This window comes from Odocoileus virginianus, chromosome 2 (genome assembly GCF_023699985.2).
Source record: "Odocoileus virginianus isolate 20LAN1187 ecotype Illinois chromosome 2, Ovbor_1.2, whole genome shotgun sequence".
In the NCBI taxonomy this organism is placed as follows: domain Eukaryota; kingdom Metazoa; phylum Chordata; class Mammalia; order Artiodactyla; family Cervidae; genus Odocoileus; species Odocoileus virginianus.
The window spans coordinates 256,111-376,176 of record NC_069675.1 but is presented as its reverse complement, the minus strand read 5'-3'; the positions used below and the strand labels follow the sequence as shown (position 1 = coordinate 376,176).

Sequence of the window (120,066 nt, the reverse complement as noted above, 5' to 3'; positions counted from 1 at the left end):
GTGCCCCCTTCCCCATCTTGCTCTCTAGTCCCCCACCTGGAGGGGCCTGCATATCCCATCCAAAAGTCAAGGTCACTTCTACCTTTCATTTATTTTAAGGTGCAGATTGAGCTGGAGGGCGCAGCCCCAAGAACTCAGCGCAGCAGAGCTGCTGGCAGTCTTGCAGGAGGCCGGGCAGCTTTCTGTTTCCTGAGCGGCAGCTCACATCACCGCCACAGCCTGGGGAGAACACAGAACCCTTCACGGCCACACAAGGACAGCCATTCAGCCCCTGAGACAATCAGGAATTCACTGGGACCAGGTTTTCCTTCTTTTCACGCCGAAGTGACCATTTTATATGTCTTTGGCTGAAAAAGGAGCGTTTCTGTTGGATCTGGATTCACCAAACTGAGCTCCGCGACATGAGGAAGTTGAAATTGGCTTCCAGTCCTCGGGTGCACAGAAAGGCTGGTGTGTCAGCAGATATGGGCTGAATCACGAATTTGTTCAGGAAGTCCAAGATTAAGTCCAGTTTATATTATTATGTAACAAGCTTACCTGCCAAGCAACACATCCAGGCAAATAAATTTAAAGTATTTTTGTGCAGGATACAGCTGGGATTCAAAACTTGTATTTACTTAAGACTTGTGTGAATGGTAAATAAGGCCACTTCTGTGGAACCCCTGAAAAAGGCAGTTTAAATATCTGGAGCAGGAGTGAAGGCCTCACCCACTCAGAAATGAGGAACATCAGGCTGGAAAGATGAGTTCCTATACCGCCAGGCAGGAAAGGGGGACTCTGAAATAAAGACTAGAAGATGGGACACCTGCAGTCTTCATACCAGGCAAAGATAAGCATTTCTAAAGTGCAGACGTGGGGAAAAAGATGTCAAACAATACTTAAAAGTGAACTGTTGTCATCAGTTCTGAAAGGACAGACAAAGGACCTCTGAAATCTACTGCTTCATAAAAAGTACGAGAGGACAATGACCAAAACAGTGAAAATTAATTTTTTTTCCCAGAATTCTGGAAATTAAAGGCTTACAACAATTCAAAGAGAATTTTACTCAAGAAAACAGCTGAAAGGACTTCCCCAGAAGTCTGGTAGTTGAGACTCTGTGCTTCCAATGCAGGAGATATAGGTTCGATCACTGGTTGGGGAACTAAGATCCCACATGTCATATGACACAGCCAAAAAAAGAAAAAATAGCTGAATCTGGGTAAAATGTCTTGTGGCAATGACTTGCCCTAATCTCACTCTTCTCCCCCCAGCAGCCTTGAAGATCGAGAGCTCCCAAAATGACAACTGAAATCCAGTGTGCAGTCCCAAGACCAGGCCGAGCTGGTGCATGCATGCTGTCGTGTCCAGCTCTCTGTGACCCCACGGACTGTAGCCTGCCAGACTCCTCTTCCATGGGATTCTCCAGGCAAGAACACTGGAGTGGGCTGTCAGGCCCTCCTCCAGGGGATCTTCCTGACCCAGGGATTGAACCCACGCCTCTTATGTCTGCTGTATTAGCAGGCAGGTTCTTTACCATCAGGAACACCAGGCAAGGGCCCAGCCTTTTAAAGGGTTCATCTGATTAGTTACAGCCCACCTGGAATCATCTTCCTTCCGATGAACGCAGGACCAACTGATTGGAGACCTTAATTACACCAAAGGTAAAAACCACTTACCTTTGACATGTACATTAACTATGGCAGGGAAATCCGTCCTACTCACACTCAAAGGGAGAGGGTTATGCAGGCTGTTTTCACTCGGGTCAAAGGTTTTGGGAGCCACCTTAGAATACTGTCTCCCCAATTTCCAAATTGAAATGTCAGTAACTTAATAAAAGCCACCATTTTTAATGTACCAGTAAGAAAAAAAAAACGGCCAATGAAAATGTGATATTCCATCAGCTGTAAAGTACATCCCAATTTCAGAGAGGTTGATTGTGAAAGAAAGCACTCTAGTTTCTTACTGTTTCTTATTGTGCCGCCTACAGGAGCTGGCGTGGTGAACAGAGTCTAGGTGAGGACAGTGGTGGGTGAGGACTCGTGGCCTCTGGATCAACAGTTTATTTTTGGGTCACATGGATTAGCTTGCCTTTGACTGCAGGTAACATAAAGCCTAAATCAAAATGGTCTAAAGAGAATATATGATTTCACGTGGCATAACATGAGATCTGAATGCTGGCTGTCTCCTCTTAAGGGTCGTGAATTCCATGGCTCAGTTGTTCTCAAGGACCCAGGTTCTTCCCAACTCTCTTCTCTGTCATCTTCCACCGGCTAGTCGGCTCCCCTTGAGGTCTTAAGACAGCTGCATCCATTCTGGGTGTCTGTTTAGACATGGCAAACATCTAGTTCCTTACCATGTACCTCAAGAAATGTTCGCTTTTCCAGGAGTGCTGCACAGGACCTGAATTTGTATTTCAGGCTTAAGCCAACTAATGGCAAGAATGACTTTTCCATTAGTTGTTGAGACCAGCAGTATTCGACCTTGGCCATGCTGTTGAGTCATCTGAGAGCTGCTTAAAAAACCTCAGGTTCACACCCCAGGCTTCCCTCCAAAACTCCAAGCCACAGTCTGCCTGGAGGGGGCCCCACGCAACACTGTTTTTAACCCCCGAATGGTTATATTTAATAAAGCTACTCACTGAGCTGAGGTAGCCGTGCTGGGTGTCAGGAATCCTATTAAGACCGGGGGGCAGGTAATTCAACACTTTTGCACCTGAAATACTGAAATTCTACAGTTGGGTCAGGTTAACACACTAGGAGACTACGTAGTCGTTCAGTTACTAAGTCATGTCCAACTCTTTGTGACCCTATGGACCGCAGCACGCCAGGTTTCCCTGTCCTTTACCATCTACCTGAGTTTGTTGAAACTCATGTCCATGGAGACTGTGATGCCATCCAACCATCTCATCCTCTGTCATCCCCTTCTCTTCCTGCCTTCAATCTTTCCCAGCATCAGGGTCTTTTCCAATGAGTCGGCTCTTCACATAAGGTGGCCAAAGTATTGGAGCTTCAGCTTCAGCATCAGTCCTTCCAATGAATATTCAGGGTTGAATTCCTTTAGGATTGACTGGTTTGATCTCCAAGGGACTTAAAGACTCTTGGCCAGCACCACAGTTCGAAAGCATCAATTCTTCGGCGCTTAGCCTTCTTTATGGTCCAACTCTCATATCCGTACATGATTACAGGAAAAACCACAGCTTTGACTATATGGATGTTGGCCAGCAAAGGGATGTCACTGCTTTTTAATATGCAGTCTAGGTTTGTCATAGCTTTCCTTCCAAGGAGCAAGCATCTTTTAATTTCATGGCTGGAAGGCTACATACTTGACTTATATTCTCTCACCAGCTGACAAAAACTGAGTTTTGCTGTCATGTGTCTTTTAGTAACTGACTGCAAAAAAGTTCTTTGAAATGTCGCAAAGAATCTTAGAAATGAGAAATTTGTTCACATTCCACTCAGCGATTTCCATAATGAAGACCTATGTAAGAATTGCTTTTATGAAACTATTATTAGAACAGTTAGGTTTTATATCTTATCTCCTTCCTGTAAATAAAAGGTAAACAGATAATCACTTCATCGTTTTTGTTTGGGCTCTAAAAAAGATCAGTGATAGGGCTGTCCTGGTGATCTAGTGGGCAAGATTTCATGCCTACTGCAGGGGGCACCGGTTTGATTCCTGGTCAGGGAACTAAAGTTCTGCATGCTGTGTAACATGCCCCCCCCCCCCCCAGATACATTTAATACAGCCATAAGCATGCAGTGTAATGACGTGCAAATCCATGTAGAGCTTTCCCCATTACAACTTGTTTGTTTATATTTCCCCTGGTTCAGATTTTTTTAAACCATGGTATTATTATGGGCCTTCCTGGTGGCTCTGATGGTAAAGAATCTGCCTGCAACACAGGAGGCCTGGGCTCGATATCTGAGTCATGAAGATCTGTGGCTACGGTTTTATTACACACGTACTTGCTTGCACGTGCCTCAAGGGTGAGATTTATCAGTAATTCACAGGAGGAAACTACGGGGAGCAGCAGAGGCACTGCGGCCTGGTAATGCCCAGGCTTCAGGGTGCTTGACACCGGCAGACAGACAGACCCTGATTCAAGGCAGAACAGAGCACAGGCCTGACTGAGGCAGTACCTTGGAAAACCTGCTCCGACGGAGGAAAAGAGAGTGAACTGCAGAGAAGCAAGTGGACACTGGAGGCTGCAGACCAGCTGAAAATGGCTCCAAGAGCCCACATAACACGTGACCCACCGCCTCAGGGCTGGCTTGGGTGCACGGGGCACGTCTGAGAATATACTTCTCCTCCAAGTTGACTTAACGCCACAAGGTAAGAGACTTCCCTGACACAGAGATGCTGGCCTCTTCAAAGTAATAATAGCTGGAGCTATTTAAATTTCCCTGACTCTCAGTCCCTTCAACCTCTGCTTGGTCTTCTAAGTTCACAGGTGAGGTGGGTACTGCCTCTTGGAAAACAAATACTTTGTTTGTATACATAAACTTTATATATGTATTTAAACTTTACATAAGGAAAAAATTGTTAAAAACTGTCATAGAAGATTAAATACAAGTATTTTCAAAGCTCATGAAAACAAAGTATAAGGTAAATATTTTTATTTCTTTTCTAAGCAATGGATCCCATTATCCACCTCCAAAGGTTTTGAGGCTTAAATTATAAAAAGTCAAACAGTATTGAATAAACTAGTCCAGCGCCTGCACATGCTAAGTATGTGCTAATGTTAGCTTACTGTACAGTAGCCACTGTTAGCTTACATACAGGTTGGCCATAAAATGTACCTTCTACCACTGCCCAAGACAAGATCTTGAATTCCTTTCAATTGTGTGTGATCTTTAAAGAAGATAAAGTATCAGTTCTATAGGTAACATAACCACTCCCCTGAACAATGTCATTAAATTATAGAAGGTTCTTATGATGAACCTTGTTAAAAGCATCAACTCAGTGTCTCTCCCATGTGGCTTCCTATGGATGATTCCAGCGCATTCTCCTTCCCTCTTCCCTATCACAGCCATGGATGCTGAGAGACGACTTGCTCTCAGCTCACAGACTCCCCATGCTAAGGGCCCAGGATCATCCTTGTTTCTTCCTTTCCCAGGTCTGATACACCTCTGCTTGAGTATATTCACGTTCCTTTCTGGCTTTTATGCAATTAGGTTACAACCAAAATAATTCTGACTCATATTTTCAATCACGGCTTTGCTAACAAGTGTCACTGATGCTGGCCTCCACTGTACACAGCACGTTGGCGATCCTTTACATGTGATGATGATAGTTTGTTTCACTGTATTTTTCTAATAATCATCAGTACTACTAAAGTGCATGCCTAGAAGCTTATTATTTGTGCTTGAAAAATTCTGTATTTGAATATTAAGATATCACCACACTCCTAAACTTTACATTCTACTGCAGTTTATGAACCAATGAGAAAGATAACCATTCTTCTATCTTATCGACAAAAGATTTAGGAACTCCAGGCTTGAGAATGGTATAGGAGAGGCCCCGCCGGCGCCCCGCGGCGCGCTCCCCGCCCCCTCTGCGCTCGGCTCTGCCCGCGGGCGATCAGAGTCGGCGCGCACCCCGTGGCCTGCAAGCTCCAGCCGGCCCGGCCCGGCCCGCTTGCGGCTCAGGCTTCCGCGGGGACGCGCCGTGCCCCGCCGAGCGACGGCAGCTGAGCGCGAGAGGCTGTGAGGCAGCCAGGGAATGCAACGTCATCAGTGGAATTATTAGAAAAAAAAAGAATGGGATAGCAAGAGACACTGTTCCATTTTATTTATAATAGTAGGAAACTGGAAACAACTTTTCTGTCCAACAACAGGAAATGGGTTTTAAAACATCATCAAACCATAATTTAAAACAAAACTATGAGCAACCATTAACAACATGTTGTGAATGTGTTTAATGACATGAAAAGTGCTAACTGTGTATTCACCGTCTACTATCCGGAAGTCTTCTGTGAGAAACCTGATGGTCTTCTCTCTTCAAACTCCTATACCTCCTCGTCTATCCTTACTCAGTCTAGCCTTGCTTCCTATTCCACTGAGAACATGCGATCACTCAGAAGAGACCCCCGCAGGCTACCGCCGTAACATCTGCCCAGCAGCCGGCGTCTCTGTCATGTGCACTCCTCTGTTCCAATAGCAGGAACCACCTTAGACACCTTCTATCCCTCCGCACTGGCCACAGAAGAGTTGCACTTCAATGTAAGGACACAAGGGGGCGCTCTGCATCAGGAATCTTGTAAACCACTCCAAATCAAGGCTTCAACAGTCTTCAACAGGCGTAGACAGACACAAGCACTCTTCATCCATACGAAGAAGCTAAGAAGAAAACACAAAAAACACATTAGCTGGGGATTTCCCTGGTGGTCCAGTGGTTAAGACCCTGTGCTTCCAATGCAGGGGGCACAGGTCTGATCCCTGGTTGGGGAACTAAGATGCCAATGTCACGCAGGGTAGCCAAAAAGCCCAAGACAAAAAAAAACAACACAAAACATCGGCTGGTAAAAATGATCAACCTAGCCACACACCCCACCTCTAAAGCTATTAAAAAAACTGAACTAAACTAACAAAGTAAGAGAGTCCAAAACCATCAAGATGCTCCTGAAGAACAACATTAGAAAAATCATCAAACCATGTGGTGTGGCGCTCAATCATGCTGGACTCATTGCCACGCCATGGACTGTAGCCCACCAGACTTCTCTGTAAATGGAATTTTCCAGGCAAGAATACTGGAGCAGGTTGCCATTTCCTACTCCAGGGGATCCTCCCAACCAGCGATCAAGCCCACGTCTCTCGTCTCCTGCACTGAGAATAGATTCTCTATCAAACTATATCAAAATCCAGTAAAGCTCCAGTAATTAAAGCAGTAGAGTATAGAGAAACAGACAAAAGGAGCAGACAGAGGGCCCAGAAACAGACCTCCATTTGAAGAAACTCAATATACAACACAGAGGCTACTACAATCAGTGGGGAAAAGCAGTCTTTTCTGTTGAATGGTTCTGGGAGACTGGTTTTCCGTATGGGGAAAAAAGAAAATCAAGTCTTTATCACACCCTGTTTAAAAAAAAATCAATTAGCCTTAATTCTTCTGTTTTCCCTATACCCATAGCCACTCTTTTTCGTGAAATCAGTCCAATATACAAATACAGGCAAAAGAGATTAACAGCATTTCACCAAAGCTGAAGCTCAAAAGCTAGTAAGCATAAGAAAAGATGTACAACTTTATGAAAATAAAGCTACATGACACCATTTCTACATCCAGTAAATTGGTCAAAAATTTAAAATCCTGACAGTTAAAGCATTGCTGAAGGTCAGTTCAGTTCAGTCGCTCAGTCGTGTTCGACTCTGTGACCCCATGAACCACAGCACACCAGGCCTCCCTGTCCATCACCAACTCCCAGAGTTCACCCAAACTCATGTCCAGAGTCGGTGATGCCATCCAATCATCTCATCCTCTGTCGTCCCCTTCTCCTCCTGCCCTCAATCTTTCCCAGCATCAGGGTCTTTTCAAATGACAGCTCTTCCCATCATGTGGCCAAAGTACTGGAGTTTCAGCTTCAGCATCAGTCCCTCCATAGAACACCCAGGACTGATCTCCTTCAGGATGGACTGGTTGGATCTCCTTGCAGTCCAAGGGACTCTCAAGAGTCTTCTCCAACACCACAGTTCAAAAGCATCAATTCTTCGGCGCTCAGCCTTCTTCACAGTCCAACTCTCACATCCATACATTGCCACTGGAAAAACAATAGCCTTGACCAGACAGACCTTTGTTGGCAAAGTAATGTCTCTGCTTTTTAATATGCTGTCTAGGTTGGTCAAAACTTTCCTTCCAAGGAGTAAGCGTCTTTTCATTTCACAGCTGCAATCACCATATGCGGTGATTTTGGAGCCCCAAAAGACAAAGTCTGTCACCGTTTCCCCATCTATTTCCCATGAAGTGAAAGGACTGGATGCCATGATCTTAGTTTTCTGAATGCTGCGCATTAAGCCAACTTTTTCACTCTCCTCTTTCACTTTTATCAAGGAGGAGCCAAGATGGCGGAGGAATAGGACGGAGAGACCACTTTCTCTCCTACAAATTCTTCGAAAGAACATTTGAATGCTGAGCAAATTTCACAAAAGAACTTCTGATCGCTAGCAGAGGACATCAGGCGCCCAGAAAAGCAGCCCATTGCCTTCGAAGGGAGGTAGGACTAAATATAAACGATAATAAGGGAGTCAAAAGAGCTACGGACGGAGACCCGTCCCGGGAAGGGAGTCTTAATAGAGGAAGTTTCCAATCACCAGGAAACCCTCTCACTGGCGGGACTGGGGGAAGTTTTCGGCACTGTAACCGGGAGGAAAAATTAAACAAGGCCCACAGATTACGTGCCTAAAAGCAACTCCCAGCAGAAAAGTACCCCAGACGCCCGCACCCGCCAGCAACAAGCGGGGCGGAACGGAGAGGAGCGGGCGGCATTGCTTAGGGTGAGGTCCGGCCCGAAGACCCTGAGAGCAATCGGAGGGAGCTTTTTTAAACTGTGGGATAGCAAGGGACAAAATTAACTGGCCCGAACACACTGCCGGCGGTTCGCAAAACAAAGGGACTGAGAATCTCCAGAGAAGAGCCGGCCCATCCCCGCTGGAGGTAGGAGACAGAGGGGAGGGGAAAAGGCCAAATTCAGCCCCTGAGAAGCCACCCCCTCCCACACTGCAAACAGGCCTCCGGGTTCTAGCTAAAGACTTCCTGAGACCCGACTGGCGGTGCGTGCTGGGGCCGCGGAGGGAAAAGGCACGCTGCACCCGGGGAGAGAGGGCGCCCAAGCCTCCGGCTGCCTGGGCCGCTCGCCGCGGAGGGAAAAGGCGCGCCGCACCCGGGAGAATACGCCCAAGCCTCTGGCTGCCTGGGCCGCTCGCCGCGGAGGGATAAGGCGTGCTGCACCCGGGAGAGTGCGCCCAAGCCTCTGGCTGCCTGAACCGCTCAGGCCGGGGAAGGCACAAAACGCAGGAGTAACCGAATCTGCGCTTTTGTGGAGTACCCGAAGGCTGGAACCGCACTCAACGCAGGGCTCGCTCCATATAGAGCAGCCGGGAGCCTGAGCAGTGTAGACGGGGAAAGCACTGACACCCGTGAGCGGGGCAAACCCAGTGTGACCGGAACACGGTGAGTGCTATCCACACAGAGCGGTGTCTGTCTGCAGCGCCTGCCCTCCCCGTAGCAGGACTGAACTGAACTAGAGAACCTAAATAAGAGATCACCTCCGCCCGCCTGTGTCAGGGCGGAAACCAGACACCAAAGAGACGGCAAACAGAAGCCAAATAAACAAAGGGAACCGCTTCAGAAAGGACCGGTGCAACAGATTAAAATCCCTGAAGGTAACACCGAATACACGGGAAGGGGCCTACAGATATCGAGAAGTGTAAACTGGAAAGAGGAGCTATCTGAAATTGAACTGAACCTACGCTGACCGCAACAACCTCAGAGAAATTCCTAGATATATATGTACATTTTTTTTTTTTTAATTTAAAAAAAAAAAAAAAATTTTTTTTTTTCTTTCCCTTTCTTTTTTTTTTTTTTTAAATTTTTTATTTTTTCTCTTTCATTTTCTTTTATAATTCCCTATTACTCCCCCATTACTCCTCAACTTTCATTTTCATATATTTTTACGATTTTTTTATTTGGGAAAAAAAAATTTTTTTTTCTTTTTTTTTTCTTTTTCTTGTTTTTCTCTCCTATTTCCTTTTAGAGTCCTCTAATACTCCTCTATTATTCCTTAACTTTCACTTTCATTTCACTATAGCCACACAAAAAAAAGAGAGAGAGAAACCCTATTTTAAAACTGAACTTCATATACAGTTCTAAATTTTTTTGTGTGTTTTTGTTTTTAAATATTGTATTTCAAAGAGTCTAACCTCTACACTAGATTTTCAATCTTTGTTATTCTCCCTCAAAACACCTCTACTTCCTCCATTCCCCTTCTCTTCCCAATCCAACTCTGTGAATCTTTGTGGGTGTCTGGGCCACAGAGAACACTTTGGGAACAGATAACTGCGTAGATCTGTCTCTCTCCTCTTGAGTCCCCCTTTTCTCCTCCTGCTCACCTCTATCTCCTTCCTCCCTCTCCTATTCTTCATGTAACTCTGTGAATCTCTCTGGTGGTCGCTCACAATGGAGAATCTTTTCACCATTAACCTAGAAGTTTTATTATCAGTACTGTATAGTTGGAGAAGCCTTGAGACTATTAGAAGAATAAAACTGAAATCCAGAAGCAGGAGACTTGAGCCCAAATCCTGAGAAAACCAGAAAACTCCTGACCACACGGAACATTAAGGAATAAGAGACCATCCAAAAGCTTCCATACCTACACCAAAACCAACCACCACCCAAGAGCCAATAAGCTCCAGTACAAGACATACCACACAAATTCTTTAGCAACGCAGGAACATAGACCTGAGTGTCAACATACAGGCTCTCCAAAGTCACACCTAACACAGAGACCCATCGCAAAGCTCATTACTGGACACTCCATTGCACTCCAGAGAGAAGAAATCCAATTCCACTTTTATCAAGAGGCTCTTTAGTTCTTCACTTTCTGCCATAAGGGTGGTGTCATCTGCATATCTGAGGTTACTGATATTTCTCCTGGCAATCTTGATTCCAGTTTGTGCTTCATCCAGCCCAGTGTTTCTCATGATGTACTCTGCATATAAGTTAAATAAGCAGGGTGACAATATACAGCCTTGATGTACTCCTTTTCCTATCTGGACCCATTCTGTTGTTCCAAGTCCAGTTCTAACTGTTGCTTCCTGACCTGCATACAGGTTTCTCAAGAGGTAGGTCAGGTGGTCTGGTATCCCCATCTCTTTCAGAATTTTCCATAGTTTATCGTGATCCACACAGTCAAAGGCTTTGGCATCGTCAATAAAGCAGAAATAGATGTTTTTCTGGTACACTCTTGCTTTCTTGATGATCCATACATAGCATGTTGGCAATTTGATCTCTGGTTCCTTTGCCTTTTCTAAAACCAGCTTGAACATCTGGAAGTTCACGGTTCACATATTGCTGCAGCCTGGCTTGGAGAATTTTGAGCATTACTTTACTAGCGTGTGAGATGAGTGCAATTGTGCGGTAGTTTGAATATTCTTTAGCATTGCCTTTCTTAGGGATTGGAATGAAAACTGACCTTTTTCAGTCCTGTGGCCACTGCTGAGTTTTCCAAGTTTGCTGGCATATTGAGTGCAGCACTTTCACAGCATCGTCTTTCAGGATTTGAAATAGCTCAACTGGAATTCTATCACCTCCACTAGCTTTGTTCGTAGTGATGCTTCCTAAGGCCCACCTGACTTCACATTCCAGGATGTCTGGCTCTAGGTGAGTGATCACACCATCTTGATTATCTGGGTTGTGAAGATCTTTTCTGTACAGTTCTTCTGTGTATTCTTGCCATCTCCTCTTAATATCTTCTGCTTCTGTCAGGTTTATGCCATTTCTGAAGGTGGAGCAATGGAATTTCTTTTACGCAGTTGGTGGGAATAAAAACTGTAAGAACTACTTTAGAAAACACTGGCATTAACCTAAGTTTTTTTTTTAATTGGAGAAAAATTGCTTTACAATATTGTATTGGTTTCTGCTGTACCACAATGTGAATCAGCCATAAGTATACACAATTATCTTAAGTTTTAAGATGATACAACAATTCTACTTCCTGATTAATACTCCGGACAACTCACAGACATTTCCATCAGAAGACAGGTAAAACAGTTATTTAGAGTTTGTATTTTAAAAACTGAAAATAACCTCAATGTCCATCAACAGTAGAATGTCTAAACAAACTGTAATATACTCACAGAAAAAAATGCTATACAAGAGTACAGATGAATGACAGTTGCATGCATGTACATGAATGAATCTTAGAAGCATAATGAGTAAAAATAGCAAGTCACCAATAAATATCGAATATGATACTGTTTAAAATAATATCCAAACCCAAGCATAATATTGTTAACCTTACATGTTTTGTAAATCTACAAAGAATAAAACAAGAGAATAAAAATACAAAAAGATAGTGACAAATCCAGAGTGGGAAGTAGATCCACAGATACCCACATATATATCTATTTAGATATATCAAATATTTTATAATTTTTTTAAGTGGGATAGGAGTGAGAAAAAGACTTCTATTTGAGAAAATATATGTTCCCCTGTCAATTCCTAGAGACATTTCAGAGGGGGAAAAAAGTGCTAAATTTTAATTTTACCTTTTTCATCTATTTTACTTTCATGATGACTTCCTTTCAGGATCCAAAATCTAATATAGAGGGAAAAAAATTCACACAATCATTTTCACATACTATCTAATTCAGGTACATCATCATACTCTTGTAATTTTCTTTTTTTCTTTTTGTAATTTTCTAAAGATTCCTACACATCATTAATCCTAGTAATCACCTAATAATATTTACTAGAAGGGGAATTGGAAAATGACTTCTACGTACATCATTTTTTTCTATATATGCTTCATGGTAATAAACCACCAAATATTTGGTATAATTTGTAATTCTAGGATAACTCTTTCTATTTCAAAGCTAAAAACATCCAGAAATAAGGACCTTTGACTTTCCAATATTTGCATATGCTCAAGGGAGTTTTTGCCGCAATATTAAACGGTTTGGTTTCAAAAGAATATTTTCACTCACATTTCAATTTAATTTTGAAGAGATTTGCTCCAACTCACACATGGAAATGAAAGGACATAAACGACTATGATTTTTCATCTATCTTTTCTTACAATCTGAAAGAGCTTTTGAATAAAACTTTGAAATAATCACTTGAGTATGCTTTGATGTAACTCTAAAATATTTATCAACCAATGATTCTTAACTTTCCTTCAAAGAGTATATCAGGAGTACTATTTCTCCTATTTGCTTTGTTTTCCATTGGTTGACTTAGCTACTAAGGTCGCTAAATACACTGAAGTTTTTAAGAACATTCCAATTTATACCAGCAACAAGTATAAATTTTCCTTTAAGCTACAAGGAAAAACATACAAATGAATAATAATTTGCTATACTGAAGTAAGTTGTTAAATTATCAGTCCTAATATAACCCATATGCTAACCCATGAAGCACTCTGCTTAAATAAGTGTCTTTTAAAATTCCCACCCTTAGGTTCAAATGTATTCCTTAAAAAAGAAAAACAAAAATTAAAATCGTACTTACTTTAGCCAACAGCTCTTGTGTCTCATCAGTCAATGGAGCATGTGAAAACTTGCAATATTCTCCCTGATAACATTTTGCTCCTGTATGGTAAAACTTGCAAGGATATTCATGTAACTCAAATGTTAAGGAAGAAAAAAATTTTAATGCTGCTAAAATAACTTATTATTAATCTAATAATTTTATTTTTCCTACATGAAGTTCTTTTCCACTAGTAGAAACATTAAATTCTCTATGTAAAATATGAGACGACAGGACTTCCCTGGTGGTCCAGTGGCTGAGACTCAGCACTCCCGATGCAGAGGTCCCGGGTTCGATTCCTGGTAAGGGAACTAGAGCCCACATGCTAAAGATCCCATGTGCTGCAACTAAGATCGAGGACAGCCAAATAAATTAATGAATTAGAGATAAAAAGATCTATTCTTAATAAAATAAAGTATGAGAACATAAATTACTAACTGGGTTATAAGAAAATGAACTTTAGGATGATTATATACATGAAGTTTACTGGCTATCACAGGACAAATTTCTCCCTCATAATCATTCTTAAACTACAGGTATGTTTCACTGATAAGACCAAAGAGGTGCATTTTAAGTACTTTGAGAAATTTGACTATTTTTAAAGCATTCTTTTGGGGTAAGGGAATTAAAGTCAATAACAATGATGTGTCTTGCAAATCTGGATCCTTCATATATTAGGCTTGTTTAAAATGGGATAAATATATACAACTCTGATATTATTTTCCAAGAAAAATTTCTCAAGTTAGGGTTTGAGATTCCTTATATTGAATGTCTTAAAGGAAAACAACTTTTGTGGTAACCAAACACGCAGTTATCCTAAAATGCTATGTTCCATGTTTTCACAGTATGTCTGGACCAATTTATATTTATACTCAAGAGTTACTAAGGGTTACTCTTCAATTAAGGGACAGTTAATCTCTATACAGCACAGAGTATAACAGAAAAGAAGTACTCCCAAACTATGTGATTCCTGCCTCTTTTATGAAGTAGATTTCATATATATAGATTCAATTCATGGATGTCACAGCAGAAATTCTGAGAAAGTTTTTCTGGGACCTAGAAAGAAAGGTCTCATGACCCTGTTACACTACCCAGTTAGAGAGGATGTACATTTGAGAGAACTTCTAAAGACTCTTTCTTGGGGCAGAGGGGTGGGGGAGGGAATCCGTGAACAATTTAATCACTTCAATACCAAGTTGAGCTTAGATAATATAATTTTGCCATGGTTAAAACATTGGTTTCATTCAAAATTTTACATTCATGTAAACATTTATGAAAAGTAAAGTTACTGTATCTTGTGATAAAGGATATTATGCAAATATAGGCAGTTTTCCCCTCTGGTACAATATCCTTGTACGTAAAACTTACACATTTCCTTTTTCTTCTCTATCTCTGCATCATGATCAAATTTACATTGATCTCCCTGGGCCAAAGGAAGAAACAAGGAAAAGCCATTACTCACAGTTAAGCCATTATAATTCCTACTTAATTCTGAATAAGCAAATGATTCCAGAAGAAAACAAAGCCTTAGTTAGAAGCAGTACAGTCTGATTTTTAAAGAGCTATTGTAACCGCATTGTATTACATATATTGGCTTGCCATTTGTCAAGTCCTTAGCTTTTTTAACACAAAGCATTTAAAAAAATTATCTATTTTCAGAGACATAAAACAAGGGACAAAAATGTCATGGTCTAAAGGTATTAAAATCAGTCTGTATCTGTTCTCTTATCACTGTGGAATTACATTACTACTTTCTTAAATACAAAAGAATATTTCAATAAAATTTTCTACTTGAAACCTTTCCAGAAAGAAAACAGTTCTAAAATTATAACTTTTCCGGTAAGCGGCGTGAGCTGACCCTTGAAAATGGTGCGCTATTCACTCGACCCAGAAAACCCCACAAAATCATGCAAATCAAGAGGTTCAAATCTTCGTGTTCACTTTAAGAACACTCGTGAGACTGCCCAGGCCATAAAGGGTATGCATATCTGAAAAGCCACCAAGTATCTGAAGGATGTCACTTTAAAGAAGCAATGTGTGCCATTCCGTTGTTACAATGGTGGAGTTGGTAGGTGTGCACAGGCCAAACAGTGGGGCTGGACACAGGGTCGGTGGCCCAAAAAGAGTGCTGAATTTTTACTACATATGCTCAAAAATGCAGAGAGTAATGCTGAGCTTAAGGGCTTAGATGTAGATTCTCTGGTCATTGAGCACATCCAAGTGAACAAAGCCCCCAAGATGCGGCGCAGGACTTACAGAGCTCACGGTCGGATCAACCCCTACATGAGCTCTCCCTGCTGCATTGAGATGATCCTTACTGAAAAAGAACAGATTGTTCCTAAACCAGAAGAGGAGGTTGCACAGAAGAAAAAGATATCCCAGAAGAAACTGAAGAAACAAAAACTCATGGCCCGGGAATAAATGCCGCAGAAAATAAATGCAAATAAAAGTTAAAAAAAAAAATAAATAAATAAATAAATAAATAAAATTATACAAGTATGCTTTTGGAGTGTCTAATAGAAACAGGAGCTAGTTTTAGAACGTTTTTGCTATACGTTACATCTTAATGTACTTTTGCTTACACTATACCTTAATACACTTCCTTTCAAGAAAATATTTACAAATTTGCTTTCCCTGGCGTTGCACCGTATGTTGGTTGATGAACCCCTGACTCATTCTCACAGGCTGCTGCTGCTCTTTAGGTTTCCCATTCTATGAAAACAAAAACAAAAAACTAAATGTGAGAAATAAGAGATTAAACATTTTATTCCATTGTACAAAATTATCTTAACCCACCTTTTAAAACACTGAAAAGTAACTCTTCTGAATTGCCCTTCAGGTAAGACTTGGATTTTTGTACATCATTTGAAACAAATGGATGATTGTCAGTTTCATTATCATTCCATCACTGAACATTAGTGTTTGTGCAATCTGAATTTTTATTGTATCTTGACTACACGCTAACTGTGTCCGGCTCTTTGCAGCCCCATGGACTGCAGCCTGCCAGGCTCCTCTGTCCATGGGACTCTCCAGGAAAGAGTACTGGAGTGGGCTGCCATTTCTTCCTCCAGGGGGTCTTCCCCACCCAGGGGACTGAACCTGAGTTTCCTGCAGCTCCTGAATTGGTAGGTGCATTCTTTACCTACCAATTCTTTCTTACTGCACCACCTGAGATTATATTGTACATGCCCTCACTTAAAAAATTTTTAAAAGAAGTTCCACTCATTGTGATAAACAGTGAAGTCTAAGAATAAGGCTCTTTAGAACACTGGGGACAAACATCAAAATCAAAAGGTGAACTGAAAGTAGTGTAATCTTTCATTTCAATGACAGGCTTACTAGGTGTGAGCTGAGTATACTGATGAGCTTAAATTAATAAACATAATTAGAAATAGACCCTCAAAGATGATAAAGGTATGAAAATAAAAGGGGACTTTCATATAAAAACGAAAGGGGAATTTTATTATCATCTTTAGAAACATAAATCACTTTTAGCATGTTAACTTGTGGTACGACTCACAGCATCTACGTATGGTATTCCTACGTAAGGCCTTAGAGCTGCTCTGTAATAATGTCAAAACTCCCCTCAGCACTATCAAAACTAAGTGCCTAACAAGTATGCCAGTTTTAACCCTCGGTTTTATTTGACCACGTGATTAAATTCTAACAAACATGTTTACAATGTGTTCCTCAGGTAGCAGAGCTGTCGGTTATGGTGGAATAATCGCTTGAGTCAATCCAAACCCAAGGAAAGGGAACACTGCCTGAGCCCAGCCCTGCCTGGCCCTGGGTGACCATAGCCAGTTACCTAAACCCTATGGCTTCACATTCGTCTTTTGTCAAACAAATTTTATATAAATACATTTCAGTCTCTAACATTTGGTGCTTCTGATATTTTACTGAGCTCTAACTCTTGTGTCCTGAGCCAAGCGTAACAAATGGCTGCCGTCCAGCTCAGAAGCCCTCGAAAAGTAGAGTCCAAAGGAGTCACTCACTGCGCTACTGTGATCACATCTGCAGAACAAGGAAGAGCTTCGAGAAAGCAAAATAAAAATGCCAGAGGGGGTGGGGGGTCTGGTATCTGGTAGGGGGTGTCTCAAAAACATTCATTTTTAATTTCCAGAGGGAGTCAAAAACCAATAGACCAACTGCCTTTGGAATGCCCTTACAGCCACCTAGGGACTTTCCTGGCAGCCCAGTGGTTTGGGCTTCCCAGGTGGCGCAGTGGTAAAGAATCCACCTGCCAGTGTAGGAAACACAAGAGATGTGGGTTCAGTCCCTGGGTTGGGAAGATTCCCTGGAGGAGGAAATGGCGCCTAGTCCAGTATTTTTGCCTGGGAAATCCCATGGACAGAGGAGCCTGGTGGGCTGCAGTCCACGGGGCTGCAAAGAGCTGGACACGACTGAGCACACATGGCTATCTTCTCTCCCTGCTTCCCACATCTGTCCTTCCAGTCACAGACAGCACAGCGCTCAGAAATCAGGGGGCTTGTGTGTATGTATTCAGGCACGACACTAAGGCTTGAGTGTGAGGAAGGGAGCCTGACAGTGAGAAGGAAGCACGTGGGGAGCCCACTGCGGGTGAGGCGACCCCACCGAGGTGTGAGGTGCAGTGCCTTCCGACAAGCGTGGATTCTCATACCTGGCCCTGTGAGCCGCTGCTCCTCACGGAAGCATCTCCTCTGTCTCCAGGGCCAGGCCACTCTCGCTTCATTTTCTTCTTTTTACCATTCTTGTGAGGGTTTTTATTTTTTTGCTTAACAGCTAAAAACAACAACAACAAAAATTTAACTTAAAGACAATACAAAACGACACTAGCAATTTACTCTTAAGAGGGACATTCTATAATAATGCAGGAGAAGTTCTCCACTATTCAAAAAGTGAAAACTGGAATGATGTGGACCTGTCTTTCCAGCAGCTCTGGGACTAATATACTCTAGATCCCAAATTCATTCCTTGTGAACATATATAAGGTATTGCCAGGAAAAAAGCAAGATAATTAACGAAATCATTCTTTCGAGCCATCAGCTCAGATTCTTTTTAAGTGTTCAAAGTACGATGGATCTCATTAGGAATTGCTATAGTGCTACAATAGTAAAAGCTTCAAAGGACCTCATATATGGCTACCAGATTGTTCACTGAAAACATTTTACATAGATTAAGTTGATCTATAGATCCATTTTAAATAGAAAAACATTTGAAAAGGGAAAAAAAGGAGAGGATTAAGAATTTTACTTACAATTGTCCCTTACTGTCATACCTATGGCTTAATTTTAGTAATCTAAAAGAATATATTCCTGGGGGACGTCCCTGGTGGTCCAGTGGTTAAGAGTCTGCCTTGCAATGTGGGGGGACATGGGTCTGACCCTTGGTCATGGAACTAAGATCCCACATGCCACAAAGCAACTAACACTTGATGCAGCCAAACATAAATAAATAGTTATAAAAAGGAATACATTCCTGAGTTTAGTCTCACACACTACTATCCCAGTCTATTCTTCTTCAAAGGAAAGCAACCCGAGAAGGTAGCTCCTGTCCTTCACATGCGCTGAGGCCAGGGATCTATTCTCCCTTGCAAAGTTGTCACGTCCTTTGCTTGTTTTTTCCTTTGAAAATTATTTATTTATTTGTATGGCCTTACTAGGTCTTTGTTGTGCACAGGGGATTTTTAGGTGCCACATATAGGATCTAGTTCCCTGACCAGGGATCGAACCTGGGCACCCTGTATTGGGAGTTCAGAGTCCTAGCTACTGGACACCAGGGGAGTCCCAAAGTGGTCATCCTTTGAAAACTCTGCTGCACTGTCCACTCCTCTTGCAAACTGAGCATTTGCACACCAAGTGACCAGCTCACATTTGGTGTCAAGATCCAAGAAAATCTGATCTTATCATGAGATAAAATGCAGACCCCACCCCCAACTCCATCCGTGGACAAGGGTGACTACGCCTCCAGGTAACTTTAAATGATCAAACAGTTTGACCCTTACCTTTCTGGGTCCTCTTTGCTGTCTCTTTCTTCACAGATGCTTCAGGACACAGTAAGGACTGAGTGACACTTGCCATCTCTTTAGCTTGTATGTACTGCTGAAGCTCCTTAGCGAAATTATCTTCTGGCTCCTGACTGCATATGTCATCATCACTATATGCATCATAGTCCTTACTTCTTGATTTCCTATGTTGCAAATTCTTTGTAGATGTAGAGCTTCCAGAGTGCCTAAACTAAGTAAAAATTAAATTTTCAAATTTAAAAACCTAGCATGATTTGAAACAATCTGGCCATGAAGGAGAAATAAAGACTGTGAACTGATCATTGTTGAAGTTGACTGATGGGAACAAAAGAGTTTCATATGCTATTCTTTCTGCTTGTATGCATATGAAATTTTCTGGAATTAAAAAAAAAAACCACATGCATCCATACTTAAAAGATGTTTTGAGGGAAGACTCAATCTGTTCACTGTGTGTACTTTACTAGATTGAAAGACTAAAGTCCCACAACTGAATTATTTGCTATTAAAGAACTACAGTATTTAGTCCACATTTTATTTCTCCCTTTGCATCGACTATCTTTTCACATGGTTTAATTCAGTAACTCGTCATCGAGTGCAAGTAAACTAAAATGGCCCAACTGGAAATCCACTACGCCAGCTACCAAAGTCTACTTCCTCCCGTTAACCTGGAACACTGGTGGCAGGGGATGCGGCAGCAATGATGACAAGAAACCGCCAAGCAGCAGACACCTTCCAGCATTCGGCGTAGAAACACTCCCAAGGACGGGTTACACGGGTGTCTATACTTGGAGACACCAGGGTTAATCAAGATTTATTATTACAACCGGTATGGATGATATGTTTCAATTAAACAGTTTATTTGTAAAAAGCCCAGTTGTCAAGTTCAGTTCAGTTGCTCAGTTGTGTCCGACTCTTTGCGACACCAAGGACTGCAGCACGCCAGGCTTTCCTGTCCATCACCAACTCCCGGAGCTTGCTCAAAACATGTCCATCGAGTCCGTGATGTCATCCAACAATCTCATCCTCTGTCGTCCCCTTCTCCTTCTGCCTTCAATCCTGCCCAGCATCACCATCTTTGTCAATGAGTTGAGTCAGCTCTGCATCAGGTGGCCAAAGTATTGGACTTTCAGCTTCAGAATCAGTCCTTCCAATGAACACCCAGGATAGATCTCCTCTAGGATGGACTGGCTGGATCTTCTTGCAGTACAAGGGACTCTCAAGAGTCTTCTCCAACACCACAGTTTAAAAGAATCAATTCTTCGGCGTTCAGCTTTCTTTATGCTCTAACTCTCACATCCATACATGACTACTGGGAAGACAATAGCTTTGACTAGATGGACCTTTGTTGGCAAAGTAATGACTCTGCTTATTAATATGCTGTCTAGGTTTGTCATGATTTTTCTTCCAAGGAGCATGTGTCTTTTAATTCCATGGCTGCAGTCACCATCTGCAGTGATTTTAGAGCCCAAGAAAATAAAGTCTCTGTTTCCATTGTTTCCCCATCTATTTGCCATGAAGTGATGGGACCAGATGCCAAGATCTTTGTTTTCTGAATGCTGAGTATTGAGCCAACTTTTTCACTTTCACCAGGAGGCTCTTTAGTTCCTCTTCTCTTTCTGCCATAAGGGTGGTGTCATCTGCATATCTGAGGTTATTGGTATTTCTCCCAGCAAACTTGATTCCAGCTTGTGTTTCACCCAGCCCAGCATTTCGCATGATGTACTACTCCGCATATAAGTTAAATAAGCAGGGTGACAACATATAGCCTTGACGTACTCCTTTCCCAATTTGGAACCACTCCGTTGTTCCATGTCTGGTTCTGTTGCTTCTTGACCTGCACACAGATTTCTCAGGAGGCAGGTAAGGTGGTCTGGTATTCCCATCTCTTTTAAGAATTTCCCACAGTATATTGTGATCCACATGGTCAAAGGCTGTGGCATAGTAAATAAAGCAGAAATAGATGTTTTCCGGGAATTCTCCTGCGTTTTCTATGCTCCAATGGAATTTGATATCTGGTTCCTCTGCCTTTTTTCAATCCAGCTTGAACATCTGGAAGTTCATAGTTCACGTACTGTTGAAGCCTGGCTTGGAGAATTTTGAGCATTACTTTACGAGCATGTGAGATGAGTGCAATTGTGCGGTAGTTTGAACATTCTTTGGCATTGCCCTTCTTTGGGATTGGAATGAAAAATGACCTTTTCCAGTCCTGTGGCCACTGCTGAGTTTTCCAAATTTGCTGGCATATTGAGTGCAGCACTTTCACAGCACATCATCTTTTAGGATTTGAAATATCTCAACTGGAATTCCATCACCTCCACTAGCTTTGTTCATAGTGATATTCCCTAAGGCCCACTTGACTTCACACTCCAGGATGTCTGGCTCTAGGTGAGTGATCACACCATGTGGTTATCTGGGTCATGAAGACCTTTTCTGTATAGTTCTTTTGTGTACTCTTGCCACTTCTTCTTCATATCTTATGCTTCTGTTAGGTCCATACCGTTTCTGTCCTTTATTGTGCCCGTCTTTACATGAAATGTTCCCTTGGTATCTCTAATTTTCTTGAAGAGATCTCTAGTCTTTCCCATTCTACTGATTTCCTCTATTTCTTTGCACTGATCACTGAGGAAGGCTTTCTTATCTCTCCTTGCCATTCTTTGGAACTCTGCATTCAGATGGGTGTATCTTTCCTTTTCTCCTTTGCCTTTTACTTTTCTTCTTTTTTCAGCTATTTGTAAGGTCTCAGGCAACCATTTTGCCTTTTTTTTTGCATTTCTTCTTCTTGGAGATGGTCTTGATCACAGCCTCCTGTACAATGTCACAAACCTCTATCCATAGTTCTTCAGGCACTCTATCAAATCTAATCCCTTGAATCTGTTATCACGTCCATTGTCTAATTTTAAGGGATCTGATTTAGGTCATACCTGAATGGTCTAGTGGTTTTCCCTACTTTCTTCAATTTAAGTCTGATTTTGCAATAAAGGAGTTCATGATCTGAGCCTCCATCAGCTCCTGGTCTTGTTTTTGTTGACTGTATAGAGTCTCTCTATCTTTGGCTACAAAGAATATAATCAATCTGATTTCAGTATTGACCATCTGGTTATGTCCGTGTGTAGAGTCGTCTCTTGTTTGTTGGAAGAGGATGTTTGCTATGACCAGTGCACTGTCTTGGCAAAACTCTGTTAGCCTTTGCCCTGCTTCATTTTATACTCCAAGGCCGAACTTGCCTGTTACTCCAGGTATCTCTTGACTTCCTACTTTTGCATTCCAGTCCCCTATGATGAAAGGACATCTTTTTTGGATGTTAGTTCTAGAAGGTCCTGTAGGTGTTCATAGAACCATTGAACTTCAGCTTCTTTGGCATTAGTGGTTGGGGCATAGACTTGGATTACTATGATATTGAACGTTTTGCCTTGGAAACTAACAGATATCATTCTGTCATTTTTGAGACTGCAAGTTTATCACAATAAACTGGAAAATTCTGAAAGAGATGGGAATACCAGACCACCTGACCTGCCTCTTGAGAAATATGTATGCAGGTTAGGAAGCACCAGTTACAACTAGACATGGAACAACAGACTGGTTCCAAATAGGAAAAGGAGTTCATCAAGGCTGTATACTGTCACCCTGCTTATTTAACTTATATGCAGAGTACCTCATGAGAAATGCTGGGTTGGAGGAAGCACAACGTGGAATCAAGATTGCCGGGAGAAATATCAATAATCTCAGATATGCAGATGACACCACCCTTATGGCAGAAAGTGAAGAAGAACTAAAGAGCCTCTTGATGAAAGTGAAAGAGGAGAGTGAGAAAGTTGGCTTAAAACTCAACATTCATAAAACAAAAGATCATGGCATCCAGTCCCATCACTTCATGGCAAACAGATGGGGAAACAGTGGCTGACTTTATTTTATTGGCTCCAAAATCACTGCAGATGGTGACAGCAGCCATGAAATTAAAAGACACTTGCTCCTTGGAAGAAAAGTTATGACCAACATAGACAGAATATTAAAAAGCAGAGACATTACTCTGCCAACAAAGATCCATCTAGTCAAGGCTATGGTTTTTCTAGTAGTCATGTATGGATGTGAGAGTTGGACTATAAAGAAAGCTGAGCACAGAAGAATTGATGCTTTTGAACTGTGGTGTGGAGAAGACTCTTGAGTGACTGCAAGGAGATCCAACCAGTCCATCAAGTTTGAGTAAACTGCGGGAGTTGGTGATGGACGGGGCAGCCTGGCGTGCTGCAGCCCACAGGGTTCCACAAAGAGTCGGGCACAACTGAGTGACTGTACTGAATGCGTTTTGGGCTCTTCTGTTGACTATGAGGGCTACTCCATTTCTTGTAAGGGATTCTTGCACACAGTGCTAGATATAATGGTCATCTGAATTAAACTCGCCAATTCCTAAAATGTCAATGTTCACTCTTGCCATCTCCTGTGTGACCACTTCCAATTTACCTTGATTTATGGACCTAATATTCCAGGTTCCTATGCAATATCTTCTTTAAAGCATCAGGTTTTACTTCCATCACCAGTCACATCCACAAATGCGTGGTGTTTTTACTTTGGCTCTGTCGCCTCCTTCTTCCTGGAGTTATTTCTCCACTCTTCTCCAGTAGCATATTGGGCACCTACTGACTTGGGGAGTTCATTTTTCAATGTCTTTTTTGCCTTTTCATACTGTTCATGGTGTTCTCAAGGCAAGAACACTGAAGTGGTTTGCCATTCCCTTCTCCAGTGGACCACATTCTGTCAGACCTCTCCACCATGACCCTGGGTGGCCCTACACGGCATGGCTCATAGTTTCATTGAGTTAGACAAGGCTGTGATCCATGTGATCAGTTTGGTTAGTTTTCTGTGATTGTGGTTTTCATTTCTGTCTGCTCTCTGATGGATAAGGACAATAGGCTTGTGGAAGCTTCCTGATGGGAGAGACCGACTGTGGGGGAATCTGGGTCTTGTTCTGATGGGCAGGGCCATGCTCAGTATGTCTTTAATCCAAATATCTGTTGATGGGTGGGGCTGTGAGGATAACTACATTTACCTTGGTTTCAGCCTTTCACATAATTTAGCAGGCTAAGAAAGTGAAGTCACTCAGTCGTGTCTGACCCTTTGCGACCCTGTGGACTGTAGCCCAGCAGGCTCCTCCATAAATGGGATTCTCTAGGCAGGAATACTGGACTGGGTTACCATTTCCTTCTCCAGGGGATCTTCCCGACCCAGGGATTGAACCCAGGTCCCCCACACTGCAGGCAGACGCTTTACCCTCTGAGCCACCAGGGAAGCAGGTGCAGGGAGAACCAAGGAGAGTCATTCAGTGTGAAACAGTGTGCATGAGGTTTAGCACAACCCTGGGGTTCCAGTCAGTGCATCTGAATCGAAGCATTACCAGGACCCAGGCGAGTGCTGTCACATGTCCCCACCTCACCCCACCCTCCAAGACCCATGGGCCTGCAGTCCCGAAGCAGCCCGTTTCTCTACAAGCAGTAGCAGAAGTGACTTACTTGTGTTAAGTGAAGAGATGAGATGGCTCGGTAACATTATAAAGCCAGGACAATCATCAGCTATGCCGCTTCATTATACATTAGGGAGAGTTAGAGTGCTCGCCACTCAGTCGCGTTTGACTCTCCGCCACCCCAGGGACTGTAGCCCAATGTGCTCCTCTGTCCATGGGATTCTCCAGGCAAGAATCCTGGAGTGGGTTGCCATGCCCTCCTCCAAGGGATCCTCCTGACCCAGGGATTGAACCTGCGTCTCTTATATATCTCTGGCATTCACAGGTGCGTTCTTTACCATCGGAGCCACCAGGGAAGCCCATACATTAGAAGCATTTCTAATGGACATGATTCTTTTCCGAGGGCACTGAGATATACAACATATTAACACAACGATTGCTTAAATATGTCCTCATGCAGCTGCTGTAAACTCACTGCTCTGATGTCTGTCGTTCTCTATATAACTTAGAAACTGTAAGAACACAATATTACAACTTATCCCCGTTTCATAAGAAAGTCTGAAGTATTTTCCTCCTCTTTGAAGTAAAAGATTTTCTTGTGCTTGATTCAGAATAGTTTATAGAACTAGTATGGCCTCCTGAAATTCCACAGAAATAAAAGTATAGAAATGTAAAAATTAATAGTCTCAAAAGAGTGTGTGCATAGGGAGCGGGAAAATGAAGTACAATTCGTCAGGAGGGAATTGAGAAGGGTTCAACAAATTCCTGGCAAATTTTTGACAAACATAAAGCAAGGTATAATTTGGAGGCTGGGCTTAGGTTGCAGTGTGAGAAATAGGGCTATAAACAAGAATGAACTAAAATGCTACATTAAAAAAAAAAAAAGCTATTGTGATAAATTATCTCTGACCACCCCCTCTCAACCCAGAATATAATCAAACAAAAACTTACCCCATGCAAAAGAGAGGGTATTCTCTAAAGAAATTTATTAAAATGTCTGATAAATGCCAAGTCTTCTTATATGAGTACTAAGACCCCAGAATGAAATCCTACACATTCCGACATGTGGGAATAACTTCCATCAGAAAAAAAACTTCATCCTCTATCCTCTATCAGGGGTTCGTAACCTGCTGTCCAGAGATGCATGCCCCCCTCCCGCCTGCCCCTGGCCAAGGGTCTATGGACAGAATGAGAGAATTCAATGGACTTAGATGGGAATAAAAATCACATATTATTTTCATCAACCTTTAAACTGACATTTAGCATTTTCTTCTGTTTTGAACACTGGCCGCAAACCACAGTAGTATCAGCAGTAGCTGCAACTGTCACTAACAGAAATCACAGGGACTTTTACACATTATACTTACTGCAGATCTCAAAGTATGTTATGTTTTATGTTCATCACTCTGTCCACATAACATTTAGACCTACAATACAATAATGAGACCTACTGCTGGATCTAATCACTTAGTACATGAACAAAGAATATATTACTCTTACCTCATTTCTTAATATTTTGATAACTGTGTTTCAAGAGAATAAACTTCCATTATAACCCAACATATTTTATTTCATTCACTTAAAAATATTATTCTGAGAAGAGGCCCAAGAGCTTTGCCAGACTGCCAAAGGGGATACATGGCAGATAAAGGGTTAAGAACTACTATGCTGCTGGAAACCTACAGATGCGCACAGCCCACTCAGGCATCAAGCGCCCAATCAGGCTTCCCATTGAGAAGAAATGCCTATGGAGACTCACCAACAGACCAGCAAAGGACTTTCATCGACTTTCCAGACCTTTCTTAATTCAAAGGACACAAAGAAAAACAAAAGCAGGGCTTCCCTGGTGGCTCAGTGGTGAAGACAGTGCAGGAGACACAGGCTGAATCCCTGATCCAGGAAGATCCTACGCGCTACAGAGCAACTAGGCCCGTAGCCACAACTGTTGGCCCTGTGCTCCAGAGCCCACGCTCTGAACAGAGGCCACTGCAATGAGAAGTCTGAGAGCAAAGCAAATGAGATCTAGAGCAGAAAACAAAAAAGCAGGAAAAAGAAAACCTGGCCCAGAAGAAGAAATACAATTCAGGAAAAGAAAAGGACACAAAATTTTTAAACAAATACACAAAGATATCAAGATGGTATTTTTTCTTGACAAAGAATAAAAATAAAACACATTCCCTGTGTATGAAGGGTATGAATAGTCTCACCAAATACTTAAGCACAATGAATGAGAAGATTTATAGTCTCTAACAATACTGAGAATAAAGAGAAGAATCTAAAAGCTCCCAGGACAGGATGCTTACAAAATGACTAGAACCAGACTGGCAAGACGTCACACTGGCGACAAGGACAGCAGAAGAAAATGGGGCAAATAACCTCAAGCTTAATTCTATTTCAGCCAAAATACCTATCAGCTATGTGGATAAAGTCAGTATTTTCAGAAACGTTCACAAGAACTCAAAAGCTTTATCCCAGGCATTCCCTATATAACAGAGCATGCCAGCTAAATGAAAATAAGTTAGAAATCGTGCTTAAAAAAAAAAAAAGACGTAATTCACAAGAGCCTCATCAGACACCCAGCATTAAATCTAACAAAAGGTATATAAGATATCTACAAAGAAATTTATAAAACACTGCTAAGACAATTAAAAAGGACCTAAAGACTGGACAATCCAATACTCTAAAGATGTCAATTCTCTCCCAAATGATCTACAGTCTCAATGCATTCCCAAGTGAAAGACCCACCAGGGTTTTCTGTGGAACTTGACAAACTATTTCTAAACGTTATATGGAAATACGAAGGGCTGAGAACAGCCGAGACAGCTGAAGAAGAAAAGAGCATGCGACGACGTGCTTGCCTGACACCCAAACCATCATTGAGCTACACTGATCAATGCAAGGAGGCCTCGAGGGGAGGGGCAGACACACACCAGCGGATGAGAACAGAGACTCTAGAAATGGATCCATCAGAACACAAACACGTTTTTTTCCCAAACACTTGATTTTTGGCAACAGTGACACTGAAGATTCATGGGGGGAAAAGAACTGCCTTTTCCCCCAATGAATGGTGTTGGAACAACTGCGTAGGATAATGGAAAAAAAAGTAATCCACAATCTGTCCCCTCTACCTCATAGTAAACCAAAAAAAATTTTTTTAAACACAAAAATTATTATGATTATAAACTTAAATGGAAAAGGAAAAACAACAAAACTTTTAGATGACACTGTATGGGAATATTTTTATTATCTCAGGATACGTAAAAAAAACACATAAAGCATTAACTATGAAGAAAAGATGAATAAACTTGAATACATTAAAATCATTAACCTGTTATCAAAAATTGCTATTAACTTGGGAAAAAAGCTACAATATAAGCTGATACTTGCAACACATAATCCACACAGGGGAAAAAAAATCCCCTATATCCAGAATAAAAAAAAGAAAAAAAGGCAAAAAGACTTAAACTGGCACACAAAAAAGGGAAATTGAAATTGGACAAATATGAAAAGATGCTCCATCTTTTTTTTTTTTTTAAGATGCTCCATCTTAACAGTAATCAATAAAATGCAAACTAAATGACAAGGAAGGTATCTCACCAGAGGGCAAAATTTAAGAAAGTGTGGAGATATCTGTGTAGAAATACAGACTCTCACATACCGCCTTCGGCAATAAAAATCAGTAGAACGACTTTGGAATACAGCTTGGCATCATGGCAAAGGGAAAGATGCTCATCCTCTAAGACCCAGCGGTGCTACTCCAAGGTAACTGCAGAGAAGTACAGCAGGAGGCGACTGAGATGTAGCAGCGCCGGTCACAACCGCCAAAGCTGGGAGTGAGGCCAGACGTCAGCACCCCGTATACCCCAATGACGGAATGCCCCGCAGTTAAGAAAATGAACAAGTAAGTACACACCACTTGTGTGCACTATGCATATTCTGTAAGTATACATTATGCATACTGTGAGTCTTAAAAATATAACGTGAAGAGAAAGGAGACAAAAGGACACACACAACACTATTCTATCAAGTGAAGAAACAGCCACAAGAAAACGGCACTCGTAAGGAGGACAGCATTAGCAGGAAAACTGCAAAGAACAAGCAAGTGATTAGTACACAAGTTGGGATAGGACTCATCTCTGGAAGGAAAAAAAGGAACACGACAGAGAAAAGGAGGCATGAGAAGCGCTGTGGGTAGAGCTTTCTTGGACTCGGCGTTTACTTGAGTTCACTTTTTAATTAACTGTGATACACTTATGTTTTATACACTTGTAAGGAAAGAGCCTGGCCTGAAGTAAGTCTAGTTACAACTAATCTAGGTGTCTACATTCTCACAGTATTGTTTCTGAGAAGCTCCTTAAGATAACCACAGAAGGTTGTATCTGCCTGCATGCTGTATGGGGTTATACATGTACTGGGGACCTTTAAGTGGGCTTATGTGGTTAATGTTAACATTTTTTAAGTAACATGATTTACTTCTTTTGGCTGTGCTGGCTCTCTCCAGCTGCGGCGCGTGGGTGCAGCAGTGGCGGTGCACAAAGTGGCGTTTTGCTTCTTTTGCTGCGCTGTGTCCTTGGTGCTGCACAGGCCTCTCTCCGGTTTCAGGCTTCTCAGCGCAGTGGCTTCTGTCGCGGAGCAGGCGCTGCAGCGGTCGTGGCCCGCGGGCTCGGGAGCGGCAGCCCCCGGCTCTACCGCTCGGGCTCGGCGGCGGCGGGGCACAGCCCCAGTCGCTCTGCAGCATGTGCAGTCTTCCCTGAGGAGGGATCGAACCTGTGTCCTCTGCCTTGGTGGACGGATGCTTACCCACTGCACCACCAAGGAAGTCCAAAAAAAATTTTTTTTAAGTATTAAAAAGGTCTGGGAAATTCAAGCTATCATTTCTCAGTTTCAATTAGGGCTCTGGTCTACAGCAGCCATATATGCCCCAAAGGGCAAAAGAAGTTATGTACTTGGGTAGCTGAGAGGCTTTCTGAGATGAAGATGCTGAACTTTCCGCCCTGTATCCTTTTATAAAGCTGAGTATAACAGTATCATATTAAAGGCCATGTGTGTCTTGCAGATCTCACCTATATTTGAACTCATTCTTTTGTAGTGTGTTAAAGTTCACAATAACGTAAGTTCCAAAAGAGAAAAAGCAAGAGAGAAGCAGATATTGGCTTTGCTGTGGGTTGGCTGTGTCCTCCCCAAATTGAAGTCCTAATCGCCCAGTACCTTAGAACACGACCACATTTGGAAATAGGGTCATTATATGTATAATTAAAGATGAGGTCATTAGGATAGCCTTTAATCCAATTATGTCTTGTGTCTTTATAAAAGAGGGGAATTTAGACATAGACCTATTCACACAGGGAGAAAGCCTTTCGGAGCATGAAGGTAAAAATCAAGATGATGCTTCTGGAAGCCAAGCCAAGGGGGACCAAAGACTACCAGCAAGCCAACCAGAAGCTAGGGGAGAGGCACAGAACTGACTCTTCCTCCCAGCCTTATGAAGGAACCAGCCCTCCTAACAGCTTGGTCTTGGACTTCCAGCCTCAAGAACCACAAGACAATAAATTTCTGTTGTTTAAGTCACCACTCCGTATGTGGTACTCTGTTAGGGCAGTCCTAGCAAACTAGTACAATGTTTAAGCTGTAAGTCACTAAGGCTAGCTAAGGTAGCAAATCAAAACTTTAATTTAAAAGGAAAGAAGCTTTTGAAATTGTTTACAACCACTTCAGAGATAGAGAAAACAAAAGTAAAAGCAATGCACTAAAATTAGTTCATGTTAAATGACAAAAAAGTTCTTAAATGATTAATTTTTTAAAAAGTGTAACCAGTTTCCCTTTGATATAAGTAACCTTGTCTCAAATAATGACTAAAATGAGACAAACAGAAGCTCTAATTAATTTCTCACACCTTTCCTGTCTGTTTTTTTCAATACACCAACTTAATCTTACTTTTTCAGGAATTTGCTCACATTCCAGTTTTACTTTCCATTTTATTTTCTCGTGTTTCTTCAACTTCTGTAACATCTATTTCACCACTGATTCTGTAGCAAAAATATCAACTAACACAAAAGGGTTTTCAACCTGAAAAGGGCTCATACCACAGCATTAATATCCACTGCTTTGGTTTACCTTCAACTTGCCCTCAAAGGAATTCCAAAATCAGATTCTACTGCAAATATTTCAGGGCAATGTACAAAATTATGATAAACAGTAAATGTCAACATACGTTTATGAGTAAACTGCAAAGCTTAAACTTTAAATTACATAAACTTAATAGTCAACTATTAGCAGGTAAATAAATCATCTATGCTTTCAAAAAATACTGAGAATCCACGATATACCACGCTCTGGGTCTTAAATCCTGGGATATAACAATGAAAAAGACCTTGTTCCCAAGGTCTGAGAACTTTCTGAGAACTTTCTATCTACTTGGGAGAAAGAAAGAAAGACATTTTGATGTGGGGTGATAATAACTGGTGTATACAATGGAATATTACTCAGCCATTAAAAAGAATACATTGGAATCACTTCTAATGAGATGGATGAAACTGGAGCCCATTATACAGAGTGAAGTAAGCCAGAAAGATAAAGACCAATACAGTATACTAATGCATATATATGGAATTTAAAAAGAATTAATGATAACCCTATATGCAGGACAGAAAAAAAAGACACAGATGTATAGAATAGACTTTTGGACTCTGGGAGAAGGCAAGGTTGGGATGATCTGAGAGAATAGCATTGAAACATGTATATTATCGTGTGAAACAGATCACCAGCCCAGGTTGAATGCATGAGACAAGTGCTCAGGGCTGGTGCACTGGGAAGACCCAGAGGGATGGGATGGGGAGGGAGGTGGGAGGGGGGATCGGGATGGGGAACACATGTAAATCCATGGCTAATTCATGTCAATGTATGGCAAAAACCACTACAATACTGTAAAGTAATTAGCCTCCAACTAATAAAAATAAATGAAAAAAAAAAGAGAACATTATACATATATATGAGGAACATTTTTAAACCTAAGATATGGGGACCAACGGAGAAGGCAATGGCACCCCACTCCAATACTCTTGCCTGGAAAATCCCATGGATTTTCCTACCTGGTAGGAAACCTGGTAGGCTGCGGTTCATGGGGTCGCTAATAATCATATACAACTGAGCGACTTCACTTTCATGCATTGGAGAAGGAAATGGCAACCCACTCCAGTGTTTTTGCCTGGAGAATCCCAGGGACGGCAGAGCCTAATGGGCTGCCATCTATGGGGTCAAACAGAGTCGGACATGACTGAAGTGACTTAGCATGGAGACCAAAGGTTTTCTGAACCTAAAAGATATGTAAGAATTGAAAACAAAGAAGAATGTCAGGGAGAAGAGTATTTCAGGTAGAATTCAGGGTACCTTTTGAGGTCAGAAGAGAGCCAAACTTATATTCAAGCAGGAAGATCAAAAAGAATGTTGTTGGGACTTCCCCAGCGGTCTGGTGGTTAAGACTCTGCTTTCAATGCAGTTCAATCCCTGGCTGGGGAACTATGATCCCATATGCTGTATGGCATGGCTAAGAATATATTTTTTAAAAAAAGAAAGAAAAGTTGTTCTCAGGGTCACTAGATATGAGAAGCTGAACAAGCAGAGACCGTCTCAGATGACTACTAGAGGATATTCCAACAAAACAAAAAACAAACCTAAGAAAGATGAAAATGGGAACTATAAGAAACAAAGAGGCCAATAAAATATACAGGTAAACCTAAATAATGGTAGATGCTGTAGACACAGGGTGGAGAAGGGAATGGCAACCCACTCCAGTATTCTTGCCTGGAGAACTCCATGGACAGAGGAGACTAGTGGGCTACAGTCCATGGGATTGCAAGGAATCAGACACGACTAAGCAATTAACACACACATAGACACAGGGGGCTGAAGACAAGTAGTGACTATGTGATAAAAGCTTAAGGTCTGCATTACAAGGGCAAAGACTAGACAATTTCAAAAAGAACATGCTGCAAATAGAAAGTACTGCCAGCACAGGACTGTGAATAGTGACTCTGCACTTGTTTGAGTTACAGGAGGAGCTGGGACGTTAGTTTCATCCAATCCAACAGTTACTACACTCATCTGTCCTGCGTCACATCCATCACATGAGAGACCAAGGCCATTGTTACGAGAGCCAATAAACCAAATGCTGTGGACTAGCACTGGTGGAGTTTCTAGTCATGTACTGTCTTATATAGGAAGCAAACGCTCCTTAGGCAAAGCAATAATGACTACAGCAACAGTAACGGGAGCATCTGACGTGCTTTATGCCTACTCTGTGCCAGGTGCTGTTCCATGCACATTAGACACAGCACAACAGCCCTCCACATACATACTACTGTTAAAAAGCCCATTTTACAGATGAGAAAACTGAATATGGAATGTTTACAAAACATGTCAGAAATCCAGCAGAGCAGAACTGAGATTTGAGTTCAGGCAGGCAGAACCAACTTCCTATTCAAAACATCTACTAGGGACTTTCCTGGCAGTCCAGTGGTTAAGACTTCACACTGCCTCTGTGGGGGGCACGGGTTCCATCCCTGGTCTGGTCAAGGAATTAAGATCTTGAATGTCACTCAGCCAAAAGAAAAAAGAAGAGGCAATTAAAATATTTACTAGCAGAAGCAGTGTTAGTCACTCAGTCAGGCCCGACTCTTTGCGACCCCATGGATTGTAGCTCGCCAGGCTCCTCTGTCTATGGAATTCTCCAGGCAAAAATACTGGAGTGGGTAGCCATTCCACTCTCCAGGGGATTTCCTGACCCAGAGACTGAACACAGGTCTCCTGCATTGCAGGCAGACTCTTTACCATGTAAGCCACCAGGGAAGCCCCAAGTATCTACTAGATAAAATCTTATATCCAAAATTGAGCTCTTGATACAATCCCCCTGCAATCTTAAAACAGCAACTCTAACCTAATGATACAAACCAAAAATCTTGAAGTCGACCTTAATTCCTCTCTCATATTCCCCATCCAGTCTTCAAAATACATCCTTACCTGATCACTTAAAAAAAAAAAATCTAGCCATGTGCCCTTTACTGAGCTTCGCCCCAATTGCTCAGTAGTAAAGAATTCACCTGACAATGCAGGAGACCCCGGGTTCAATCCCTGGGTCAAGGAAGATCCTGGAGAAGGAAATAGCAACCCACTCCAGTATTCTTGCCTGGAAAATTCCATGGACAGCAGAGCCTGGCGGGCTACAGTCCATGGGGTTTCAAAGAGTTGGACATAACTGAGCAACTGAACACGCACTTAAAAATTGTTTTATTTATTTTTAATTATTTTTGGCTTGGCTGGGTCTTCCTTGCTACAGCATATGCTTTCTCTAGTTTTGGAGCTCCGGGATCTCACTGCAGTGACTTCTCTGGCTGCGGAGCATGGGCTGAAGGACACAAAGCCTTCAGTAACTGTGGTGCACACAGTTGCTCTGGGGCATGTGGGATCTTCCCTGACCAGGGATTGAACCAGTTTCCCACACATTACAAGGCAGACTCCTAACCACTGGATCACCAGAGACACCCCAGACCTGACCACTTCTTGCTACTAACTCTACGACCCCAACTACTCCTGGCCACTGCAGTCTACTCTCAACAACCAGATGGTCCTGCTAATGTGTAGGTCTCAGCTAAAAACCCTCCTATACTTACCTCTCACCTCACTCAAGGTAAAAGCCAAAGCTCTCATTATGGTAACTGCAAGTCCCTACACAACCTGTCCCTCCCCATCTGCCCTCCATTCCAATACCTCTCAGGTTCTTCTCTTCCAGTCCCACCATTCTTTCTCACCACTGCAGTTGTCATTCTGGCCACTCCGCTCCCATCACAGCAAGCCTACTCCAGCTCAGGACCTTTACATGAATACTCCTCCCACTATATGATCAACCTCTCTCGGCTCCTTCCAGCCCCTACTCAAATATTCCTCATCAATGTTATTAGTAAACGTTCCTTAACTAACTTCTTTAAAAGACCTACGTCTTCCCTACCATGGGAAGTCTTACCCACTACCCAGCTTTCACTTTCTCCATGGCAGTCTCTACCTCTTTAAACATAAAGGAAATAATACACCCCAATGGAGTTCGCTGCTTTATTATGGTCTTTAGGCTTTTTTGGGCTTCCCTGGTAGCTCAGATGGTAAAGCGTCTGCCTGCAGTGCGGGAGACCCAGGTTCGATCCCTGGGTTGGGAAGATCACCTGGAGAAGGAAATGGCAACCCATTCCAGTACTCTTGCCTGGAAAGTTCCATGAACTGAGGAGCCTGGTGGGCTACAGTCCATGGGGTCGCAGAGAGTCGGACACGGCTGAGCGGCTTCACTTCACTGAGGCTTTTTCAATGACTACTCGCTGTTTATCCTTCACGACTCATCTTTTTCTACCGAAGAACGCCCAGCACGTGTAGTGAGAACCACAAACGATCTCTGTCCCTCCGGGAGCTGACGGTCTGGAAGGCTACTGGGACCGCAGGCGGGCTCCCTCCCAGCCAGAGAGACCTGGGCGCGGAGAAAGGGGAGCATCCTGAACCTCCGTCGCCCCCACCCCGCTCGCCGCCTGAACGCCGCCGCTCCCCGGGCCCAGGTTCCCGCGCCTCTGGCCGCGGCGGTCTACGAATCGGGACCCAACCCCGGCTTTAACTCCTGCCCCCGAACGACCTCTGGGCGCCGGGTCGACCCACGCGCTCCACGCCGGACCTCACGGCGCCGCCCCCGCGGACTCCCGGAGCAACTAAGAGGCGGAACCCGGCTGCAGCCCCTGCGTTCAAAGCATGAAAAGACTAGACGTCACCTTTGGTCAGAATCCGTGGCGGACTTCTTGCCAAGAGCCGGGTTTGGGGGTTTGGAGAACAGATTCTCAAAGTCCATGATTCTCTTCGGCGCCGGCGCCGGGGAGCTACCGAGAAACAAGCCCGGCGCGAGGAGGTCCCACACCACGCTACTCGCCGCCCGTAGGTCACACCGCGCACGCGCCGTTCAATCTCTGCGCTGCGCAGGCCGGCTCTCCCCGCCCCCGCCGCTCTGCGCAGGCGCTGTGCTCATTCTGTTCAGTTACGTGTACTAACAGTTTTTCAATACGTTATCTCAAATCGTTAGTAGAATTTTAAAACTTAGCCCTTGAGATCCTACTTTGGTGTAAACTGTTCGACCGAAGTCACAGTGTTTCTAAGGAAAGATACCAATTATGCGTGCGCGCTCCTCAGTCAGTTCAGTTGCTCAGCCGTGTCCAACTCTTTGCGATCCCATGAACCGCTGCACCCCAGGCCTCCGTGTCCATCACCAACTCCCGGAGTCTACTCAAACTCATGTCCATTGAGTGAGTGAGGCCATCCAGCCATCTCATCCTCTGTCGTCACCTTCTCCTGCCCTCAATCTTTCCCAGCATCAGGGTCTTCTCAAAGCAGTCAGTTCTTCCCCTCAGGTGTCCAAAGTATTGGAGTTTCAGCTTCAGCATCAGTCCTTCCAATGAATATTCAGGATAGAGTTTCTTTAGGATGGACTGCTTGGATCTCCTTGCTGTCCAAGGGACTCTCAAGGGTCTTCTCCAACACCACAGTTCAAAAGCATCAATTCTTCAGCACTCAGCTTTCTTTATAGTCCAAATCTCACATTTGTACATGACCACTGGAAAAACCATAGCTTTGACTAGACAGACCTTTGTTGGCAAAGCAATGTCTCTGCTTTTTAATATACTGTCTAGGTTGGTCATAACTTTTCTTCCAAGGAGCAAGCGTCTTTTAATTTCATGGCTGCAGTCACCATCTGCAGTGATTTTGGAGCCCCCCAAAATAAAGTCTATCACTATTTCCACTGTTTTCCCATCTGTTTACCATGAAGCAATGGGACCAGATGCCATGATCTTAGTTTTCTGAATGTTGAGTTTTAAGCCAACTTTTTCACTGTCCTCTTTCACTTTCAAGAGGCTTTTTAGTTCTTCTTCACTTTCTGCCATCAGGGTGGTATCATCTGCATACCTGAGGTTATTGATATTTCTCCTGGCAATCTTGATTCCACCTTGTGCTTCTCCCAGCCCAGCGTTTCTCATGATGTGCTCTGCATATAAATTAAAAAAGCAGGGTGACAATATACAGCCTTGATGTACTCCTTTCCTGATTAGGAACCAGTTGTTCCATGTCCACTTCTAACTGTTGCTTCTTGACCCGCACACATATTTCTCAGGAAGCAGGTCAGGTGGTCTGGTATTCCCAGCTGCAGCTGCTGCTGTCTGGCGCTGGAGCGACTTTAAGGAGATACCCCACGTCCAAGGGCAAAGGAGAAGCCCTAGCAAGATGGTAGGAGAGGCAAAATCGCTTGTGCGCTTCTAGCTGATATTTATTTGAGTACTCACTTTGTACCAAGCATCAGTTCACATTTTCGATCACCTTATCCTCAAAACAGCCCTCTAAGGAATATACTGTTACCTTCCACACTTAAGTAAACAGCTGCGGACAGATTTTGTGACAGATTCTACAGCAGACTTCCTTGGTGGATCGGACAGTAAAGAATCCCCCTGCAATGTAGGCCACCTGGGTTCTATCCTTGGGTCAGGAAGGTCCTCTGGAGAAGGGAATGGCAACCCACTCCAATATTCTTGCCTGGAGAATACCATGGACAGAGGAGCCTGGCGGGCTACAGTCCATAGGGTCGCAAAGAGTCAGTCAGACACAACTCAGCGACTAAGCACTAACTCAAGCACATCCCATGCAATATTTAGGAACTACATATACTAAACACTTATTTATTTATATTTTATTTTAGCACCTTTTCTTGCTGCAGCAGACAGGGATTGGGGCCCTGAGCTTTTCATTTGTAACTGCATATCTGTGGGGCTACCTTTGTTTTGAAGAATTTTTTGTTAACCATCATTGAGAAGGAAGGAGTTTCTGAATCTCTGATTTGAAAGGGGGGGGGGGGTTCTTATGTAGCCAGCCCAAGTCCATCAAAGGCTATAATGAATGGTTGTCCCTCTGTTCTGCTGGTCACTGATTCTCAACACGTGGAGAGTTGGCTTTTAAAATTAAAAAAAAATGAAAGAATGCCCATTTATTTAATTTTCTTTCATCAGAGGTTTGTAGATTTCCTCATACAGATTCATGTACATATTTTGTTAGATTTATACCTGAGGATTTTTTTTTTTGGTCTTCATGTAACTTTTTTAATTTCAAATTTCAATTATTCATGACTAGTATGTATCAAAGCAATTGACTTTTGTATATTAACCTTGTATTGCTGCAGCTTTGCTTCAATTGTTTGTTAGTTCCAGGATTTTTGGTCAATTATTTGGAATCAGCAGTTGTCAAGGGTGGGGCTGGGGGTGGGGTAGGGAAGGAAGAATGATTAGGTAGAGCACAGGAGATTTTTAGAGTAGTGAAACTATTCTGTACACAGTGATGAGGGACACATACTATTGTATATTTGTCCCATTGAATACAACGCAGAGTGAATCCATTGTAAACTATGGATGTTGATGTATTGGTATTGGTTCATCAGGTGTAACAAATGTGCCACACTAACCTAAGATGTAAAGAATGGGGTAAACCGTGTTGGGGGGCAAGGGCAATTTGTTCTTCCCAGTTTTCGTGTAGACCTAAAACTGCTCTAAAACAAAGTCTGTTTTAAAAAGACTGTTGATAGGGGGCTTTTGTGAAATGAAGATGCCCAGGGTTAGTTGGAGGGGAAAAAAGGGGTGGGTATTAAGTGCTAAGAGGATACAGAAGAGAAAAAAGCACATTGGTTGGGAAGACTTCTGAAAAGGGGTATTATTTGAGCTTTGTCTTGAGGTAATTTCCACTGGAACAGATGGAGTTAGAGGTAAACGGGCATCATATGCAGACAGAAATGTATCAAGTCAGGAAAATAAAGCACACTTGAAAAACAGGGAACTGGGAATTTTTTAGTTTCGTTTAATATGATGCCAGTATAAGGTTAATCATGAAAAATAAATCTCAAAAGGTAGATTGACCCACCCTACAATAGCCTCGCTTGCTGCTTCTTTTAGGGAAGGACTATTTGACTCCTGGCCCAAAGCAGGGTCTATTTCACAGACAAGCCAAGGGAAGTTCTCTGAAGCCAGACATTTTCCCAGGGAAGATGTACCTTCCCTTGTTGGTCATGTTGTTGGCAGTCATCTTCTTTTACACATGAAGCATTACTAAGGGGAAAATTGAATTAAGGTAGTAACCTTTCATTGGAGGAAAGGGCTGCTATTACAAAACTCAAAGTATTACCATGCATACTTTTTCACATAAAATGTCCAGTGTATAGCAAAAGATAATCAGGCCACAAAAGGAAATTAAAATGATAGATAAGGGACTTCCCTGGCAGCCCAGTGATTAAGACTCCAAGCTTCCAATGCAGGGGGTGTGGGTTCGATCTCTGGTGGGGGAACTAAGATCCCACATGCCTCAGGGCATGGCCAAAAAGAAATTAGCAAAATCAGGAAACAGGAAAAACTGACCTGGAAAGGTATCAGATGCTAGTTTTTCCAGATAAAGACTATAAAAGGCTACATATGTTTGCGGTAGGTCGGTTTCCCCCAACGGCCCCCAGGCTCCACCTTTCCCTATGTCTGCATCCTTTACAATATGACTTCGCTGCTCCTCCCATCCAGAGATGGACTGTATTCCTCCTTAATCTGACTTGGACTTAAGACTAACTAATAGTGTGCAGCAAAAATAGCATGCCACACTATGAAAAACATGATGGAGGTCCCTTAAAAACTAAAACTAGAGTTACCCTATGATCCAGAAATCCCACTCCTGGGAAGATATTTGGAAAAGATGAAAGCTCTAATTTGAAAAGATACACGCACCCCTATGTTCATAGTGGCACTACTTACAATAGCCAAGAGATGGAAGCAACCTAAATGTCCAATGACAGATGGATGGATAAAGAAGATGGGGTAACCTCCCAGAATATTGGAAATAAAAGCAAAAATAAACAAATGGAACCTAATTAAACTTAAAAGCTTTTGCACAACAAAGGAAACTATAAGCAAGGTGAAAAGACAGCCCTCAGATTGGGAGAAAATAATAGCAAACGAAGCAACAGACAAAGGATTAATCTCAAAAATATACAAGCAACTCCTGCAGCTCAACTCCAGAAAAATAAATAACCCAGTCAAAAAATGGGCCAAAGAACTAAACAGACATTTCTCCAAAGAAGACATATAGATGGCTAACAAACACATGAAAAGATGCTCAACATCACTCATTATTAGATAAATGCAAATCAAAACCACAATGAGGTACCATTACACATCAGTCAGGATGGCTGCTATCCAAAAGTCTACAAGCAATAAATGCTGGAGAGGGTGTGGAGAAAAGGGAACCCTCTTACACTGTTGGTGGGAATGCAAACTAGTACAGCCACTGTGGAGAACAGTGTGGAGATTCCTTAAAAAGCTGGAAATAGAACTGCCATATGACCCAGCAATCCCACTCCTGGGCATACACACCAAGGAAACCAGATCTGAAAGAGACACGTGCACCCCAATGTTCATTGCAGCACTGTTTATAATAGCCAGGACATGGAAGCAACCTAGATGGTCATCAGCAGACAAATGGATGAGGAAGCTGTGGTACATATACACTACAGATTATTACTCAGCCATTAAAAAGAATTCATTTGATTCAGTTCTAATGAGATGGATGAAACTGGAGCCCATTATACAGAGTGAAGTAAGCCAGAAAGATAAAGACCATTACAGTATACTAACGCATATATATGGAATTTAAAAAGATGGTAACGATAACCCTATATGCAAAACAGAAAAAGAGACACAGATGTACAGAACAGACTTTTTGACTCTGTGGGAGAAGGTGAGGGTGGGATGTTCTGAGAGAATAGCATTGAAACAAGTATACTATCAAGGGTGAAGCAGATCACCAGCCCAGGTTGATGCATGAGACAAGTGCTCGAGGCTGGTGCACTGGGAAGACCCAGAAAGATCGGGCGGAGAGGGAGGCAGGAGGGGGGATCGGGATGGGGAACACATGTAAATCCATGGCTGATTCATGTCAATGTATGGCAAAAACCACTACAATAATGTAAAGTAATTAGCCTACAACTAATAAAAATAAATGCAAAAAAAAAAGAGAAACAAACAAAAAAAGAAGATGGGGTACATATACAATGGAATACTACTCACTCATTAAAAAGAATGAAGAAATGTCATTTGCAGCAACATAGATGGGCCTAAAAGTATCACACTAAATGAAGTGTTAGACAGAGAAAGACAAATACCATATGGTTTTACTTATGTGTGGAAACTAGAAAAACAAAGGAAATGAACAAACATAACAAAACAGAAACAGACTCATAGATACAAAGAACAAACAGGTGGTTGCCAGAGGGGAAGGGAGTGAAGTAAGGGAAGGAGAAAGAGGTACAAACTTCCAGTTCAAAAATAGATAAGTCACAGGTTTATAATGTACCATATAGGGAATTTTGCACTGGGTAATAAATCCCTTGTTGTGAGGAACAGTCTTGTGCATAATGAGGTGTTTAGCAACATGCCTGGCCTCTCCCCAGTAGATGCCAGTAGCACTCCTTCCACAGCTGTGAAACCAAAAATGTGTCCAGACATCACCAAATGTCCTCTGGAAGGCAAATCATCCCCATGTTGAGAACCACTGGTCTAGAGTGATTAATTCCCAAAGAAGGAAGTCTTCCTCGAGGGACATGATGATAGTTTAATTAAACTTGAGACAGCCCTTTGGCCACTTAGAACTTCTTAGGCCAGTGAATCAACAGATAAAGAGGTTAATATACTGGCTGGGGTGATTAATTGTAATGATCAAGTCATCCTGTTTGTACAATGAGGTTAAAGAAACTCAGGAGAATTCTTGGAGGTATTCTAATTAATTCTATGTCCTATTATTAAAGTCAGTAGAAAACAAAAACCCATAAGCAGTACTATTAATGGCCAAACCCTTTAGGGATGAAGATCTGAGTTATTCACCAAGAAGGAGCCAAGAACAGCTCAGGGCAAAGGGAATGTAACAAAAAGTAAAGGGAGAAGGTAGTTATTAAACAACACAACCACGTGACCAGTAGCAAAAATGGTTGTAATGGTTATGGATATTTCATCCTCGATGTCATATAAATGTGTATAGTGTTAGTCGCTCACTTGTGTCCGACTCTTTGTGACACTGTGAACTGTAGCCCGCCAGGCTCCTCTGTCCATGGGATTCTCCAGGCGACAATACTGGAGTGGTTGCCAGTTCTTTCTCCAGGGATAAATGAGCATGTGTACACATAAATGTGTTGTGAAATATAATTGTAAATATAATTATAAAAAAATATATGAAATCTTCCCCCTTCCATTTCCCTACTAACACATAATGTTTTAATAATAGTTAACTTTATATCTCTTTACTCAAGTTATTTGATATGAAAGGAGGAGTGTGACTGAACTAAAAGAAAAATTAGAAGAATAAACATAACCCACAGATAGGAAAGAGACTTTTTATCTTTCTTAGGGAAGAGGGTTAACATGCTCTTGGCTGAACATGGTGTAATAGGACCATAGTAGGTCAAAGCATGATTTTGCTACTGTCTTTTCTGGTTTTGGCCATGCTGGGTCTTTGTTGTGGCACCTGGGCTTCTCTCTAGTTGTGATGTGAGGGCTCAGGAGCTGTGGCAGGCAGGCTTAGCTGCCCCATGGCATGGGGGAATCTTAGTTTCCCATCTATCCATTCATGTTCAGTCGCTCAGTTGTGTCAGACTTTATTCAGCCCCATGGACTGTAGCCCACCAGCCTCCTCTGTCCGTGTTTCGGGTTGCCAGTGAGTGAGCGGGTTGCCGTTTCCTACTCCTAGTTCCCCGACCAGGGATCAAACCTGTGTTCGTTGCATTGGAAGGCAGCGGATTCTTCACCACTGGACCACCAAGGAAGTCCCCGCTATTGTCTTTATTCTGGATGGAAGTTAAGTACCAGTGAGTGAGGTACACATGGGTGCCTAGTTGAAAAGTGTGTTTTGGTGATTCTGTAGTGTGTTGTCTTGGCTGGGCTGCTCTATGCTGTGCAGGATTCCTATTCTTGCATAGTTCCAGTTAGAGTGGGCTATAAGAGAGATTTTGCACAAAATTCGGAAGGTGGAAGTGAAATAGCAGTCATTGTTTTCATGTTAAGAAAGTCAGGGACGGGGTGACAGATGGTTGGTGCAACACATGCATATTATCATTTATCTTGACTTCACCTTCTTGCTATGGGGCAACAACCAGACCTTTAGCTGACCCACCTTCCCACAGATCTTCCTTCAGCTTCTCCAAATTCTGGGCAAGGTATGTTTAACTTCAAGATAAAGGGCACAAGATTTTTCTTCAGAGCACCCACATCACAAAAGTTGGGTGTGATAAGAGATGAAAATAGGTTCTGTTTTGTCTCCTAGGGATTCTAGCTCATTTCTACTCTCCCTCTTTACATCCAACTCCCCTTCCTGAGTCCTTGCCTTGAAGATCCTAAGTTCTAGACTCAGAGAAAAGCTTTACACAGATTATTTTTAACAGCTCCTACAATTGCATATGGCCAATTGCCTGTAAATCTGTCTCCTAGTGATTCTGCTTCTCTGAGAGAAACTTGATTAATAAGATGGCCTTTTGTAGAAAACTAGACAGGACTGAAGGGGAAAGTGGGTGAATTAGAAGACAAGTCAGAAGAAATTATCCCGAGATACTCCTCCTTTAAGAAAGGAATCTACAAAACAGACTATTAGAAATAAAAACAATAAGTCAAAGTGTCTAAATATAATTAACTTTAACCACATGACAAGAAGAGAAAGAGAAAAAGGTGGATGAAATATTTCAAGAGAAAAGGCTAACATTTTTAAGAATTGATGAAACACATCAATCTATACTTCAAGAAATGTGTATACATCACTCAACAAATACCAAGTGAGATAACTAAATGAAATTTACACCCAGGCACATCACAATAAAACTGCAGAAAAGCAGAGAAAAGTTTTAAAGTAGCCAGAGAAAAAGAAGTAAATGTGTCTAAAACTTAGATGGCTTGATGGAATGTTACTCAATAATTAACTAGGAAAACAACGTCTATGTACCTAATAAAATATCCTTATAGTATATGAAGTAGAAGAACTGGTAACCCCAACATCATAGTAAGGAACTTTAACATACTTTACTTGATTGATTTATTAAGTGGACAGAGAAAAATTGACAAGGATATAGCTGATAAACATTTTTAAGTTAATAGATTAGACCTACTGGACAGGTATTAAAGTTCTGCATCCAACAATGAGAAAATTTTATTTTCTTAAGCACACATGGAATATTTATAAAAATTAATCATGTATATAAAGCATCAACAAATTTTAAAGACAGATATTATGCAGACCATGGCCTAGATCACATGGTAGTTGAGCAAGAAGTTAAGGATGGAAACTTCAGACTGTGAATTGCAGAGCAAGAAGCTAACCAGAGCCTATGTTTAGTCTTGGACCCCTACTAACAGCTATCTCGTTATTAAAGAAACTTAAAATCTGTTTTTAGTCAAGCCGTATAGTTGAGTTTTCATTACCTGCAATCAAGTTCAATTTCAACTGAGTAGGTATCCTTGACCCCACTTAGCATTTTGATAAGTGCAGTCTTCACAAGTACACATTATTAGACTCTAAGCTCCATGAGAATAGACATCCCAGGTAGTATATCTATAACTCTGCTCAGAAGATAGCATGATATGTCAAGCATCATGATCATAAATCTTTCCTGAATAAACAAATGAGTGAATCAGTGCTCCCAAGATTAAGATCTGGGGGTGGGGATAGATAGAGCTCAGTACATACTTTCACTACTAGAAAAACAAACATCACATTTCTACTGCAGATAAACATAAGTGATATCTTAAAATAAAGACTATTTTTTTTTTTTTTTTGCATCAGAAAATGCTTTCATAACTGTTGAGAGCTGCCACTGAGTTCTTCATCTTTGCAAAATAATAATAAAGAATTTGGAGAAAAGTATTTAAGGAACAGGCTTCCCTGGTGGCTCAGTAGTAAAGAATCTGCCTGCCAGTGCAGCAGATGAGGGTCCTATCCCCAGGTCAGAAAGATCCCCTGCAGAAGAAAATGGCAACCCCCTCCAGTATTCTTGCCTGGGAAATCCATGGATAGAGGAGCCTGGTGGGCTACAGGCCATGGGGGTCACATGACTTAGTGACTAAACAACAAAAATAGTTAAGCAGGTGTAAGAAAGATCTGCTATTCTGAAATGACTTATTTTTTTTGGCTGCCCTGTGGAGCATGGTGATCTTAGTCCCCTGACCAGGGGTTGAACCCTTGTTCTTGGCAGTGAAAGCACAGAGTCCTAATCACTGGGCCACCAGGGAACTCCTCTAATATGACTTAGCGACTTCTGAATTCTACCTTTGAGACATACACCTGAAGTGTACTATGGACCGATCCCAACCTTTCCCATCTGAGGCTGTCAGCATGAACCAGAGAAGATGGAGCCTGCCATGTGCATCAGTATCTTCTTCTCATTTGGAAGCAACATTTTGAAAGCACTTCTGCAAAGCTCGGGCTGATATCCAGGTGCTTGGGAGTTTTTTTTTTGGGAAAATTTCCAAAGAATGTGAATAAAACAGGTATTTATTTCTAACCTCAAAGTGTACTGTATAGGGAATCTCCCCACCCCCAAATTAACTCTAATGTGAAGTCCCCATCCTGTTAGATAGGCAAAAATCATAGTTGTAACGGGGTCCCCCCACCATTACCTTGAGACCCACAAACAGGAACTTTACAAGCTCACAGGAAGATTGAGGAAAAGGCCCCCTAATCCCCCACCTAGAATGATCACCTCGGAGATAATTTTTATCCCAGGTTGACCAGTCTCTTTCAGTCATATTATTTTTGTTATGGAATTTAAGTCGTGTCTGAATCTTTTGCAACCCCATGAACTGTAGCCCGCCAGGCTCCTCTATCCATGGGATTCTCAAGGCAAGAATACTGGAGTGGGTTGCCATTTCCTCCTCCAGGGAATCTTCCAAACCTAGGGATCAAACCCAGGTCTCTTGTATTGGCAGGCAGATTCTTTACCACTGAGCACTTGGGAAGCCCAGGTCACATTAGACAACTGAAATTTTTGCCATAATTGGGAATATGGTTTACAGAGCTTGTTCTTACTGCCCTGGGGCAAAACAAAGACAAACTGAATTTTTCTTAAACATATTCTTGGTGTTAAAATATCCTTTCCTTTACAAAATAACCCTAATAAGCTTTGTTAAAGTCTTTATTTGGCAAAATATTGACCCCTTTAAGTCAATTACCATTTTCGTCTGTGTGTGTGTGTGTGTGTGTGTGTGTGTGTATTGGTGATGGGCAGTATTGTAAAAAATAACAAAGCCAGATACTAGTTAAAGCAGTGAAAACAGATTTTATTCAGTAACTACTGACCAGAGAGGAAAGAAATGAGCTCCATTTCAACTTGTGCAGAAGGGACTGGGCACGTTAAAGGAAGAATGTAGGATGAAGAAACATATATTGTACAATTCAATTTAGATTGAATGTTTAGAAAAGGCAAACCTGTAGAGACAGAAAGTAGAGTAGTGTCTGCCTCGGGGCAGGGGTGGCAAGACAGTACATAGGCACTTGGGTTGATGGAATGTTCTAAAACTGAATGCTCGAAATCACTGCACAACTTGGTAAATTTACTGAAAATCACTTAATTGTACATTTAAGAATGGGTGGATTTTATAGTATATACTTTACCCATCCAGAAAGCTGTTTTTTTTTTTTTTTTTTTTAAATTAAAACAAAACAAAACAAAACTAAGCGGCAGCGGCAGGGGCAAGGCAAAAGTGCAAAATTACAAAGGATTCGGTTCGGTCGCTCAGTTGTGCCCAGCTCTTTGAGACCCCATGGACTGAAGCACGCCAGGCCTCCTTATCTATCACCAACTCCCGGAGCTTCCTTAAACTCATGTCCACAGAGTCGGTGATGCCATCCAACCATCTCATCCTCTGTCATTCCCTTCTCCTCCTGCCCTCAATCTTTCCCAGCATCAGGGTCTTTTCAAATAAGTCAGCTCTTCATATCAGGTGGCCAAAGTATTAAGAGTTTTAGCTTCAGCATCAGTCCTTCCAATGAACATCCAGACTAATCGCCTTTAGGATGGACTGGTTGGATCTCCTTGCTGTCCAAGGGACTCTCAAGAGTCTTCTCCAACACCACAGTTCAAAAGCATCAATTCTTCAGCGCTCACTTGTCTTTATAGTCCAACTCTCACATCCATACATGACTACTGGAAAAACCATACCCTTGACTAGATGGACCTTTGTTGGCAAAGTAATGTCTCTGCTTTTTAATATGCTGTCTAGGTTGGTCATAACTTTTCTTCCAAGGAGCAAGTGTCTTTTAATTCCATGGCTGCAGTCACCATCTACAGTGATTGGGTTGGGCAGTGTCAATTCTTTTAATCTAGCTGTATTTGCCTGCTGGCCATGATGGAGGTTAGACCTCTCTTCCTACAAAGACTTGGTAGCAGAGGCTTATTTTCCTGATGATTACATTTCAAATGAATGGCTTTTAGGTCCCTGAGAAAGACACTCTTATATTGTGGGAGAATCAAAGGAACAGGGGTCAGAAAGTAGCTCCCACTCACCGCGACTAGAGAAAAGCCTGCGCAGCAACGAAGACCCAGCACAGCGATGAATAAACAATTTTTTAAAAAAAGAGGAAGGAAAGCTGAGTTTGGTTTAGCCTTCAACTTAAATATTTTATCTGACACCTCTGAGCACTTCTAGATTCCAAACACATAGTTTAAAGGAGCATGCCTCCTACCCTGCCTACCACCCACATGGTCACTCCCTTTAGCTACAGTAAGGTTTAAGATGGCGAAGCATCCACCTGCAGTGCAGGAGACCTGGGTTCCATCCCTGGGTCAGGAAGAGCACCTGGAGGACGGCATAGCAACCCACTCCAGTATTCTTCCTGGAGAAACCCCATGGACAGAGGAGCCTGGCAGGCTACAGCTCATGGGGTCACACAGAATTGGACATGACTGAGCGACTAAGCACAGCACAGCACAAGATCTAAGTAACAACGTTAGAATAGAGACCAAGTAGAGATTCTAAGGGATTTCCAGCCCGGCCAGTGGTAATGAAGTTGCCTGCCAATGCAGGAGACACAAGAGACAAGGGGTTAATCCCTGGAAAAGATGAAGATCCTCTGGAGAAGCCATAGCAACCCACTCTAGTATTCTTGCCTGGAGAATTCCATGGACAGATGAGCCTGGTGGGCTAGAGTCCACGGGGTCACAGAAGATTCAGACACGACTGAGGGGCTGAGCACTCAAACGGATTCTAATGTAACTCTCCAATGCTAATTATTGTTACTCCATACAAAATGTATCTGCTTTTGAAAGATTCCTAGAAACGTATCACATCCAAAGGTGGGGAGTGCCTGCAGAATAATCCACCAGTACAACTCCTGTCCATGGCTTCATTCAATTTAGAAAAAAAGAAATGTGATTTATTTTTCGATATGTACATTCACATTTTAAATTTTAAAATCTAATTGCAATTACTTCTAAGTGCATTACAAAACACATTTAACCCAAAGGAAGTCAGATATCTGAGAGGACCTATCAATCCATCATTTTAGTAAGAAAACCAAGGACATTCCCTCAAAACTAAGTAGCACACTAACTAAGCCAAAATGTGGTCATTTAAAAATTCTTTTTCTAAAGATGGGGACTTCCCTGATAGCTCAATTGGTAAAGAATCCCCCTGCAATTCAGGAGACCCCAGTTGGATTTCTGGGTCGGGAAGATACCCTGAAGGGAAAGGCTGCACACTCCAGTATTCCGGCCTAGAGAATTTAATGAACTGTCCGTTCAGAAGTGTAAAGAAATATGATAGCTGTTTTATTTATAAACCATTCGTATGTGTTTTGCATATGAAACAGTAATGGTTTTCATTCTTTTAGCGATTGTTCTGTCATTATTAACTAATAACCGGAGAGGTAAATTTAGAATTAAGTATCAGAAAAAGCTACACGCCAGGCTATTTTTTTCCTCAAAAAAGGATTATTTTTTATTTAAATTTCGTCTTTCCTTTTGATTCTGCATATTAAACGTTGTTGCGGTTGTGTTCTGGTTCGCCGCGCAGTCGGGTCAGACTCTTTGCCCGCTAGGCTCCTCTGCCCATGGGGTTCTCCAGGCAAGAACACTGGAGTGGGTGCCATGCCCTCTCCAGGGGATCTTCCCGACCCAGGAATCGTTGCTGTTGTACCAGAAGAGATATTCATTACAACCCTGAAGGAGAAAGTACATTTCTCCATTACTTAAGCAAGGAAGGTTTTTCTTTTTTTAATGACCACTCGGCAGCCGCGTGTTACTAGCTTACGGCGGACAATGGCTTTATGGGGCCCGTTTGGTAGGGTACGTCTGTAACTCCCCGTCTTCTGCTGGCGAAGTCTCGCAGAGAAAACCGCGAATCGCCGCGGAACGGCCCGGGAGGCGCGGAAGGACAGCGGATCCTCCGGGACGCCTCCCCCAGCCTGACTACTCCAGGCGCCGCCCGGCCCCGCCATAAGAGACTGCCTCCTCCGCCACTTCGCTGGGGAAGCGGGAGAGTTCGCTCTCGAAGGTGATTGACGGGACGCGTCCTCCAATGGCCGGCGCGCTCGGCCCCAGCGGGCTGGGCAAGGGCCGCGGCACGCGGAGGAATCTCTCCTGCCCTTTAGTCCCGGGCTAGGTGTTGCGGCAGGCGCCATTTTATCGAGCCGCCTGTCTCGGGTGCCGCCATGTTGGTGAGGAGAAATCACCGTTACGGCCACTGTCCAAATCCCCGCGTCGCTGCGCGCCGCCCGCCCGCTCCCAAGCCTCAGCCACCGGCGGCGGATAGAGACTAAAGCGGCAGCGCCGGCAGCGCGGGGCCGTGGCCCAGTGTTGGCAGTTAGAGCCCCACCTCTCTGGCGTGGTTGTTAATAGACTGGAAAGTCTGTGTCTGTGTCGCTCACTAGTAACCGTGAGTTTTTACCACTTCGTCACCTCCCGGCGGCGGCCGGGAACAGGTACCCGCAGGAGGCGCAGGGATTCTCCCCGCGCCCCGCCGCCGCCGGCCTCGCAGACCTGCCCTCCAGCCCCGCCCCGTTCTTGACCAAACATGACAGACTCTGAACATGCAGGGCACGACAGGTCGGGAACCCTTCTTGTCTGTCTTTCTGTCGGCGGAGAGGAGGGGTCTGGGGCGGCGGGAGCGGGCCGGGGCCGCGCGCCTCCTGCATGACTTAGACGTCTCTGTGTGGCTCCATCCGTTCCCGTGACATGCGCCCGGACGGAAAGCCCGGGCTCGCGGCCGCGGGGAGGCCGGCCCGGCCGCGCCCGCCTTCCCGCGCGGGGGCCTTCCCGGCCGGCCCCGCCCCCGGTCGCACGTGCGAGCCCCCCGCCCCCGGGCGGGCTCGGCGGCGGCGCCGGGCGGCTGCTGCGCGCGGCTCGGGGCTGCGGTCCAGCCCGCGCTCGGAGGAGGCGGCACCCGGTGCGGGGTCCGGCCTCCCTGCGCAACGAGGACCCGTCAAGAATTGTCAGTAACTGATGATTTCTTTTGACTTCGACCCTAGCTCCTGAAAATAAACATGCGTGGGTGTTTTTTTTTTTTTTTTTTGTCTCTTTTTAGGAAAAATTTTAAGCAATCCCTAAAGCCGTGTATCTGTTACAGGCTTATCTCTCGCAATCGGACATGGCGAGTTTCAGACGTTTAATACAAAATAGTTCAGATTTTGCAAACCTGCTCTTGTAGCAGTTTTCTCCTACTGTGCGAGCTCCATGGATCGTCCAGTCTAGCCCGATTTTTAAATTCTATGTATCATTTGAACATTTATCTGAGATTTTGTTTTTTTTTTTAGTATTTACTATGACTTAAGAGGCCCATTCTTGGTTCCAAGGAACAGTTTGGGGGGTGTTTACATATTTTAAATAGCGTATTTAACTTTTGGTTAGGTTTTTAATTTCTGTTGCTATCCAACTTAATAAAAAAGAAAGGGTGTACTTTCATTCATTAAAACTGCTGGAACAAAATCCATTGCATCTGATTCTTGTTTAGAATATTTAAAAGATCCAGAACCTGGCAAATTACTCCTTTGCGAATGAATTAATCAAAAGTGTACATTGTACTCTAGGCTGTATACAGATTGCTGAAATTTTACCTGTGGAGTAATGTGACCTGCTTTTGGTAAAGTATACCAAACACTTTTAAACCTAAAAGCAGAAATCACAAACATTCCTGAAATTTGAAATATCAAAACATCTGACAACCTTGAGAGGGATAAAAATGTTATTTTAACAGTTTTGGTGCTATAATAATTAATGTAGGTCACCAGAAAGCAAGTCAAGTAAACGTAATTTTTAGAAAGTCAGAATGCTCTTAGAAAAATTATGGGCAGGTAAGCTTGCACTTGACACATTTTTCATAATTATTTTCCATTATCCTGTTACTAAAATGAGAAAATTCTTGAAAGGGGTTAACTAATACTTGGAGAAGTTTTCCACTCCGAGGATCTGTGGACAAACCGATGATGGGAGTTTTGCTAATGCAGCCTAAAATTCATTCTTGTGTGTGGAAGAAGGAACGCTGTTCTCTGTTAGTTCACAGAGCAACTTTAATATGTAGAGTTATGTATTCTACATAAGGAAGAAATCGTGTTGCCAAATTTACAGATCTTGATTTAATTTGCTAGTAAGGGCCTGTGATGCCAGAATTTAAAAATAATTTGTTTTAAAATACAAATCAAAAAAATAAATTAGTGAATCAGAAGTTAAAAATTAAATTTTAAACAGTTCTTTGTAAGATATATGTAACCAGATTAGTAGTAGGAACTAAAGAATAAGCAGTAGTGTTGTCTTTTTTTTTTATTGCTTTATATTAGGATTAAGAAAATATTTTCTGGTGATTTCTGAAGCAGTAAGATTAGCTCAGTTTTAATTTATCCATTTGTTAAGTGACAGTATTTTTCTGAGGTGAGAAGATAGATTTTTCTTTTTCACACCTGTTTTGGTCAACCTGTATGAGAATAACTATCTGAAAACAAAGTGATCTAGCAATCGGGAGAAATGGTTCTAACTCCCAACTTCGCTATCATTAGCTTTGTGAACTTGAGCAAGCTTAGTTTCTTAATTGTGCAGAGGAGTTAGAGGTTCTCATCCATCTCTGGGGAGTTTTTTAAAAAGTATTGAAGTCATTTCCATTGGTCTGAGCTTCTTAAAGCTCCTCAGGTAGGTATAGTATGTACCAAATTGAAAACCAGTCTATGAGATCAATATAAATCTTAGCTAATCTTCAGAATCACTTTGAGAAATAAAAATTTTTGTCCTGTCCAGAGCAACTGAATCAGAATCTCTAGGGAAGGATTGTGGTAATCTGCAGTTTTTATAAGCTCCCTGGGTAGTACTTAAGAAATTTGTGGAAAAAATGGACTAATCTGTGGAATCCCCAAATATTCTCTGTTTCCATGTTATAGTTACTTTATACTGTAGTAAAAATTTCCGTGAGTTAGTTTGGAAAAGATATATGAATTCTGGTATTTGGAGCTTGGCTTTTGTCTCAGGGATGTTCTTTTTCTGATATTTTGAAAATTAAGGTGTATATTGTGTGAGTGCAGGAAAAATGTTAAATCTGTGATTTTTATTTTCAATTGCTATAATTATACAAATTAAAATATTACTATGATAGTTAACATGAGATTCTACATGTAAGTGGAAATTCACAGAATGTGCAATTTTTTTCTTTTAAAAAATTGTTTTATATAGTAAACATTTTACATAAAATTTATTTGCCCAGTGAGTTAACTTACTAAAAAATACCCATTTGTACTTTCCTTTAAATAATTTCATTCCTGAAGTGAAAACATTGTATTTTTATAAAGTGTTATGAATATAAAAATACCTATAAATAAACTTGTGGCTCTGTAGACTGTTAGTAGAGGACGTCTGCTTAGAATTAAATCATAGAGGTTGAGAAGGAGTTGGGCAAGACAAAGGGAGATAAAGTTCTTGTCTCTCTTTGCATTCAGGTCTTCCCTTTTGTCCAGTTCTTCTAATCACAGCTCCAGGTGCCTATCTTTATATTTCAGCTGAATGTTGTCCTAATCAAAACTACTCAGAAATAACTCTTAAAGGCTTAATACTGTGAGTCCCTGCTGACAAATCTGCAGTTGAAAAGGAAAGATAAAATACACACCCAAGTAACTTACGTAATTTTTTGAAATATGCTAAAGGTAAAAAGTTTTATAGGCCCTACACTGGGAAAAAAGATAATTTTAACATGAATTGTATGAAAGCTTGTGCATCTGAGAGTCTTTAGTTGATAGGAGGTATGGGTAATACTTTCCTTTGTTCTCGTGCTGGGTTGTGTCTGACTGCGACCCCATGAACTGTAGGCCGCCAGGCTCCTCTGTCCATGGGTTCTCCGGACAAGAAGACTGGGTTGCCATTTCCTGCTCCAGGGGATCTTCCTGACTCGGGGACCCAACCTGCATCTCCTGCATTGCAGGCAGATTTCTTCACTGCTGGGCCACCAGGGATTCCCAGTATTTTCCTTTGGAAGGGGGTTATTCTTTGCCCATTAGGAACAACCTTCCCACCTTCCCATTCTCTCCCTTCCTTCCTTCCTCCTCAGGTAAACCCAAAATAGCAAAACTCCAGCTAGTCAGAACTGTACTAGTTTATATTAACTGTTCCTTTCCCTCCCTCACATAGAGATTGAAACCTGACATCAGAGAGTGTGAAGGGATGAGGGTGAAGATGGTTACACTTTTCTTTTGTAACTGGGCTTTCCTTTGATTCTCACATTAATCCCATGAGGTAATACAGTATTGCAATGCTCAGTGATTTGTCTGAGATCCCACAGATAGAGACCTGGTGAGAATTCAGGACTATAAACTCCTACCTGCAATGTTATTTTTAACTTTTCATTAAGTTAAGCATGGGGAGTTAATCCAATAAATTCTAGCCTTTAGTTCTTGAATTGTTTGGGATTGTAATGTGGTATATTTAAGATAGCCCTGTATTCTGAATAAAACCTTGGTTTTGACCCTAGTTTTTCTCTAGCTTGGTTAATGCTCTTTTCTTTTCCATGATTATTTTTCTTGTTTGTGAAATAAGGTGGTTGAACTGAATTACTTCCAAACTCCCTTCTACTTTGTCAGTAATTTTAATTAAAAAAAATTGTAGATGCCTTTTCTTACATTCTGGAGAAGGAAATGGCAACCCACTCCAGTATTCTTGCCTGGAGAATTCCATGGAGGGAGGAGCCTGGTGGGCTACAGTCCATGGGGTCCCAAAGAGTTGGACACGACTGAGCGACTTCACTTTGTTACATTGGAATTCACTTTGATGCCATACACATCATCTGGTTTGCAAATATGTTTACTGGAGTAAATGTCTCCCCTCAGCAGGCAATTAATTAATTTATATATTCTTCCAGTTTTATTGAGTGTGATTGACATACAGCACTATAAGTTTAAGCAGCACAGCATAATGATTTGATTGTATATACATGATGAAGTTATTATGGCTGTAAGTTCAGTGACCATCCATTATATAAATACAAAGTTAAAGAAATAGAAAAAAGTGTTCTTTTCCTTCTGAGTTTACTCTTAGAGTTTACCCTTAACTTTCCTATATAACATACAACAGTATTAATTACATTTATTGTACATTACATCCCTGTGCGTGTGCCTGGATGCTCAGTCGTTCAGTCATACCTGACTCGTTATGACCCCATGGACTGTGGCCTGTCAGGCCCCGCTGGGGTTTCCCAGGCAGGAATACTGTAGTGAGTTGCCATTTCCTACATAACAGCCTTAGTACTTATTTATCTTATACCTGCCTCCATCCAATTCCTTCTCTCTCTTCTGTTTATTTTTAATTGTGTTAAAAATACAACATAAAACTTACCATCTTAACCATTTTTAAGTGTACTGTTCAGTAGTGTTAAGTATATTCACATTGTGGTACAGCCAATTTCCAGAACTCTTCATCTTGCAAAACTGAAACACTATTATTATTTTTGATTCCCGAATCTACTAATTTACCATCAAAACTGTCAAAGTGAGTTTTTCTTTAGCAAATGTAAAGCACTCAAGGTATACATCATATTCAGGTTTGATGTTGGAAAGCACTTTGACTTTTATGAAGACATTTTTCTTCTAGCCCCTCATGAATTGTTTAATTCACTTTTAAATTTTGTTCATTAAATTTTTGTTGAAAAGACTTCTATGCCAAATATAGTGTTAAGCATTGGTGGGAAAAAATCTGAATATAATATCACTGATCTTGCTCTTCAGGATCTTATAATCTAGTAGGAGAAACAGATTGATAAATATGTAGTTGTTTTTAGCACCAGAATGGAGGTATAGACTGAGTGCAGTGGTGGCATAGATGGGGCTTCAGGAGGTATGAAATACCTGGGTCTGGAGGATGAGTAAAAGTTTGGCTAAGCGGAGGCAGAAATATAAGAGAAGCTTGCAGAAATGAAATGGCATGGTAGGGTTGGGGTGGTAAAAGTGTTAGTATGTGAAATGTGTACAACATACTTTGGGGAGTGAGGAAAAGGATGAAACAATTAGGAGTCAGATCATCAAGGATGTAAAGATCTCATCAAAGCTTTGTAAGCAGGAAAATGATCAGATGATACGATACCTGGGGGATAGAAGAAAGTATGGAAGGGGAGATCAGTAGAAGGAGAAGTTAGGTAGCTCTCAATCATTCTTATTAAATATTAAGCACCCTGTATTTAATATGTATTATTCTGGACAGCAGCAGTAAAGAAAAAATTCTTTACCTAGTGGAGCTTACATTTTCTTTGGAGACAAAAAAAGACACTAAACATGAAAAACAAATGTGTTAGATAAGCAGAAAGGGAGATGGGGCATCCTTTGCATTTAGGAAGGATATTTCTATTTTAAATACAATATTTAGGGAAGCACTTAATAAAAAAGAAGCACTTGAGCAGAGCCCTCAAAGCAATCCAAGTGTAGTACATCTCGGGGAAGAACCCCTCCGATGAAGGGAACAGAGTTTGGAGCCAGGAATGAGCTTCATGTAATTAAGGAAAAATCAAGGGAGCATTGTGGCTAGAGAAATTTTGAGCAAGAGTCATGCATGCGTGCTGAATTGGTTGTGTCCAGCTCTTTGCAACCCCTTGGACTGTAGCCCACCAGGCTCCTCTGTCCATGGGATTCTTCAGGCAAGAATACTGGAATGAGTTGCTATGCCCTCCTCCAGGGGATCTTCTTGACCCAGGGATCGAACCTGGGTCTCCTGCCTTGCAGTCAGATTCTTTACCACTGAGCCACCAGGGAAGCCCTTGAGCATGGGTAATAAGAGACGAAGCTAGATGGGCAGAAAGGGCAGTTGTGTGGGGCCTTGTAAACCATTGTAAGAAACTTAGACATCCCTCTAAGTAGTTTGGGGGTCACTAGAGGATTTGAGCAGAGAGGGACAGGGTAGCACTGTGGTGCTACCTTTAAAAAAAAAAAATGCTGCAGTGATGCCAGGGAGGTGAAAACGGTTGGATTTTGGTATGGTTTGGAGGTAGAACCAATAGGATTTGCTGATGGATGGATGTGTAGCATGAAAGAAGAAAGAAGGCAAAGCTACTATGAAAATGTGGAAATTCATGAATTGGGCAATGAAGACCTGATCAAAATCATTGGCAATGAGAAAGCAGATAAAAGGCAACATTCATGAGATATTTTTTAAGAGTTGACAGAACTGGAGATAAATTTTGTTAGGCTTGACTCTTGTTCTCCACCCTGCATAGTCGTATCACTCGTACTCAGCACACGAGGTCTGCTTTCCTCAGTTGGTAAGCTGCCTGGCCGCTTAAGAGATCTGAGTTTGCGACCTCTTGTTATACAGTGAAATGTTCACCAGAAAAGAGTGGCAATCTAACCACCACAAAACCTAAGAGGTGGTTGGGTGCCTTTGAATTTGCCAGGTCAGTCCTTCAGTCTGGGGCTGCCAGAATATTTTTTTGTGCACAGATGCCCCCTGGAGGGGGAGCATAACACTGTGGCCCAGCTATAGGTTTTCAGATTCAGAAATTGATGAGTCTCAGAGCACATTAGATGTGGGGATGTTAATTCATGCTCAAAAATATTAACAGTGGCTAGCATTTATTTGGTGCTTACTGTGTGACAGCTTCTGTTCTGTGTGCTTTTCATGAATTTAATCTTCACAACAACCTTGAGGAGTAGTCCCTCTTTTTACAAATGAGGAAACAGATAACAAGAGATTGGTAAATATCCCAGATAAGCAGAGTAAATCACTGGGAGCTCAAATAATCTGACTCCAGAGCCTGCACTTTTGTGGTTGAGTAGACATCTTCATCACGAGAAAATATGTATATATATAAAAGAATGCCAGTTAGCTATTAGGCAAAAGGAGTCCCAAGTTAGTCATTAAAAATATAAACCTACATAAAAATAACAATCTGTTTATGAAAGTGTTACAGAAATAAAAAACTTAGATTTAGGACTCATGATACTCAATCTTATATTGCTGTTCATAATGAACATTCATTTGGACTGTATAGACAGAACGAGTATTAATGTCTTCATTTTATAATTTAGGAGACAGATGTAGAGGATACAGAACTTGGCCACGGTGAGTGAGCAGCTGCATGAGAGGCACGACCTGTGTCTCAGAGCTTTCGGTTCACTGCTCTTTGTGTTGCCTCCATCTTCTTATAAAGATAGGAATCTAATATCAGATGCCGGCTTGGGTTTGGGACACTTCAAAGGGTTTTTGTTTTGAGGTATTAGTTGATCATGGATAATTTTCACCTGAGTTCATTATAAATTCATCTTCCTTAACTAAGGTTTTTCTACGTTTTAAAAATGGAGTTAGAATACTGTTTTTTCACCTTATTTTTAAAGAGATTATGAAATCAGTTAAATGAACTAACTTATACATTTTTAACTTTAGAAGACACAAGTTTCAAACTGTTAAGGGAATTAATTAAAGATTTGGGAATTAATTGAAGATTTGTAAGAGGTCAGAAGAACCAGCACCTCTTTGCTTGGATACTGGCAGCTAACAGTAAAATGGTAGATTGCTGGTGCTTGTGTCTGGGGTTAAGTTCTTTATAACCTCCATGGCCTATAAAGGAAGTTGCGGGTTGACTTCGGTATTCCTGGAGTACTTGGGAATCTGTTTTAAAATTATGTTTTGTGCAAGCAAATGAAAAAGAAGTAGAATAATGCATGTAAGTTAGAAATACCTACATATTTGACAGTAATAAATGCACATACACACATTATTTATTTTTTCTGTTGCTCAATGTTCAAGTGCGAAAACCAGTATCTGACTAAAGCTAGGGCTGAAGCCTGGAGAAGGCAATGGCACCCACTCCAGTACTCTTGCCTAGAAAATCCCATGGATGGAGGAGCCTGGTAGGCTGCAGTCCATGGGGTCGCTAAGAGTCTGACACAACTGAGCGGCTTCACTTTCACTTTTCACTTTCATGCATTGGAGAAGGAAATGTCGGCCCACTCCAGTGTTCTTGCCTGGAGAATCCCAGAATGGGGGAGCCTGGTGGGTTGCCATCTATGGGGTCGCACAGAGTCAGAAATGACTGAAGCGACTTGGCAGTGGCAGGGCGGAAGCCATAGATTAAACTTTAGGAATATGTGGATAAGTCTGAAATATTGTCCCTTAAATTATTATAATTTGTTATTAGAAATTTTGGTGATCTCTCTTTTAAAATAGGACACGAGAGTACACTAACAATCATTTTCAGCACTGCCTGTTGTTAGGTTGCTCCTGTGACTGCTATTGTAATGCACGCGATAGTGAATAGAGGATCATTTTCAACTGAGATTAGTGGAATACAATATAGTTGAGGGAGCTTTATTTTTCTCTAATATTTCCTTATATATATATATATTTAACTGGGGCAAACATGATTGATTATGTTGCATATAACTGGAGGTTTTTCTCCTCATGAAATTATGAGGTAGCAAAGTTAACATCCTGTTTTTGTTTCATCCACAACAAATATGAATCCCCAAATGGGATATTTTTATTGAAAGATTTATGGAATTAAATAATTAAAAAACACAGTGCTTAGAAGTCATTCTGTTGAATGTTATGGATATTACTATGTTGAATAATTGAACAAAGTTAGAATTTTGATATAGTGAAAGGAAGTGAAAGTGTTAGTTGCTCAGTCATGTCCAACTCTTTGCATCACATGAACTGTAGCCTGCCAAGCTCCTCTGTCTGTGGAATTCTCTAGGCAAGACTACTGTAGTAAGTAGCCTTGCGCTTCTCCAGGGGATCTTCCTGATCCAGGGAGCGAACCTGGGTTTCACGCAATGTAGGCAGATTCTTTGCCTTCTGAGCCACAAGGGAAGTCCATTTTGTTCTACTCTGCAGTTTTCATTTAAATTTTTATAATTGTCAGTTCAAAAAGATGTAATATTTTTCCTAAAGTCAACAGCTGACTCACTCTTACAATATTCTATTTTTTTCTATTTGACTTTGAAAATTAATTTCTTTTGTACATAAAATGGGTTTTATAATCATCATTAATTGTGACATTTTCCTTTTGCATTAATGTACATTTGTACTTTATCTAATTGATAAAATGTCAGTGGATAAAGCACACAAGGAGATTCTCATTATAAACTATACCTAAAACACCTTCTTACCTTGAAAAATGAATATTCAGATATTAAGAGTAAATTCAATTGACATGGCCTTTTAATATTTGTATATGACCTTGTATGTTAGTACATTAAACTAATGATCACATAATCCCTGATCATGTCATATTCATGGGTGTGAGAACTGACTTGAAGCAGGCCACGGGCAGAATGGAGCAATGTGCTTTAGCTAAAAAATACTTCAGTTATTCAGTTGTGTTTCTTTGCGACCCCATGGACTGCATGCAGCACGCCAGGCCTACTTGTCCATCACCAACTCTTGGAGTTTACTCAAACTCATCCATTGAGTCGGTGATGACCATGCAACCATCTCATCCTGTGTCATCCCCTTCTCCTCCCGCCTTCAATCTTTCCCAGCATCAGGGTCTTTTCAAATGAGTCAGTTCATTTCATCAGGTGGCCAAAGTATTGGAGTTTCAGCTTCAACATCAGTCCTTCCAATGAATATTCAGGACTGATTTCCTTTAGGATGGACTGGTTGGAGCTCCTTGCTGTCCAAGGGACCCCAAGAGTCTTCTCCAACACCACAGTTTAAAAGCATCATTTCTTTGGCACTTAGCTTTCTTTATAGTCCAACTCTCACATCCATACATGACTACTAGAAAAACCATAGCTTTGACTAGATGGACCTTTGTTGGCAAAGTAATGTCTCTGCTTTTTATTTTTTATTTTTTTTGTCTGTGCTTTTTAATAAGCTGTCTAGGTTGGTCATAACTTTTCTTCCAAGGAGCAAGTGTCTTTTAATTGCATGGCTGCAGTCACCATCTGCAGTGATTTTGGAGCCCCTCAAAATAAAGTCTGTCACTATTTCCATTGTTTCCCCATCTGTTTGCCATGAAGTGATGGGACCAGATGCCATGATCTTAGTTTTCTGAATATTGAGTTTTAAGCCAACTTTTTCACTCTCCTCTTTCAGAAACTTTCATCAAGAGGCTCTTGAGTTCTTCGCTTTCTGCCATCAGGGTGGTGTCATCTGCATATCTGAGGTTATTGATATTTCTCCCAGCAATCTTGATTCCAGCTTGTGTTTCATCCAGCCCAGCATTTCTTGTGATGTACTCTGCATATAAGTTAAATAAGCAGGGTGACAATATACAGCCTTGACGTACTCCTTTCCCAGTTTGGAACCAGTCTGTTCCATGTCCAGTTCTAACTGTTGCTTCTTGACCTGCATGCAGATTTCTCAGAAGGAGGGTCAGGTGGTCCGGTATTCCCATCTCTTTAAGAATTTTCCAGTTTGTTGTGATCCACACAGTCAAAGGCTTTGGCAAAGTCAATAAAGCAGAAGTAGATGTTTTTCTGGAACTCTAGCTTTTTCAATGATCCAACGGATGTTGGCAGTTTGATCTCTGGTTCCTTTGCCTTTTCTAAATCCAGCTTGAACATCTGGAAGTTAATGGTTCATGTACTGTTGAAGCCTGGCTTGAAGAATTTTGAGCATTACTTTGCTAGCATGTGAGATGAGTGCAGTGGTGTGGTAGTTTGAGAATTCTTTGGGATTGGAATGAAAACTGACCTTTCCAGTCCTGTGGCCACTACTGAGTTTTCCAAATTTGCTGACATATTGAGTGCAGCACTTTCACAGCATCATCTTTTAGGATTTGGAAAAGCTGAACTGGAATTCCATCACCTCCACTAGCTTTGTTCGTTGTGATGCTTCCTAAGGCCTACTTGACTTCACACTCCAGGATGTCTGGCTCTAGGTGAGTGATCTCACCATCTTGATTATCTGGTTCTTGAAGATCTTTTTTTTGTATAATTCTTCTGTGTATTCTTGCCACCTCTTCTTAATATCTTCTGTTAGGTCTGTACAATTTGTGTCCTTTATTGTGCCCATCTTTGCATGAAATTTCCCTTGGTAATTTTCTTTTGAAGAGATCTCTAGTCTTTCCCATTCTATTATTTTCCTCTATTTCTTTGCATTGATCACTGAGGAAGGCTTTCCTCATTGAGCACTGGAGAAGCTCTATACAGTCAGCAAAAACAAGACTTGGACCTGATGGTGGCTCAGATCATGAACTCCTTATTGCCAAATTCAGACTTAAATTGAATAAATTAGGGAAAACCACTACTCCATTCAGGGATGACCTAAATCAAATCCCTTATGCCTATACAGTGTAAGTGACAAGTAGATTCAAGGGATTAGATCTGATAGAGTGCCTGAAGAACTGTGGATGAAGGTTCGTGACATTGTACAGGAGGCATTGATCAAGACCATGCCCAAGAAATGCAAAAAGGCAAAATGATTGTCTGAGGAGGCCTTACAAACAGCTATGAAAAGAAGAGAAGTGAAAGGCAAAGGAGAAAATGAAAGATATACCCATTTAAATGCAGAGTTCCAAAGAAGAGCAAGGAGAGAGAAGAAAAAATACTTCAGGCAAAGCCTAATTTTGGGTTTAAAAAAAGTCTGATCCCACCACACTCACCAAATCCCAGAGCCTTGGTACGTCATACTATAGTTAATCTGGTTATCAATCAATTTGGGATATTGGACAGTTACATACCAGGTACCCTTTTTGGATATTATTGGGTCATAGGCAGTTTTACCTAGCTCATCTTACAGATTCATCCAAATTTCTTCAATTTTTTGTTTTGACATGATGCTGAGAAAATTGTTTTCTGGCGCTCCAATTCTAAGGGTATTTTATTTGCTGAGATTTGTTTCTGTTGAATCTATAGCTTCTCTGATCTACATTAGAGAAAGGATAAACTAAAAGGGAATGAAAGTAAGTGAATTTTAGCTTAGTGAAGTAGCCAAGATAGGATATGAAATATAGAAAGAAATTTTAGAGAGAGGCCTAGTGGTTAGGATTCTAGGCTTTCACTGTTGTGGCCTAGGTTCAATTCCTGGTTGGGGAACTGAGATACTGGAAGTTGCGAGACAAGGCCAAAAAAAAGAGGGAATTAAAAAAATGCAGTCTCAAAAAAAACTATGGTAAGCTAATTCAGTTTTAATGATGTAATAGTCTCTGCTCATGGCATAAAGGATGTTTGAGGAATGGTGTGTTTTTGTCTCAGGATATTAGTTATACAAGTTTAAGGATGGGTTAAAAATTTTAATTGCATAAATTGATACACTGCAGAAACTCTTCTGGCTGGCATTGGATGTGGGCAGGGAATTAAGGATTAATAAAGATTTGATAGAAAACCAAATTTGAATTTTTTTGAAGGAACCCCCCCTTTTTTTTTTGACGAAACTCTTAAAAGAATATATGGCATGCCTTCCTGTCTGACTCAGACTGTTAATGATTTAACCGTTTTTTGGTTGCTTAGCATGAACATGTATTTTCGTCATTATCTCTTTGAATACTAGGTATTCTACTCCATCTTGTATCTTGTTGAATTCAGGTGACTTTGGAAATACGGAAGCTTTCACACAGACTGTTGTTGCTGCCTATTGCTTAACGATACGATAAGTATTACAGAAATACCCTCAGGAACAGACTTCAAACTTGGTCTATCTGAGATTCCTTTCCCCTTTTGCTTGTTTCGAATAGTGTTTCATTGTTATTCTCTGAAGGAAAATAAAAGAAATGTCCTCTTAGGATCCATGCTCCAGGGATTTATAACCCTTCCCAGTTTGTGTGGAAGTACCTGTAGTCTAGCATACCCGTTTTATTCACATGCCTGTATTTCAAGTAGATCACAGAAGAAATGGAACTTGTGTTGAGGGCTGTCTAAAAGGTACAATGGTAAGTCATTACCTAACTTTATCTCACTTAATCCTTAACTCTGGTGGTAAATTGATGAATCCGTTTGTAGATGATGTTCAGTCACTCATTGGTGTCTGATTCTTTGTGACCCCATGGATTGCAGCATGCTAGGCTTCCTTGTCCTTCACTGTCTCTCGGAGTTTGCTCAAACTCAGGTCCATTGAGTCAATGATGAGGAAACGAATATTAGGGGTTGAGATAATTTGTTCAAATTCATATACCTAGTGTATAAACTGAGAGGCAGAATTTGAACCCACATCCTTCTGGCTCTAGAGCTTTTCTTCTCCACTACTATGATTGTTTGTTTGTTTGTTTGTTTAAGTATTTGGTTTTTAACATGCCACAGATTTAAAGCATTCAATTGTCCTTTTAAGAAGTCTGTTGTTGGTTATTTTTCTTGTTTAACACTCCTAATTTAATTTCCGGGCTCAAGTGATCTCTCTTTGCCAGAGTCCTGGGTCCTCGTTAAATAAGAGGAGTTTTTGTTTATTTGATTTTGGTTTGGGTCAAAGCCAACTACTTTAAGTATTTTGTGTTCATTTCTGGGTGTTGGTGCAATTGAATGTGTAACCTTGGTAATAACATAGCAGTTTTCTTTTTTTCCAGCATCTCTCTCTTTTCTTCCCCTCTTCTGACTTTGATGTAGAGGATTTCACTTAGTAGGCTGTTACCTGAACTGCACCCCTTTTAACAACTTGCTGAGGACCCTGAAATGAAATAGGGAGACCATTTTCCAGCACTTATGATTTGATCAAGTCTTTTTACCTCTTTTTAAAAATCTTTTCAATAATTTGTTTTTTACTGTTACCTTTAGAGCACTTAAAAACATAATATTCAATAAAAAGAAAACCCTATAGCATCTCATAACTCCAAGCTCTGTTCTGTCACTCCAACTGGTATAGCATGGTGGCTCTGTTTCCTGACAAATGTTAAATAACGCCTGTGGAATTGAAGTAACTCATGTTTACTGGTTTTTTAGTTAATTTTTATTGGAATATAGCACATTTGCTTTTATATGTCAGAAATGCAACCTCTGGACCTCAGTAGTCTCTCTGTATCATATCTTAAAACACCACCTAAATCATGTGTTGATGAAGTTTCTTTTTCCTAAAATTTAGTATGAAAAATTTCAAACATACAAAAATGTTGAAAGAATTTTACAGTAAACACCTTCATATGCTATGCACTATTTGTAGCTATTAGCACAACAAAGTTAAGAAAGATATTAACTGGTATATTATCTGGGAAACAGATGGCTTAGACTGGATTCTAGTTCTGTCATCTGTTGGGCTGGCCAAAAAGCTCCTTCAGTTTTTAAGTAAAATAAAAAACACATTTTTCATTTTCACCAAGAACTTTATTGTACAACATATTCACTGTTTTTTTCCGCTGCGCTGTGCAGTGCTTAGTCACTCAGTCGTGTCCAACTCTCTGCAACCCTGTGGACCATCGCCCTCCAGGCTCTTCTGTCCATGGAATTTTCCAGGCAAGAATACTGGAGTGGGTTGTCACTTCCAACTCCAGAGAATCTTCCCAACCCAGGGATCAAACCTACGTCTCTTGCATCTTGTGGGTTGGCCGGCATATTCTTTACCACTGTGCCACTTGGGAGTCCTTGTCATTTTTCAGGTGACTTCAGAATTCCGTCTTCCCAAAAGTTTTTAATTTCTTGAGGAAAGAACTGTTCCAGGTGCCTTTTATAGTCAGGGTAAATTTTTTCCATTAAGAGAATTTTGTAAAGACAAAAATAAATGGAAATTCGAGGTGCAATGTCTGGTGAATGTGGCTGATGAATCAGAACTTCCCAGCCAAGCTGTTAACAGTTTTTGCCTGGTCATCAAAGAAACGTTGTCTCGCGGTATCCTGATGGAAGATTATGCATTTTCTGTTGACTAATTCTGGACATTTCATGCCGAATGCGGCTTTCAGTTGGTCGAATTGGAAGCAGTACTTTTTGGAATTAATTATTTCATTTTCCGGAAGGAGCTCATAATAGAGGGCTCCCAATCCTACCATATATACACCATCATCATCTTTGAATGAAGACTGGCCTTTGATGTGGTTGTAGTAGTTTATTTTGCTTGCCCCATGATCTCTTCTGTTCCATATTTTTGTACAGTATCCACTTGTCATTGCCCATCACAATTTGTTTTAAAAATGGAATGTTTTCATTATGTTTAAGCAGAGAATCACAAATAGAAATATAGTCAAAATGGTGTTTTTTTGCTTAACTTATGTGAAACTCAAATATCAAAGTGATTAGCATAACCTAGCTGGCACAAATTGTTTTCAGTACTTGATTTGGATGTTTTCGGTATGTAAATTTATCTTCTGCATGGTATAATGTTGATTGTTCTCAGTTAATGTCTTGATTTGATCATCATCAACTTCACCTGGTCTGCCTGACCATGAAACATTGTCCAGCAAGAAATCTCCAGCACGAAACTTAGTAAACCACTTTTGGCATGTTCGCTGAATCACAGCACCTTCTCCATTCACTGCATAAATCCTTTTTTTGTGTTTCACTTGCATTTTTACTTTTCTTAAAATAATAAAGCATAGTATGCCAAAATGCTGCTTTTTTTCTTCTATATTAAAGTGGCTACACAAAAATTCACCGGTGTTGATTTTTTTTAATGCATGCTGATATGTCAGCTGTCACAATGCAGTCCAAGGAAATTGTTTCTAATGAAGTTAATGACAACTCAGCATTACTAGAGCCATCATACCTAAAAAACCGAACAAACCTTTTGGCCAACTTAATATTAACAGAGTTAGTTAAGCTCTTTGTCTCCTTTCTTCATGTGGGGGTAATAATAGTTACAATTGAACCTTAAACAAACCTGGTTTGAACTGTGTGGGTACATTTTTACTTTTTTTTCAATAATAAAGACTGACTACTATGCAAACCTAGGTTGGTTGAATCTTCAGTTGTGAACCTTGAGGTTTCAAGGAACCTCTGATATAGAGGGCTGACTGTAAATTGTGTGCAGACGGTCACATCACATGTTGTTAAGGGTCAACTTTAGAGAGTTAACATGAAGGTGAAGTGAACTGATCCAGCATGCCTGGCAGCCTAGTATGTGCTCAGTAATTGTTAACTATCATATTATACCTGATGATATAAAAATTTTATTTTTTCCTACAAATTTGGATTGAGATGTTATTCTACTTCACAATTAATATTAGTTTGTTATGAACACAGCTGGAATTGAAGATAGGCAAATAGTGAAATAATTAGATGATAGAAAGTGTAGACTAAAAATTGCTGAAAGATAGTTTTATTTGTTTAAATCATGTATCCATTATACTCTGATAGCCCCAAGCTTTTTAAGTGTTCTGGTTCTAAGTAATATTTTGGCCTTTAGGGGAAACAAAGTTAACTTATTACAGCTAAAATGGAATCATTTACATTTTCTGTTTGTTCATACCTAGATTTGAATGCAGGACTAAAGAAGGCTTTATTTGAATTTTCTATTGTTTTTGTTCTCTATTTTGATTTCTGTCCTCATGTTTATTATTTTTGCTCTTCTTATTCTTTTCAGTTTTCCCCTTTTTTAGTTCTTTAGTTGAATGTAGAGTCTATTTGTTTTTAATCTTTTATTATTTCCTGAAAATGTATTTAAATAAAAACACAAGTCTCCCTCTAAGGACTCCTTTTCTTTGCTTAGGTTTTTTAATTTAATGACTTGGTGGTATGCTCTGTAAAATGTTAGTATACACACTATAAATTTATACTGGGCAGTTGATTGAATTTAGGTGTTTCTTTATTATGTTACCGATATATTTATTAATGCATTGGATAATTATGTCTTCTCTGGATAATTTAAGGCTTAACTGATTGAGATTATGTGCTGCTGTGATAGAGAAGATAAGCATATTATTTATTCATATCCTTTCTATATTTAAGGGAAATCTTGATCCTGTTCAAAGGAATGGGCTTAGCAATAATGAGATGACATTTTATTTTATTTTATTTTTTTCCCCATTTATTTTTATTAGTTGGAGGCTAATTACTTTACAATATTGTAGTGGTTTCTGCCATACACTGACATGAATCAGCCATGGATTTACATGTGTTCCCCATCCTGAACCCTCCTCCCACTTCCCTCCCTGAGATGACATTTTGAAGGTATAGTTCATGGGAATGTTTGTAATATTCACAGAGGATTGCCTGAAGGATAATAATCTATTCATTTCTCTATATGAGTAGTTTTCAGCGATTTTTTTTTTTTTTTTTTTGCTTCAAAACTGTTGGAGAAATAGCATTCCCATTAGTAACTGTGAGTATACTTGGGTGGAATGCATCTAATGTTAGAATTCCCATGTGTTCCAATCTTCTTTTGGACTTATGCTGGATTGTCACAGTGGCATCCTGCTTTTCCTGCACCTGTTTTGTCTCTCCTCTAGATCTGTTTTTCACTCTCAATTAAATGTATATTTCAGAATAGATATCTAGTTACATCGCCTCCTTTCCTAGAAACACTTCCAAGTGTGTTTTCATTTCTCTAGGATAAATTCCAAACATGGTCAAAGCCCTGCATGATCTAGTGCTACCCCATCACTCCAGTGTGATGAGCCAGCTTCCGCCCTTTCCTCTATGACCCAGGGACACTGGCTTTGTCTCCCTTCCTATCTTAGTTCTACAAGGAAATGTTGCTTATCCTGTTTTCTTTGTCAGCCAGAGACCCCCCCCTACCTTTTATCTCCTAGGCTGACTCTTCCTTTCAATTCATTCATGGTTCCCTCAGGGATTTCCTCCTATTGTGTCTACTGGTAGCACTTTTATCTCCTTCATGTTAATATCTGGCTGTTATGTTTATTTGTGTGATTCTTTGATTGATGTCTGGCTCCCCAATCACTAGATTGAAAGCTTCATGAGAGAGGAAAAGTGTATCTTTTTTGTTTACCATTGTATCCCCAATTAGCAGTGAATAAATATGTTGAATGAATGAACGGTGCTTTTTTTTTTTTTGCTAGGAGGACAAAAGATTTTTTTTCCATTTATTTTTATTAGTTGGAGGCTAATTACTTTACAATATTGTAGTGGTTTCTGCCATACACTGACATGAATCAGCCATGGATTTACATGTGTTCCCCATCCTGAACCCCCCTTCCACCTCCCTCCCCATCCCATCCCGTTGGGTCTTCCCAGTGCACCAGCCCTGAGCACTTGTCTCATGCATCCAACCTGGGCTGGTGATCTGTTTCACACTTGATAATATACATGTTTTGATTCTGTTCTCTCAGATCATCCCACCCTCGCCTTCTCCCATAGAGTCCAAAAGTCTGTTCTATACATCTATGTCTCTTTTTCTGTCTTGCATATAGGGTTATTGTTACCATCTTTCTAAATTCCGTATATATGCATTAGTATACTGTGTTGGTGTTTATCTTTCTGGCTTACTTCACTCTGTATAATGGGCTCCAGTTTCATCCATCTCATTAGAACTGATTCAAATGTATTCTTTCTAATGGCTGAGTAATATTCCATTGTGTATATATACCATGGCTTCCTTATCCATTCATCTGTTGATGGGCATCTATGTTACTTCCATGTCCTAGCTATTATAAACAGTGCTGCGATGAACATTGGGGTGCACGTGTCTCTTTCAGATCTTGTTTCCTTGGTGTGTATGCCCAGGAGTGGGATTGCTGGGTCACATGGCAGTTTTATTTCCCATTTTTTAAGGATTCTCAGCACTGTTCTCCACAGTGGCTGTACTAGTTTGCATTCTCACCCAACAGTGTAAGAGGGTTCCCTTTTCTTCACTCCCTCTCCAGCATTTATTGCTTGTAGACTTTTGGATAGCAGTCATCCTGACTGGCATGTAATGGTACCTCGTTGTGGTTTTGATTTGCATTTCTCTGATAATGAGTGATGTTGAGCATCTTTTCATGTGTTTGTTAGCCATCTGTATGTCTTCTTTGGAAAAGGATTCTTATAAACATACAGTTTTTGAGAATTGTTGCTATAGATGTTGTAGTTGTCATCTCTGGCTTAAATCAGAACATCAGATGGTTGTGTGCTTGAACACTTGGACACTATTACTTTACTTCCTCATATAATTGCTTTTTCTCAGTTGAACTTTGGCAGTATGACCTTGGTTCAAATGATGAACTGTTGTATTGGTTGTATGGACACTATTGAGGATAGTGCCCATTGCATCAAGTACTGCCTATTGTATTCGATGATACTGTCTTTGTAAGGGCTCAGAGGAGAATTTCTCTTTTTTTCCCCCAAGTGTTTAAAATTCTTTTTCCATTTTTTTAAAAGTTATTTTTTAATTAGAGCTTTATTTAAAAGAGAAATTAATCTGTTAATCCACTTGCTGGGTAGGAAGCAAGTTCAGTGTGTCTCTCCATGCTGAAAGTGGAAGGGATAAAGGGGGATGTAAAATGTTTATTACATGTTGGGAGGAATTCTCAGTATTAAGTTCTAATTGGTTCATTTGGGAAATGGAAGTTCTTTTGATTTTTTTTTTCTCTTTATGTCACAAAAGCACAGGCATTACTTTATGAAGATGTCTTAGGAAGGTTATGAAAGTATCTGTTAGGCTCAGGGGCATACAGTTTAGCTCTTCTGTATATACATGCTGGGAGCTTGGCAAAGTTTTAACAAAAATCTCCCCTTACTCCTACTCAGATAAACAGCAGGTTACATGTTTATTGCTGTGTAGGTTATGACCTTTGTGGGAACTCTGCCTTGGTTTAACTGAATTCCTTTGTTTTCCTTCTGTTATAAAAATTAATTTTTGTACCATCTGATGAAATAACAGCTGTGCAGTGGCACATCTGTCTCTGGAGACAATGCACTGAAAGAAAAGTAAAAGTAGCCATGACTGTCATAAGGAGAAACTGAAAGGTGCTTTAGAATGATGACCAAAGATGCCTCTCTTGACCAGCAGTTCAGATGATAAAACTCACTTCGGAGTCCACTTTTGACAGCCAAGTTGTCTTTTAGTTTGAGTATAGGTTGATCAACTTCCCCTATGGAATTATTCCATGAGAAGCAAGGAGTGCTAGCTATATATTATTTATTTTTCTTGGCTTGCCAGGAAGAAATTCAGGGCTATGCAGTTATCTACAAATATATATATTTTTTATATATACAAGTTAGGTTCTTTCTTTCTTTTTTTTGGCTGCTCTGGCATGCGAGATCTTAGTTCCCCAACCAGGGAGCGATCCTGTGCTCCCTGCAGGAAGTGCAGTCTAACCACTGGACCACAAGGGAAGTCCTGCAAGTGAGGTTTTGATGTAGTAAATATGATAAAGCATGTTGATTCGGGAAATAAAGATTAGAAGGACCACATACAGTTTTAAAAACAAAAGAGCAGTTACTTATAACAAAAGGAAGGAATTCTCAGTTATCTCTGGAGTACAGATAACATATATAGAATTAAACCAAGTTTGCAAAGGTTGCCATATGACTATGAAGGATATTAGGCTAATTAAAATATGTAATTTTGCCCATATGTTTGTATAAAGTCCCATTCCTTAAGGAATTTGTATTTTGGTTGAGACTGACTAAGTGCTAAGACTGACTTGGAGAAAAAAACAAACCAAGTGAAAATTGTCATGGCTGTAGATAGTCACAAAGAAATAAGCTAGTTTCTGTAAGCCAAATACATTCTAGAGGGTGTAAGAATGTACTGGGTAAAGGATAAGCATAGAAGTTAGTTTGAAGGTTTGTAGATATCCAGATTTTACCACTGGTAATTTGTAAGGAGGAACTTTTTCTGGAACACATAAGATAAACCATCTAGTTTTTTTTAAATGTTTAAAACAATTTTTAAATGTTCAAGGTCCAGTTTGGAACCTTAACTGTTTACAAACAACAACAACAACAAAATCACAAAAACTCAGGTCAGGGAGCTCTTCCATGACACCAGTATAGCCAACCAGTATTTTCTCTAAGGGAAAATTAGCTAGTTTTGGAGGTTAAGGTAGGGCTTTATGTTAAAGCTTAACCATTAGAGGATCCTGTGTAAGCTATACAGGTTGAAGGAAACAGTATAGGCACAGGCAAATCCCAGACTCAAGTAAGTTTTCTGTGACACCTGCTACAGCTTCAGCAAGTAAGATTCAGACAGTTTATTTCATACATAGACGACACATGCCAGATAGCATGGGGTCAGCTCCTCACCTCCCTTGTCTAACAGGGTAATGCTGAAACCGAAGAGGACAGAGACGCGTGGATAATGTGGGTGACAGGGCACTGTGTCACTGAGGAGCAGTTTCTGTAGTGCAGCTTTGCAGTTTCTTAGTCTACAGCTGTATGCTGAGAGGTGGGCAAGGTGGAACATCTAAGCCCCCACTGACACCAGGGAAGGAGGATGAGGAATTGCCTTACAGCAGCCTCCCTTCACATAAGGAGGCAGGTGAGAAATAGCCTTGCAGCAGCACTTTCCTTTTCATAATTGGGACGATCACAGGGCGTCTGCTGAGGCTTACATCAGCCTGTGGTTAAACCTTGCCTGTGTGGCCTGTGTGGAGACAAGTACGGTGCTCAGTGGGGCGCTGGTGCAGAGCAGTTTCCCTGCATTATCGTCCATGGTGAGGGAGGAAGTGACAGAGTGAATTAGAACAATGCAGGAAAAGTGCTGCAGGCATTAGTTTTCAAGCATCTAGAATTTGTGTTCTCTTGGTTGTAGGATAAGCAGTCTACTTCTGTCAAGCTGTCTACTCTGAAAAATGTCTTTTTTTTGTTGTGAACAGCTTATCCCAAGAAGCTGTGTTTATGAGCAATATCTTTATCATATCATCCCTCCAGAGTACTTGTATACTCTTTTATTGAGGCTTTTGTGTTTCTTCCAGAAGACTTAGTTTCTAACCTGTAGCTTGTAACAGGATCCTTTGTGTGTGTGTCTGCTTAGTCGCAGGAGCTTTTCATTTCAGTTCAGTTCAGTCGCTCAGTCGTGTCCGACTCTTCGCGACCCCATGGACTGCAGCATGCCAGGCCTCCCTGTCCATCACCAGCTCCCGGAGCTTACTCAAACTCATGTCCATTGAGTCGGTAATGCCATCCAACCATCTCATGCTCTGTCATCCCCTTCTCCTGACTTCAATCTTTCCCAGCATCAGGGTCTTTTAAAATGAGTCACTTCTTCACATCAGGTGGCCAAAATATTGGAGTTTCAGTTTCAACATCAGTCCTTCCAATGAATATTCAGGACTGGTTTCCTTTAGGATGGACTTGTTGGATCTCCGTGCACTCCAAGGGACTTTCAAGAGTCTTCTCCAACACCACAGTTCAAAAGCATCAATTCTTCGGTTCTCAGCTTTCTTTATAGTCCAGCTCTCACATCCATACATGACTACTGGAAAAACCACAGCTTTGACTAGACAGACCTTTGTTGACAAAGTAATGTCTCTGCCTTTTTAATAAACTGTCTAGGTTGGTCATAGCTTTTCTTCAAGGAGCAAGTGTCCTTTAATTTCATGGCTGCAGTCACCACCTGCAGTGATTTTGGAGCCCCCCAAGATAAAGTTTGTCACTGTTTTGCACTGTTTCCCCATCTATTTCCCATGAAGTGATGGGACCAGATGCCATGATCTTAGTTTTCTGAATGTTGAGTTTTAAGCCAACTTTTTCACTCTCCTCTTGCAATTTCATCAAGAGGCTCTTTAGTTCTTCTTCGTTTTCTGCCATCAGGATGGTGTCACCTGCATATCTGAGGTTACTAATATTTCTCCCAGAAACCTTGATTCCACCTTGTGCTTCACCCAGTCCAGCATTTCTCTTGATGCACTCTGCATATAAGTTAAATAAGCAGGGTGACAATATATAGCCTTGACATACTCCTTTCCCAATTTGGAACCAGTCTGTTCCATGTCTAGTTCTAACTGTTTTTTCCTGACCTGCATATAGATTTCTCAGGAGGTGGGTCAGGTGGTCCGGTATTCCCATCTCTTTAAGAATTTTCCACAGTTTGTTGTGATCCACACAGTCAAAGGATTTGGCATAGTCAATAAAGCAGAAGTAGATGTTTTTCTGGAACTCTAGCTTTTTCGATGATCCAACGGATGTTGGCAATTTAATCTCTGGTTCCTTTGCCTTTTCTAAATCCAGCTTGAACATCTGGAAGTTCATGGTTCATGTACAGTTGAAGCCTGGCTTGAAGAATTTTGAGCATTACTTTGCTAGTGTGTGAGAAGAGTGTAATTGTGCAGTAGTTTGAACATTTTTGGCATTGCCTTTCTTTGGGATTGGAATGAAAGCCGACCTTTCCAGTCCTGTGACCACTACTGAGTTTTCCAAATTTGCTGACATATTGAGTGCAGCATTTTCACAGCACGTCATCTTTTAGGATTTGAAATATCTCAACTGGAATTCCATCACCTTCACTAGCTTTGTTCGTAGTGATGCTTCCTAAGGCCCACTTGATTTGGCACTCCAGGATGTGTGACTCTAGGTGAGTGATCACACCATCATGGTTATCTGGGTCATGAAGATCTTTTTTGTATAGTTCTTTTTGTGTGTATTCTTGCCACCTCTTCATCATATCTTATGCTTCTGTTAGGTCTATACTGTTTCTGACCTTTATTGTGCCCATCTTGACATGAAACGTTCCCTTGGTATCTCTAATTTTCTTTAAGAAATCTCATCTTTCCCATGCTATTGTTTTCCTCTATTTCTTTGCATTGATCACTGAGGAAGGCTTTCTTACCTCTCCTAGCTATTCTTTGGAACTCTGCATTCAGATGGGTATATCTCTCCTTTTCTCCTTTGCCTTTAGCTTCTCTTCTTTTCTCAGGTATTTGTAAGATCTCCTCAGACAACCATTTTGCCTTTTTGCATTTCTTTTTCTTTGGGATGGTCTTGATCACTGCCTTCTATACAATGTCATGAACCTCCATCCATAGTTCTTCAGGCACTCTATCAGATTTAATTTCTTGAAACTATTTTTCACTTCCACTGTATAATCATAAGGGATTTGATTTAGGTCATACCTGAATGGTCTAGTGGTTTTCCCTACCTTCTTCCCTGCTTTCCTCAATGCTTTCAATAGCTCTAGTCAGAATTCTAAATATGAATGAGTGAGTGGTTTTAAGATATAAAAGGTCTTACACTTTAAGGAGCTTAAGCTGGTTGAGACTGGTGGTAAAAGAAAGGATGCACACCTCTAGGTTTTATTATTTGCATTTAGAATTTTACATACAGACAGTAAAATACACAGTTCTTTAGAATTTTACATACAGACAGTAAAATACACAGTTCTTAAATGAATTTTTCAGACTTGATGAATTTTTACACAGGTGTATGTAGTAATCACCGTACCCATCTATAGAGAATATTTTAACATACTAAACAGCTCCTTGGTAGTCTTTTTTTTGTTAGTTCTAAGCCTCCAAGAGGTAATTACTATTCTAACTTACATCACCATAGATTAGTTTTGCCTGTTCTTGAAGTGTATGTAAATGGAATCACACAACAGTCTCTTAGGTATAGCTTCTTTTGCTTATGTCTGCAAGATTCATCATATTGTGTTTAGTGGTGTAATAGTTAAGTTTTTCTTTGCTTTATGGTATTCCATTATGTAAATAAAGCACTATTTATCCATTTGCTTGTTCATGGAGATTTGGGTTTACAATTTTCTACCATTATGGCTAAAACTGTTAAAAACTTTCTTATACTTGTCCTTTGGTGAATGTATGCACTCATTTTTCTTAGGCTATAAGATATTATAGTATTATAAAAGCTCAAAACTTTAAAAATAGCTGGTATGCCGAACCTGTCTCACATGAAATTTTCACATCAGCCTAAATTAGACATATACCTCTGATTTTATGATAGAAACTGGGGAAGAATAACACTGACTTCGCAATCATTTTAGGGTGATATTTTGTGCCTGTTCTAAAATGGCAAGGGTTATGGATATTTTCCATTCAGTCATTCAGTTAACAGAAGGACACTGTGCCAGAGCCTAGAGATACAGCTTTGAAAGACACAGTCACATACTCTGCTTTCACCAAACAGTAAGCGAGTCATTCAAATATAATATATATAGAGTGCAGATATAAACAACTGAGAATTGTTAGGGGAGTACTTAAAATAGAGGGCTTCCCGGTTTCTCAGCGATAAAGAATCTGCCTGCAAGCCTGAGCCACAGAGGTGAGTTCGATTCCTAGGTTAGGAGGATCCCCTGGAGAAGGAAATGGCAATCTCCAGTGTTCTTGCCTGGAGAATTCCATGGACAGAGGAGCCTGGCAGGCTACAGTCCCTGGGGTTGTAAAGAGTCAGACATGACTGAGTAAGCACACACATGTCTTCCATGTAGGTCAGTTGATTAATTTGCATTTTAAAATGTTACTAAACATTTGGGCTTCTATAACTATAAAAATGTCATAATATAAAAATTTGTAGATTTTTGCTTTTTCTGTGAATGTTTTTTACAGATTCAAGTTGAGATATTCTGCTTTTGTGGTTCAGGTTTTATTATCTACTATTAAAATTTGTTTTCTTACTAAAGTTTATTCTTATGATGAGAACTAATATACATAGCTGTCTGTGGGCCAATAAATTAAAATTCCTTCCAGTAGTTAGAATGTTTGCTTCCTAAAGTATTTTAATTTCTCCCTTCTGTCCTTCCTTTTCTTTTTTATGGTAGCTTAGTAGATGGTATTTGGTTGGTGCAAATGTAATTGCAGTTTCGGACCGTGAATTTTAAATCATTATAAGTAGACTCAACACATCTTTATTAAAAAGGGAACCATTACAGTCAACATGTTTTTGCCAATGAGAAATGAGTTTGTTTATTCCTTTAGCATAGAAATCCATGCTTCAGTGTTTGATGAACTCTTAGAAAGCATTTTCTGCATCCTGCTGGTTGTTGGTGTTTTCCCTGCAAAAAGTTGTCTAGGTGCTTGAAGAAGTGGTAGTCAGCTGGTGAGAGGTCAGGTGAATATGGCAGATGAGGCATAACTTCATAGCCCAATTCATTTAACTTTAGGAGTGCTGGTTGTGTGACATGCAGTCAGTTTGGGCATTGTCACTGAGAAGAATTGGGCCCATTCTGTTGACCAAGGCTGTCTGCAGGTGTTGCAGTTTTCAGTGCATCTCATTGATTTGCTGAGCATACTTCTCAGATATAATGGTTTTGCCCTGATTCAGAAAGCTGTAGTGGACCACCAAACAGTGACCATCACATTTTTTTTTGGTGCAAGTTTGGCTTTGGGAAATGCTTTGGAGTTTCTTCTCGGTCCAGCCATGAAACTGATCGCCAATTGTAATATAAAATACACTTAAATGGTTTGTTGTTGCATACAATAAGAGAAGATGATACTTCAAAACGATAATTTTTTTTATTTGAGTCACCCACTTATCAAGCTTTTTTCACTTTTCCAACTTACTTCAAATGCCAAATGACCATACAGTGGTCTATGTTGAGTTCTTTGGCAACTTCTTGATTAGTTTTAAGAGAATCAGCTTCGCTGGTTGCTCTCAGTTGGTCATAGTCAACTTCCAATGGCCATGCTCTTCATCTTTGAGGGTTTCGTCTTTGCAAAACTTCTTGAACCATCACTTCATGTACGTTCATTAGCAGTTCATGGTCCAAATGCATTGTTGATGTTGTGACTTTTCTCTGCTGCTTTATGACCCATTTTGAACTAAAGAAGAAAATCACTCAAATTTGCTTTTTGTCTAACATCATTTCTATAATCTGAAATAAATATAAAATAAGCAGCAATAAGTCATTAGCAAAGAAACATAAAGTGAGAAATGCACATTAAAATTATGTGTAACATAGCCACATTTACTTAAGAATGTATTCCAATATCAAATGGCAAATTTCAACAATGCAAAACCGCAATTGCATTTGTACCAACCTAATAATTATTGCAGTGTCACATTTGGACAGTATTGCATTATGCAATCATTCATTTGTTTGGTGAGAGTCAATGCTTTTAATCTAAATCAAAGTTTGGCAAACTATAGCTGCTGAAATTGCTGCTTACATTCTTGAAGGGTGTTTTTAAAAAAGGAGGATTTGCAACAGAAACTATATGTGGCCTGCAGATTTGAAATATGTACTATCTAACCCTTTATAGAAAATTGACCAATCCCTGATCTTACTGAGTATAACTTAAAATCTTGACTCACTTTTCCTTTCATTTGGAAATGTTTCTATAATATTCCCTTTCGAGTTGACATTTGAAAATTGACATTTTCATTGCCTTTTACAGAGAAGATGGTGAATTAGAAGATGGTGAAATAGATGATGCAGGATTTGAAGAAACACAGGAACAGGAAGCAAAAGAGGATGAAAAGCAGAAAAATGAGAAAGCCTACCGAAAATCAAGGAAAAAACACAAGAAAGAAAAAGAGAAGAAAAAGTCCAAAAGGAGAAAACGTGAGAAGCATAAGGTCAGTTAGAATCTATTTTTTGTTTCTTTGGTAAATTTTTATGAAATGTAAAACACTACACTGAAAATTAGAAAGTATAAATCATTGCCTATTTTTTTATAAAATACATGAATTAGATCTTTTGATTTATGTGCTTAATAGATTTTCTGAATATAAAGATTATATGATATATCTTAAAGATTTAAAAATAAGGTAGTTTTAATACAAATTAGAATAAACCTTTTAAATTGATAGAAGATTGTGTGCAAGAATACTGAAAGCTTAAGGAAAGAAAATTTCTTTCTCCACAGATGTAGATTGTCAGCACTGGCCTTGTTTACCCATTCATTTGTTTATTAATTCATAAGTATTACTACATGCTTGCTGTGGAAATCTTCGTGCTGTATGCTGGGGGTTACAGTAATGAATGAAACAGTCTCTGCTCTTACAGAGCTTACACTGAAACGAGGAGGAGAGAGGCATGGAGCAACTGAAAGAGAATAGCTGAGTGCTGGATACAGCATGGTGTGGGTCAGGGCTGAGCAGAGAGACCTTATACTGACAGAGAACTGAAGTTGGCAGTAGTAGTGGGGTGATTTTTCTAAACTCCCTGAATTTCCCCCATAAAAACAGAGCAGTTAGGATGGCAAAACCAAGAATGCATTGGCAACATACTGAAAAATGAAATAACAAGTTACCTCCACAGACCTCAGAAATACAAAAGGATAAGGCCAAACCATAGACCAAGACTAGAGTAGGATCAGCAGCTGTATGAAATGAAGCAGAGAAAAGGTAAAGAACCTTCCATAAAACAGATTACCAACAGGTATTCATCTCAAAGAGTCCCCAGTGAATGTGGAGAGCCTGTTGGCCAAACTGAGAAACATCAATGGAAACTGAGAGGGGACTGTATTAGTTTCCAGTTCACGTGTGAGTATAAGGTGACCAGGTAAAATTGGATGGTGCTGGAATGGTCTGGGTCTGATGAACTCATAATGCTGATCAACTAAATTTCTTCTAGAACAGAGTCCCACCCTGAAGAGATAGCTGCTGGGAGTTGAATCTAGCTTGAGAGGATGGGAATAATAGGGCTAAGGAAAGAAAAATGGGTTAGAGAGCAGGGGTGGCTTATCTCAGAACATACCTAGCCATATTTTTTCATGCTTCATGCTAACAACATGAGAGTGAAGCTGAGACAGTTTTCCTGGTCCGTTCTTCCTTTGATACCTGAGCAACAAGATTGGACCATGATCACATTCCATATAAATTACTATTATTAAAAAAAAAAAAAGGTAAGTGGAGAGAATAACATTCTTCCAGAAAAGAAAGAGTGCCCCCAAAGCATGAAAAACTTAACCTAGTATTTCAAAATGATTTTTAAAAATTACGAAAATACAAACTATGATCAGATAGCATCAGTAGAATTTGCAGGGGGATCCTTTGATCATTTAGGCAAAAAGACCAAGTCACTTATTAAGAAAGGAAAATTAGATTTATAAAAAAATTTTTGATGTCACTATTTTGTGCCAGAAGATCATGGGGTAACATATTTGAATAAAATATGAGCCAAGCATTTTCTATCCAGGTACATACCAAATTTCAAATATAGTGTCCTCAGAAAAACTGTATATAATAGAAATAAGGAAATAGTGTCATAAACATTTGCATAAAATCTACTAGAGAACAAGTTCAGATATCCAGAATGACTGAGTGATAAAGCAAGAGTGATCTATATACACTACATATTTGTCTATAAAACTAAAAATAAATAATGAACATAAGCAGGGCAGAATATTATGTATCGAAACATTACGGCTATAGAAGGTGTCAGGAAAAGCAGAAGAATATATGGTAAGCAAGATAACTTTATTGGTAGCTTTATACTTATTAACTGAGAGTTTTAAAATATACTTCAAATTATTATCCTGAGAATGAAAGAGAGGAAAGAGAAGAAGAGGTTACTGCCTAATTTCCACATTAGTTCTTCTAGTAAACAAATAATATGCAAAGAAGGGATAGGGACTCAGGTTATTGGAAAAAGGCAGTCTGAAAGAAGTAATTGAAACAAAACTATAATCTTCCAAATACCACAAGATACACTCCCCAACAATGCAAAATCTAACTCTTAGCTATGTAACAGAGAAAGATTTTAAAAAATGGGTAAAGAAGTACCAGGCAAATGCAAAGAAAGAGAAGGCAGAAGTCATAGTGTTGATATAGTCAAGGAACTTCCCCGGCGGTCCAGTGGTTAAGACTCTATGCTTCCAATACAGGGAGCATGGGTTTGATCCCTGGTCTGAAAACTAAGATCCTGCCTGCTGTAGGGGTGTGGCAAAAGAAGAGTCAAATTTAGGTCAAGAAGGCATTGAACAGAGTGCAACGTTGAGGTGGGTAGAGGGCGGGGGACTCAAGAGGGAGGAGACACACGTATACTTGACGGTTGATTTCACATTGTATGGCAGAAGCCAGCACAGTACTGTAAAGCGCTTATTCTCCCACTGAAAACAAATTTTTTATAAAAGGCATTGAAAGAAACAAAGAAGGGCGTTTTATAATGTTAAGGATTATAATTCACAATGAAGCTATGTTGTTAATATTTTATATTCCCTTAAACATCAATTTTCATAAAGTAGGAACTATAGGAACTATGAGAAGAAATAGGAATAGTAATAACAGGAGATGCATTAGTAACTGCTCTTATCCCAAAGATATCAATCAAATGGATGAAGAGATGATAAGGATATTAAAGAAATATTATAAATATATATTAAGCTCTGAATCCTGAGAATATATCTTCCTCTCAAGTATACTTGGAATACTCATAAAAACAGACCATGGGAAAAAAAAACCCAGGCCATGTCGTAGGCAACAAACTCCAGTGAATTCAGTAGAGTAGAAATAATATAAAGAGCAATCTCAAACCACAATGCAATAAAGTAAGACATTAATAACAAAGTCAGAAACCAGAAATGCCTTTGAACACAGATTAAAACTGCAGGATTTCAGGAATATAATTATAAAACTTTGACATATGAAGGATAGCTAAAAACTTATCAGAAGAAAAATTACTATGGTATTAAAATCTGGAAAACAGCAAAGAGAGAAACAAAAAGGAAGAGCTTAAAGTTACAAGCAGAATTTAACAAATTAAAATGTAAAGTCAGTTTTACAAAAAAAGATCAGCAAGATATATAAATTATTGGCCAAACTAGTCAAGAAAAAGGAGATGCAAAAACAAAGTTAGATATTTTGAGGCTAAGAACTTTTAAAACCATCATGCCCTGGTTCCTTTTTAACAGTTCTTCATTTAAGTTATCCATCTTCCCTCATAGAGAGGTACTTTCAACATTTTGCTTGAAAATCTTAACTAGTTCATTAGCTTATTTTCTACTTTCCATTTTACTGAATGTAACAATGTTGCTAGATTTAGGCCACTTTACAAGGAAGATCTCCCTTTTGCCACTCCTTTATTTACTTTTGACTGTGCTGGGTCTGTGGCTGCATGGGCTTTCTGTAGTTCTGGCAAGTGGTGGCTGGGGCTGCAGTACACAGGCTTCTCATTGCAGTGGCTTCTCTTGTGTAGCACAGGCTCCAGAGTGCTCGGTCTCAGTAGTCGTGGCCCCCAGGCTCTAGAGCACGGGCTTAGTACTTGGAGCACTCCGGTTTAGTTGCCCTATAGCATATGGAGTCTTCCCAGACCAGGGATCAAACCCCTGTGCCACCAGGGAAACCCCTCCACTTTTAATAAGATATCTCTCTCTTTCTTTAAGTTACCCCAAAGTTCAAAATTTTACTAATGATCATTAAGGGTGATCTAGGCTTTCACTCTCACATCCATACATGACCACTGGAAAAACAATAGCCTTGACTCGACGGACCTTTGTTGGCAAAGTAATGTCTCTGCTTTTTAATATGCTGTCTAGGTTGGTCATAACTTTCTTTCCAAGGAGTAAGTGTCTTTTAATTTCATGGCTGCAATCACCATCTGCAGTGATTTTGGAGCCCAAAAAATAAAGTCTGACACTGCTTCCACTGTTTCCCCATCTATTTCCCATGGAGTGATGGGACCTGATGCCATGATCTTAGTTTTCTGAATGTTGAGCTTTAAGCCAACCTTTTCACTCTCCTCTTTCACTTTCATCAAGAGGCTTTTTAGTTCCTCTTCACTTTTGGCCATAAGGGTGGTGTCGTCTGCATATCTGAGGTTATTGATATTTCTCCCAGCAATCTTGATTCCAGCTTGTGATTCTTCCAGCACAGCATTTCTCATGATGTACTCTGCATATAGGTTAAATAAGCAGGGTGACAATATACAGCCTTGACGTACTTCTTTTCCGATTTGGAACCAGTCTGTTGGTCCATGTCCAGTTGGAGAAGACTCTTGAGAGTCCCTTGGACTGCAAGGAGAGCCAACCAGTCCATCCTAAAGGAGATCAGTCCTGGGTGTTCATTGGAAGGACTGATGCTGAGGCTGAAACTCTTAATACTTTGGCCATCTCATGTGAAGAGTTGACTCATTGGAAAAGACCCTGATGTTGGGAGGGATTGGGGGCAGGAGGAGAAGGGAACGACAGAGGATGAGATGGCTGGATGGCATCACCGACTCGATGGACATGAGTTTGAGTAAACTCCGGGAGTTGGTGATGGACAGGGAGGCCTGGCGTGCTGCGATTCATGGGGTTGCAAAGAGTTGGACGCGACTGAGTGACTGAACTGAACTGAACTGAAATGAGGCTTTCACTAGTGCTTCCTAATGTCATTCCAGTATCTATTCCTTGCCTGATTCCAAAACCAGTCCTGCCTTTTAGATGTTTGTACTGGCAGCACCACATTTCCAGAATCTGTATTAGCTAACTATTGCTGCACAGACTACTCCAAACTTAGAAGCTTAAAACAATGAGTTTGCCTCTCTGTTTCTGTGGGTCAGAAACGTGGGTGTGTCTTAACTCGGTGATTCTGGCTCAGCACTTCTTGTGAGGTTGCAGTCATCTCCTCTTCCAAGTTCAGGCGTGAGGCTCTCGGCAGCCTCAGCTCCTCCCCATGTGAACCTCTTTACGTGTCACAGCAGCGTCCTCATGGTTTGGTTCACTTCCTCCAGAGCAAGTGAGCCAACAGTGAGAGAGCAAGTGAGAGCACCCAGGATGACAGCTACAGTCTTCTTAACCTAAGCACTTTGGACAAGTTCTGTTGACTAGAAACAAGCTTCTAAGTTTAGGCCTCACTCAAGGGGAGAAGAATTAATCTTTATCTCTTGAGGACAGGAGTAATTTGTGGACTTTACCTTTCAAACTACCATCCAAGAATAGATAGGAAAACCCCCAAAGGAGGAATATGTGGCGTGACCCTAACATATTAAAGCACATTAACGCCTCTGTCATTAAAGCAGTGTGATACTGGTACATGGAAAAATAGACAGTGAAACAGAAAACTGTTTTCCTCATTTGTGGTGGATTTTGAAGGACAGGTAGGAATTAGTTGTTTGACCGAAGAGACACAAAGAATACAAAAGCAAAAAGGTGTGAAAAGGCTGCCATGTTCAGGGAAGTCACTGAGGTCTCTAAATTCTTTGTGTCACTGAATCTTTGAAGGGTTCCCTAAGTGGCCGTCCTGTTCATTAGTTCCCGACTGTATGTCTTTTGCCCTCTTTACTCACCGCGATGTGGTGTCATGTTGTTAAAGAGTTCCACAGAAAACATAATCATTTAGACTTGAACTTTAGTACTTAGTAAACAAGTAGATTGAAAGAAATAATCCACTGTATTATAATAATCCAGTGTATTATAAGTAAAATAACAAAATTAAAGGAACACTTTCAAACACTAAACAGATACTAATCAATACCCCCCAAAAAGAAACACAAAAATTCTGAAATAAAAAGTATACTATCCTGTTCACTTAAAAATGTAATAATTTTAGTTACTCTCTTCTATTTCCAGCTATTTTTAATGTAGTCCAGTTGCTAATTTCAGGTTAATAATTATTCTTACTTATTATTATATATGAGCCACATGGTATGTTTTCTTTTTCGTTTTATGATAGCCTGCCTAATGGCTTCTTAAATCTGTATTCTAGACTCATTTTGGGGCGATAGCCTGAAGAATCCTCTTCTTTCAGCAGAATCTTCTCTTTTCTGATGGCTCTTCCTGAAGCAAGGCTCTTGTTTGAACTTCTTAGGCGAGTCGTCTTAGTGTTCTTCAAATGAAAAGTTCTTTTGAGCCAGAGCTGACTTCTGCTAGTAACATAGCAAATTTGGCTTTTAAATCAATAATATTTATTTCAAATCTTACCCAAAAAGATTAGATAGTTAAGCTTGAAGTGTTTCATAGCATAATTATAAAAAGATCTTCATATCACCTATCAAATCAACAGAAACAGGACAGCACCACAAAACTAAACCCAAGAACATTTGAGAACAATGTAGAGGAAAACTGTTAGTCATCTTAAGTGAGCATTTAAGAACGGAATAGAGGAAAACAGATCCTTCTGTTAAAGTATCAAGACCTCAGTTTAGTTTGGCACATTTTTACTGAGTTTGTTCTAGACCTTGATGCTGGAAATTCAAGGACGATAAAATACAGAGCCAGTGTCTTTGTTGATAAGAACTTTAAAAAATATTTTTAAAGAGGATGCTCAACCTGGGAAGGTAATTATTTTGACCAGATGGAGGAGATTTGTTGATCTGAACGAATGAAATTGCATTCATACTTGAAAAAACTTATTCATGATATTTGTCAATCACTATCAATTACTTGTGGTTTGCATTTCATCTTTGTTCAATTTTGTGGATTGGATTTATTTTATATTTATAATTTGGAATTTTTGGTATCTTTTAGATTTAGGGTACTTATATACTAGATTAAGAACTCTTAAGCCATTTTAGGTAAAAAAATAATAATTCATACTCAATTCATGTTCTAGGACCTTTTTGGGGATGAGGAACCAATTTTATTTCCTTTAAGATTAACTTAAATTTAAGATCCCTTTAGAGCATGTAGAGGTACAGTATTTTCTGTTTGAAGTCCTTGGGCCAAAGGGATGATGGAGAAAATGCCACCATAAAATCTCTGAGAGAAGAGGAGTATGTACTTTTCTTCAGAAAATTTTAGAGAAGCTGGGGTGGAGGTGGTCTTTGGAGCAAAAGTTTTTCAGTTAATACTTCAGAACCTACTAGGATAATATCATCTATTGGTTGGCCCCTCTGGTTGAAACAAGCTTATTCAGTTACTAGTTAAATTTTCTTCCTTTTGTAAATGTAACAGTTTTGGTTTTTCCTTCTTTTAGCATAATTCTCCATCCAGTGATGATAGTTCAGACTATAGCCTTGATTCAGAGGTCGAACATACAGAAACTGCCCACAGAAAAAGATCTGGTTTCTACAGAGATTATGACATTCCATTTTCTCAGGTATTTCTTTATTTTTATTGTCATAAAATATGCATAGCATAAAAATTTACAGTTTTAACTATTTTTCTTTCTCTAAAAATTGAAGTAGAATTGACCTACAACACTATGTTAGTTCCAGGTACATAATGTATTATAATAATAGCATTCATTATTTCTGTACATTACAAAATTATACCATGACAAGTCTGGTTACCAGACTTTCACTTATTTCCCTTAATATGATGTCCTCTAGGTCCATCCATGTTGTTTCACATGGCAAGGTTTCATTCTTTTTTATGGTCGAGTAATATTCCATTGTATATGTGCTACATATCTTTATCTATTCATCCATTAATGAACACTTAGGTCGTTTCCATATCTTGGCCACTGTAAATAATGCAGCAGTGAACGTAGGGGTGCATATATCTTTTCAAATTAATGTTTTTATTTTCTCTGGTAAAATATCCAGAAGTGGAATGCTGGATCATATGATAGTTCTTTTTTTTTTTTTTTTCATATGATAGTTCTGTTTTTTAATATTTTGAGAAACCTTCGTACTGTTTTCTGTAGTGGCTGCACCAATTTACATTCCCACCAACAGTGTACAAGTGTTCCCTTTCCTCCACATTTCACCAATACCTGTTATTTCTTATCTTATTGATGATGGCCAGTCTGCCAGGTGTGAGGTGATATATCCTTGTGGTTTTGATTTGCATTTCCCTGATGATTAGTGATAGTGCTATTGAGCATCTTTTCATGTGTCGACCACTCGTATATCTTCTTTGGAAAAACTCACTATTTTCACCATTTAAAAATAGATAGTTACTCAGTGACATTAAGTGTATTTACTATGTTTTGAAACGATCACATTTATCTGTTTCCAGAACATTTTTGTCATCCTAAAAAGAAGCAGTGTCTGCCAAACAGTAATGTCTCATTGCTCCCTCCCCCATTCCTGTTAACCACTACTCTTTCTGTCTCTGTGAATTTGTCTCTCTGGGCACGTCATACACTGTCCTTTTGTGTCTGACTTTTTTTACTTAGTGTAATTTTTTCAAGGTCCATCTATGTTGCCATAGCATGTATCAGAATTTCCTTCCTTTTCGAAGCTGGATAATATTCCATTATAGATATATACCACATTTTGTTAATTTATTCCTCTATTGATAGTTACTTGGATTGCTTTCACCTATTGTTAATAATGCTGCTATGAATGTGGGTGTATAGACATCTCTTTGAGACTCTGCTGTCAAGTCTTTGGGTGTGTAGACCTAGGAGTGAAATTGCTTGATGATGTGTTATTTCTGCATTTAACTTCCTGAAGAACTACCAATTGTTTCCCACAAAGGCTGCACCAGTTTACATTTCCACCAACAAATACTTGAGACTTTTCTAATTGCTTCACATCCTTGTCAAACTTTTTATTTTCTGTTTGTTTGTTTGTTTGTTTTGTTTTGGATAAGAGCCTTCTTGTGTGTATGTGTGCAGTTGCTAAGTTGTGTCTGATCCTTTGCAACCCCATGAACTATAGCCCACCAGGCTTCTCTGTCCATGGGATTTTTCTGGCAGGAATACTGGAGCAGATTGCCATTTCCTCCTCCAAGGGACCTTCTCAACCCACGGACTGAATCCGCATCTCCTGCATTGCAGGTGGATTCTTTACCGCTGAGCTGCCTGGAAAGCCCAAGAGCCTTCTTAATAGCTGTGAAATGATATTTTTTGAATTACTGCCTTTTAAAGAGAAAAATTAAGCTTTCAATTTCATTCTTTGCTTTCTGATATTTAAAAAAATATTCTATAAAATCTGCTACAATTTCAAATCTTTGAACATAAAGAGTACGTCATGTATTTGTTTGCTAGGGCTGCCATAACAACATACCACAGACTGGTGGCTTAAACAGCAGAAATTTACTTTTCTCACAGTCCGGAGGCTAGATCTGAGTCCAGGATTGAGGTGCTGGCAGGGTTGGTTCTCTCTGAGGGCCGCAAAGGAAGGATTTGTTTGGCTTTTCTCCTTGGCTTATAGGCTTGCAGGCTTGTAGACCTCCTTGCTGCTTTGTCCTCGTGTGGTCATCCCTCTGTGCATGTGGACCCTTGGTCCCTCTGTGTGTTCATATTTCCTCTTAGACAGAGAGCAATCAGATTGGGTCAGGACTCAGCCTAACATCTTCATCTCCACTTTAAAGTCCCTTTCTCGAAAGAAAAAGAAAAAGAAAGTCCCTTTCTCCAAACACTGTCACATGTTGAGGTATTGAGGGTTAGGGCTTCAATATAGGAATTTTGTGCCATCTACCTTTTCAAGTGCAAACGTTATTTGGTGTGTTTCAAACAGAAAAAAAATTAAAACATGATATACTTTATATCTTCCTTAAGTATATTGCATAGTATGAGCAAGACTTTAGTATAAATATTACTTTATGCTATAAAGATCCTGGTGCTCTCAGGAGTACTGAGGAGTATTCAGGTCAGTGTGCATATACCTTAAAAACCCCAGACTTTCTGAGTTTTTGCAGCTGGGGATTACGAAGGTTTCCACTTTTTCCAGAATCTGAACTTCTCCTTTTGTTCCCAAAAGTTAAAAGGATAGTCAAAAGTATTGTTGAACCTGCCAGATGATTTTTGATGATGGGCTAGTGCTTTCAGAGCAAAAACAGCTCCAAGTACTGCTCAATTCTGGGGATTTTCATCTATTCCATGAATAATGGTCCAGAAATCCTTCACTAATTTGTTAGCTCTCTGATGTCTACAGTGGTTTGAAAAAAAATACTTTGTCTACCCTTTCTGCATTTTTTTAGGAGAAGGGCTGATCTGAATTAAATTACCTAATCTGGCATTAGAAAAGAAAGTTCAGGATCATTTCCTTCACATAAGCTTTAGGGTTGACTCACTGAGATTAGAAAGTATATCCTAAAAATCTCATTTAATGAAATAACAAGTAGGTACTATATGAAACTTTTACTCTAAAAGGCAATAATAGAATGTAGTATTAGCATCTAACTATGAAATTGAAGAACTTAATATGTTTTCCTTTTTCCTCATCCTTGTTCAGGGTCTCCTGTACTCTTATTTTATGTTTATAATGATAGCCTGTATTACAGAAACCAAATCTGCCCCCACAGACATTCTAGCAGGTATATAGCCTAATAATCAATAAGCAAAGTGATTGGAGAAACTATATCTTTTGGTAGAATTTATAGTCTTTTTCGTTTCTTTTATCTTTAGGAGGGCTTTTAAAAATACTTGCTAGATCCTTGCTGGTGAGTACATTTTGTTCATTCCAGATGAGGAGCTTGTGAAGCGCGAGGAGCTTCTCTTCTAGAGACCCGGGGCTGCTCTGTAACCCCTCAGTGCGTTTAGCACTTCCAGGAGAGCTGGGGTGGTGCCCGATGTAAACACCAAGCACTGCAGCAGGCACATTAGAGACTGTCTCTGCAGAAGCAGCCCTGAGATGGGAGATTTGCATCATTAGAGGGATAGTAGGATCATTTGCGTCGGGAAATCAAGGGAGGGATGAATTGAAAGTTTAGGGGTAATTCTGCTTGAAAAAGTAGGAATTATGGAGATTATTTTTGTAAAGGCTGTGAAAAATCAAGAGAACTGGATTAATATTAACGCTTAAAAGCTTTTGTGTAAAGCATCTAATTTCTAGAGAAAAATTCATAGTTGCCTGTTAACAGTAATCTTTAGTCATTAAGCATTGAAATATATCATTGAAGAATTAATATAATCACATTTTTAATAAAAGGAAATGTAAGTATCATTGAATGAATTAATCTTCAGCTTAAGCAAAGCAATTATTTTTTGTTTTAATAGTGGCTTTTTAAAAAATGTAAGAAACACTGCCTTTTGGCTATAATCCTAAATCCCCTTCTGAATTTCTGAAGTGCTAGACTGAGAACAGTTGATAAACTTTAAAAACGTTGCTTTAAGAATGTTGGAAATCTAATACAATGTCTTCAAAATTAAAAATCGATGTTAATTGATTTTCTTGATTGCTTCAGTTATATACTTTTTCTCTATTTTATAATTCCTAGAAAGGACTTAATATTTCTCTGTATTTTATTAAAAACACAGTCTCATGTTGGTATTCTGCCAGGGTAGTATTTTATATCATTTAAAATGTACTAAACGGAAAATGAGTCATGGTCTGACTTTTTCTAGATCCTCAAGTTGTAATTATGTGCAATTTTTTTCTTGCTTGCTTTCTTATAAAAAGATTGACAAGATATGATAGAAGTAATGAAAATATTTCAGTGATTAGAGAAGTACTTGAATACTATCACTAAATAAACTTATAGGACTACAATGTATTTTTTATTTTTACATGCTTTAGTAAAAAGCAATAAAATTCATAATGGATAAATGCAATAAATAGTTTCTAATGAGCAATTTATTCATTAGATGTTTTTCATTATTAGGGACATCTCTATTTTTTTTTCCTATTAAATCTCATATACAAACATTTTCATTTTACAAATTTGACCTTACATATTTTTTATTAAATATAATATGCTTAAACATGTCATTTGGGAATTTTTCAATCCTAAGGAGACTGTATATTTTCTACTCTTTCTCCAAGCTATTTTACTGTTTTTTTTTCTATTTTTAAAAAGACCTCTTTGGTTTTTTGGAGAAGGAATTTGTGTATGTTGATACGGATTTTAAAGTACTCTTGTGGATACAAATATTGAGGTATGGAGCTTGAGAAATGTAAGACATGGACATGGAAAATAAAGTGAACAAGACACACTCACCAGCAAGGTTTTATAAACATTACAATGTTTAATAACATCAGAGTACCATTTAGCTTTTTAAACTTAGTTTTAAATAGTTCCATAGATAAATTCTAACCACAAGACAGAACAACTGTTTTCCTCTTCTTTCTCCCAGCTTTCTGGGGATGGCGGTGGGGGAAGATGGTCCTGTGTTACTATCAACTCCTCTATATGTAACTGAAAAGTCCTGACAATGGCTATTCATTTTCACTTAGCATGGACATATATCAGGAAGCTACATGGCATCAAAGAAGAGTCAACATAGCAGAAAATTTAGAAGTAAAGAATATGATGAGTACAGTGCCTACAGTGATGACAACTTTGGTAGCTACAGTCAGGAAACTGAGGAAGATTTTGCCAGTCAGCTGAAACAATACAGGCAAGCTAAAGAAACCTCGAATACTTCTTTAGGATCATCTTTTTCTAAAGAACCAGGGAAAAAACAAAGATTGAAAGGAATTCAGCAAGGTAAGTTTGAAATTGTCTGGTTTTGACTATGAAAACTTTATTAAGATAAACAGGTAGCTATGAAGTAAAAACTTAAATTTCTTAGCCCTTTGTTATGGTCAGTTTATTCCTGTGGTTCCTGAATTTGTTTTTCTTTATTTTGTAGACCTTGAGGACAAAAATCTACAAATACTTCAATCTTCATGATATCTTAAAATTTGCATTTAATAGATTTCCTAATATTTTTAAAGTTTATAAAATGTAGAACAACTTTCCTGTTTTGCCTTTTCCCCTCTCTTCTATATGGTGTCAGTATACTGAAAAAAAATTGCCTATCCTTTTCAACTACTACCTTGTATTACTTTATATTTTAGACCCTATAAAGACAGAATCCTGGAAAGCTATTCTTTTATTAGAGTTTAAAATGTAGTGATCATCTTTGCTGTTTAAATATACTCAATACTATAGACTTTTAAAAAATATATGTATTTTATTGAAGTATAGTTGACTTAAAATGTTGCAGGTACACAGCAAGGTAATTCAGTTATACAAATACACAAATACTATTTTTGAAATTATTTTTCATCATAGGTTATTACAAGATACTGATTATAGTTCCCTATGCTATACAGTAAACCTTTGTTGTTGTTGTGTATCTATTTTTTAATTAGAAATCTAACATTCTGTTCATACTAAGCCAAACAAGTGGAATCAAAATGTCATAATTTTTTTTGTTAGGTAAAAATTCATAATTTTTCTAAAATATATGTATTATACATGTTTATACATATGTACACAAAAACTTTTCTACTATACTTGATAAAGTCTTGAGAAAGAACATCAAAGAATAATAATAAAAAAGAAGAGATCAAGAAATTGGAAAACATAAACTAAAGGAAATGGGAGCACTGAATATGAAATAGAAAAAGTGAAACAAACTAGATGAAAATAAAAGATCATCATATAGTCCAGTTTAGTCAGTTCAGTCGCTCAGTTGTGTCCAACTCTTTGCGACCCCAAAGAGGAGGACTGCAGCATGCCAAGGGTCCCTGTCCATCACCAACTCCCAGAGCCTACTCGAACTCATGTCTGTCGCATGGGTGATGCCATCCAACCATCTCATCTTCTGTCGTCCCCTTCTCCTCCCGCTTTCAGTCTTTCCAAGCATCAGGGTCTTTCCCAATGAGTTGGTTCTTCACATCAGGTGGCCAAAGTATTGGAGTTTCAGCTTCACCATCAGTCCTTACAGTGAGTGTTCAGGACTGACTTCCTTTAGGATTGACTGGTTGGATCTCCTTGTAGTCCAAGGGACTCTAAAGAGTCTTCTCCAACACCACAGTTCAAAAGCATCGTTTTTTATTTATTTATTTATTTTTCAATAGCAAAACAGAATTTATTTATTTATTTATTTTCCCCCCATTTATTTTTATGAGTTGGAGGCTAATTACTTTACAATATTGTTGTGGTTTTTGCCATACATTGACATGAATCAGCCGTGGATTTACATGTGTCCCTCATCCCGATCCCCCCTCCTGCCTCCCTCTTCATCCCATCCCTCTGGGTCATGACTGCTCATTAGAAACTTATCTGGAGCTCTGGAGAAAAAAATCAATACCTGAGCATTTGTAGTTTTCAAAAAGTTTCAAGATAACTCTGATATGCATCTGGAATTTAAAAAGTGATTACAGGTTTTTCTGTTAGATCCTAGTTTGGGTGATATGGACTTATATTATTTTTCTGTTGACCAATCATGATACAGTGGTATTAAGTGAGTAATAGTTACATAATCACAAGAGTAAAGGATGTTTATCAGTTTTCACAATCAATAGCCATACAAAAAATAAAAGAATTACAATTGCAAGCCATAGTGGGAACAATGGGAACATAATGGATTAACTTAACAATATAAAGTAACTACAGTTTGAATGGGGGGAGTCAAGCAGAGTGGTGTGGTAAATGGAAGTGCATACATGCACATGCTTTCATCCACCCAACCAAGGACTATACACATTTTTCTGAATCAGAAATAAGAACAAAATCTAAAGAAATTTCTGGAAGATAACCTATTCATCTGTTATATTGAGGTACATCATCCCCGGGGAAACCAGGACAAGATTCCATAGAAATTATGGGTCACATAAGGGTCAAATCAGCCTTAAAAATTGTCTAGTTAGCACGTCTCCTTCAAGAAAACTGGAGCAAGATGAGGCTGAGGTGAAGCAGGGAAACCCAAACCCTACATAACTACTTTTAATTAGCATTGAAAAAAAGAATCCATTCTGAGTAAATTTGGTTATTTTTGTGGCTTTATTTTTTCTTGACTTCTTAGCAAAATTCCTTTGAAAAATGTGAACTGAGGCTTTGTTGAACTAAAGAGGAAGGAATTTGTCTATGCATGTGCTATTGTAATTAGTATGTTCGTTCCTGGAGTCCAGGCATAGTGGTGTCCGGGATCATTCCACTTGGGGAGTAAAGAGAATGTGGAGTCCTTGTTCATCCATTCCTACCTGGGGTTTTTCCTTTCAGACTCCTTCTTTTCATTCTGTTAATGAATTGAGTATTGCATTTTATTCTGAATTTCATTTTTTCCCCCAGAATTAAGAAAGTAATATATGGTCAAATGCAGAAAATTTTTTCTATGTGTAAAAAACGATAACACAGCAAAGATCAAAGATAAAAACAATTTGAATCTCTACACTCAGGGACAATTACTATTAATATTTTTGGCAAACATTCTTCTAGAAGTTTTGAGAATTATTTTTAACAAAAAACTATACACTGTTAAAACTCAGTTTTTTTTTCCCTTTAATTGTGAATTGTATTTCTGTCATTCTTACATTAATGAGTAGATTCTGATAGATGCACCGTAATTTATCTATTAAATTGCTAAATTTGTTAGTAATTATTTGACATTTAAGTTGCACCCATTTTTAAAAAATTCTATGATTAACCCTGCATATTTGTACATATCTCATCTTGGCAAAAATTTTTTTCCTAATAATAAATGCTGACATATAGAATTGAGTCAAAAGGCATAGGTGCATTTGAAGATTTTTGACCCATATACCAAGCTGATATCCAAAAAGGTGATAGATATAGCAATTTATAACACTTCTGCCAGTGTGCAAAAATGCCAGTTTCTCCAAATTCCTACCACCTATTCTTTGAGGTGAAAATTGGTATGTTAATTTTTAATTTCTTTTAATGAAGTGAAATATTTTTTTCATGCATTTATTGGCTGTTTTGTAGATTTAAGATCATTGCAATACTTAGTAGTTCAATATGACTTTGGTAAAATGAGAAATCACTTTGTATTGTAACTTACTACCTTAATATATAATTTTTGTAATTTAAGTATCTGTTTAGATACTTTTAAATATCAAGTTTTTCAAAAGTAAAAGACAAGGATAAATTTTGCTTGGCAGTATACGTGATATCCAAAATTATCAGTAGAAACAATTTGCTACAAATTAATCACTAATACTTCATTGTCTTCCTTAGAGAGGAATGTAATATTTAATTCTCTTAAAAAACAGAAAACCTCCTTAATTGTGTATTCTAAGGAGAATTGAGAAGGATAAAACTAGATTTGAATTCTCCAGCCATGTACCTTGCCTTCCTTATGTTGCTAACATCACTTGAGAAACAAAACAATAAGAAACAGTACCTTAAAGTAAAATGTAAAGATGGAATTAGTTTTTTTCATTGAATCTAGAGGGAAAAAAGAATGCACTATACATTGTAAAGTATTTAAAATATGCTATTCTCTGTAAACTAGTAGGTTGGTGTGCTGTTTTATTTATAATATCTAGAGTACATTTTAACTTTTGTAGGTACTGAGCAGAGGGTTAAAAGTTTTAATGTTGCTCGTGGACGAGGTTTGCTGAAAAAAATCAAACGCAAAGACCGTGGCGGAAGGGTCAACAAAGGGCCAAATGTGTTTTCAGGAACTGATGACTATCATGAGGTAATGAGAATTTATGTATATTGAGGATTCTACTTTTTAACTTACTTGGCTGCAAAGAAGGCATTGTGATTTTAATGCTACTTTCCTAGTAAATGAAAAATTTCCAGTTCATATCAAATGAATATAGATGAATTCCAAAAAAGTTTTGTTTTACTTAGTTATGATACTAGTATACAGATGAACATTTAGGTGACATTGAAATAAAATTGCAAAGTTCGAAAGCACTTCAAAATAAAATTGATATGTCTGAAAGCAAAAATTTTTGTTCTGTAGGTTCTCTGTTGTACTTTTCCTTCCTAGGGGTCATTTTCCCTAGACACAAATGGCAATAAAATGCTTGATAGCTCAATACGTGGCAGGACCAAGAAGGGAAACAGTGGTAAATTCTCTTATTTTTTAGAATTGAAATCCTTAAAAGAGAAGAAAGGAGGTATTAATGTTTGGAAAGATCAACTTAGGAACCATGTGTATAGTAGAGACTGAATAAATGTATGTTGAATTGAATTGAACTCTGAACAAATACATTTCAACCTTGTAGTGACTTTCTAGATTGTGGGCTTCCCTGGTGGCTCAGAGGTTAAAGCATCTGCCTGGAATGTGAGAGACCTGGGTTCGAACCTTGAGTTGGGAAGATCCCCTGGAGAAGGAAATGGCAACCCACTCCAGTACTCTTGCCTGGAGAATCCCATGGAGGGAGGAGCCTGGTAGGCTAAAGTCCATGGGGTCTCAAAGAGTGATTCAATTTCTGTATTCTGCCATTGTTCCAGTAAGATTTGATTGAATTATGCAGAGCACTGGTGAGTTATGAATAGCTGTAACCCTGATTGATAGAAAAGGGATAGTAACATTGAAATTAGAAAATGCTCAGTTTTCTAATCTCTGGGTTTAAAGATAACAGGCAAAGATTTTTTAATATATACTCCTTTAGTATACTGTTCAGGGAGTTGCTAACAAGTGTGACCTTAAAAAAAAAGTTTAGGACCAAATAAATTTGTGAAACCCAGCACATACTGCTCTGCTCCTGGTGATTCTCAGTTAACATGAACGTTTAAAGGCTCTGAGCAGATTAGGCAGAAGGAAGTCTGTTTGACTTTGTTCAACCCATCATTTCCAAAATTTACTTGACCATGAACTCTTTTTTTTCCCCCCACACACCTACAAACATTCACTCTTAATTCTTTTTTTTTTAAGGATTTATTTATTTATTTTTTAACCAAATCTTATATATATATATATATATATTTTATTAGTTGGAGGCTAATTACTTTACAATATTGTAGTGGTTTTTGCCATACATTGACATGAATCAGCCATGGATTTACATGTGTTCCCCATCTCATCCCTCTGGGTCTTCCCAGTGCACCAGCCCTGAGCACTTGTCTCAGGCATCCAACCTGGGCTGGTGATCTGCTTCACCCTTGATAGTATACTTGTTTCAATGCTATTCTCTCAGAACATCCCACCCTCGCCTTTTCCCACAGAGTCCAAAAGTCTGTTCTGTACATCTGTGTCTTTTTCTGTTTTGCATATAGGGTTATCGTTACCAACTTTTTAAATTCCATATATATATATATATAGTATACTGTATTGGTCTTTATCTTTCTGGCCTACTTCATTCTGTATAATGGGCTCCAGTTTCATCCATCTCATTAGAACTGATTCAAATGTATTCTTTCTAATGGCTGAGTAATATTCCATTGTGTATATGTACCATAGCTTCCTTATCCATTCGTTATCCTTATCTCTCATCTGTTGACAGGCATCTAGGTTGCTTCCATGTCCTAGCTATTATAAACAGTGCTGCGATGAACATTGGGGTGCACGTGTCTCTTTCAGATCTGGTTTCCTCAGTGTGTATGCCCAGGAGTGGGATTGCTGGGTCATATGGCAGTTCTATTTCCAGTTTTTTAAGGAATCTCCACACTGTTGTCCACAGTGGCTGTACTAGTTTGCATTCCCACCAACAGTGTAAGAGGGTTCCCTTTTCTCCACACCCTCTCCAGCATTTATTGCTTGTAAACTTTTGGATAGCAGCCATCCTGACTGGTGTGTAATGGTACCTCATTGTGGTTTTGATTTGCATTTCTCTGATAATGAGAACATTCACTCTTAATTCTTAACTCACTATTCTGTGCAAATAAGCTTAGAATTTCTGGGAAACTATAACCTGCTTCTCCATCTTTCTAGGCACCTGTGGTTGTCTAGGATGTGCTGCTTTCAGTGGACCAGATTAATCTGAATACTTTCTGAGTAAACCTTCTCCTGTATTCGGTACTTATACCCTATATCTGAAAAAGAAATTAGCTTCCAAGAAAGTATGGTTTTGAGTGAGTTACTGCCTGTCTCTGAGCTTCAGTTTGCTTAACCTGTAATATTACAGTACAGTATTAAATTAACTCTCATGGCCCCTTCAAGCACTGACATTTTAGATGTTTCCAGATCTAGCCTGCAATTAAAATTTTCTTAATCTTGTAATAGAAAATCAGAATCAAGTCTTTCCTGTGCATTTATCAGCTTTAGGACATTTTTCCTTTCCTAAAGAATCTGCCTGTCAAGCAGGAGACATGGGTACTGTCCCTGGGTCAGGAAGATCCCTGGAGAAGGAAATGGCAACCCACTCCAGTATTCTTGCCTGGGATATCCCATAGACAGGGGAGCCTAGCTGACCATAGTCCGTGGGTCACAAAGAGTCAAACATGATGGAGTGACTACAGGGGTTCCCAGTGGCCACTACTGGTAACGAATGTACCCGCCAGTGCAGGTAGGCATCAGAGGCCTGGGTTTGACCCCTGGGTCGGGAAGACCCCCTGGAGGAGGGTGCAGCAACCCTCTCTGGTAAACTTGCCTGGAGAATCCCATGGACAGAGGAACCTGGTGGGCTACAGAGTACAACTTGGCACATTTTTCAGTGGGTTTTATTGGGGGTGGCGGTCATTACCTAATATTTTTACTTTTTGATTTCAGAGTTATATTCCTCAAGTTGGCTCTTTGACTTCGCATGGTGCTCTCTTTGGCTGCCTATTTCATTACAGCCACAATCCTTGTTAAGAAGGCATATGTGAACTGGTCTTATATCTACTTGTTCTAAGTGAGCCTAGAAATAGAAAATGTTTATAGAAAAATTTTTCAGTTCAGTTGCTCAGTCATGTCTGACTCTTTGTGACCCCACTGACTGCAGCATGCCAGGATTCCCTGTCCATCATCAACTCCTGGAGCTTGCTCAAACTCATGTCCATCAAGTTGGTGATGCCATCCAACCATCTCTTCCTCTGTCATCCCCTTTTCCTCCTGCCTTCAATCTTTCCCAGCATCAGGGTCTTTTCAAATGAGTCAGTTCTTCACATCAGGTTGCCAAAGAATTGGGAGTTTCACCTTCAGCATCAGTCCTTCCAATGATTATTCAGGACTACTTTCCTTGAGGATTAACTGGTTGGATCTCCTTGCTGTTCATGGGACTCTAAAGAGGGCTCAGCTTTCTTTATGGTCCAAATCTCACATTCATACATGACTACTGGCAAAACCATAGCTTTGGCTAGACAGACCTTTGTCGGCAAAGCAAGGTCTCTGCTTTTTAATATGTTGTTTAGGTTGGTCATTGGATAAGGCAGTGGCAACCCACTCCAGTACTCTTGCCTGGAAAATCCCATGGGTGGAGGGGCCTGGCAGGCTGCAGTCCATGGGGTCACTAAGAGTTGGACACAACTGAGCGGCTTGACTTTCACTTTTTACTTTCATGCATTGGAGAAGGAAATGGCAACCCACTCCAGTGTTCTTGCCTGGAGAATCCCAGGGACGGGGAGCCTGGTGGGCTGCCGTCTGTGGGGCACACAGAGTCGGACACGACTGACACGACTTAGCAGCAGCTGCAGGTTGGTCATAGCTTTTCTTCAAGGAGCAAGCGCCCTTTAATTTCATGGCTGTAGTCACCATCTGCAGTGATTTTGGGGCCCCCCAAAAATAAAGTCTGTCACTATTTCCGTTGTTTCCCCATCTGTTTGCCATGAAGTGATGGGACCGGATGCTATGATCTTGGTTTTTTAAATGTTGAGTTTTAAGCCAGCTTTTTCACTCTCCTCTGTCACTTTCATCAAGAGACTCTAGTTCCTCTTCTCTTTCTGCCATAAGGGTAGTGTCATCTGTGTATCTGAGGTTATTGATATTCCTCCTGACAATCTTGATTCCAGCTTGTGCTTCATTCAGCCCAGTGTTTCTCATGATGTACTCTGCATAGAAGTTAAATAAGCAGGGTGACAATATATAGCCTTGACATACTCCTTTCCTAATTTGGAACCAGTCCATTGTTCCATGTCCAGTTCTAACTGTTGTTTCCTGACCTGCATACGGGTATCTCAGGAGGCAGGTAAGGTGGTCCGGTATTCCCATCTCTTTAAGAATTTCCCACAGTTTGTTATGATCCACACAGTCAAAGGCTTTGACATAGTCAATAAAGCAGAGGTAGATGTTTTCTTGGAACTCTGTAGCTTATTTGATGATCCAACGGATGTTGGCCATTTGATCTCTGGTTCCTTTGCCTTTTTTAAATGCATCTTAAACATCTGGAAGTTCATGGTTCACGTACAGTTGAAGCCTGGCTTGAAGAATTTTGAGCATTACTTTGCTAGCGTGTGAGAAGAGTGTAACTGTGCAGTAGTTTGAACATTTTTGGCATTGCCCTTCTTTGGGACTGGAATGAAAACTGACCTTTCCAGTCCTGTGGCCAGTGCTGAGTTTTCCAAATTTGCTGACATATTGAGTGCAGCACTTTCACAGCATCATCTTTTAGGATTTGAAATAGCTCAACTGGAATTCCATCACCTCCACTTGCTTTGTTTGTAGTGATGCTTCCTAAGACCCACTTGACTTCACACTCTAGGATGTGTGGCTCTAGGTGAGTGATCACGCCATCATGGTTATCTGGGTCATGAAGATCTTTTTTGTGTAGTTCTTCTTCTGTGTGTTCTTGCCACCTCTTCTTCATATCTTACGCTTCTGTTAGGTCCATACCGTTTCTGACCTTTATTGAGCCCATCTTGGCATGAAATGTTCCCTTGGTATCTCTAATTTTCTTGAAGAGATCTCTAGTCTTTCCCATTCCATTGTTTTCCTCTATTTCTCTGCATTGATCACTGAGGATGGCTTTTCTACCTCTCCTAGCTATTCTTTGGAACTCTGCAGTCAGAAAGGTAAATCTCTCCTTTTCTCCTTTGCCTTTAGCTTCTCTTCTTTTCTCTGGTATTTGTAAGACCTCCTCAGACAACTATTTTGCCTTTTTGCATTTCTTTTTTTGGGGATGATCTTTATGACTGCCTCCTGTACAGTGTTACGAAGCTCCATCCATGGTTCTTCAGACACTCTGTCAGATCTAATTCCTTGAATATATTTTTCACTTCCACTGTGTAGTCATAAGGGATTTGATTTAGGTCATACCTGAATGGTCTAGTGGTTTCCCTGCTTTCTTCACTTAAAGTCTGAATTTGGCAATAAGGAGTTCATGATCTGAGCCACCATCGGCTCCTGGTCTTGTTTTTGCTGACTGTATAGAGCTTCTTTATCTTTGGCTGCAAAGAATATAATCTGATTTCAGTATTGACCATCTGGTGATGTCTGTGTGTAGAGTCTTCTCTTTGTTGGAAGAGGGTGTTTGCTATGACCAGTGCATTGTCTTGGCAAAACTCTATTAGCCTTTGCCCTGCTTCATTTTGTACTCTAAGGCTTTGCAAACTTGCCTGCATCTCTTTGACTTCCTACTTTTGCATTCCAGTACCCTATGATGAAAAGGACAGCTCTTTTTGGTGTTAGTTCTAGAAGGTCTTGTAGGTCTTCATAGAACCATTCTACTTCAGCTTCTTCAGCATTAGTGTTTGGGGCATAGACTTGGATTACTGTGATATTGAATGGTTTACCTTGGAAACGAGCAGAGATAATTCTGTTGTTTTTGAGATTGCACCCAAGTACTGCATTTCAGACTTTTTTTGACTACGAGGGCTACTCCTTTTCTTCTAAGGGGTCTTTGGCCACAGTTGTCGTTATAATGGTCATCTCAATTAAATTCACCCATTCCAGTCCATTTTAGTTCACTGATTCCTAAAATGTCAGTGTTCACACTCTTGCCATTGCCTGTTTGACCACTTCCAATTTACCTTGATTCATGGACCTGACATTCCAGGTTCCTATGCAATATTGTTCTTTACAGCATCAGACTTTACTTCCATCACCAGTCACATCCACAAATGAGCTCTATTTTTGCTTTGGCTCCATTGCCTCATTCTTTTTGAAGTTATTTCTCCATTCTTCTCCAGGAGCATATTGGGCACCTGCCAACCTGGTGAGTTCATCTTTCAGTGTCATATCTTTTTGTCTTTTCATAGTGTTCATGGGGTTCTTACGGCAGGAATACTGAAGGAGTTTGCCATTCCCTCCTCCAGTGGACCATGTTTTGACAGAACTCTCCACCGTGACCCATCCATCTTGGGAGGCCCTACATGGCATGACTTGTAGTTTCATCAAGTTAGACAAGGCTGTGGTCCATGTGATCATTTTGGTTAGTTTTCTGTGATTGTGATTTTCATTCCGTCTGCCCCCTGATGGATAAGGATAAGAGGCTTATGGAAGCTTCCCATGGAAATAGAAAATGTTTGTAAATAAAATTTACTTAGGTTTAAGACATGTATTTCTGCTTTATTGACTATGCTAAAGCCTTTGACTATGTGGATCACAATAAACTGGAAAATTCTGAAAGAGATGGGAATACCAGACTACCTGACCTGCCTCTTGAGAAACCTGTATGCAGGTCAGGAAGCAACAGCTAGAACTGGACATGGAACAACAGACTGGGTCCAGATAGGAAAAGGAGTACATCAAGGCTGTATATTGTCACCCTGCTTATTTAACTTCTATGCAAAGTACATCCTGAGAAACGTTGGCCTGGAAGAAGCACAAGCTGGAATCAAGATTGCTGGGAGAAATATCAACAACCTCAGATATGCAGATGACCCCACCCTTATAACAGAAAGCAAAGAAGAACTAAAGAGCCTCTTGATGAAATTGAAAGAGGAGAGTGAAAAAGTTGGCTTACAGCTCAACATTCAGAAAACTAAGATCATGGCATCTGGTCCCGTCACTTCATGAAAAACAGATGGGGACACAGTAGAAACAGTGTCATACTTTATTTTGGGGGGCTCCAAAATCACTGCAGATGGTGATTGCAGCCATGAAATTAGAAGACGCTTACTCCTTGGAAAGAAAGTTATGACCAACCTAGACAGCATATTAAAAAGCAGAGACATTACTTTGTCAACAAAGGTCCGTCTAGTCAAGGCTATGATTTTTCCAGCAGTCATATATGGATATGAAAGTTGGACTATAAAGAAAGCTGAGCACTGAAGAATTGATGGTTTTGAACTGTGGTGTTGGAGAAGACTCTTGAGAGTCCCTTGGACTGCAAGGAGATCCAACCAGTCCATCCTGAAGGAGATCAGTCCTGGGTGTTCATTGGAAGGACTGATGTTGAAGCTGAAACTCCCATACTTGGGCCACCTGATGCGAAGAGCTGAGTCATTTGAAAAGACCCTGATGCTGGGAAAGATTGAGGGCAGGAGGAGAAGGGGATGACAGAGGATGAGATGGTTGGATGGCATCACTGACTCAATGGACGTGGGTTTAGGTGGACTCCGGGAGTTGGTGATGTACAGGGAGGCCTGGCGTGCTGCGGTTCATGGGGTTGCAAAGAGTCGGACATGACTGAGCGACTGAACTGAACTGAAGACATTTAAAATGATCCTATCAGAGTGGAGTATGTTTCTTTGCATTTTCATGGGATGCACACGTGTGTGTATGTGTGTATATATATGTGTATATGTGTATATGTGTGTATCTATATATACTTTTTAAAAAGAAATTTGAAGATTATGTTTTCCTGGTATTCTGATACTTTTTTTTTTTCCAGAAATCTGGTGAATTATATCATTCATCAGTTGTGAGCACTGAGGATCAGATTTAACTTTACCTATCTATTTTCTCAGGTGTTTGCTATGAGAGATTTCAGTAGATTGTGCTTTGTTCTTCATCATCTTGCAAATTGAGGGAAAAGGGAAAACTGATATCAATTCAGAAAAGTAAATCGTTATGAACCTCCTACAATGTGTAAGGCACTGTGCCTGCTAGGAGCTTGAAAAGCAGTGCTGTTTCATAGAGCTCATACTGTCTTGTTACTCAGCCTTCTTATACTTGCAGCAAAAGTTGAATAGGGGCCTGAGGAGAACTAAGGAAAGCAAGCAGGGCTCTGAGGTTTCCTATCATATGCTAGTTTTTCTTAATTTTCTTAAATTTAAAAGTTTTTTTCCCTAACGAAAGTACAAAATAACCACACATGCAAGCGATATATAACTTTGTAGAAATTCATCTAGAGATACACACCCTTAAAGGTAGGGGTATATTCTTTTAGTTGTTTTTTTCCTTTGTGTTTATTATTATAAACAGATCACTTTTTCGCTTGGTAAGGTATTGTGAACATTTTGTGTCCCAAGATTGTCTTTCCATCTCATGATTTTTTAAATGACTTTATAATATTCTAAATGTACCATAATGTGTTTTATTTGTCTTCTAGTTTCAGATGTGCAGAGTATTTCTAGATTTTGTTTGTTTTACTTGTAAATAATTCTGCAATGGTTATTTTTGTGAATAAATCTTCATGTGCCTTCCTGATAATTCCTTCAGAATTTTGTGCTGAAAAGTACAAATTTTGTGTCAAACAATATCTATATTTTAAGTTTTCTATCAACTATACATGAAAGTGCGTATTTTATTGTGTCTTTGCCACAACTGAATATTGTTATTAAGTTTAAAGTTTTCACAGTTTTATTTTGAAAAATGTAGTTAGATGTCTTCATTAAATTGGAGATAGGGTTCTTTGCAACTACCAGTATCAGCAAGCAGTTTTCTGAAAGCATGCTTGCATGCATCGCCTCTCTCCAGATAAATAAATAGCATCATAATGTTCCGTCTTCACCACTTTTAATAATCAGTGTGTACTGCTTTCTAGATTCATTTGAGTATGAATTTTAATGTCTTTTTAATACTTCATATGTTTTATTTAAGTAAATTTTTTTCTTGCAGTATAGTAAACCAGGGAAAAAATGGAAGATTATGACTCAGGAATTTATTAATCAACATACAGTGGAACATAAAGGAAAACAAATTTGCAAATACTTTCTGGAAGGGAGATGTATTAAGGTACATTTATAGGGGTATCATAAATCATTTTAACTTCTGAAATCTTTAAAATTTAAGGTCATTTTTGGGGGTGGTGAGTGTTTTCTCATATAGTTGGAATAAAACTAGTTCTTCAAAATGGATCTTGCATTGAATACTGTATATCAGAACTCATATAATTATATTCTGGGACAATAATATAGCTTGTTGAAATCAGATTTTATTTTATTGACACATGATGCTATGTGGCAAGTACTGTTCAAAGTGGCTTACTAATATTAAATGTTTTCATGTTTACAATGTGCAGTAAAGTTCAGTTACTGTTACTATTCTCATTTTAATCATGGTCAAACCAAGAGGTTAAATGAGTCCCCAGAGTAGCTCAGCCAGAAATGGTGAGTGCTGGAGCCAAGCAGTGTCCACTGAGGTCATGCTCACTGTTCTGCCTCTCCACCCAAAGCCACATCCACTATCCTGGGCAAGAATTCTAAGGGATTGCTTGAATTACTGTAAGCTCATTATTTAAAGACTGGAGATATGACCATGGTTCTACCATGAAACACCACAGAGAAAATTCAACAAAGTGGTTTCTTTTTTTCTCTTCTTTTCTTTTTTTGTGAACAGGGAGATCAATGTAAATTTGATCATGATGCAGAGTTGGAGAAGAGGAAAGAGATTTGCAAATTTTATTTACAAGGATATTGTACCAAAGGAGAGAACTGCATTTATATGCATAATATCCTTTATTAAAAACATTAACCAAAATATTGCAGTTTTCAAGTGTCATTGAGGCTTTAAGAATGATAAGTATAATCTGGAAAGCCTAGTTTGGTTTTAAATTTAAAATGGCACATTATGTAAACCAGATCTCTTCAGCCTTTGCACTTCAGAAGGTCAGCTGAGTTTTTTTCTTTAGGGAAATGAAATAACTTCCCTTTGGGAAAAAAAAATCTGAAATAAACATACTTTAAATAATATTTGTAAGTATTTCAAGAGGCTGTGCTTTCTGAAGGAGTTGACAACATATTTATTCTGTGACTTAATTATTATTTACTTGGGTTCATAAGTAATAAATTACTGTTGGAAATTATAAAATTCAAGTCTTGTCAAATCTTACCACCTAATGATAAGTACTACCCTATATATTCTTCCCTACTTCTGGTGCATTTAAATTGTATTCCTGCCTCTACCCATGTGGCGTTTCACTGTATATAGTCCATATATATATATGATTTGTGTTGATGTATGAAAACCAATTTGTAAAGCAATTATACTTCAGTTAAAAATAAATTAATTTAAACATATATATATAAAGCATTTCCTTCAGTAAAGACCTTATTATTTTCCAAATGGTTAGTTCATTGTCTCCTCTTCACAGATTTAAAAGGTCACCTGCCCATATTCTAAGTTTTCAGCGAGCATAGTTTTGTTTCTGTACTATACCATTATACATTGTGCTATCTGACCATTCTGCTGTGTAATAGTATGTTTGATACTTACTAAGGGCAAATACTCCTTTTGTGTAAAAATGTTATAATAAATTTGTCTTATTCAAACAAGTTTTTTTTTTTTTGAGATTTGATGTATATCTTTAGAAACCAAACACCTTATTGAACTGTTTCTGAATTCTTCCCATCTATTCTTATATTTTTCTCCATAGTCGTGCCATCTCTGGCATGACAATTTTAATAGTATTGGCTACATTTCCAGAAAAATGTTAAATGATAGGAATTGTGGAGCATAAAGCATGTTTCAAAGGTAATGCCCTTTTGCTTTGGCAATTTTAAGATTGATTTTTAAAAAAATCAGGTTAAGTATGTAAATCCTTTGGCTTCCTAGGTGTCTCAGTAGTAAAGAATATGCCTGCAAAACAGGAGACTTGGATTCGATCCCTCTGTCAGGAAGATCTCCTGGAGAAGGAAATGGCAACCCACTCCAGTATTCTTGCCTGGGAAATTCCATGGACAGAGGAGTGTAGCAGGCTACAGTTCATGGGGTTGCAAAGAGTTGAGCATGACTTAGAGACTAAACAACAACATCTAATATATATCCTTATTTTACTAAGAGGTTTTAATATTAAAAAATCTTGAATTTTTTCAGTTGCCTTTTGTATCTGCTAAGGTAATCACATGATTTTTCTTTCTTGACCTTATCAGTGTGATGATTTCAGTAATAAATTTCTAAAAACTACTCAGAAATTCCCAGAACATATACCAGCTGAAATGGTATATTTTTCACTATACTTCTAGATTTAATATTTTGTTTAGCTCTTTGTCTCCAAATTTTTAAGATTAGCCTGTGGTTTTGATTGTTGGGATATTTAAATTTAACATGACATATCAGACCCTTTTATTTTCTTCATAGATATAAACATTTGCTCAAAATTTATTTGTTCTGTATTTTGTTTTATTGTGTAAAGTAACAGAGTTTATGTAATTAAATTACACTATAGTCATTATAAATAGCTATAGCCATTTTTACTTTAAAAAATTGTTTTCTTGAAAGAGAGTAGATGTATATATGTATAAATGAATCACTTTGCTGTATACCTGAAACTTCCACAACATTGTAAATTAACTATACTTCAACTTTTAGAAAATGGTTATTGAAGAGACCTCAGTGTCCATGGCAGCACTACTTAGAATAGCTAGGGCATGAAGGCAGCCCCGATGTCCATCGACAGATGAATGGATGACGAGGCTGTGGTACGTATACACAGTGGAGTATCACTCAGCCATAGCAGGGAGTCATTCGAATCAGTTCTAGTGATGTGGATGAATACAGAGTAAAGTAAATCAGAAAGAGAAAAACAAATATGTACGTTTGTTGAATCTAGAAAGATGGTACTGATGAACCTATTTATAAGGCAGTGGAGACACAGACGTAGAGAACAGACTTGTAAACACAGCAGGGGAAGGAGAGGGAGGGACAAATTGAAAGAATAACACAGAAACATATACGTTATGATGTGTAAAACAGATGCCCAGTGGGAATTTGCTGTGTGACACAGGGAGCTCGAACCTGGGGCTCTGTGACGACCAAGGGGGGTGCAATGGGGAGGGAGGGGGAGAGGGCTCAGAGGGAAGGGGCGTAATGTGTGCCCATGGCTGATTCATGCCCATGTATGGCAGAAACTAACACAATCCTGTAAACCAGTCATCCTCCAGTTAAGAAAATAAAATTGATGTAACTAACAAAAAAGAATCCACCAGCCAAAGCAGGGGACACAGGTTCAATCCCTGGTCCAGGAAGATTCCACAGGCTGCGGGGCGACTGAGCCAGCATGCCGCAGCTACTGCGCCCGTGCTCTGCAGCTGCTGAAGCCTGCACACCCTAGAGCCCGTGCTCAGCAGCAAGAGGAGCCAGCGCAGCGGGAAGCCTGTGCCCCACAGCTCGAGAGTAGCCCCCAGTCACGGCTAGAGAAAGCCTGCACACAGCAGTGAAGACCCAGTGCAGCCAAATATACATATGAATAAATAAGTTATTAGTGGAATTAGCTAATTATCCAAGTTCTATTTATATGTAACATTTTCCTCTCATGGTACTCTCAACAAACTATTGAAATCTTAACATGACTCTTTTTTTTTTTTAATTTTTTTATTTTTTCCATTTATTTTTATTAGTTGGAGGCTAATTACTTCACAACATTGTAGTGGTTTTTGTCATACATTGAAATGAATTAGCCATGGATTTACATGTATTCCCCATCCCGGTCCCCCCTCCCACCTCCCTCTCCACCCGATCCCTCTGGGTCTTCCCAGTGCACCAGGCCCGAGCACTTGTCTCATGCATCCAACCTGGGCTGGTGATCTGCTTCACCCTAGATAATATACATTAACATGACTCTCTTGATCAGTGGTGAAAGCAGCTAGAGTTTTCACTAAATTTTAGACATAATTTACTTACAATGGTAATTTGGGAGGTGATTTGTAAATCTTGATTGAGAACTCTTTTTAAGGAAGTCTGTGTTAATTACCCACATTACTAACTCTACTGTTATAGAAGACATAAATATCTATCGCTGACAAAAAATAATACAGTTTGTACAGTCAAGTTTTTTAAAATGAAAAAACTAAGCTCTTAAAAAATTTGTTTTGTAGTTCTAATAGAGTAGGAGAGACTTAAAATTTTTGAATGATCTGCCACAGCACATTTAAAATATTTAATCTTAAAAATTAAATAATCTGTTACTGTTGAAAATTTAGTACAATATATGGTAATAAAGCTATATTGATTTCACAGTTGTATTTTTTGTTTTAAGAATATGAGTTTGATTTTACTTGGTCTGTTCCTTAATATTTTTATTTACATGAATTTCCATGTAAGTTCTATCACAGTGGAGCAAAATGTTACCAAGGAGACAACTGTAAATTTTCACATGATGATCTGACTAAAGAAACAAAGAAACTTTTGGACAAAGTGAGTAATATTTTTGCACCTTGATTACAGATTCATTAGACTTTGATTATGTTTTATAAGTCATATTTTATGCCTGGAGAATCCATGGACAGAGGAGTCTGGCAGGCTACAATCCATGGGGTCACAAAGAGTTGGACACAACTGAGCGACTTCACTTTCTTGCTGAGAAAGCAAGGACTTACTATTTTATGTTTTATTCTGTTAATGTAGTATGTTAGAAAAGCAGGAATATTGGACTAAAAATTAAGAATATTTTGTTCTTATAAGATTCAATTGTGATGTACATGAAACACTTCTTGCCACTCCTAGTAAAGAGTAAAAGAGTAAAAGTGGCACCTATTATAGTTCTTTAGTTATTAATGATAGCAAATAATATAGTTGCCTTAACCTTAAAAAAAAAACCCAGAATCTTTTGTTCTTATCATTGTTCTGACATTAAAAAACAGTCCATCACAAATTTTTTCAACCAGTCCATCATAAATTTTATTTTTATTGGTTGGGCTTTTGTTCAAATGTCATTTATTTTCCAATTTTATTTAGATATAGTTGGTATACAACACTGAATAAGATGTACAACATAATGATTCAACTTACATACATCATGAAATTATCGCAAGCTTAGCAAACATCCATTATCTCAAATAGATACAAAATTAAAGAAACAGAAAAGATTTTTTTTCCATGTTGAGAACTGTTAGGACTTAACACCCTTAACAGATTTCGTATATAACGGTACAGTGCTGTTAATTATATTCACCATGTTGTGCCTCACATCCCTAGTACTTAACTTATCTTATAACTTGAAGTTTGTACATTTTTAGTACCTTCATCCAGTTCCTACTCCTCCTACCCTCTGCCTTTGTGAACCACAAAATGTGACCTCTAAAAAAGTTAATTTACTTTGAGAAATATCCTTTACCTCTTTGAACCTCATATTCTTTATAAAAAATTAGTTCACTATCTCTGATCTGTTTCAACTTTAATATTATATTTTTCTGTTAACAAAACTAGTTTATTCAAGTCTTCACAGTTTTAAATGTGAGGAAGAAAGCTTGTTTTGAAATAGTAAATCTTGGCCAATTATCTTTAGGTGTTGAATACTGAAGAAGCTGCAAATGAAGATGAAAGAGAATTAGAAGAACTTAGAAAGCATGGCATAACTCCTCTTCCCAAACCACCTCCAGGAGTTGGACTTCTGCCAACCCCACTGGAGCATTTTCCCTTTTCTGATCCTGAAGATGGTTTTCAGACAGATCTCTCTGATGATTTTAAGAAAATTCCATCTCTTTTTGAAATAGTTGTAAAACCTACTGTGGATTTAGCACATAAAATTGGAAAGAAGTAAGTTAAATTTTTCATTCCTTCCAATGAATATTCAGGATTTATCTCCTTTAGGATTGATTGGTTTGATCTCCTTGCTGTTCAAGGGACTCTCAAGAGTCTTCTCCAGCACCACAGTTCGAAGGCATCAGTTCTATGGTGCTCAGCTTTCTTTATGGTCCAACTCTCACATCCATACATGACTACTGGAAAAACCATAGCCTTGACTAGATGGACCTTAGTCAGCAAAGATCCAATATCTATTTAGAGATGTAATGCTCTTGGTTGCCTCTTCTGTGTACTAAGAAATATTATTCTTTTGTCCACAGGCCACCAGCATTTTATAACAGTGCCTCACCACCAGGACCACAATTTCAGGAAAGCAGCCCACATCCTCAACATGTCTATAGTTCTGGGTCAAGTCCAGGTCCTGGCCCTAACATGTCTCAGGGACACAACAGTCCTGTGATCCACCCCGGCTCCCCCGGACACTGTCCTGGCCTACCAGTGCCACAGAGCCCACCTTTGCTGCCTCCCCCCCCAGGAATTGTGGGCCCTCACGGTCAAGCCGGAGTACTTGGTCAACCAGATACACCTTTGACACCACCAAGTCTGAGTGGTGCTTACCACTGCCCGGGCTTTCCAGAACACGTGATGAAAGTACCTAGAGAGAATCACTGCTCTCCAGGCTCATCACACCCGCCTGGTGAAAGGCAGCTCAGTACCAGCTATGAGTCCTTACAAAACCCTGCTGAATTTTATGATCATTACTATTCACAGCATGCTGTCCATAATTTTCAGCCACCCAGTAACTCTGGCGGTAAGTTTACCTTTCTAAATAGCTCATTTCTAACTTAAAATATCTGGAGTCTTATGTTTCTTTAGCAACATGAAAGGCATATGTATTTTAAATAAAGGAAAATATGATGAAATTGAAATATTAAAATGTGTTTTAAATTTAACCAAATATTTGTAACAATAGACCTTGAGATAACTTTAAACAGTGCTTACCGATCTGATAATAAAATATGACATTATTGTAACTCAGTTTCTTACAAGGCATTGCGGTACTTGTCTCCTGGAGTTTTGTGCTCAATCAGTGTCTTGTGTCTTTTTGTGCTGTGTATGTAGATGGGACGTGGCACGGTGACTTTGCCCAGCACCAGGCTCCAGTTGTTCCAGACTCACCTAACTGCGGGAGTGGATCCGACAGCAGCGGTAATGTGACAGGCCATGGCCCCCTGCCTGCACTGGGTCTCCTCCCTGCTGTGCAGAGAGCTCTTTTTGTTAGACTTACTCAGAAATACCAAGAAGATGAAGAACCAAGCAACACCCAACCTCAGAGGGCACCAAGCAAGGAAGAAGGTGTGTCAAATGTCATGATAACATTGTATCTGTTTGGATCTACCTATTCTATTTCCAGCTATCTTAACAGCTACTATCTTCTTGGGATTGATGGTCATTTCCAGTGCCATTGATGCATTAGTAATTAATTGCAAAGGGTTTGATTTGAAGCAATAAATCAGACTGGAGTGTGAGGCCTTGGAAGCAGACTTGCTGTTAAGCTTTGTTTTTGAAGAGAAATAGAGCAGAAACAAGATAGCCTTGAGTTTAGGAATTTTAACTTGTAACTCAAGTTCAAAATAATTTGGTTATTAGATTTTTATGGGCAGAGGCTGTTTCCTTCAAGTTCTGCTATACTATTAAAGGATATTATTTTTAATATAAAAGATTATATTTTAAATTTCCCTTAGTATTTTTGATACTGATAAGTATATAGCAATTAGTTAATTCAGTTAGGGGGAGAAAACTTGAAATCAACCAGTTGTTATTATGAGTTAATAAATTGATATGTTTGGCCACTCTTAAACATGAAATTAAGGACTTCCCTCGTGGTCCAGTGGTTAAGAATCCATACTTCCACTGCAGGGGTCAGGGAAGTTCACATGCTGCGAGGCATGGCCAAAAATGAGCAAAACATGAAATTTATGAATGACTATGTAAAACTGGATAACACTAGTAGCTACAAGTTATTATATAAACGTTACATTTGCAAAGAAGATAGTTTTAAACCTTCATTTATTTAACATGACAGGAAAATGAGGAATTTCCAATAAGTTAATTTCCTGTATAATTTATACTTACTCCTTTAGGTGCTAATTTTAAGAAATAATCATTTTAATGATAATCTTTCTTTAAAGTGTAACAAAGCCTTATATTTTCATAAAGAAGAAAATTAAAACTTTTCTAAATGATATAAAATTTTATATATAATACTATAAAATTGGTAATGTTTTATAAGGCTTGTTTCCTCAGAATCAGAAAACATCTTAAACAGATTTTTTTTGTGTTTATGTTCATTCTTACAAATTTTATTGCCTTTGTGAATTTATTTGTCCTTTGATAAAAAGCTGATAGAAACCTCTTAGTCATTTTCTGTCTAATACCTGCTTTCCACTGACCTCTCTGCTGTTCTACTTTCTTTCTGCTCCATATTCATTCTTATTCCAAAAAGAATTTAAGACTGCTTATAAAATATGTTTATTTTATGTGAAATAAAATGAAAATTAAAGTGAAAATTAAAATTAAATGAAATTAAATTGAAAATTAAATAGCATCTTACCTTTGGATTGGATTTGGATTAAGTACCAAATTCTATGAGGAATGAAACTCCTACACAGAAATGTTTAAAATGACTACAACAGTTGAAAGTGAACCACAGGTCTAGCTCTAGACTTTCTGGAGATCAGAGAGAAAAAAGAGAGATCCAGTGTCTAGAAGTAGTTTTTTTGGACACTGAGGTATAAATTAAAGTTTTTGCCGTTGTGATATAGTATATATTGTTTTAAAGCCACATCCTCCCCTAAATAGGAGTGCTTGTTCTGTAAGCATTCTTCGTTCAAACTAACTGTGTAATGCTAAATTTCCATGTGACAGAAACGCATCAGTGAGCAGTGAGATAAAAGTGAGAATATATGTGCTGTTCTATTGATTCAAGGTATTCTATGATATACATAAGTGTGTGTGTGTACATATATACATGTACATGGCTAATTCAGAGATAATCTATGTATGTTTTAATGGAGAGGAAGGAAACCCACTCTCCTGAGGCATCAGTTTTTATTTCCTTCTCTACTAGAGAGAAGACCTCTGACGGTTAAGCTTCTTAACATTATGGCTCACACTGAAGTTACATAGGCTTTAAGAGTAAGGCCCAAAGTTCTCATAAAGTTAAAGTATGTAAATTTTAGGGTGTTAGTTTTATATGTTGCTTTTAATTTAGTGTTTGAGTAATATATTCACAAGGTCAAACATTTAAGAATATATGACAGAAAAGCCTGGGGCCCATATATGCTCAGTTCCCTTTGCTTTCTTAACCATCGTTGTTAGTGTTTTGTTTTCTTTCCAGGTTTTTTTTTTTTTTTTTAATACCTCTCCCTTGTTATCTGATAAATCCAGAGGTATGAAATTTAAGAGGTTGCTTGAATTAAAGAGAGCCAACACATTTTGGTATTTCTGTTTTAGAGTGTTTTCCCTTCTCCCTCAGCCCTGTCTTACCACACATTTCTGAGTTCCCTTTGGCCAGCTGGAATGAAAGGTCCAGACTCTTCTCTGACTGGAAGGACATTTTACATGTTCTGATGCCGTACCTCTTTATAGAGTGCAGTGACTGAAGTGTTAGTTTTTATATCACATCTTATCTTGTTCCAGTGTTGAAACTCTGTCATTTCTATGATGCATTGTCTTGAAGTTAAACTACCCTTATTTCAGAAATAGTCTATGTGTTTTTTAATCTTAATTAAAGCCAAATATGAATGCTTCACTCTTTACAATAGTATTTGTCTGCATTTAGATGAAACAGTTAACTGGTACTCCAGTAGTGAAGAGGAAGAAGGGAGCAGTGTGAAGTCAATACTGAGAACATTACAGAAACAAACAGAGACTTTGAGGAGTCAGCAGCAGCCTTCCACAGAACTTGGCACTCCTACTGACCCAAGACTTGCTAGAGAGAAGAATAAGGGAAACCAAGTCGTCGACCCTAGACTTAGGACTATCTCAAGGCAAGACATTAGAAAGTCTTCTGAGTCTGCCCCACTGGATCTCAGACTTGCATGGGATCCAAGGAAATTAAGAGGGAATGGAAGCGGTCATGTCAGTTCTTCTGCTGGTGGAGCCAAGTTTGATTCACATCATGGCAACACCGGTCCTAACATCAGACACAGAAGAGGAGATGATGACGATGAAGATACAGAAAGAGAACTGAGAGAAAAGGCTTTCTTAATACCTCTGGATTCTTCCCCTGGTGCGATGCTGCAGGACCCAAGGTCACAACTGAGACAGTTTAGTCACATTAAAATGGATATTACCCTAACCAAACCCAACTTTGCCAAACACATCGTGTGGGCTCCAGAAGACTTACTACCAGTTCCTTTACCTAAACCTGATCCAGTCTCTTCAATCAATTTACCTCTGCCCCCTCTTATAGCTGACCAGAGGCTCAGTAGGTTATGGAATACAAAAAGTGATCTTCGTCAAAATACAGTGCCCACTGATACAAAACTAGCAGCTAAAGTCAAAATTAACACAGCAAACAGAGAAGGCTACCCAGACCAATTTGGAGACTCACATAGTTCAGGAAGTAAATTAGGAGATCCAAGGCTACAAAAGAATTTTGATCCTAGACTTCACAGACTGCACAATACAGAGCCTCATCAAGCAGTTACGAAGGACCCTCATATGTCAAAGACTGCCCCTCCTTCAGGGGCCAGGTCACACCCGGGCTCATCTCAGCCCTCAGGGGCGGCACCTAGCAGTTCTGGCCCTGGGGCTTTACCACCATATGCCCCCAAACTGTCATCTTCAGCTGGCCTTCCCCTGGGCACTCCGGGTTCAGTCCTTAGCGGTATTAGTTTGTATGACCCCAGGGAACAAGGTTCATCCTCTGCATCAGAGCTAGCAACAGAAAATGCAGAGAACCAGAAAAAAAGCGGGAGTTTGAAATGTAGTGACAAAAATGAGCCTCCTCCCGGAGAAGCAATCCTACCACAGAAAATCGCTCCGCATGTGGACGTCCCTGTTGACTGCCCAGCTGACCCACAGACGGATGTTAGCCAGAGTTCCGGTACCGTTCAGGTTCCAGCAGTGCACAGCCTTCCCATTCAGGCATTAACAGGCTTAATCAGACCCCAGTACAGCGATCCCAGGCAGTCGAAGCATCTGGGACAGGTGAGCCCCACCCCTGGTGATGATCCCAGCAAAGAAACAGATGACAAATCTCTGAAGGAGGTTTTTAAAACTTTTGACCCAACAGCTTCACCATTTTGTTAGCTGTTGTGTAACCAAGCAGTTCTTTTCTCTTTCCTGACTGTTGCAGTCCCCTGCTGTTTTGTAACTGTTTTACCTCTATAGTTTATTTATTTTTAAATTATAAACACTTTTCAGCTGCTAGTATCAGAACCACACGAAGTTATATCCTCCAAAGCCTGTGGTATTTTATATAGTATTTTTATAATTTTAAGAGACTGTAGTCATTGACATAGAAGCCTATATATCATGTTAGTTTCAGTAAAAGTACTTTTATTGTAAATAAACCATCATGAACTCAACACTCTGCCTGAATATATGCCACTTGTCTTTCATAATCAGTGTTTAGATAAATGATCACCACTTTTATATGGTTGTTAGTTTCAAGCAATATAATGTACATTACTTTTCAGAAACAGTATTTTGACTAGGATCCTCTCAATTTGTCAACACAGAACTGACTAATATGTAATGCTAACTGCTAGCTTAAATTTTAAATGAAGTGAAGAAAACATTTTTTTAATCATTATTAGCAGAGCAGTTCATGTTTAAGGGCATCACTTTTATTATTACTGGCAATATTATTTGTGTAAATGAAGCATTTGAATGTCATTATCTTTTAAATGTATTTTATGGTATACTGTATCATAGAAGTTGGAGATATATAAATAGAATGTTTTGCTAAAGTAAAGAATTTCCAAATTCTCTAACATAACTTTTTAAATTTAATTTTTCATAATAATACTTATGAGTTATTGCTGTTACGTTATGATGTTTATGCATTCTGATGTCTTTTGTCTTTAGCAGCATAATTTATATTACTTTTTCAAATTGTGTAGCTGCAATAATTGTATTCATCATGACTTTGGCAGTTTTTAACAAAATTTTAAAAGATCCAGTGTGTCTGTAGTGATTTATTGCATTGATAATGTTTTAAGTGTGCAGGTTCTACATTTTTTCTTAAATAGCGAAAAATCACAGAGATGGTATAGTCAACTGTATATGGCTATCAATAAAGACTCTCTTTCAGATCTCATCTGACTGGCATTCTATAACAGAGGAGACTGCTTGGTGTTTTAATGTATTTATTGTCTTCATAGTTTGGAAACCTCAATGGATTAGAAATTGTACTTTTATGAAAAATAATTTGTATTCATTCTTGTATATTTATTGCAGTATATAAATAATGGCAACCCTACTTACTTTATACATATATTATTTATAACTAAAACTAAGTATTACACTTAAGTCTCAGGCTAAGTGTATATATTAATATCTTCAACTAGAGGTATCTGACAGTGTTTGCTAGTAACAACTCCAATAAGTAATTTAAAAGGAGCATTTCATTGTAAAAGGTGATGGAAGTAGAGGAAATCAGCAGTTGAGAAGTGATTTTTAAAATATACAGCAAAATATTTATGTGGGAACCTAAAGCTCAGCAAATGGCTTAATACTAATGTATGTCTTTCCTATTCCCTTCTTCACTTTTTGCTTTTCTTGCTCTCATTCCATGCTGAAATGAGGTTGCAGTTAAGTGAACAAGAACTCTGCCTGTCTACCTCAGAAGTTCATTGTGTTCTAAGTGGAAGGACAGTTGTTCAAGGGAATGTGAGTTCCTACTATTTATACTTTGGTTACATTGTTGCCTAAAATGGTTCTAGATAACATTTTATGGTTAAAAAACGAAATTTACAGCTATTATAGAAGGTATTTTCTGACTTGCTGTCCTTTGGAAGCAAGTTGAAGGATAATTGATTAGTAAAAAAATCCTTTATGAATGTTCATATAAGCTACTTGCTGAATTAATTAGAAGAGAGAGAGGGAGGAAAGAACTTATGATGGTTAGAGGTTTATGACAGTGAATTCATATCCTTGTTCTGAACTGATTTATAGGTGTTTTATCTCAGTGTCTAGTTTGTTATCTGTGAAATGGGTATGATTTTGACTGTTCACAGATTGGATGTAAGGAGTGAATGAATTATTATTTTAAAGTATTTGTAAATATAAAATTGATTTATGACTTTCACACACATAATCATTACATTCCCACTGGGTTTGCATTAAATTGTACAGTTTCCAAAATAACATAATACGGTTTGTGTGGTTCATCAATTCTATGAAGTTTCAGATGATAGTAAGACACAGTAGAATTGCCTGAGAAGTTGTTTCAGAGAGTATTAACCCATCAAGTTAACAATTTCCTTGAACATTTTGTGTATCAGTAAGTCACAGGACTTTTTCTGCTTTAGAGCTCTGTGGGCTTGTAGTGTCTGTTCAGGGTCTGACATCTGTGGTCACTTCAGACAGGTTGGATGTTGACAGAAGGTGAAAATCCTGTGACGGTCTGCGTTGTGCTTTCCTCACTTACGTGTTATGGCTTTGTGTTTTGTGACTGATGTGTTTTCTTAAGTCATAGCATGTGTGGTGTGGGTGAAGTGGCCAACTCAATGGGGGGCTGTTGGCTTTTAGAAACAATGAGGATATTTACTCCCACCTCTTAATATGTATTTCTGCAACCATGCGACATTAAGATCTTTGTTAGTGATCACTTGTTGGGAAAAGGTGCATTTTTCCTTTGGTTAATGGCATCTTGAATTTTGGGAATTCCTAGCGACCTGGATGTTAGGGCTTGTCAATGTATTTCCATTTGCACAGCACAGAGTCTCGTGATAGAGACATTCAGAGTCTCATGATAGAGACACTCTCCCTGAGTTCATTCTTCTGGGCTGAGGACTGTGCCTCGCAGGGGCTGTCTGTGTGAAAGGCCGTACCTCGGAGGGCCGATCTGCAGTCAAGCAGTCCACTGATAGTGCCCCTGCCTCCTTCAGTATCGGGCTTTCTGGGAATTTCTAGGATGAAGAGTTATAATCATCTCTTCAGAAATCGTTTGGGAGCACTTGATAATATTATGTTCAAAGTTTAGTAATCATTAGTAAATTTGCTTAGTTTAAATAAGGCTTAGTTTAGGAAGTGTAAGCCTTGACAAAATGTAACTGAAGAGTGTCTGAGTGTTTGAAGTTGTTTTCCTCACTTATGTGTTATGACTTCATGTTATGTAATGCCTTCTCCCCCAAGTAACTTACTGTGATTTGCAGAACCAGCTTCAGTAGTTACCAGTTGCTGTACTGCTGGGGTTTTGTTTCTGAGTATGTTATTTATCAGCAGGACCTACCAGTTGTAACAAAACCCAAATTTAGCCTGGTTTTCATGGAAAGGATACAGACCTAAGAAAGGACTTTAATGCCAACATAACATTTAGAATTTCTGATTTTAAAATAAGAAATGAAAAGTATGTCTTAAACTTTCGAAAAGTATGTCTTAAAATTTATGCTTCTGGAGGCTGAATGCATCTGCGTCTCCTGTTCTCCTGTTTCCCCATGGAAACAAGCCCAGTTCTGTGCATACGGTAGGTGTTTTGTTAACTGCTTCTTGGTTGCTTCCCAGCGTCCATCCGAGTTTAGATTTTGCAGGTGCCTTCATCTGTCACAATAGATGTGGCAGACTTCTGGATTGTATTAGGAAGAGTATGGTCATAAATTATGCCTCTTTCATTAGACACAGGGCACCAGCCTTCTCTTTTCTTGTCTCTTCTTCCCACCACCCACCCAAACAATGTGAACGTAGGGTTATGGCAGCTTTTATTTAAGAGTTACATGTTTCTACAATAAAATAATTCATGATTCTAAGAGTCCTCCAAGTTTTACAAGATGATTTAACTACTTCATTTTGGAAGCTTGACTAGATCAATAATTTATCCCCATAGATCTGTGAAGGATTCTTTCTGTACTTTGAAAGAACTGCATACTAGAGTTTCATGTTTTCATTTTAAAATGTTTCTCTAATTTTCCCCTTCCGATTCTCCTCAAAATTCAACCAGAATTATGAAGATATGCCTAACCTAGTGAATTTCCAATAGCATTTTATTCTAATACTATGAATAAATTTGAGTCTTGTGTTTTGTCCTTCATTACCCTTTGGAATACAACAGTCATGTGTTACAGTTGGGAAAATCATTGTGGGCATAAAGAAAATCTGTTTGTCCCAGTGACTGTGAGTTCTTGGAATAATATATTATAGCTTGGTTTATCATTGACTCTCTTGTTTTTTAAAGTTAGAATTTATGAGAAAAAGGTTATTATATAGCTAGTTATAGCATTTTAGAAAAAAATAAACCTTGTAAATTATCAAGCTCCTTGCTCCTTGGCTCAGTACTCTACTAATTTTAATACCTCTTGTGAGGGTGTTAAGGTTGAGAGGAGTGATGAAATTTGCATTAGGTAATATAATTTTGTCAGGAATCTGATTTATAGATTATTGTAAAGGAATTACATACATAGAGGCCCAAATCTTTAAAAATTAATCACGTTGTTTCCAAACTTCCATTACAAGTAAGGTCTTGGGGACTTGTCATTAATGATAGACTCTACATTTTATATGCTTTTTATTATTATTTTTTCATTTTATATACTTTTTAAATAGAGAAGGTGACAAATAATTAATTATTGCAGATAAGAGGTTTTAGTCCACCTCTATTTTATAGGAATTTGCCCTCCAAATATTTGAGAGAGAAGTCAAATAAGATAGGAGAATATCTTTTCCTGAGGTAGAATATTTCCTTTAAAAGTGACAATCAAGAAGTAGTCATTTCTATACTTACTTGCCAAAGTTTAAAAAAAATTTTTATGTTTCTTATCTTAAACCCACTGCTCCCCCACCAAGGATTCAGAAAGGGCTCAGTATCGATCCCGGGTTCCAGTGCCCATGTCATTTCATTTTTTGTCACTTCTAGGCTGCTGTGCTTGCCCATGGTGAGGGCATTGACAGCATTCGTGTCCTAGTATGTAGTGTGTTTGGTGAGGGGTGGCGCCATGTCCAGATTGCTGGTCTCCCTTTTCCTATGAGATTTATAAGCACCATCTGTAAGCTGAAATCCAGATTAAACCTATTCAGTATGAAGTAGTGTTTTTTAATTAAAAAAAACTTCCTACAGTTATTATTTCAATTCCCCACATATCTCAAATGTTGGGGAAATGCTTTCTTGACTGTTTCACTTTGGAGGATTTCAGTAGCTATTAATTTAGTAGATTAACTAAATCATTAATCTGTTGTCTGTTTAAAAGATACCAGCAAAGGGTATACTTTGCTGAACTGATAAATTATTCTACACCAGGACTAACAAATTCCTTGGTAACATCAGGAATATCTTATTTTCCCCCTTCTCATTTACTAGTAACTTTTCCAAGTTGCATTCTGTTGTTGCAAGTTTCTGTAGTTTTCTTCTGTGACATCTTCTATTGTCTGACTTTAAATAAAAATATTTCTAATAATATCTGTCTCACAGTGCATTGCTTTGCTTTAATATTAATAAATATTCAGTAGTTAAAGGTGGACTGTCCTGGATCCATGTTCTCATGAGAGTTTCTAAATGGAAAGCCTCTAGGCTTTCCTGAAAGAACATAGCAGTAAGCCATCCTTCAGTTTATCCTTGGTGCACAGAGATTGTACTTTACTTAATCACACAGATTAACAGCATTTAAGGCCCTCTCCTATGTAAGGAAGTGTCTCTTACACTAGCTTAATTTAATTTTCTGTTAAAAAGATCTGAATCTGAGAGATTGCTAGCAAATGTAATGCTCAGAGTAGAAAAAGAACTCTTTAGGGTCAAAATAGCTGTGAAAAGAAGAGAAGCAAAAAGCAAAGGAGAAAAGGAGAGATATACCCATTTGACTGCAGAGGTCCAAAGAATAGCACGGAGAGATAAGAAAGCCTTCCTCAGTGATCAATGCAAAGAAATAAGAGTAAAACAACAGAA

The 120,066-nt window shown here is 39.4% G+C and overlaps 2 protein-coding genes and 1 non-coding gene across 4 annotated transcripts; 2 read left to right on the top strand and 1 right to left on the bottom strand.

Annotated features, from left to right (window-relative positions):
* Positions 1 to 5,744: 5,744 nt before the first annotated feature.
* Positions 5,745 to 35,654, bottom strand: ZC3H8 (zinc finger CCCH-type containing 8). Its single transcript, XM_020908626.2, is given in 10 exon segments — positions 5,745 to 6,317; positions 12,237 to 12,286; positions 13,198 to 13,307; positions 14,527 to 14,638; positions 15,805 to 15,927; positions 17,858 to 17,979; positions 19,202 to 19,433; positions 30,612 to 30,663; positions 30,665 to 30,703; positions 35,474 to 35,654. Coding segments are annotated over 9 exon segments (897 nt in total). The 5' UTR covers positions 35,551 to 35,654; the 3' UTR covers positions 5,745 to 6,317; positions 12,237 to 12,256.
* On the top strand, positions 34,808 to 34,879 carry TRNAC-GCA (transfer RNA cysteine (anticodon GCA)). Its single transcript has one exon. It is a non-coding gene; the product is annotated as a tRNA-Cys (tRNA).
* A 13,811-nt stretch (positions 35,655 to 49,465) lies between the features above and the next one.
* ZC3H6 (zinc finger CCCH-type containing 6) lies at positions 49,466 to 115,290 on the top strand. Of its 2 annotated transcripts, XM_070473927.1 has the most exons (12): positions 49,470 to 49,839; positions 77,270 to 77,450; positions 84,711 to 84,833; positions 89,803 to 90,055; positions 93,868 to 94,001; positions 103,116 to 103,232; positions 103,836 to 103,949; positions 107,523 to 107,630; positions 108,721 to 108,971; positions 109,280 to 109,770; positions 110,082 to 110,315; positions 112,804 to 115,290. In XM_070473927.1, the coding sequence occupies exons 1-12, from the start codon at positions 49,808 to 49,810 to the stop codon at positions 114,276 to 114,278; spliced, it is 3,513 nt and encodes a 1,170-aa protein (XP_070330028.1). In that variant the 5' UTR covers positions 49,470 to 49,807; the 3' UTR covers positions 114,279 to 115,290. The 2 variants fall into 2 exon arrangements, with proteins under 2 accessions (XP_070330034.1, XP_070330028.1); XM_070473933.1 differs by lacking the exon at positions 84,711 to 84,833 and having other exon boundaries at positions 49,466 to 49,839.
* Positions 115,291 to 120,066: the final 4,776 nt, after the last annotated feature.

Excerpts from the sequence above, each read along its gene's own strand:
- ZC3H6 (XM_070473927.1), top strand. The coding sequence starts at position 49,808 with ATGACAGACTCTGAACATGCAGGGCACGACAG. Across the intron at positions 77,451-84,710 it reads GAAAACGTGAGAAGCATAAG|CATAATTCTCCATCCAGTGA; the intron begins GTCAGTTAGAAT and ends TCCTTCTTTTAG. Across the intron at positions 94,002-103,115 it reads GAACTGATGACTATCATGAG|TATAGTAAACCAGGGAAAAA; the intron begins GTAATGAGAATT and ends TTTTTCTTGCAG.